We start from the raw sequence: 144179 nt of genomic DNA, 5'->3' as shown, positions 1-144179 counted from the left end.
GGCATCATGCTTGTACAGCCTGCATAACTGTGAGCCAATTAAACCTCTTTTCTTTATAAATTACTCAGCCTCAGGTACTTTATAGCAACGCAAGAATGGCCTAACATACAGTTTTAACAGAGTGAGATATGTCTAGTATTTTCTCAGCTAAAGAGAATTAACTCAACCTGGGCTAGAGCAGTCCTGTCCAATGACTAGTTAGTTAGATGATGATAATGATGGTGAAGGTAATTGTGGTGTGGTGGAGGTCATGGTGATGGAGGTGGTGATGGTGATGGAAGTGGTGGCCGGTGATGGTGGTAATAGAGGTAATGGTGGAATGAGAAGTGGTGTGGGTAATGATGGTGTTGGCAGCAGTGGTGAATATGGGAGTGGTGGTAGCGGAGGTGATAGTGGTAGTGATGGTAGTGATTGTGATGACAGTAATGGTTACGATGTTGTGGGGTGGTAGTGATGGTTATGGTGGTGGTGAAGAAGGTGTCAGTGGTAGTCTTGGAGGTAGTGGTAATGGTGACATGGCATGGGGGGAGGAGGTGATGGTCGTGATGGTAGTAATGATGATGGTGGAGAAGGTGATGCTGGTGATGATGGCCAAGCTTTAAAAAGAGATTGCCCCTACCAGGTAGAAGAAAGACTCCCATAAAAGGGGATTCTGTCATGGATCAAGCACCAGGAAAAGTGCTTTTTGTACAGGATTTAACTTAATTTTAACAATATCCCCATGAGAAACATATTGCAACTAGGAAAACAGACTTGTGAGGATAAATGAATTGCCTAAGGTTATACCTTGTCTCAGCCTGAGTTCCCTGAGAAAGCAGAGCCTGAGACAAGGGCTACATGCAGGTGGTTTACTTTGGCACGTGATCTCAGAAAATGCAAATGGAGAGAGAAAAAACACACGGTGGTGGGAGGACTGTCTTGAATTGGCCATTGCTGTGGGCAAGAAGAGCTTCCTCTGCGTTCTCCTGGAAACGTCTGAGAAGCTGGGTAGAATGTTCCTCAGAATTGTCTACCTGGGAGAGGAGGGTGAAGAGGAGGGGCTGGGCCCCCATGGCTAACCTTACCACGGGGGTGTGTGCTTGGGTATGAATGACTGATAGGCTCCCACTGTTGTCCCAAGCCTCCCCGCCTTAGAGAAACCTTGTGGTGGAAACAGTGCAGCTGAGATGAGCCCTGCCTGAAGCCGGTGAGCCAACAAGATGTGAGGTCAGGCACAAAATGAGCCTAATACATGTAGCTTTTAGGTGATAGAGCAGGGCTTTAGACCAAGTTGGCCAAATCCCAAAGTCCACGATCCGTCTGTTTTCGCAAGCAGTCAGGGAAGGGACCACAGGAAGTTCTGATAGTTAGTCATGACTAAAAAAATGAAATTCAAACCACTGTCTGTTCCCAGTTTAGTTTCTTGTCACTGTCTCGCTCTTGTCACGTTCTGGCATCCACGGGTGTGGACTTGGGACGCCCGGCTCTGTACCCAGCCTGTGCTCCTGAGGCCTCTAGGTGGCGCTAGCACATTTTTGGCGGCTTTGAGGCGGCACAGGTGTGTGAGCTGACGGAGTGAAGGATGCGATTTGGCTACCATCAAGATTTTTATTAACAGAGCAACATTTATGAACCCTTAATAAACAGAATTCGAAAATAACCTTTAGAACATCATGATGAAATAAATAGCTGATTTTAATTTCCTACTGCTGTCTTCCTATAAAGATGTTCTCTGACGTTCCCTGAACTGAATTAAATAGCCTAGAGTTGCCAGCTTTTGCAGACAGGGTTGATTTGGAAATATATGCAGGCCTCTAGAGAAGTCTTTCTTGAAGTGTGAACCCAAGGCCCACCTGCATGAGAATGTCTTTGGGTATTAGTTGAAATGTAAAATTTTGGGATTTTCCCCAGACCCTCCATGCTAGGATTGCTGGGGAATCTACATGTTTTCACACACACCAGCGGGTGTTTAAGCAGTCTTATTCCCAACTCTAAATTTCGACTCTAGGTTGTATTCCTCAATTTGCTCTGAAGCACTAGTCATCAGGAGTCTATTTGTAGCCATCTCACTTTTCTAATTGGCACTAAAACCCTCTGAATTGAGTTATAGGTGCCAAAATATATAAGGTTGCCATTTGAACTCTGCTCCTCTTCTCCTCAGCAGAGAAAAATGAACTGAGAGTCAGGCTTGATTGCCAGCTTGTCCACCTGATTCTCAAGCATAGAACCTCTCTGAGCTAGAGCAAGGCAGCTCACCTGGTGCAGGAGAATCTGACTTCTGGCCATACGGCTAAAGGTGTTTTAGCTCCCTGGTGTTGTGGTGGATTCATATCGTGTCAACTCACCTAAGTCGGAACATATTTTCCAGAATTCCCTTCCCTGCATGCTCTTGCTCCAGCGTGGGCCTCATGAGACATTTTGCGTGAGAATTGGCAGGCAGGAGTGAGCCTGTGGCTGAGGTCGTTAACACTTGGAAGGTTGTTGTGGGACACTGGCAGCTCATGTTTGCTGTTGATCATTCACTGGGCAGAAACAGGGCCCACAGCTCCTTCATTCTACTGAATCTCTTTCTTTGGCTTCTTCAACTCCTGGGTCAGGTGCGTGTTTGCCTCTGTGGTGGAGGGCATCAGCTTCACCTGCAGGTCACTTGCATCATTGAAGACTGGGAGATGGTGACAGACTGACATGGCTCCATCCATCCTCCTGGTTTCTGGCCCAGCCTCACATGTTCCAGCTGGTCCTGCTCTCTCCCACCTCACATCCATCTTTCCTTCACCACATCCAGCCCTGCTGTCCTGGTCTGCAGTACCAGATGCAGATACAACAGCCTTACATAAATGTGTAACCAGCTCTCATGATTGTGTAAATTCAAATCCCTTTAATAAAGCATTTATTATTATTAGAGCCTTTATTATATTTTTCCTAGTGGTTCTGCTTCTCTCATCATCACACCTAACTGATACAGGTGTGAAGAAAAGCAACACAAGCAGGCAAATTTGATGCCTATATACACACTGGATTTTAAAAAATCATTTTCACTCTTTGTATTTTTGTTTTGTATATATTCGGGTAAAAAGTATGCATTTTAAAATTTCACATTTTTGCCTTTTTGATTCAGATACAATTTGAAGAATGAAATATTCTGTTCTTTCCTTGAGATTAGCCCCTTTCATTCCCAGATTCTTAGACAAATGCATTCATGGACTATAAATTAACATTATACAATTAAAATCAAATATCTCAGATATATTTTGAAATTATAATATGCATTACACAACAAAGAAGCAATCATTGAATACACAACTGTATTAGAATGTTCATTCTGCAGTGTTGACACACTGATTTCTTACGACTAAAAGTGTCACCTGAATTTACCATGACCATCATATCAGATAGAAAGAGCTTTCAACAATTACTTGTTTAATGCCTTGATTAACCACATCAGCACTTCTTGAGCACTTATCATGCCCCAGGTGCCATGTATGAGATACTAAGTCTACAAAGAAGTGTGAGACTCAGATCTGGATTGGCACAGGAAGCAGTGAAGAGAGGGCTTTGGAGGACATAATAGACTTTCTGGTTTTGCTCCTGTTGGCTCCTGGGTTCCCAGGGGTCCCAGGAAAAGTTCAGGCTCAGGATGGCAGCTGCCAAAGCTAGGGTATTGACCGAGCACTGGCTCTATGGAACCAGAGGACACTCTTCAATTCTGTGCATGCTGCAGGCAAGTAAGGCAGAGTCTGACCAAGCTGGATGCCAACTCTTCTGCCCTCCTTGCTCCCTTTCCTCTGGTTGGATAAGGTGCACAGAAGCTGCATCCCCTCATAGGTCAGAATTTTATAAATGCTGGCATTCTTTTCACATATTCTCGCCAACAAAGGTAGTCTGAACTGGTTTTGCAATTATAAATTATTCTTTAAGGTTTTATTAAGATTCTCTTTTTGTTTTTGCTTTTTTTTTCTTATGAAGAGCCGAAAACTATAGGGAAAAACTATAGGATATTTTGTCTTTTGTAATAGTTACTAGAATTTACAGTAAAGTAAAAATAGTATTTCTACAGAATAACCAGCTGGAAGATTTAGCTATTCTGAGCTGAAAGTTGAATCAATCACAGCTGTTTAGGGTTGAGAGGGGCCTTATAAGCATGGGAAATGTTATTCTCATTCACCCCTCCCAGATTAAGACTCAAATATGTGAATAAAGATTTGTGTGCCTTTCCCCCTGGCCCTCCTTGGTAAAATGTGGCAGTCCTGCCGATAAACCCAGCCCAGAGCTTTGTGAGGCCATAGTGTGGGTGTTACTTTTGTTATATATGTAACCCCCAGGAAGTTTTGTTTTTCCTCTGCTTGAAAAAAATAGCTGCCATATACTGGTTTTCTACTATGCACTCAGAACTGTACTAAGCTTTGAAATACATTATTTCAGTTTCTTACAACAGTCTTTTGAAGCGATATTATTGCAGATGAAGAAGCCGAGGCACAGAGAAGTTAAGGAACTTGCCCAGGTTCAAAGAGCTAGCAAGCAGTGTGCTTGTTCCTCTGCACCCGTCCTTCTCACACTCTAGACCCCAGACCGCAGCATCAGCAGCACCTGGGAACTTATAAGAAATGCAAATTATTGGGCCCCATCTTCAGATCTACTGAATCAGAAACACTGGCATGGATCTAAACCATCTGTTTAAAAGCCTCCAAGTGATTGTGATGCATACTAACATTTTAGAACTGCTGGTCCTAGGCAATCAAATATGAAGTTGGATCATAAAGCTCCTAAGTGCCACAGGCCACTGGGGAAGGGAGAGGTGTAATAGACTAGAGTGCTACAGGCAGGCTCTTGGAAGAGCTGCATTTAGATTTAGACCCAGAAGGATAGGTAGACCTAGGAAAGGTGGAGGAGAATAAAGAGAACAGAATCTGGGGGGAATAGCACACAAAAAGCACAGTAGGAGGAGTGGATCTGGTTTATGAAAAAGTATCAGAGACTGGACTGAGGCAGAGGGAAAGAAAGTTGGGGAGAGTGAGTGATGCTTCCTAATAAGAACTTCCAAATAAGGGAGTTATTTATTTCTTTTATTCATGGAATGAGTTTGAATTTGTTTCAATGAGTACTGTGGAGTAATTATAAAGGTCTGAGCAGGTGAGCAATCCATTTAGCTTTAGAAAAAAGGAAAGAGTTTGCTAAGATGGAGTATTTTGTGAGCACTTATATTTCAGTGAAAAAAGCAGAGATAAATTTCAGATGCAAAGAGTATGTGTATGCATATGTGTGCATGTGTGTGTGTATACGTGTGTGTAAAGTACTGGGATGGAGCAGCCTCTTCCATGGACAACTCCCTCCAACGGCATATGTGAAGAATCAGGGAGTGGCTAGGATGTTGGCTAACTTCATAAGACAAAATATTTTTGCTCATCATCTGTGTCCACTCCCTCGTCCCCTTTTTAGGAAAGGAAAGGGCAATTCCTGATAAGTATTAACCTCTATTCTTCTCAAATCTTCCAAGTGTCCTTCAACAATGTTGTCAAGAGTAGTGACGAGGAAAAACTGTGCTGAGATTCAACTTCTGGGAATTTATTAACAAGATACGTAAACTGATGCTTGTTCTATTTACACACCGCAAGGATAATTTCCATTTCTAAGGAAATGATCAGTACAAATATAAATCTCATAGTCTTTCTCCTTCAAAGGATTCTGTAGAATCATCTTTACATCTTTACCTGTTACTTCTGACAGGAAACAACTTGCAGTGAAGTAGTCTCTTCCATCGTGTAGTGGTTTGGAAATGCCGAGAGATTAGAGATTCTCAAGTAAAAGCAGATAATGTGAAAGACAGATGATGCTGCTATGAGCTAGAGCAGGACAAAGAATCAAGAAGAACTGAATTTGAATTTTGGGCCTCCTACGTATCAGCTGTATGGCCTAGGGCAAGTCGCCAAACCTCCAGAGAAACAGAAACAATTACTCCTAGAGAATTGTAGAAGGATTAGGTATAATCAATGTAAAGCAGATAGCATGCTGGGTGTATTATAATAATTCTGGATGAGTAATAATAATTAGCATTACGTAATATACTTAATAATTTTCTGGTCTCCCTAAATTGTGAAAATGGCCCTGTCTTTTTTTAGTGAAAATGTTAGCCGTACATCTGAACCCTTCTATAGTGTTGAAGATAACCTGTAGTGATCTGGGTTGACTATATCTGTAGGATAAATTACCAGAGTGGACTTGCTCAGTCTAAGAATATATGCATTTGTAAGTTTGATAAATATTTCCAATTGGCGCCTATGGGCATTGTACCAATTTACCCTCTTGCTAGCAAGGGGAATGAGTTAGGCAGATGCTTGATGAATAAGGCCAGATGACAGCTTCTTGGTGGAAGTTTTATGATGTATCTGCACATTCTTTGACACACCCTCCAGTAGAAGATGGGGTCTATGTCCCCTGTGACTCTAAGAATGTTGACTCATGTTTGACAGATAATTGGGGCAGAAGCGATGCTCTGTGATTTCTGAGGCTACATCATAAAAGGCCATTAGAAGTTTCTCTCAGGATGCTCACTCTATGGAAAGCTGCTACTATGAAAGTTCCACCGTCCTGAGATCACCAAGCTGGAGAGACCATGTACAGGCACTCCAGTAAACACTGAGCTGAGCTCCCAGCAACAAGGAAGAGTCACTGCTAGCCATGGGAGGAGTGAGGCATTTTGGATGCCCAGCCTGGCAGAGCCCTTCATTGACCACCCCCAATGTCTGACTGTAACTGCATCAGAGATTCTGAGAGAGAAAACTGACAGCCAAGCCCTTCCTGAATTTTGGATCCACACAATCATGAGCAAAATAAAATGATTATTTTAAGCATTTACATTTTGGAGTGGTTTATTATTCAGCAGTAGTAACTTGGACACTTCTCTACAGTGCTTCTTAAACTTCATTTTCAGTCTCCCCAGAAAACCTCTCAAATGAAGGTTCCCTTGGTTTACCAGGGGTAGATTAAATTTCTAACTTATTGGCTCAACTCCAGTCCTGTATAGCCCCTCAAAACATAGGAGAAAGTGAGTAAGAATGGCATTATTTTAGGGACAACCTTGAATTGGATCCAATTTATATTAAAAAAAATTATTCATTAGTTAATTGCAATACTTCAGCTATTACCTAAGAGGCAGTACAAGGACTTGTAAGCCCATATTTAGGGACCAAGAGACCTTGATGTGAGAATTTGAGAAATGTACTTCATCTCTCTGGGCCTCAGTTTCTTCCTCTGTATTGATGATACTTAGCTCATCGGGTTCTTGAGACTTTAAATAATATAATGGAAAAATGCAATGTATAGTGGTTGACTCAGTGCATAGTAGTTAGCTGAGGGAGGAGAAAGAAGAATTTCTTACAACTGCTGCCCTACTAAGCTGGGCACTGCTAGGCTTATTATGGGAAGCCACTCCTTGGAGTAATACTTCTACCACACTAGTATTTACAGCCTCCTCAGTGGTTGGTCTGCTCCCACCTTTGCCTTCCAATAGTCTGTTTTCCACCTAGCAGGCCAAATGACTTGAAGTTGGGTCATGTCCCTTCTCTGCTCACAGCCCTCTTATGGGTCCCATTTCATCCACCCTAACAGACCCTACAGATTCACCTCATGTCCTATTACTCTTCACCTGACTCAGCTCCAGCCACTTAGACCTCGTTGCTGTTCCCTGTACCCTCCTAGAGGAACTACACTCTGTTGTGTAGATTGTGCCCTGCAGGAAGTGCTCAGACAAGGAGCAGGGAGAGCTGAAATTCTTCCGGGGCTATACTTACCATGCTGTGCTGCTAGCATGGTTGACATCAAGGTGTCTTCTTGGCTGGCAGTGGCCCTGACTTTCCAATGTAGGCTCCTGTCCCAGGGCCTTTGCACTTGCTTTTCCTTTGCCTTGGATTCCCTCCCTTCGGAATGCCTGACTTGTTCATTAACTTCCTTCTGGCCTCCCCTCAAATGCTACCTTGTCAGAGAAATCTTCCCATACCCCTATAGAAGCAGTAACCCACATCCTCCTTTTTCTGCAGTGTTTTCCTCCACATCACTAATTGCTATCTGGAAAGTGCTGTATTTGCTTATTTTTGCTTTCCCCACTCTGGAAACTAAATCTATACAATGATTCTTGAGGTATGGTAGCTGGGCCAGCAGCATCAGCATTGCCTGCAAACTTGCAAGAAATGCAAATTCTCAGTCTCACATACCTATGGAATCAGAAGCTCAGCCCTGGACGCAAGACTTATTAACCTGTGTTTTAATAAACCCTTGAGGTAATTCTGATGAACACTCAGGTTGGAGAAACACTGGTCTAAGAAAGGAATGAGAAAGGGCTTTGTCTGTTCATTTGCTGCTGCATCTCCAGAACTTAGAATAATGCCTGTTATAAAGTAGGTGCTCAATAAATATGTGTTGAATGGGCACTGAATGAATTTGTTGAGTGCTTTATAAATACAGGACATCCTTTTAAGTGCTTAACAAGCATTGACTCATTTAATCCTCAATCAGTGCTATGAATTAGGTACTATGATTACCTCATTTTATAGTTGAGGAACCTGAGACAGAAAGACTAGCCCAAGGTTCCACGTCTAGGCAGTGAAGGAGCCAGGAACGAGCGCTCAGATGATTAACCCAGACTGCACACACTGCCTCTCAGCAGCACCAGGGATCCACAGTGGAAGTGTCGGGCTGCTCCAGGCTGTCAAGAAAGTAGAGCTTTTTATAAGAAAAAGAGGGGACGATCTCGGTGTACTCCTGTCATGAGTGGGGCTTGGGGCTAAAGGTACGCTGTACTGTGCTAGGCAGCAGAAGATACAGGTTTAGTCTTTTATTTCACTTCCTGGTGGTACAAAATTGGCAAGCCTTTCAAACTCCCTGGACCTGATTGCCTTATCTGTGAAATGGGCCTGGAGCTGGGGTCAGAAAATTTGGAACAGGACAGGGCTGCAGTCAGTTCATACCAAGCTGAAGCAGGCATGGTTGGTCCCCACATCACATCCCCTCAGCCTCTCCCCACCTTCAGCCACAGCTGCCATGGAGAGCCCTGAGAGAGCCCAGAACCCTCCACCCTGACACTTTGTCACTTTAAGAGTGTAAACCAAAAATTATCTGAGACAAGTCTCAATCAATTTAGAAGTTTATTTTGCCAAAGTTAAGGACAAGCCTATGACAGCCTCAGGAGGTCCTGGGAACATATGCCCAAGACGGTCAGGCTACAGCTTGATTTTATACATTATAGGGAGACATAAGACATCAATCAGTATGTGTAAGATATACATTGGTTCAGTCCAGAAAGGAGGGACAATGTGAAGCAGGGGCAGGTTGGGTGGGGGACCTTCCAGGTCATAGATAGATTCAAAGATTTTCTGATTGGTAATTGGTCGAAAGAGTTTATCTCAAGACCTGGAATCCATAAAATGGAGTGTCTGGGTTAAGAGAAGGGGCTGTGGAGACCAAGGCTCTTATTATGCAGTTGAAGCCTCCATGTAGCAGGCTTCAGAGAGAATAGATTTTAAATGTTTCTTATCAGAATTAAGGAGTGTGTTCTATCAGTCTTAAGGTCTCTGTTTTAATGTTAATTCTAGTCAGCTGTGCCTGAATTCCAAAGGAGGAGGGTATAATAAGGCATATCTGGCCCCTATTTCCCATCACAGCCTGAACTAGTGTTTCAGGTTAACTTTGAAATGCCCTTGGCCAAGAGGAGGGGTCCATTCAGGTGTTGGGGGGCTTACGTTTCTTTTTTTTTTTTGAATCTCACTCTATCACCGAGGCTGGAGTGCAGTGGCGTGATCTGGGCTCACTGCAACCTCTGCCTCCTAGTTTCAAGCAATTCTCTTTCCTCAGCCTCTAGAATAGCTGGAACTACAGGCGTGAGCCACCACACCTGGCTACTTTTTGTATTTTTAGTAGAGACAGGGTTTTTCCATGTTTGCCAGGCTGGTCTCAAACTCATGACCTCAACTGATCTGCCTGCCTTGGCCTCCCAAAGTGCTGGGATTACAGACATGAGCTATTGTGCCCGGCTGGAGGCTTACAATTTTACTTTTGGTTTACAAATGTGTCTCCTGTGTCTTCCCTCTTTATAATTCAGGGCTTTCTCTAATGCTAAGGGAGTCCATTGGGCTTTCTTGTAAGCTTGGCCTGAAGTTGACAGCCTTAGGAACCACCCTCAATTAACAGGAACAGGAAGCTGCCATAAAGATCCTGGCCTCCAGTCTTTTAGATGGACAGTCCTAGGAGGCATTTGTATACTTCTCTGGAGGTCATCATAGGATCAAGCCCTGCTTGCTTACAGCAGCAACAATCTCCATAACATAGCCTCAAGTTGATCTTTTTTCACTCTTGTCTCACACTCCACACTCCCTCACTCCTGCTTCTTGGGATCATCTTCCAAATAAATCACCTGCCTCCAAGTCCCTGTGTCTAAGATATTGCTTTAGTTAAGACACTTGTCTTTTTCCCAATTAGAAAAAAATTTACTTCTCAGAAAGGATGCAGCCCCAGGGGTGCACATCTGGGCCAATGGAAGGTGGGCTGGATCCATGTTCTTGGGCTGTAACTGTGCCCAGAAGTCTGAATTCTGATCCAAACCCTAATTGGATAGGGAAACTCAAGAGTGTTTTTCCCTTTCTTCTGGTGATCAGCTCATCCATTCCAGGTTTTGAATGAGCTTTGCAGAGGGACTGATATCTCTATCTCCAGTTTTTATGTTCAGAAGCCTGGGCCAGAGGCTAAAATTTATTGGAAATTCAATCTTTATCCTTCAGATTCAGCATAGACATGTCAAGAAAATGCTGTCTGTGGCCCACACCATGTAGATCAGAGAGATTAGCTCAGCTACTGACAGGTCACGTGGGCAACTCATCTCTTCATCTCTGCCCACTGGGCAGGAGTACTTTCTCTTTCTCTCAGCAGCACCCAGCCTATCTCACACCACTCCTGAACACAATAAGAAGGAAAATAGCCTTCAAAGAGCAAAGGAAGGAATACTTTCCTTTTAAAAATGGACTTTGGGCCGGGCACAGTGGCTCACGCCTGTAATCCCAGCACTTTGGGAGGCCAAGGGTGGGCGGATCACCAGGTCAGGAGATCGAGACCATCCTGGCTAACACAGTGAAACCCCGTCTCTACTAAAAATACAAAAAAATGGCCGGGCGCGGTGGCTCACGCTTGTAATCCCAGCACTTTGGGAGGCCGAGGTGGGCAGATCATGAGGTCAGGAGATCGAGACCACGGTGAAACCCCGTCTCTACTAAAAATACAAAAAATTAGCCGGGCGTGGTGGCAGGCGCCTGTAGTCCCAGCTACTCGGAGAGGCTGAGGCAGGAGAATGGCGTGAACTGATGAACCGGAGCGGACTTGCATGAGTGAGATCATCCCCTGACTCAGCTTGTGATGGGTGAAGAGACTTTTCAAAAAAAACTTTGGAGGTTATTTCTAGGTGGTGGGGTTGTGGTTGGTATTTCTTCCTTCTTCAGGCTTCTGTCTCTCTTTTGTTTTTCTTTTGGGACAGAGTCTCACTTTGTCCCCCAGAGTACAGGCCTCATCTTGGCTCACTGCAGCCTCTGGCTCCCGAGTTCAAGCAATTCTCCTGCCTCAGCCTCCTGAGTAGCTGGGTTTACAGGCATGTGCCATCATGCCTGGCTATTTTTCTTTGTATTTTTGGTAGAGACGGGGTTTCACCATATTGGTCAGGCTGGTCTTGAACTCCTGACCTCAGGTGATCCACCTACCTTGACCTCCCAAAGTACTGGGATTACAGGCGTCAGCCACTGTGCCCCACCTCCTTCAGGCTTCTCTGAATTTTTTACATTTTCTATTAATAACCTGGAACTGTCTTTTTTTGTGCAATATAAAACGTTAAAAAATAAATTCAACTGCACAGGTACTTTGCAGGTACTTTAAAATAAATAAATGAATCATCAATACAATGATGACAGAGGCAGCGGAGCATATATTTATTATATATGATTGCATATCATCATATTCTTATTTCATTTCTCAGTCTTAAATTCCTAGAACACTGCATACTTGGTCTAAATCCCTCTGCCAACCCCAACCTCTACCACTGACCCCATGGCAACTTTACAGAAACAAGCTTTAATCTTAGGATCTCAACTTTCTTTCAAAGAACAAATTCAGAAACAGGAAGTAAAATGCGTTTGCTGATGGGTAAAATTGTTCTAGAGGAAGTCGTTCATCGGTGAACCCGGTAAACGTAGCAGCTGTGACTTTTACTACTGAGTATTTGTATTAGGCCATTCTTGCATGGCTGTAAAGAAATACCTGAGGCTGGGTAATTTATAAGGAAAAGAGGTTTAATTGGCTCACGGTTCTGCAGGCTTTCTAGGAAGCATGTGCTGATGTCCACTCGGCTTCTGGGGAGGCTTCAGCAAGTTTACAACCATGGTGGAAGGCCAAACGGGAACAAGCACATCACATGGCAAAAGCAGGAGCAAGGTGGAGGGAGGCGCCACACACTTTTAAACAACTGGATCTTGAGAGAACTCACTCACTGTCTGGAGGGCAGCATCAAGGGGATGGTGCTAAACCATTCAGGAGAAATCTGCTCCCATGATCCAATCTCCTCTCACCAGACCCTACGTCTAACACTGGGGATTACAATTTGACATGATATTTGGGCGGGACAAATATCCAAACTATGTCAGCATTAATTTTCTTTTCTTTTTTTTAATTTTAGAGACAGGGTCTTGCCATGTTGCCCAGGCTGGTCTCGAACTTCTGAGTTCAAGCAATCCTCCTGCCTTGGCCTCCCAAAGGGCTAGAATTACAGGATGTGAGTCATCACATCCAGCCTATATCAGCATTTGAGTTTTAGAATGATAATATTAGAAAAAACTATGTAGCAGTTGATATGTGCCAGGGCTGATTTTAATGCTTTGCTGAGGTTAACTCATTCAAACTTTACAGCAACCTTCTGAGATCAGGACTATTACTATTCTCATTTTAGAGATGAGAAAACTGAGGTATAGTTAGATCAAGTAACTGGCCCAAGGTCACACAGCTAATAATCCAGGATTTCATCCCAGAGCTATCTAGCCCCAGAGTCCCTGCTCTCAATGATACATATTTTAAATTTCCTCTCTGTAATTTTTTTCTCTCCATGTGATGACTTCTTTTAAGATTTCCTCTACCTGGAAGTAGAGTATTCAACCCCAGGCATTTTTGAGGTTCTTTCCTCATCTCCACAGGATCAAATAAGAATTTTCAGCTTGAGGCAGGGAGGTGGTTCTGAGTCCAAGATGCTCCCACCTGGGCTGTGGCTTCCTGGTTCCATAACGGTGGCCATGCTCAGAGCTGTTTCTCCCCACTGGCTCCCAGCACTCCAGAGAAGCATGCCCGCTGTGGAGCTGCATTGTGCGGCAGACTCACCCTCCTCAGGCCCCCCAATCCACTGGGGCTCAGTGGGCATGTAGGGCCTTGGCTGTGTGCCGTGTAGAGACCCCAAACCCCACTGCAGGGGTATAGTCTCAGGACATTTCTGTCTCCCTTCCCAACCCCAGGTATCAGGCTTTGTCACCTCTTCCTGTGAACCCCAAACTGCGTCCTCCTCTATTGTGCCAAAACGAAGGATTTGTACTTAGTTCCTGGGATTGACTGGAAGGGAGGTAAAGGCGTCATAGTGTTGATCCCTCCTGGCAGGGTGGGGTTGGGGAGGAACATACTCATGTCATGTATATGTTTATAAATCCATTATCCTATTGCCAATTCCCATGAACCAACATGTGAAATGAATCAGTAGTGAAGGGAAGCAGAAGTTGGGGAACTTATGGACTAGAAAGTAAGAAAGACAAGACCTAGAATCACTTGGGGGTGATTTTTTTTCTTTAAAAATGACATTTTTATTAAAAGTCTTAAAATGAAGAGACAATGATTAAATGCAGGAAATGAAAAATTACGATTAGTTAGAATCAGTACATCACAATAGTAAAATTTTGCTCTTTGCTTCTGGAGGAACACCCTAAAACAGGTAATAAAACATTTAAAAATAATATAAAAGGGGAAAATTTAAACAAAATGAAGCAAAAAGTAAAAGGGAAACAAATTCATTGCAAGAGATGGAAAAAAATATATATATGTATGTGCGTGTGTATATATATGCATATATATGTACATATATATGTATGTATATACGTATATATTTCTTTTTTTTTTTCTGAGATGGAGTCTCGCTCTGTCGCCCAGGCTGGAGTGCAGTGGCGTGATCTCTGCTCACTGCAAGCTCTGCCTCCCGGGTTCACGCCATTCTCCTGCCTCAGCCTCCTGAGTAGCTGGGACTACAGGCGCCCGCCACCACGCCTGGCTAATTTTTTGTATTTTGTTTAGTAGAGACGGGGTTTCACCTTGTTAGCCAGGATGGTCTGGATCTCCCGACCTCGTGATCCGCCCGCCTCGGCCTCCCAAAGTGCTGGGATTACAGGCCTGAGCCACAGCGCCGGGCGGGAAAATATATTTTAAAGGCTGAAAATAATAAAGAAATTAACTAAACAGCAGGCCCTATTGTCCTGGCTCCTTCAGAAAGATTACTGAAAGAAAACTGGGAAGTGGTTTGGGGAATAGCAGATTCCAGCATAAGGTGAAAAGTTCACAGGTTAGCACCAGCTGGAACAGCTGAGTTTTGAAGGCACTCTGCAGACAGAACCCCACTCCGAGTTTAAGGAGTCAGAATTCCCCAGAGGATTTTATGCATACTAAGGTTTGCGATCCTTTGGTCTGCAGAATCCAAACATTTCTGCTTCACCCATTAACTGGTATCCTACTCTTCATCAAAGAAAGCTAGGTCATCAAAGAGAGAGTTCATCAGGATGGCCAGAGAAAACCTCATGGATATGCCCCAGCTGCAGTGAGTGTTTGTGGGAGGATGTTTCTGGGGTTTTACCCGTGGTGGTGTTGTCAGAGGAAAAGCGGGCCATGTGACTGAAGTTAAAAAATAGAAACTGTTCAGTAAAATTATCTAAAAGTTGGGAATGAAGCAAAAAGGTCATTACCTGACATTTTAATACCACGCTAGAGCACCTTCTAATACGCCTGCCTCAGGTTATTCTGCCTCTTAGGGAATGTAATTTTCTTTGACTAAGTACTCAGAATTAATTAGTGCCCATTTGTTTTACAGCTCTGAAAAGTTAAAGATTAAGTTGCATTACATTGAAAAGGGACTTTTTTTTTTTGTCCAGTAGAGAAGATAATCCCAAAGATTATCGTTTTGTTGCCTTGTAGGAAATTAATTAGTATTGTATCTGACTTGTAACTCTTATTTCAGCATGCTTTTTCCACTGACCATATAAACCAGGTTTCTTTCATCCTCATGGAACCGGCTTTGTCTTTCTGCTAGTTCCTTCATTAATGAGTGGAGTAAAACTTTCACATGTGCTTATCTATTTGTATTAATAACCTGGACATTATGCTTTCAGAAAGCATACCAAGTGTTTTTAGGTCTGAGGAGTAAGCTTATGTATTTTTCCATTACTATAAAGAACTACCTGAAGCTGGATGATTTATAAAGAAAGGAGGTTTACTTTGGCTCACAGTTCTGCAGCTGTACATGGATGGCACCAACATCTGCTCAGCTTCTGGTAAGGGTTTCAGAAAGTCTGCACTCACTGTGGAAGGCAAAGGGAGAGCCTGCATGTTGCTTGGCAAGAGAGGAAGCAAGAGAGAGCTAGGGAGAGTTGCCACACTCTTCTTTTTCTGCTGCTGCTGCTTCTTTTTTTTTTTTTATTTGAGACTGTCATCCAGGCTGGAGTATAGTGGCCCGATCTTGGCTTACTGCAACCTCTGCCTCCCAGGATTCAGTAATCCTCCTGCCTCAGCCTCCCAAGTAGCTGGGACTACAGGCATTAGCCACCATGCCTGGCTAATTTTCGTGTTTTTTGTAGAGACAGGGTTTCACCATGTTAGTCAGGCTGGTCTCAAACTCTTGGGCTCAAGTGATCCACCTGCGTCAGCCTCCCCAAGTGCTAGGATTACAGGCATGAATTATTGTGCCTGGCTCCTGTGCTCACTCTTAAACAACCAGCTCTTGTATGAACTCAGAGTGAAAACTCACTCATTACTTTGAGGAGGGCACCAAGCCACTCCTGAAGAATCTGCCCCCATGACCAAAACACCTCTCACTAGGTCCCACTTCCAACATTGGGGATCACATTTCAACATGAGATTTGGAGGGGACACACATGCAAACCATATCACTGAGGTAATAAACAGGAAACCAGTCAGGGGGACAAGAGTTAAACTGACTAGGAACAGACTGAGAAGTGTTGCACTAGAAAGGCTGAGGTGAGTAGTTCAGGCTGTTCAGTCTCATTCTGTCTGGAAATGGCCATACCTGGGTGGACCAGGGTTGTTTTAGGCATCACTCTGGACCAACTACATAACTTGTTGTGTTTCTGTCTTGGTTATTTTCCCCCTTTCTTGCTTTTTTGTTACTTGGTCTCTCCCTTTTTGTTTTGAGTTCATTCTTTGAGGCATTATTGTACCTTCTTACTACAAGCAATTTAAATTCCTCTTATAACTAAGCAGGGAAAATCAAGAAAGTAAAGACAGATGACTTGATATTGCAATCTGACGTAAGTTGATGTAGTTGCTCACAATTATTAGACTTTATTTTCATTCAAAACTAAGTTCTATGCTCAATTGCTACTTCTTTCCTTAGCCAACAGTTTTTTATTTTTTCCTCCTTTCTTGCTTTTTTGTTGCTTGGTCTCTCTTTTGTTTTGGGTTTATTATTTTGGGGTATTATCGTACTGTCTTGTTATAAGCTGTTTAAATTCCTGCTATAACAGGATTTTATAAGCAGGGAGAAACACTCAATACAATAATGATAGATAATTCAGTATTGCAGCTTGACTTAAATTGATGTGGTTGTTCACAATTATTAGGCTCTTTATTTTTATTTTATTTTAGGTTTTGGTTAGTATCTGTAGTGTCCAATAGTTAGAAGAGGGAGCTACAGCTCTGTTAGCTTACAATTTTGCTATCATGTTACAATAAAGCAAGTCTCAGACCGAATTTAACCAGATACTTACATTGAAGCAGTCACAAACAGGCAGAGTAGGATTAGAACTTGAATTGGTTTATAGATCACCTGTTCAGCAAGATCAAGAAAGTGTTAGTTCTTTGTCTTATAGGAGATCTGATAGTACCCTGCCTGCATGAAATAAAGGCTTGATAGAAGGCAATGAGACAATGTTCTAGGGATAAGATTTGGATCACCATCTCGGTAGAGCGAAGGGAACAAGAATCCTTCCAAATCAGGGGTTGGACACAGAACCTTGGAGAATCAAGTCTTATGCAATATTTATAAAGTACACTGGGCTGGCAAAGTACTTATACCCTGTTTGTGCAATGATAGAGAGTGTCTCTAATATATCTAGCAAATCCACATATCTAAAACATCATAGATTTCGCTAAAGAAAATCAATTTCCAATGGCCATTAGGCTAATTAAAAAAACGTTGGAGATAAAGATAGCTGTAGCACTGGTTGTAGCCATATCTACTGTGTGGCCTTTTGATTAAATGCTGCTTGACTTTTCAGATTAAGGCAATTCACTTCTCCTAGGACACAGATGAAAGCTAAAGCCCACATACCAAATTGTTTCTGGAGAAGTATTTTAAAGAATTTACCCACCACATCATATCGATGAAATGGGAAAATTTCACTGATGCTCTATTACTCTGGTGTAGGAATTAAATAATGAGTCGCAAATCCTTTGAATTAACCTTGATTAAAATGAAAGTTGATTTCCATAGCAGTAAATTTGAAAAGGTGACACTTTGTTAATGCCAGTGCTTTTGGGAAGGCAATACACTGCTTTACATAGATGAGGAAGATTGGAAAGTATTTACACACTGGTGGGAGAAAAATGGGGTTAAAATTATTTTTAACCTGGATCTTGTCGAATAAAGTTGATTTTTGGGTTAAGTCAGTTTTATTAAAAGGCAACTTCTTGTGGTAGTCAAAAGTTTACTTAATATAAACCTCTGAAAGATCATTGACTAATAACCTTGAGATAGTATGTTACAAGGAATTACATTGGTTAGAGTATTTATTATAGAGATAAGTGTTATTTTAAAGTGTAAACTGTGTTTGTCATTGGAGGTTGACTTTATGGCTGACCTTGAGATCATTGATCTCCTGACAATGACCTCTTGATTTTGTTGTAATTAACTAATCATTGTTTAAAAATTTAGCATTTTTTGGAGAGAGGAGTATTCATCCTTGCACAAGTTCTGTCTAAGTAAACATTAACTACATAAATTTAGCAGATAAAGACACACAGCAAATTATCTTTTCCCCACAATGGGTTTGAAGACACACAGCAAATTATCTTTTCCCACACTGGGTTTGGACCTGTTTTCTGATGAAGTTGTGTAACAGAATTACTGAACGTTCTGGGTACAGTTTTGAAAATAATGATATCATATGAATGACCATTTAAAAGCCCAGGCTTTGATGGTATAAAGTTAGCTATCTTTTGTTGTTGTCATTTATGTTTTGTTTCTCAATTCTTTCTTGTTCTGCTGTTTGTCATGGGTGTGGAAATCTTGTCTCTCCAGTGAACATAGCTTTTGGGTCTTGAATTCCAAGAGGCCAGTGAAGTGCCGCTTATGCTGTGAATACTTAGCCAGTATTTGTTGGTGGTAATTGGGGCTCTTCATTTTTCCAGGGATCCGGTTTTGGAGTGTAGGGATGGAGAAGAATGGTTTAAACATCCTTGATGCCTTCCCCCCAATCTAAAATGAGGAAGGACTTTATGTCTCTGTGATTTCAGGGAATGAGGTTGGGGAATAAGACTGTATGGTCCTATGTATCTCTTTCAGCTTCCGGATCAAGAGGAATTTGAGAGGGTGCCTGGGCTTATGTTACCAACAGAAATTTATTCACTAATAAGCACATGCTCTCCTGGGCGGGGCCTCATATTGGCTCATGGAGTTGCTGGAATCCTATCTCTCAAAGAGGTACTCTGAATGAATCACAGACTACGTTTATTGCGTCATTTCTCCTTTTGCCATTTCTCACCCATGGAGTATTTGTGAGAGGTGGTTTACATCTTAAATTCTGCCACAGCCTGGTTTTTACACAGTTCTTGTTGAATACATGATGTTACAAATTGGTGACTAGCATTGCTGGATTCATTCTATTAGGCACAAATAAAACATAGATCTTTAAGTTTTAGAGCACTAGACCTGTAACCAAGTCTAAGGAATTCTCGAGTTTAGCACCAAGTCTTCTCTTTCTGGCCTTAAAACTCCCTGGGTCCTCAACAATCTCTTCCCTTTTGGAAGTCACTGTGAACTTTATTTCTTGTATAAACTTCCAGGCTTTGGTAGGGTCTGAATAGTGTTAGCTTCTTGGTTAAATCTCATTATCTCTGCCCCTCTTTCCTGTGGTCACTCCTTCATTCTCTACCCTCTGCCCTCCCATCATTGAAGATGAAAATGGAAACACTTTTATTTGAGGCAGTTTTCAGATAAAAGAGCTGAGAGAATATAAAAGGAGCAAAGTGAGTAGTGATTTTCTTGGTCAGTTACCCAAGAAAATGACTGTTAATTGCTTATGTTTTCCTTGGGCAACTCATATCACCATTTTGGACATCAGTTTTCTCTTAAATATAAGGGGTTTGACTAGATAATTTGTAAGATCCCTCCCAGGAATAAGTTCTGTGAATGTACAAACATTTGATGCAACTGGGTATTGCAGTTGGCTCTAGGATTCCTGGTAGCAAAAGAAAATAGAAAATGCAGCTGAAATATATGGTGCTCATTGTCTGACAAAAAGAAGTGCAAGCTTGTATCTGCAGAGATGGAATAAAACTCAAGTAAGAGTTCCACTCAATATGGAACCCTGGAGAAAGTTTTAAATTGTGTCTATGCAAAAGTCATAGTGATGATCCTGGATTACAAGTGACAAAACTCAAATTGAGCTAGTTTAAGTAATTAAGGTAATGTATTGATTCTCAAAAACAACGATTACAACACTCCAACAAAACCAAAAACAAAACAACACAAAACGAAATAAAAAAAGACTACCAACATGTGGAAAGGGCAGGATATAGTTACTTGAATGTTCTCAGGATTTCATCTCTGCCTTCCTCAGTGTTTTGGGGTCAGGCTGGCTGCCCCACAAAGCTGAACAGGAAACTTCAGCACACATCTGTAAAGCTTCATAACTAGAGATGTTAGGAAGAAAACCTAAGGAAGGACTCTGATTGGCCAGTATTGGGTCAACTGTGATTCCCGATTCCTGGGCCAACTGTGGTATGTGGACTGAGATCTGTGGTCAGCAACTCCCACTGGAACTGAGGATGGAATTTTCCCATAAGTTGAGTAGTTACCATTTAAGGCATGCAAAGAGTAAATGACTGTTTCACTGTTGTTTTTCCTATACTCTAGGTTCAGGTCCACCACGTATATTTGCCCTTTTCAAAAGTCTACCATACCCTTAAAGCCTCTAGGTCTTAAAAAATTCTGGCTTAGCTCCTGCTTGAAGTTTACCTGCCCAGCTTTCTCAGGGTCTATCTCTAAGTGCTTTTCATGGCAATGACTAGCAACCTCAATAGATTAATCTGTGTTATGAACAAATTGACTAGATGTGATAAAGTCCATCTGATGAAGACCACCAAGGGCATATTTGCCATTCAACAATGTTAGGTTAACTTGCGACCAAGGGAGACCACACGTCAAAGAAACCAGCAGGAATCTCACTTGACAAAGGAAGACACAGTTTTGTTATTGTATTTGTGGGAGGGGTGGGGTTTAGGTAAAATTTAAGCAAAGCAGTGTGTGCCAGCTCAAAGCAAAGCAGGGCAGCGTATGAAAGGCTTGACATCTAGCCTAGGCTGAGATGAAACTGTCCTGTTTCATCAGAAACTACAAAGTTAAGATAAATGTGGAGTGTTGTGTGCAAAACCTTTATCTGTAGCTCTGCATCTGGAAATTCAGGCTGTTTTTCTGTGTTAAAATGATTTAGCTCCTCCAGGCAAGAATGAGGTGTTTCATTCTCATTAAATGTAATTTCAAACAGTAAAGTTTCCGACGGTCTATGATTTTAGAAAACAAGTTTTCTCATGTCTTTTTGTTAATTAACAAAAGCAGTTTTTTTTTTTTTCACAGCTTCACAAAGGAAATTCTTTTCCCTCTACAACTGTCAGATGTGCTCTTGATCAGGGTCTCTCTTGAAATAACAGTGAGCTTTTGTAGTCTAACATCAAGAAGTAATTTAAGATGGAAATGTGATGTCAATGTCAGTTACAAGGGGAAGCTGGAGAAGGTTTTTTTTTTTGAGGTGGAGTCCTGCTCTGTAGCCCAGACTCTAGTGCAGTGGCATAATCATGGCTCACTGCAACCTCCACCTGCCGGGTTCAAGTGATTCTCCTTTCTCAGCCTCCTGAGAAGCTGGGATTACAGATACGTGCCACCACACCTGGCTAATTTTTGTATTTTTAGTAGAGACGGAGATTCACCATGTTGATCAAGCTGGCCTTGAACTCCTGGCCTCAAGTAATCCACCTGCCTTGGCCTCCCAAAGTGCTGGGATTATAGGCATGAGCCACCACTCCCGGGCAAGAAGGTCATTTTTAAGTTTAAACATATGATTGAGGTGATTATTTGCTCATGGATTCACCCTGTGAATACTTGTTGAGATCCTACTATGTGCCCATGATTATAAAGAAGGTATCATTTCTATCTTTGAGCAGCTCGTAATCTAGTGAGGGAAACCTCGAGGGGGGAAAAAACTCAGTAAACCCTGATGAGGGCAATAGTGGATTTTGATTTAAATTTTTGCAAGAACAAAGAGGATGGAGTTGTGGACTCCAGTCTGAGGGATTTGGTCCCACTCCTGGTGAAAATAGTCAGGGGGTGAGTGAGGTCTTGGGGTGCGGAGATATCGTTTTGAGGAAGGTGGCAAATGCAGCCAGTTCTGTTCGTCCAGGTCCCTAAGGTGTGTCTCTGAGCTCACCTCCTGAGGGCAGCTCCTGAGCATGCGCTCTGCCTCCCATGGCAAGTGTCCAGGCTTCAGCGTCTCAGCCTGAGGGGTTTTCTCACCGAGAAGGGAAACTACTTAGCCTCCTTCCTGGGCAGCTGGGATGTGCTGGGGTTTACCCCTTCCCTAGCCCCAAAGGCAACCCTCAACCACTGAGGGATATCAACTGTCTCTCATGGGGATGGTTCTGAGGGTCATTCTACAGAGTTTCTCAGAGGTCCCCAGTGGGATTGAATCCTAGCTGTTTACAGAGGTAACACACTCACGAAAGCACACTTTTTTTGGCTTTTCTTTCTTCAGGTCTTACTTTACCTATTCCTCCCTTGCTTCCTTGGATCACTTTCCAAATAAATCACCTACACCCAAGTTCTTGTCTCACGATTGGCTTTGGGGGAAACCTAAACTAGACCAGCTAGCTTCTCCCCTGTGAGAGAATAGCAAACCAGGAAGAGTAGGAAGATGTCTTGAGGGTCAAAGAGAGGAGACAGAGTAGACAAAAGTGGTGAAAGCCCTGAAGTAATAGAAGAAATAAGGACCTTACTAATTAACCAGGTTCAGTCTTAGAGTTCAGGACCTTGAGCCCAAGGTCATCTTGGTATCCAAGATACTCCAGATGGCCCTGGAAGAATAAAAGGGAGACTTGAGGAAGAGAATGTTATTGCGTGAGTGAGTCAGAGAAGTGAACACTGCTTCCCGAGAAGAAAGGGGCAGAAGAATGAGTACATGTCATTAAATATCTGAGCTTAACTGTTTTTGCTGAAAAATTTTATGTATATTTCTTTGAGGAAATCAGAACATTTGGAGAACACACTGCTTCTTGGCTATATGCTAAGTGACTCTATTTCCAAGCAAAACAAAATTTTGCCCCTGTTATCTTTACATTATGGGTAAATTAAGGGTACATTGATGAAGAATGAACTAGTCTATCATTTGGGAAGTTATCCTCTGAGTAGGAGGCTCTCTAGGTTTTCTGTATAAATTTAACAATCCTGGAAAAACCAAGAGAAGCATAAATTTAAACTCTGTTAATGACAGACTATCTTTCAGCGACAGTTTATTTCAGGAAACTTCATTTGACCCCATTTCCTCGAATACTTATGCCAGAAACTAAACACCACTGCATTCCAAGTATCGGTCCTCAGATTTTGAGATAGTGGTGATAATCATGTATACAAAATGTGATGGTGATGGTAGCTGAGCCCCTCACTCCTAATCCATCCTCTCTCCCCTTTTTCTGTGGTAACAGAGTTGAACAGCATGGGTTGCCTAGCTAGAAACCAAATCTCAAGCCCTCCTTGCAGCTGGGCGTGGCTGTGTGACCAAGCTCTGACTAATGGAATGGTAGTGGGAGTGATGTGAGCCACTTCTGCCTTCCTTGCTTAGGAGGAAGTCTCTGGGCTTAGCTCTTTCACCCTTCCCACTGGTGATACTTGCAGTAACCTCGGATGCCATGTGTTGAATATGGCATGTCTGCATTAGCCTGGACCTCTGAATGAATATGGAGAGAAAAGCCTTCTGCTGACCTGGAATACTTACTTTGGACTAAACCATGTGAGAAAGAAACAGTCTTCTTTGTCCTTTAAGCCATATTATTGTTAGGTTTCTTGTTATAGCAGCTTAACTCTTGCCTTAACTTATGCATATAAATATATACCCTCATCTCTAATCTGATTGACGTGAGCTAGGTTAGAGTACCCAAGGTTTATGCAGACATTTGAGCTTCCCTGCCTAGGTAAAGCTTACCAATGCAGGGAGCATTTGTCATTGTTTAATTCATTAAGTTATTTCTTCATTCGTTCATCCATCCATCAATCCATTCATCCATCAATCCATTCATCCATCAATCCATTCATGCATTATATATGGTGTGCTGAGACTCAATATGTGCAAGACTGTTTACTATGGGATATCTAGGGGATATGAATGACACAAAGATGAATGACACCCAGTTCCTGTTTTCAAGAAACTTATAGTCTAGAGACTTTAGATGAAGACTAAAACATTGAAATAGGAATACGTGTGATGAATTTTTATTCTTGGGAATTTTAATTAAAATTGAAAAAGGGTAGTTTCATTTATATTACTTTATTATTACTTTTTTGGAGAACGCTGTCTCTTATGTTTTTGCATTCATTTTCAAGACCAGTGTTTACAGAGTGAATGGCCATTTTTATTTAATGGCAATAAAGCATGTATGAGTGCAAGCAATGTGTCAGTTGCCATAAACACAGCCCTTGCTCCTCCCCTTGCTCTCTTCATGGTCCTGGGAGAGTATTAAACACTGGAAAAGCTGAAGTGTCATTGTGCCCTTCAGACTTCCTGTGCTCTAGGGAATTCCTGAGGCTCAAATAGCTTCTCAAGGAATGAAGACAAGAAAGAGAAATTGAAAGAACCAGGCTGACAGATTTTGACAGGTAAGAGGAATTTCCTTTTCCCAGGAATAGTTTTATGGGTGGGTGTTTTTTAGTTTATTTTTATTTATTTCTGCAAATGCATTTCTTATCTTTCATTCACATGCTGAAAGAGACAAAGCCATCCAGAAGTATAAACAGGCAGATGAGAAAGAGAGTCGGAAAGACACATCATTAACAGCAAAGAGATGGGGAGAAATTGAGATACGGATAAAGACATAGAGAAACCGCCGCCGCGCCCCCTGCCCCGCAAAAAAAAGAATAGTTGTTAGATAGAAGAGAAAGAGTAACACCTAAAATGAAAGCTACGATAAGGGGGTTTGCAACTCTTTGAACACATATTGATCAGGAAGATATGAAATATGTGCAAATGTATCCAGGATTTACCATCTGTGTGGAAAGGGGAGCTCATGTTATGGGGACTCATGCATGTTTTATGAGTTATTTCACTGATACAAAGCTTTGGGAGACTTTAAAATTGGAGGTTAGTTTACAACAGTAAGACCAAAGGAAGAAGAAAACATTAAAGATTTAATGACTAAACAGGCATAGTAGAGATATAAAACTCAGATAAAAAAATGACTCTCCCTCAGAGTAGTCACAGAGGCTATGGGGGCAATTTTAAGTTAGAAGTGGATTTCCTCTGTTTAGTTTACCAAGATTCATATAATTTGACTACCATTCTGTTTACATTTGATTGTCAAATATTCTTTTCTTTCTTTCTTTCTTTTTTTTTTGACGCAGAGTCTCGCTCTGTTGCCTAGGCTGGAGTGCAGTGGTGCAATCTCTGTTCATTGCAATCTCTGTCCCCCAGGTTCAAGCAATCCTCCTGCCTCAGCCTCCGGAGTAGCTGGGACTACAGGTGCCAACATGCTCAGCTAATCCCGGCTAGTTTTTTTTGTGTTTTTAGTAGAGATGGGGTTTTACCATGTTGCCCAGGCTGGTCTTGAACTCCTGACCTCACATGATCCACTCACCTCGGCCTCTCAAAGTGCTGGGATTACAGGTGTGAGCCACCACACCTGGCCTACCATATATATATATATTTATATATATATATATATATTTATATATATATATATATACTTTTAATAATAAGTCAAACCTATAGAAAAATTAAAAGAATTCACAGAGAATATGTATGTACTCAGGATCCAGATTTCATCACTAACATTTTAATATGCTTGTTTTGTCACATATCTATTCTTCTACCCATCCATTAATCTATCTTATTTTTCGACACATTTTAAGATTAATTGTAGATGCCAATACACTTCTCCCTGAACACTTCAGCATGCATGTAATTTACTAGGGTTCAAGAAAATGATTATTTTTATTAAGCACTTCAATAAAAGTTAATGTGAAATTGATTAAAATTAGATTTAATGTGCAATTTATAGATGCCTGGGGTTGATACTTCTTCACTGAATTCAATAAACAAACATAGGAATGGTGATGACTATTAGGGATGACTTCTAGGGGATAAAAGATAACATATTGGCTGATAATTATTCCACGGGAGAAAAATCTATCACTGTTTTGATATTTTTTGTATTGATCTTCAGATGCTAAGAAATAGGTTCAAGGCATGAAAAAATATAGAAGGGCCCTTTTAAATTTCAGGCCCTGAATGTAGCCCAGTGGCGTTTGAAGACAGAATTCTGTCTGGTAGTTTCCGACTCACAGGAATGAGCTTTGAAAGGTCTGTGGGGGGATTTATTTTGCCAATGGGTTAGAGTAGTAGAGCCCTGTCTACATTTTGCAAAAACAGCAAATATGGCACATTTAGAGAGTTACAAGAAAGTGAAAATGATGACTAATATTTACCTGATATTTTGGCCTTAAATATTGTGAGGCTAAAAACAAGATGACTCCTTTAAAAAAGATCATGCAGGAAATTGTCTTGCCCAAACATTCCAACCTAATCTTGTGTCTTATAATTGAGGCAATCACTATCTAAATGAAGTTTTGTGGTTGTGAGTTTTATTTTTGTTTTATTTGTTTGTTTATTTATTTATTTATTTGAGACAGAGTCTCCCTCTGTTGCCCAGGCTGGAGTGTAGTGGCATGATCTTGGCTCACTGCAAACTTCACCTCCTGGACTCAAGAGATTCTTGTACCTCAGCCTCCCGAGTATCTGGGAATACAGACATGCTCCGTCACACCTGGCTAATTTTTATATTTTTATTAGAGACAAGATTCCGCCATGTTGGCCAGGCTGGTCTCAAACTCCTGGCCTCAAGTGATCTGCCCGCTTCGGCCTCCCAAAGTGCCGGGATTACAGTCCTGAGCCACTGCACCCCACTGACTGTGAGTTTTAGATTCATCTTTCTGACCATATCTCCCCTACCTCCTTGGGCATTGGTTGCAATCACAACCTGGTTGCTCCTTTTAGATTTCTCTGAGCTCTTAAACAAAGACCCCTTCAAATAGTATGCCTATGGCTTGGTTTTACTAGTTCCATAAATCTGCCAAGTGTTTAGTTTTATGCTGTTCTGGTTAAATTTTTAATACAAACTAATTAAAAATATAATAATAATTAAAGTGTAAAAGAGAACCCAATAGGCTTTGAGTCCTCCATTTACCAAAATAATGGGAGTGCTCTAGGGATCTTTCCAAGAGTCCCTCCAATCTTTTTATAGAACATTCTTTCTTAAGTATAGGAAGTCTGTTTTTCAAACAAATGAATTTATGCAACAAATATTTGTTGAGCACCTACTATGTGCCAGGCACTGGAGTCATATCTTGGAAAACAAAAGGATACTTCTTGGTGCTTATGTTGTAGCTGGAAGTGGGAACATATCAGTAGATAATTAATAACCATGACAAATATTATATAGCATGTTAGAAGGTGATTCAGGGCAGGGTGAAAGGAAAAGCAGAGCAAGCTAAGGAGGATTGGGTGTGCTGGGAGCACAAAGGTGAGCAGCCATTTTAGATAGAGTGGTCAGGATGGACCTTATTGAGCAGCCCACATTTGAGCAAAGACTTAAAGGAGGTGAGGGAATTAGTCATGGAGATATGGAGAAGAGCTTTCCAGGCAGAGGAGATAGCAAGTGCAAAGACCCTGAATAGGGAGCGTATCTGGCTTATTTAAAGAATAGCAAGTAGGCCGAAATGATCAGAGTATAAATGAAGGTGAGAGATGAGTCAGAGAAAATGAGGGACCAGATCACATAGGACCACGCAGTCTATTTTGTCCTTTTCCTCTGAGTAAAACAGGGGGCCGTTAGAGGGCTTTGATCAGAATGACTTAGGTTTAAAAGGAGTTTCTCTGGCTGTATGTTGAGAAGAGACTTAAAGGAGAAACGTTAGAAGCAAGGAGACTCATGGTGGTTGTTGCAGTCATCATGCAAGAGAGATGATGGTGGCTTGCACTGGGCTGTTTGTAGCAGAAATGGTGAGAGATGGTCAGTTCTTGGATATATGGCTTTGAAGGTAGAGCCAACAGGATTTCCTGATGGGTTGAATGTAGAGGGTGTGTGTGTGTATGAAAGAGGAGCCATTAGTGACTCCATATTTGTTTGTTTTCCAATAACTTCATAGCTTTTTGTCTATGTAAATAGAAGGATGCAATTGCCATGAACTAGGAGAAGTGAAAGAGGGAGGGAGAAAAAGAAGGAAGGAAGGAAGGAATTGTTCTGGGTGCTGAGTATATATAAATAATAAAGATCCAGCCTTAATAAATTTAAGTCATTCACTGAAATAAGTATAGAACGTTCAGAGGAAGAACACAACAGTAGTGATTTGCCATCAGGCTTGAGTTAGGCAGGTGACATCTGAGCTGGGTTTTGAGGGGCCTGCACATGTCTGTGTATTTACATGTGCAAGTGCATTGGGGCTGAGGAGTGACGTGCAGCCTTCTAGGTAGAGGGAAGGAATAAGTGACATTTTCCAAATCTTCAGGGTCTGAACGAACTTGGCAAAACACTGTCTGGTACTTATGTGACCCTCACAAAGTTTTGTAGTCTAGTCAAGGAAACTTACAATCTATAAAGAAATATCTTTATAGACACAAACAGGTTTGTGCTGTTGTATTTAGTGAATTTTTCAATTTGGCTTTTAAAAAATTATCATGTACAGGCTGGGCGCAGTGGCTCATGTCTGTAATCCCAGCACTTTGGGAGGCCGAGTTGGGCGGATCACGAGGTCAGGAGATCGAGACCATCCTGACTACCACAGTGAAACCCCATCTGTACTAAGCAAAATACAAAAAATTAGCCAGGTGTGGTGGCGGGCGCCTGTAGTCCCAGCTACTCAGGAGGCTGAGGCAGGAGAATGGCGTGAGCCCAGGAGGCAGAGCTTGCCATGAGCTGAGATCGCACCACTGCACGCCAGCCTGGGCGACAGAGCGAGACTCCGTCTCAAAAAAAAAAAAAAAATTATCCTATACCATGTAAGATTTTTTAAAAACTGTAGAAAGAATAGTTCAATGTCACTTAGTTATTTTAAACTGAGATCTTAGAGATAGATTAATTTTAAATAACATACTTTATTATTATTTTTTTCGGGCGTAGTGGTTCATATCTGTAATCCCAGCACTTTGGGAGACTGAGGTGGATAGATCACTTGAGTTCAGGAGTTCAAGACAAGCCTGGGCAAAATGGAGAAAACACATCTCTACTGAAAATACAAAAATTAGCTGGGCGTGGTGACGTACACCTGTGGTCCCAGATACTCAGGAGGCTGAGGTACGAGAATGTCTTGAGCCCGGAAAGCGGAGGTTGCGGTGTGCCGAGATCACGCCACTGTACTCCAGCCTGGATGACAGAGCAAGACTCTGTCTCAAAAACAAACCAACAAACAAAAATCAATACACAATATTTTTACATACTTATGGGGGAACAGGTGACATTTTATTACATGCATGAAGGTGTAATGATCCAGTCAGGGTATTTAAGATATCCATCACCTTGAGCATTTACCATTTCTATGTGTTGGGAACATGTTAAGTCCCTCTGTTAGCTATTTTGAAATATACACTACATCATTGTTAACTATAGACACCTTACTCTGTCATTAAACATTAGAACTTATTCCTTCTATCTAACTGTGTGTTTGTAGCCATACAAACCAATCTCTCTTTATTCCCCTTCCCCCACACCCTTCCAGCCTCTCTTCAGTATCATTCTATTCTTTACCTCCATGAGATCAACTTTTTCTGTTACAGATGAGTGAGAACATGTAGTATTTGTATTTCTGTGCCTGGCTGATTTCACTTAACATAATGACCTTCAGTTCCATCCATGTTGCTGCAAATGACAGGATTTCATATGCTATATTTTCCTTATCCATTCATCTGTTGATGGACACTTGGTTGATTCCACATATTTCCTATTGTGAATAGTGCTGCAGTAAGCATGGGGGTGCAGATATCTTTTTGATATGCTGATTTCCTTTTCTTTGGATAAATACCCAGTAGTGGGATTTCTGGATTGTATGGTAGTTCTTTTAGATTTTTTAGAAATCTCCATGCTGTTTTCTGCAATGGCTGTATTAGTTTATGTTCCCACCAACAGTGTATAAGAGTTTCCTTTTCTTTAAATACTCACCAGCATCTGTTATTTTTTGTCTTTTTAGAAATAGCCATTCTAACGAGGCTAAGATGATATCTTCTTGTGGTTTTGATTTGCATTTCTCTGATGATTAGTGATGCTGAGCATTTTTTCCTATACCTGTTGGCCATCTGAATGTCTTCTTTTGAGAAACGTCTATTCAGGTCCTTTGCCCACTTTTTAATGGAATTATTGACAGCTGGTTTTAAAGAGCTTATTTCACCCAAGTGACCACACTGACACAGCTGGGTATCGCATCTGGTACCTGGATTCAACAATTTAGGGAGGCTGTCTCTCGTTGTAAAGTCTGTTACAATCAAAATGTCACTTTGGCCATTGCGTGGTTATTTCCTAGACATAATGAAGCAAAAATGTAGTCAGCTCTTTGATTCAAGCAAAGTATTTGTCTTAGAATAAAAATGTTAAGGTTTGGTTCTATCAGTGAGAAAGGACTAAGTTTTTGAGATTTTGTTCTGTACGTTGTTTGGCAAAAGTGATGGTAACACCTCCAATTTTATAGCTTTGTACAAAGTCCACCCTCCCCCATTAGCTCCTGCCATCCTCACAATAACTGCCATGTGGCAATGGCAAGGCATCGTTGCCTCTATTTTATGGCTGACAGAGCTGAGGCATAGAGAGTTCAGGAGACTTGCAAGAAGTCATGTCACAGGAATGTGTCAAGGCTGACACTTGAACTAGAAAATTCAAAGTCAAGTTCTGTGCAATTTTTTACTGAACCATGCTACAATTTCTCTCCGGTTTCTGGAGCAAACTTCTTCTTAAAGAATTAGACAGTTGCAGGTGGTCATCAGGCCTTGTCTTTATTCACTAGCATGACCTGCACTTTCTATGTTTTCTGGTGACAGGAAAGGTCGGAGGTGACAGGAGTGTCCTGATCTGCCCAAGGCCTTTGGAGAGGCCCAATCTGCCCAGCGGATTGTAGGCAGCTTTCCTGAATGAAGACTCCTCAGAAAGATAGCCAAACTCATGAAATGTTGTGGTGATGAAGTTTATAAGCCACACATAATGGAAAGAGTCTCAGTAAATATTCCTTTTTTCATCGGATTAAATCATTCAGCAATTTGTCCAATCACATATTTTTTATTTATTTTTATATTCTTTTTATCTTTCTTTAACTCTTTGGAAAACTACATGCTCAATTGTTTACATAGTCATCATAAGAGGAAAAGATTTATTAGTTGTCTTTCACGTATCCAGCACTACAAAGATTTTTAAGACCAAAGCTCCACCTTCTGTGTGTTCCCAGTCAATTGAGGGAGACAAATAAGTAAGCAGATAATGACAATGCAACATGGCAAATGGAGTATTTTTTCCCCTAAACAATACAATTTTATTAACTGTAGTTCCCATATTATACGTTAGATCTCTAGACTTGCTCATCCTATTTGTTTGCTACTTTGTATCCTTTGACCTACATCTCCCCAAGATTTTACTTTCTGTGTCTGGCTTATTTCATGCATTTCACGTATTTCATGGCAGGATCTCCTTTTTAAGGCTAATATTCCATTATATATCTATCTATCTCATATTTTCTTTATCCATTCATCCATCAATGAACACTCAGGTTGCTTTCACAGCTTGGCAATTGTGAATAGTGCTGCAAGAAACATGGGAGTTCATATCTTTGCAAGATGGTGATTTCATCTCATTTGAGAATATACCCAGAAGAGGAATTGCTAGGTCATATGGTCATTCTTAATTTCTACAGGAATCTCCATATCGTTTTCCATAATGGCTGTGCTATGTTTGAATATTTATCCCTTCCAAAATTCCTGTTGAAATTTAATCCCCAATGTGGCTGTACTGAGATGTAGGACCTTTAAGAGGTGATTGGGTCATGAGGGCACTGTCCTCATTAATGTTATAATCCATTCATGAATTAATGGATTAATGGGTTAACATGGGAGTGGGGCTGGTAGCTTTATAAGCAGCAGAAGAGAGACCTGAACTAGCACACTGAACCCCCTCACCATGTGATGCCTGTGCTGCCTTGGGACCTGCAGAGAGTTCCTACCAGCAAGAAGGACCTCACCAGACGTGGTCCCTTAACCTTGGACTTCTCAGCCTCCGTAACTGTAAGAAATCAATTTCTTTTCTTTATGAATTACTTGGGTTCAGGTATTCTGTTATAAGCAACAGGAAACAGACTAAGGCAGGCTGTCCCAGTCTACATTCCCACCAACAGTGCACCAGGATTCTCTTTTCTTCATACTTTCACCAACATTTGTTATTTCTTGCCTTTTTAATAATAGCCATACTAATGGCTGTGAGGTAATAATGTCTTATAGTGGTTTTAATTTGCATTTCCCTGATGATTAGTGATGTTGAGCACCTTTTCATATATCCATGGGCCATTTTTATGTCTTCTTTGGAGAAATGTCTGTTCAGTTCCTTTGCCTGCTTAAAAGCCACATTATTTGCCTTTCTGCTATTGAGTGGTAAGAGTTCTTTATAAATTTTGAATATTAGCCCCTTATCAGATAGGTGCTTTGCAAACACTTTTTTTCCAGTTCATAGACTGCCTTTTCATTTTATTGTGCATTCGTTTCATTTGCTGTGCAGAAGCTTTTGAGTTTGAAGTAGTTCCCTTTTATTCATTTTTGCTTTTGTAGCCTGAGGCTTTGGTGTGATAACCAAAAAATTATTGTCAAAGCCAATGTTAAAGAGCTGTCCTCCTATCTTCTCTTCTAAGAGTTTTATGGTTTCTGGTCTTACATTCAAGTTTTTCTTCCAGTTTGAGTTGATTTTCGTGTATAATGTAAGATAAATGTTCAATTTCACTGTTTTGTATGTAGAAATACAGTTTTCCTAGCACCATTTATTAAAGAGACTATTTTTTACCCATAGTGTCCTCTTGGCACCCTTGTTGAAAATTAGTTTACCATATATGTTTGGATTTATTTCTGGGTTCTCGCTATTCTGTTCCATTGGTCTTCATTTCTGTTTTTATGCCAGCACAATACTGTTTTGGTTATTATGACATTGTAATATATTTTAAATCATGAAGTGTGATGCTTCCAACTTTGTTTTTCTTTCTTACTATTGCTTTGGGTATTTTTTTTTTTTTTTTGGTATGTGTGTGATTCCATGTGAATTTCAGGATTATTTTTTCTATTTCTGTGAATTGGAATTTTGATAGGGATTGCATTAAATCTATATATATTGCTCTGAGTAGTATGGGCATTTTAACAATATTAGTCTTCCAATCCATGAATATGAGATATCTTTTTTTTAGTTTGTGCCTTCCTCAATTTCTTTCAGTAATATTTTATTGTTTTCAGTGTACAGATCTTTTACCTCCTTGGTTAAATTTATTATTAAGTATTTTATTTTTGAGGTGCAATTATAAATGGGATTGTTTTCTTGCTTTCTTTGTCAGCTAGGTCATAGTTGTATATACAGAAATGCTACTTTTTTTTTTTTTTTTGAGATGCAGTTTCACTCTTGTTGCCCAGACTGGAGTGCAATGGTGCGATCTCGGCTCACCACAACCTCTGCCTTCCGGGTTCAAGTGATTCTCCTGCCTCAGCCTCCTGGGTAGCTGGGATTGCAGGCATGCACCACCATGCCTGGCTAATTTTGTATTTTTAGTAGAGACCGGATTTCTCCATGTTGGTCAGGCTGGTCTCAAACTCCCGACCTCAGGTGATCTACCTGCCTTGGCCTCCCTAAGTGCTGGTATTACAGGTGTGAGCCACTGCGCCTGGCCGACTGATTTTCGTATGTCGATTTTGTATCAACTTTACTGAGTTTATATATTAGTTCTAACTTTTTTTTGTGTGGAATTTTTGGGGTTCTTTACTGATAGGAACATGCCATCTGCAAGTAGAAATAATTTTACTTCTTCCTTTCCAGTTTGGATGACTTTTATTTCTTTTTCTTGAGTAATCGCTCTTGCTAGTACTTTTAGGGCTGTGTTGAATAAAAGTGGTGAGAGTAGGCATCCCTGCTTTGTACCAGATCTTAGTGGAAAATCTTTCAGTTGTTCCCTGTTGATTATAATGTTAGCTGTGGGTTTTTCATAAATGATCTTTATTATATTGAGGAACTTTCCTTCTATACCTAAACTGTTAAGAGTTTTTCTTATCAAGAAAGGATGCTGAACTCTGTCAAATTTTTTTTAATGCCATTTGAGATAATCATGTGGTAATTATCTCTTGTTCTGTTAATGTGATGGATAATATTGACTGATTTGTGTGTGTTAAATCAGCCAGAGATAAATACCGATTGGTTATGATATATAATCTCTTTGACGTGTTGTCAAATTTGGTTTGATAGTATTTTATTAAGGATTTTTGCATCAATGTTTATCAGAGATATTGGCCTGTAGTTTTTTTTTTAATTGTGGTGTCTTTGAGTTAGATATCAAGGTGACAGTGGCCTCATAAAAATATGTTTGGAAGTATTCCCTCTAATTCTATTTTTGATAGAGTTTAAGAAGTACTGGTAATAATTCTTTAAATGCCTGATAGACCAACCATGAATCCATCTGGCCTCAGACTTTTCTTTTTAGGAAGGTGTTTAATTACTTCTTTAATCTCTTGATTTTTTTTAAAAAATCTGTTCAAGCTTTCCATTTCTGCTTGATTCAATCTTGGTAAGTTGTATTTTTCTAGGCGCTTATCCATTTTCTCTAGGTTATCCAGTTTGTTGTCATATAATTATTCATAATAGTTCCTTTTAATTTTTTTTATTGCTGAAGCATCTCTTGTAATGTCACCACTTTCATTTCTCGTTTTATTTATTTAGTCTTTTCTCTTATTTTCTTAGTGTAGTGTTCCAAAATTTTAAGTACCTCACAAATTAATTGTGTCCCAATCTACTGATTTCCACAGCTGATGGGAGTATCATAGCCATCAACAACCATTTATTGCTTTGCACAGAGCTCCTCTGAACTCTGGCATTGTAATCCTTAGCCTTCTCTGGAGGAAAGCTCCAAGATTCTGCATCTTGTTATTTTTTTCTGTGCCTACTGACACATTAATTGTCATTGAAATGTTTGACCTAGCCTCCCTCAAATATTTTACAACAAAGTTATAGATTTATCTGAGCCATCGTAAGATTTGTGAATGAGCACAGAAAGCAAATGTTAATGTTTATGCAATAAATTAAGGCTAAACTTTAGTGTTTTTTTTTTTTGTTGTTTTTTTTTTACTGTCAAACATGTTATGTAGAGTTTAACGTGAAGTGTACAGAAGAATCTGTTCACGTTTCTCAATTGTTTGCCTTCTGGAGCTTCCTGCCCAGATGTGGCACACTGTAAGACTATCTCATTAGAAAGCCAAAAATCCAGTTATTGTAATAACCCTGTTAAAGTGAACAGAAAGAAAAGAGAGAGCACAGCTCTGGATTTCAGAGAATAAATAGAAAGAAAATGGAAAAAATGTGTTAAATTAATTTTGCATATTTGCACTGAGTATTTCATCGAAATATTTTGAAGCTTCTACTTACTTCAGTAATTTAAAAAACATTTTAAAATCAAAAATCTCTTCTCTTTTCTCATTTACTTGTTAATAGACACTTAATTTTCTCCATAGGGAATTAGAGAGGCTATTGAAAGCAAGTGGGGCAGACATTTGCTTGAGCAAGAACCACTGCATGGTAAATGCATGGAAGACTAGTTTCTTTTCTTTTCCTTTTCTTTTCTTTTCCTTTCCTTTCTTTCTCTCTTTCTTTCTCTCTCTCTCTCTCTTTCTCCTTTCTCCCTTCCCCCTCTGTCACCCAGGCTGGAGTGCAGTGGGATGATCATGGCTTGTTGCAGCCTCGACTTCTGGACTCAGTCAATTCTCCCACCTTTGCCTCCTGAGAAGCTGGGACAACAGGCACACACCACCACACCAGGCTAATTTTTATTTTTATTTTTGTAGAGACAGGGTCTCTTTGTTTTTCCCAGGCTGATTTCCAGCTCCTGGGCTCGGGCACTCCTCCTGCCTTGGTCTCCCAAAGTGCTAGGATTATAGTCATGAGCCACCATGCCCGGCCTAAAGAATGGTTTTTGAAATATGGTTCCTCGGAGCAGCTCAGCAGGCAGATTCTAAGGGTTCACACTACACTTAGAGTCCAACAAACTGGGTTTTAACAGGTCCTCTGGGTAACTCTGATGCAATGCTGAAGTTTAAGAGTCACTGGCATAGGACGTTAGAGATGGAATCTTCGTATTTTATAGTTGAGCATTCCACAGAGGAAGAACAAAAACCTTGAAGGAGACTGGTATATAAAGCATTGCTAATTTAATTAAATGAAGGTAAGGAGGTTTGTTTTTGAAGACTGAGGAATTCTGCTCGGGTCCCCTCTTCTATCCCACCTTTTAAGTTCAATCATTTCAGAAAACCAAAGATCTCCATGAGACTTATCAAGCCTTAAGAGCTTGGGCAGCACAGGTGCATGAGCTCCAATGAAGGCCTCACCACATCCCCAGCACTCCTAAACCTGAGCTCCTGAATCTGTGGGCAGCTCCTGAATCTGTGTTTGGAGTGTCTAGTACCTCTCCAGTGTCCTTGCATGTACATGCTGTTCTTCTTCCTGGAACACCCTTTCTTCACATTCTTACTTGCAAATTTCTACTCATCCTTCAAGTCTTCACTCTGGAATCATCTGCTCTGTAAACTCTTCACCCAGGTGAAGACAGGTGCTCACCCACTATGTTCCTCAGAAGTTTGTATAGCTTTCTATATTATTTTGCTTATCCCACAGTATTACAATTTATCCATCTCTCTCTCCACTAGTTCTCTGAGGAAAAGAATGGTTTCTTTTAGTCTGTTATTTCTAGGGCCTGAAGTTTTGTCTGGCAAACAATAAACACTCAGTAAAAAGTTGTAAATGTATTGCAATGCTTTATTCCTCTCTCTATGAATCATTATAGTTTTGCTGAGCATTTGAGAGTAAGTTGCTGATAGTAAGGCCCTTTGCTCCACAATGCATCAGTGTGTATTTTTAAATAAGAAGGCCATTCTCTTACATGACTATAATACAATAATCAAAGTTATTAAATTTAACATTGATACAGTATTTTTTTTTTTTTTGAGACAGGGTCTTACTCTGTTGCTCAGGCTGGAGTGCAGTGGCACGATTACTGCAGCCTCAACCTCCTGAGCTCAAGCGATTCTCTCACCTCAGCCTCCCAAGTAGCTGGGACTACAGGCATGCACCATCATGCCCAGCTAATATTTTTTGTAGAAACCAGGTTTCACCATGACCTTGATACAGTATTATTATATACTATTCTGCCCATATTAACATTTTATCTACTGTCTCATTCAATGGCTTTTATAGCATTTTTCCCCCCAAACCAGGATCATGAATTGCCTTTATATGTCATGTCTCTTTGGACTCCTGTAATCTGAATCAATTCCTTTGCTTTGTCTTTCATGACATTAATATTTTTGAGACCCACAGGCCAGTTATTTTTTAGACTGTCCTCAAGTTTTGGTTTATGTGATTGTTTCTTTGTTATCAGATTTAGGTCATGGATTTTAAGGAGAAATACTATATAAGTGATGTTAAGTTTTCTCATGCATAATATCAGGAGGTGATGATGTTGGTTTATCCTGTTGTTATTGATGTAATTGATCACTTGGTTAAGTCATGTCCATCAGGCTTCTCCATTGTAATGGTACTTTTTTGCCCTTTGTAATTTCTAAGTAATTTTTCAGAAGATACTTTGAAAATATATTCATATTCTGTTGTGTAACAAACTTTTACCCAATGGTTTTAGCAATCTCTGATGATTCTTCCTGAGCCAATTGTTACTATGGTAGTTGCAAAGTAACTTTTAAACTGAATAAATGAATCTTAAAAAATAGACTGTTTTAGTTGGTTAACTATTTGAGCAATATATTTTTGAGAGAAATCTTTTCTATTGCAAAACTATTAAAGTTATTCCCAGAAACAATCAGTATTCTATGCCATCCCTATCTAATTCCATTTCATTTAATGGCTTTATTTCTTGCCTCCATGAAGAGCCCCATGTGTTCAAATGCAAAATCTCTTCAGCAGCTTAAGATATAAACATCTTAATGAAATAGCACATATCATGTAGATATTAAAACTCTAATACATAGACACTTAACTCTTCATTGATATAACACAGACATGCACAGCTGTAAAATGTTTACAACCGTTTATAAATGTTTATCATTTTGACTTTCCCACTAGAGTTTCATAAACAGCTCTAGTGCTTTATTTACAATTAGCTAAAAATACTAATTTTTTATGACTAATTGCATGAATAATAATAATAATTGGGACATAATGGAAAATGAAAATGTAGACATAATATCTATATTTAGGTTTTATACAATAAAACCTTTACTTAAAGATTTTGTTTTTCCAATAACTTTATTAACCCAAGTGTTTCAAAATTGGAAGTGTAATATTTTATTGCAATGATGATGGTGATGATCATGTTGATGATCCATTAATTTATTTTGGATCATTTTTCACACCTTCAGACTCTCAAGCTCTTTACCCTCATACAGTTGTTAATTCACTAGGGCAATCTATTCTTTAAGATTCAGGCATTTTTTTTTTACCCTTGGGTAAAAGTTTATTGAAGGATAGGATATCTACAGTCTTAAAGTATCTTTCCTTTAGTTACTTATACACCTCTGGGAGGAGGCACTAGTGGGAAGTTATGTAGAAACTGAGGAACAGAGAAATCTAATTATAGCACATCTATTTCCTGGAAAAACACTGGACCAATTCCCTGGTGCATGTTTGTAATATAGTGGTCAATATAGTAGTTGGCTCAAATCAGTGCTAAGCCCTCTAGACTCATCACATAAAACCTGAAAGGTGAAACAGCTTGCTCAAGTCTGCAGAGCAGATAGCCAAGCTCAAATCAGAATCAAGGCCTATGGGCTTGCTTTAAAGTCAAGACTTCTCCCAGTATTTTCTGTTGGTGTAAATAGTAAAGTAAATAAAATAAATATGGTTATCTCAAATTTTTGAATCCCTCTTAAGGAGTAAGTTGAGCATGAACAGTTGAGACGTGTTTTTAGGGAGTTGGGGTGGTTGCACTTAACACTTTCTGGAAAGAGAAACGCAGCTGTTGGGTGTCTGCTATTCCTGGGTGTTGTGATGATCACTTCCACACAATATTCTATTTAAAGAACCCAAGACTAGGAAGTGATTTAGACATGCTAGAGATTCTTGCTTAAACTCTTTGGTTTGTTTAAGAATGTGCTTTAACTATTCACAATGGTAAAGACATGGAAGAATTCTTTTGAACTTTTACATATTGGGGCTCCAAGAAGGTTTATTTTGTTTAACAAACACCTAAAGAGTGCTTTCTGTGTGCCAGGAATGGGTAAAGTGTTTTACAATAATGAACTCAATCCTGATAACACTATAAGGTGGGTGCTATTATTGCCCCTATTTTACAAATGGGGAAACCGAGGCAGAGAACAGTGAAGCAATTTGCCTAAGATCCACTATTAAATAGTGGATCAAAGACTCAAGACCAGACAGTCTATCTCCAAGAGTCCTTGCTTTTTAACCACATACATTCTGCTGAAGGCAGCTGTGAGATTGGCTAGCCAAGAATATAAAGATGAGGTATTCCCTGTTCCACTTGGAACCTCTCATTCAATGGGATTATTATGTTCTTATTTTTAAACAAATGGACTTTCTTAGAGTAAAAAAAACAGAAATGGAATTGAGAGTAGACAATTTCCATGGACCCCTTTGGAAATGGATCTAAGCTTTGGGGAGGGAGGTCTGATGTTCTGCTTTTTTTTTTTTTGAGAGTGTATGAGGTATTTTCAGACTAGGCTTATTTGACCAGGCAGATGTGCTCCTGAGATACTTGAATATTTTAGCATACCACAGCTGTTTATCAGGTCATTCCACTCTTGAATAAATATACAAACAAAATCATTCAGAAATGTTTATGACCCACCAAATGAATGCAGTGTGTGAAATGGAAGTTCTATGCCATGTCCTGTATGCTTTCTTCTTTTATAGCCACATCTGGACAACTTTAAATAGTGAAGTCTGAGGTGTACACTCTGAGTGTTTACAAAATTCTTCCCGAGTTGGGTCAGCAAGACCATTTTCCTTGCATAATTGAAACAATGTGGGAACATTTCCCTCTTTATTTTGATAAAGCCTATGTTGATGTGGGGAAAGACATCCTTATGCTTTAAAAAAAAATCAACTTCATGAGGTATAATTTATAGTCAATGTGTTGGACACATTTTAAGTGCATGAAGGCACATTTTTTAATTACAAGGTTTCTTCTTTTCTCTAGGTCCACATCTAGAATGGAGACTTGGAAGATATTTTGGGGGATCATCCTCCTTGAAGCTGGTTTTGGATTCATCAAGTCACAGAGGATTGGTAATACCTGGGTTTCTTTAAGCTGAAAACCATCTAGTGGTAGTGACCATCTTAAAAGGAAATATTACAGAAGCTTCATAATAAGAGGGAATCGATTCATTGAAGGAGAGTTTAGTCAGAATCTGGAAGCTTATAGTGAATGGTAGGCACTTGTTTTTTCAGTACTTAACCCCAAATGACAAAAAAAATAGATATAACCTTCCTTCCTTCCTTCCTTCCTTCCTTCCTTCCTTCCTTCCTTCCTTCTTTTTTGAGACGGTCTCCCTCTGTTGCCCAGGCTGGAGTGTAGTGGCGTCATCTCGGCTCACTGCAACCTCCCTGCCTCGGGCTCCCGTGATTCTCCTGCCTCAGCCTGCCGAGTGCCTGGGATTGCAGGCACGCGCCGCCACGCCTGGCTGGTTTTTGTATTTTTGGTGGAGATGGGGTTTCGCCATGTTGGCCAGGCTGGTCTCTAACTCCTGACCTCGAGTGATCTGCCCACCTCTGCCTCCCGAAGTGCTGGGTTTACAGACGGAGTCTCGCTCACTCAATGCTCGATGTTGCCCAGGCTGGAATGCAGTGGCGTGATCTTGGCTAGCTACAACCTCCACCTCCCAACCGCCTGCCTTGGCCTCCCAAAGTGCTAAGATTACAGCCTCTGCCCGGCCGCCACTCAGTCTAGGAAGTGAGGAGCGTCTCTGCCTGGCCGCTCATCGTCTGGGATGTGAGGAGCGCCTCTGCCCGGCCGCCCCTTCTGGAAAGTGGGGAGTGCCTCTGCCCGGCCGCCCCTTCTGGAAAGTGGGGAGTGTCTCTGCCCGGCCGCCCTGTCTGGGAAGTGAGGAGCGTCTCTGCCCGGCCGCCACCCCGTCTAGGAAGTGAGGAGCGCCTCTGCCGGGCCGCCACCCCGTCTAGGAAGTGAGGAGCGCCTCTGCCCGGCTGCCACCCCGTCTGTGATTTGAGGAGCGTCTCTGCCCGGCCGCCACCCCGTCTGTGATGTGAGGAGCGTCTCTGCCTGGCCGCCCCGTCTAGGAAGTGAGGAGCACCTCTGCCCGGCCGCCCCATCTGGGAAGTGAGGAGTGTCTCTGCCTGGCCGCCCCGTCTAGGAAGTAAGGAGCGCCTCTGCCTGGCCGCTGTGCAACCTTCCAAGTGTGAAGTGACAGCCTTTCTGCAGGTGTACCCAACAGCTCCGAAGAGACAGCCACCATCGAGAACCGGCCATGATGACGATGGCGGTTTTGTCAAAAAGAAAAGGGGGAAATGTGGGGAAAAGAAAGAGAGATCACATTGTTACTGTGTCTGTGTAGAAAGAAGTAGACATAGGAGACTCCATTTTGTTCTGTACTAAGAAAAATTCTTCTGCCTTGGGATGCTGTTAATCTATAACCTTACCCCCAACCCCGTGCTCTCTGAAACATGTGCTGTGTCAACTCAGGGTTAAATGGATTAAGGGCTGTGCAAGATGTGCTTTGTTAAACAGATGCTTGAAGGCAGCATGCTCGTTAAGAGTCATCACCACTCCCTAATCTCAAGTACCCAGGGACACAGACACTGCGGAAGGGGCAGGGACCTCTGCCTAGGAAAGCCAGAGACCTCTGTTCACCTGTTTATCTGCTGACCTTCTCTCCACTATTATCCTATGACCCTGCCACATCCCCCTCTCCGAGAAACACCCAAGAATGATCAATAAATACTAAGGAAAAAAAAAAAAGCAAAAAGTCAGACAGAAAAAAAAAATAGATATTAAAAAGTTCCATACTCTGAAATGTATTACCAGGTTCTCAAATGCTTTTGTAAACAGGAGTCTGTTCTGCATTCTGCCTTTTCTCTTTGGCAGAGCTGTTCCGAGGAGTAATTATCATCACAAGATGGATAGCTTCACTGAGTGCTAGTGACACATCTGCAATTTTTTGCAGTTATTTTAATAGATTGTTGGGACTTTCCGAGATGAAAGTCTCATCAGAAGAAGATTATTTGAGTAGCCTGAAGTGCCAGTGAGACAATATTGAGGTTTAAATATTCAAATATAATTACACAGGCTGTTATTTGTTGGGGGAAAAAAACCATGAAGCTCTCTCAGTTTTCCTTTTGGCTCTGGCTCCCTTCACTTGTGAACAGAAGCTGTGACAGTCTTTTCATGTTTCAAACACCTTCTAAAACATTCAAAGAACTAGTGGAGGGGTTAAGAAAGTGACAGTCTATGAAAATGTAATACATCTCTCAAGTTGTTTGTGATAGAACTGAAACTTACTTGCCTCGAAAATATTCTACAGCTGTGTGGTTTCCTCTGATTTGAAAGATCAGGGGAACACGTCGTGGTTTGCATTTGATCACCCCTGAAAGAGATGTTAAGGGGACAAGCCAGTCAGCCATCCCTGGAACAGTCATTGAATTCTCTCCTCCCAGTAAGACTGCACTTTGGAGGGTTGAAGGGAAATAAAGCTTAAAGGACCTGAAGTTCATTTATCGTCTGCCTTTTCCGTGATCTAAATAGATTCCACTTGGCTTTATGACCAACGTTATGCAAACTTCTGAGAGGTTGGACCCAGGACTTCAGAAGTGACAAGTGGATTAAGTGTCCCTGGATTATACCAACCTCCCCAAGCCCTCTCTGTCTAGACTCTCACTTGGCCTTTGCCTTTCTGTAATATGGATTTCTAATTTAATCTTCATGGCAGTTCAGGGTGTGGACTAGATATCAGGAGACCTGGGTCCTAATTCTGGCTCTTTGAATGGATTTACATGAGTTAGTTTGCCTTTCTAGGCCTTATTTTCATTCTCTTTGAGATAGCTGAATTGGACTCCTTATTTTATACTTGTGCTGTCCAATACAGTGGCCACTAGCTGCATGTGACTCTCTGAATTAAAATAAATCAAAATTCAGTAAAACATGAAGTTCAGTTTCTGTTATACTAGCTATATTTCACATGCTCAGTTGCCACATGTCTAGCAGCTACAGTCTCATATAATTATTTCTAGCACTAAAATTTTAATTCCATTATTTGTTTTCATTAATGTTCAAGATTTCCATCCTTATAAGTGCTGTCTCTTTCCTTTCTCTCTTTTCCTCTATTCTTTCCTTCCTCAATATTTTTGGGTATCTGCTTTATGCTAGATGCTCATGTGGTGAACAAACAAACAAAATACATGGTTATTTGTTCTCATGGAGCTCACAGTCTAGTTGGGGAAATTGCCATTAATTAAATAAGCACAATCATGAATGTTACATTACAAAGATAAAAGAACATGATCCTATGAGAATTTACCAAAATTTGCTCCAGTCCTGCAGCCACTTGGTGTCTGATCTCTCCCATGCTGGAGGCCAGGATGGGCCGAGGTGGGGTACAAATGGGCCTGGCCACTGTTGAGATGGTGGTTTCCAGGCTTGTAGCTGGGGTTGGGGAGAAGTAGCTGCATAGTGCAGCTTGAGTTCAGGGAGCCAAAAGACACATGTGAACCACACATCTAGGAATGCCAACGATCATACTAAAAGGGGCTGGTGGTGGCCAGGGAGTACAGAAGTCAAAGCTGGAAAGCTGATGTCTTAGGTCGGGTTCCCTGGAAGCAGAGTTTGGGACAGGGATTTGAGCACATTATTTTGAGAAAGTACTCTTTAGGAAAAAAAATCTGTAAGGAAGTAAGAGAAGTGGGTTAGAGTAAGGGATGAAGACTATAGGTAAAGTCAAGCCTTGGCCTGAGTCATGAGAGGTGGTGATGGAGTCTAAATAACACTGCAGGGTTGTTTCACTGAAGGCAAGTGGGCCAGGCATTGGTATCTCCATGTCGATTAGACATTGGCCACCCAGGGTGGTGGTAGTGGTGTAACTTCCCAGGTGTCTCCAATTGAGGCCACTCCCTTCAGCCAAGGTTAGGACTCTGGAGAAAGTCACAGGTAGCACTTGAAGCAGCTGGAGGATAGGTGTGCCAACCAGTAAAGGCAATCTAGGTGGGTGCCAACAGCATCCACTACTGGTAGAAAACTGGGTTCTTTTATTTAGGTCAAGGGATGAATGGAAAGCTGGGTGGGTGATCTAACTGAAGGGCCAAATGTCTATTAGAATGGAACAGAGAGTGGCAGGTGAGCAGGGGAAGATGGTAGCCATGGGAAGACAAGGAAGATGATGGTGTGTCTAGGCTGCATGCTGTGCAGGCAGATCTGTGAGGAGTAAAGGCACTGAGTCTGGAGAGATGAGATTCCAGCCAGTAGCTGTCATTTGTTATGTTTTATCTGAAAGTGACTCTCTTTCCCAGTCTGCAGGGAGGCCTCTCTGGGAGATGTTGTGTTTCTGGTGGACACAAACATCAACCCCCAACATGCACGCAGTGTGCGGAACTTCTTGTACATTCTGGTAAACAGCTTCAATATCAGCAGTGAGACCATCCGTGTGGGTCTGGCCCAGTATAGCGATGTGCCCCATTCAGAGTTCTTGCTTTCCTCCTACCACCGCAAAGGTGATGTGTTGAGACACATTCGGCAGTTTCAATTTAAGCCTGGGGGCAAGAAGATGGGCCTGGCCCTGAAGTTCATTCTAGACCACCACTTCCAGGAAGTATCAGGGAGCCGGGCAAGCCAAGGGGTACCTCAGATCGCCGTGGTGATTAGCAGTGGGCCAGCTGAGGACCATGTCCATGGACCTGCGGAGGCATTGAGGCGGGCAGGCATCCTGCTTTATGTTGTTGGCGTCAGAGATGCAGTTTGGGCAGAGCTCAGGGAAATTGCCAGTAGTCCTCAGGAGAATTTTACCTCCTTTCTTCCTAACTTCTCTGGTCTGAGCAATCTCGCCCAGAAGCTGCGGCAGGAGCTCTGTGATACGTTGGCAAAGGCAGCTCCACATGTTGACCACGTCTCTCCAGGTAAAAAGGCTTTTTCTTTTTAATTTCTGATCTGGAAGTCATGAAACTCAAAGCTTGATCTCTTATTCATCCCTCTGCCCATCCTTCTTATTTTTCATATGTGTGCATGTTTTAATTTTAAAATTAAAATTTCATGAAGCCAACCCTATGCTCCTCTTCAATCACTGACCAAAGCCTCATCAGCTCTTTTTATAAATCCTGTGGGCCTTGTGCTGGTTCTATATACTGATATAGTATAAGTCCATTTTTGAATGAAGATTTCTTTGTTTCTAGAATGACATTATTATTCCTAGGTTAACTTACCCATGTTGCCTGGAGGAAGGACAGGAAGGGAGAGGGGCAGTAGTTCCCCTAGGATGTTTGCTACTTTAACTGCAAGCCTGTTGGTTTAATATACTGGTTAAGATTGTTAATTTAGGGAAAATAAAGATCTGTGTTCAAATCTTACAAAGTAGAGAAAGGGTAATCTTAGACAAGTCACTTTACCTCTCTGAATCTAAATTTTCTTCCTAGGATGATAGTACCTGCCTCAGAGAGTTGTTAAAAACATTAAACAAAATTGTGCAAGTAAAGTGCTTGGCACTATACCTGGCCAACCAGAGGTACTCACAAGCATTACCTGTTATTACTTGTCATAACCTGTGATGATGATATGCCTGTCATCAACTTTGTGCTTCTATTGGTGATAGGGCATAAAATGGTGGAAATTCTTTATAAATTAATTACTAAACTCCATAATAAAGCACACAACTTTGAGTAGAGAAGGAGAAGAATGCTTGTGGGCTCCATCAAAACCCACAAGAGGACAGACTCTTCCTGATTTATTCATTATTATGGTATTTCTGTATAGGGTATGTTAATTGGAAGAACTGCTAAAACTTTTGACCCATTGATGCAGCAGGTGTGTGGTGGTAGTATTGCATTTGTATGGGCAAATAAATATTATGTATCTTCCTTTTGTACAGTACTTCGAGGCTTACCAAGAGGTTTTATATGCATAGTAATAATAGCTACTATTTGCCTGGCGTTGTATAGTTTTCAAAGCTTATTTACATTGCTCATCTGACCGATCACCTCAACTTTGTTAGATACATAGGGTAATTAGTATTATTGTTTGCATTTTTCAGATAAGAAAACTGAAGCCAAAGTTACCACAAGTGGATTGCAGAACTAGGGACTGGATCCCAGATCTTTTAGAGCAGACCCATTCCACTAGAGCAGGGCTGTTAGGTTGTATTCCTGGGGAGCAGAGCCTGAAACAAGAATTTGGATACACATGATTTGCTAAGGAAGCGCTCCCGGGGCAATGGTCAGTAAGGATGTGGGGTATTCAGGACAGAGAAGGAGAGAAAAGTAAGGAAGGGTGTGATTTCAGGCAAAAATTCTGTGAAGGGTTTTAGCCTGATCCTGCAGGGGAACTTGGTGTACATTATGCCTCAAAGTTGTCTTGACCCTGAATCTGGGTCAAGCAAGGATCTGGGCTTTTAAATATTGTGAGAAAAGTAGCTTCACTAGCTGGAGGGTAGTTTTCCAAAGAGCAGTGCATAGAATGGTAAAAAAGAAATCCAAAAGGACGGAGCAGAGCATGGCATTGTCTGCTACAGCAGATTATCTTATTTTATCCTCAAAACAACCTTGCGAGAGTATAAGGGTTGGTGTAAAGATTTCAGTGCTGCAGAGAGGAAAATTAAGTCTCAAAGAGATGAGTGATAAATAGGTCACAGAGCTATTAAATGATAGAGCTGCAATAAGATGTGTCAAGGAACATGGGATATATTCCGGCTTTCTGACCAGCTGGTGCCAGCACACTCCTAGATATGAAGTTTCTTTGTCAAAAGATAGGAGGCTGATGGCTTTTTCTGACTGGAAAGAATACATTCCCTTTCTTAGCATGTTGCTTAATTTACAGAGTACTTTTCTTCTTAATAAAATTTAAGGGATTATCTAAGTGGATTTCAAGGTTGGAAGTATCAGTAGAGCAGGTCTGAAATCTCAGAAGGTGATGGAGCAGAGAGAAGGAAAGGTACGGGGGGATGTTAATGTTATTGCTCTGAGCACACTGTCATTTGGGGTGAGGGTAGTGTCTGAGGACCACTAAGTATAGGCTGCCTGCCATTATTCTTCTTTTCTGCATTGGTTCCAAGCAGCTTGAACCATTGGTTCAAAGGTTCAAAGCATTTTTAGTGAGGATCTAGTAATCCAATCCCTTTTGCCGTCTCTCTTATAGCTTGCAGAGAAGCAGCCCTGGCAGACATTGTGTTTCTAGTAGACAGTTCAACTAGCATCGGACCGCAAAACTTCCAGAAAGTCAAGAACTTCCTTTACTCCGTCGTCTTGGGGCTTGACATCAGCAGTGACCGTGTCCGAGTGGGACTTGCCCAGTATAATGACAACATCTACCCAGCCTTCCAGTTGAACCAGCACCCTCTGAAGAGCACGGTCTTGGAGCAGATCCAGAATCTGCCATACCGCACAGGAGGCACAAACACAGGGAGCGCCCTGGAGTTTATCAGGACCAACTATTTGACTGAGGAGTCTGGCAGTCGGGCCAAGGACAGAGTTCCTCAGATAGTTATCCTGGTGACTGACGGGGAGTCAAATGATGAGGTCCAGGAGGTGGCTGACCGGTTGAAAGAAGATGGAGTTGTTGTGTATGTGGTAGGGGTCAATGTCCAGGATGTCCAAGAATTGCAAAAAATAGCCAGTGAGCCATTTGAGAAGTTTCTCTTCAACACCGAAAACTTCAATATCCTGCAGGAGTTTTCAGGAAGTATTCTTCAGACTCTGTGCTCAGCAGTGGAGGGTAAGATAAAAGGTAAGAAGCTGTGTTAGAACCCAAGATTCCAACCATGCCAGCTCACTACAATATAACCCAGAATACCCTGGGTTTATGGGAGGGCAAGGAGTACTGGCATCACTGGAGAACCTGGGGAGACTTCCTAGGGGAAGGGATTGAAGGCTGCATGGAGTTCTTGTGGGTAGAAAGGAACATCTTGCCATGTTGTTCAAAGGAAATAGCATGGGTTTTGAAAGCCAGAAGACCTGTTTTTTAATCTTATCTTTGCCACTTTCTAGTTATGTGAGCAAGGACAAGTGGCTTCACTTTTTCACTTCCATTTTCTCATCTGCACAAAGAAAATAATACTTGTCTAGAAGAAAGGTTTATGAGGATTAAATCAGATAAAGTGTATAAAAAGCTCTAGCATAAAATGTGTCCTCAGTTAACTTCCCTTGCCTCCACTATTGTTTGAACAAGAGTAATTGAAAGGTAGGTTAGTATAATAAAACAGACAACAAGGCAGCAGGCGATAAGAGAGGAAAAGCCTTGTGATAGAGTCCCACATACAGGAAGGGAAGTACAATATACAGAGAGTTGTATAAAGATAGTACTTCTCACATTGGGCACACAAAACCATCCTTATATTCAATTTTCATGAGAGTTTGATTTGATTTACTTTCTCCTTTTGTCTTTTTCTGGCCCCCTGGTCTCCCTTTCCCTTTACTTCCAGAATTCATCAAAGCCTATGCAGACGTGGTCTTTCTGGCTGACACATCACAGGACACATCACGGGCCAGTTTCCAGAGGATGCAGAATTTCCTCTCCAGAGTGGTTGGCATGCTGGAGGTTGGCAGGGACAAGTACCAAATTGGGCTGGCTCAGTATGGTGATGAAGGTCACACTGAGTTTTTGCTCAATACCTACAAGACCCAGAATGAGATGATAGCTCACATTCATGAGCGTTTTGTGCCCCTGGGTCGCTCCAGGAGGACAGGCAAGGCACTGCGATACCTTCTTCAGACATTCTTCCAGGAGGAAGCAGGAAGCCGATTTCTCCAGGGCATTCCCCAGTATGCAGTGGTCATTAATTCAGGCAAATCAGAGGATGAAGTCCAGGATGCTGCACAGAGACTAAGAGAGAAAGGTGTGAAAGTTATGTCTGTGGGTGTGCAGGACTTTGACAGGAAAGAACTGGAAGGGATGGGATCCCCAGACCTTGTCTATGATATGCAGAGAGAAGATGAAGTCAGACACATAGTAGAAGATATGAATGTGGTGATCCAAGGGACTGGACAGCAGGAACACAGGATTACAGCCAACAAGGAGGCTGTAGGAGGTAAAGTTTGGTCCTAGGGTATGTGAGCCACTGGGAGATCTCAGTGTAAGAGGAAAGTCTGGGGAAAGAGCAGAGAAGGTGGGTATTCTGGATTCCTCAGTACTGGGGCACTAGCACTAGCAGACAGGAAAGAGTAGGAAGCATGGGATGCCTCAGGCACAACCTTGTTTTAATTAACTATAGTCACAATGATGCTGCATAACAAACTGGGTGAAAAGTCAGTGGCTGAAAAGAATCACTTATTCTCACAGATCGGTTGAGGAACAGCTGATCTTGGCTGGGCCCAAACAAATGGCCTTGATGATATTGTCTGGGCCTCTTCACAGATTTGGGATTTGTCTGGGTGTTGGTTGATCTAGGTTTGGCTCTGCTCCACATATCTCTCTTCTTATTCCTGGGATCATCAGACTAGTCTGGGCACATTCTTCTCCTGGTAATTGCAGAGGTACCAGGGAGAAAACCAATTGCATAAGCATTTCTCAAACCTCTGCTGCATCATCTGCTAACATTTCATTGGCTCGAGCAAGTCATATGGCTATGTTGAGATCAGTAGAGTAGAAAAGTATATCTTACCATGGAAATAAGGAGTAAGGAGATAATATTTCTGAGTAAGAATCTAAATTACCATATACCTTTTCCAGGAGAAGGAGCACTCAGGCTTCTCCCCACAGATTAGATAAAGTACTTCCTTATGTTGGTATCCAAGACACTCAAGGGAGATACTAGTGGCATTTTGGTTAGGACAATTCATAGTGTAGAATTGTCCTGTGCATTGTCAGAGGTTTAATATCCCTAGTTTCTGCCAGTATCATCCCTGAATCATTATGGTAATCCAAAACATCCCCATACGTTTCCAAAATGTCCCTTGTAGATATGTACCATTCTTGGCTGAGAACCACTGAGCCTTATCTCCTGATAAGTCTTTGTACACATTCTATTCACCGACCAAGCTGAACTACTCACAATTAGCTGTATGTATATCATGCATTCCAACCTCTGTCTCTGCTCGTGAATGCACTATAATATCAGCTTGTGATGCCCACAGTCAAAATTTACCCTTCAGTTCTTAAGTTACCCTCTTGATGAAGCATCCTTTGAGCCCCACAGCTAGAAGTGGCCAATTTTTCCTTTCTTGGAATTGTCACACCTCTGCCCAGACCTATCAACAATTAGAGCTTGGGGTCCTTGGAAATTTATGGGCAGAAAAAAACAAACACATATGTGACAAGAAGAGGAAAATCCAAACAGAGGTAATAAGGAACTAAGAAGCACCTTATGGAGATACTATATTAAGCAGAGATAGATAGTACAAAAGGAGGGCATACTAGAGGATGTGGGCTGGAAGGAATTGTGCTGGTCCCTCTATAACAGGTATTATTTTAATATATAGGAGAAGGGAGGAGGGTACCCTGGGCAAGGGGAAGAAGCATGTAAGGGGTCTACGCTCCTGGTAAGGGTGTGGAAATGGGAATGGTCTGGATGAATGTGGAAGAAAGTTTAAAATGGAGCCAATTTGGATCAGTGGAAGAGTATAGAAGTAGTGAGAGATGAGATTGGATTAGGTATGATAGACCCTGACTACAGGATCCCAAAGACACTAGAAGTAATTGGTGGGCAACTTTTAAGCAAGAAGTATGACATGACCAAAGCAGTCTTTCAGGAAACCTTCAGCAGGCAGGTTGGGTTCCAAATGGCGCCTCAGACTCAGAAAGACTTTAAGGCTGAGCTGTCATCTGGCCACATGGAGAGGATGTCTGGGCCCAGCCCAAGGGTGGCTCTGATAATGAGGAAACGGAAGGAATCCTGAAGACAATTTGAAAGGAGGATAACAGCACTTGGTACAAAAAGGCGAAGGAAGGGAGATGTCAAAGATGTCTGGAGTTTCTAGCGTCGGTGTTTTAGACTTGCTAAAATTGTGGACAACACCCTCTTTTAAAATCTAGGATTGAATTTTGATTCTTTATGAAAAAGGACCACAGGGGAAATTTCAGGACACCAAGAGACAAAAGAGAAAGTTAAAAGGTTATTCTATTGCCCCTAAACCTTGTTTCACAATATTCAGTTGTTTACACAGTGGTTTCAAGCTTCCGCATGTATGGTTTTGGTTCTCTGCTAGGGAGATTTCCTATTTCACAGATCAAAGCAGATATGGACCTTGACACTATGTGGACACAGTGGGTTTCCCTGCAATAGCCACTGTCTCAAATAGAGAGAGTGGTGTTTGCATTCTTCTTGGCAGCGAGTTTATGTTTTATTCCTTCATCTGAGGTAAGTGGAAGGGAAAGTTCTTCTGTAGCAAAATAAAACAGCCAGCTAGCCTCATATTTGGATAAAGATTTTTCATAGAAACTTGCAACATTTCAGGCTGCCTCTGTTAAAATGACATGACATTGATCAAAGAAAGGTTTAGAAATTAACAGCCACAGTTAATTTTCATCTTTTGGAGGTTTCAGGCCTATAAATGAGAATTTGACCCAGGGTCTCTTGAAACTAGAAAAATGAAGAAAAATTAGTCAGGACTCAGATTCTTCTGATGGACTTAGATAAATTGAAAAGCAATCTTGAAGCACTTTACTGTCTATATTCATATATTTAAATAGATTGCAAGTGATGTGAATACTCTTCCACAAGAGAATTTCTGAAATAGGTATGAACCCTGTGATGTTCTTTGGCCATCATGCCAAATAAAGGCTTCTTTTAAATTGCAAGATGTAGAAATATAAGTTCATATGATATATATTATTATAATTGTAATAAGAAATATATTATGTAACATATAAAGTACATCATAATGCAGCTTTTATATATTAATGTTGTCTTTATGTTATATTAATGCTCTTACGCTAAAGCCGTTCTTTCTGGTTTTGTCTGTTTGCAGCATGCGCAACTGCTATCCCGGCTGACTTAGTATTCCTCATTGAGGAATTTAGCAGGATTAGGCAACCCAATTTCCAACAAGTTGTCAATTTCCTAAAGACCATTGTCAGTTCTCTAAGCATTCATCCTGATACTGTGAGATTTGGCTTGGTCTTCTACAGTGAGGAACCACGACTTGAATTTTCACTGGATGCATTTCAGAATCCAGCCAAAATCTTGGAGCATTTGGACAAATTAACCTACCGGGAAAGAAAAGGAAGGACGAAGACTGGTGCTGCGTTAGATTTCCTGAGGAACGAGGTTTTCATTCAGGAGAAGGGTAGCCGGTCCAACCACGGCGTGCAGCAGATAGCTGTAGTCATCACGGAAGGCTTCTCCCAAGACAGTGTATCTAGACCCGCTTCTCGCCTCCGAAGGGCAGGCGTCACCATCTATGCAGTGGGCACCCACAATGTCTCAGAGAGTAAGGACCTGGAGAAGATAGCATCATATCCTCCTTGGAAGTATTCAGTCCCCCTGGAATCCTTTTTGCAGCTCTCCATATTAGGAAGCAAGCTTACAAACCAGCTCTGCTCTGAGACGGTGGACAGTAAAGTTTCCATTAGTGGAACGAGCTATCCTCTACAAGAAGGTAGGAGGGTTTTTCCAACTTTGAAGTTTTTAAACAAAAAACTTTTCTTAAGTTTTTTTTAGTTGCTCCATGTACCCATCTCCTCTATCCTCCAACAAAGAAAAGATTTTGAAGTCCATTCATTAAAAAACCAGAAACTGAAACTTTGTTTATCTTGATGCCAAACAATGCAGGAGAATATGAAGTAAAAAGGCAACATTTCTAGCACCTCCTATCTTATCCTTCATCCCTTTTAAAAATTATGTAAATTTTGATCTCACACTATCACTCAGACTGGAGTGCAGTGGCACAATCATAGCTCACTGTAACCTTGAACTCCTGGGGTTAAGTGATCCTCCAGCCTCACCCTCCTAAGTAGCTGAGACTACAGGCATGCACTCCCACGCCCAGCTAATTTTATAATTGTTTTTTGCAGAGACAGGGTCTCATTATGTTGCCCAGGCAGGTCTCGAATTTCTGGCCTCAAGTGACTTCGTCTTGGCCTCCCAAAGCTCTGGGATTACAGGTGTGAGCCACCATGCCTGGCCCCCTTCTGTTTTAACAGTTTGTTGAAGAGTTGTGTATATTTACAGTAGAAGCCCTAAGGAACCGAGTGTGGACTGATCAAATCTTAAGTCACCGAAGCAGGCAACTACTTTAAAAGGTTACAAACACACTTGAATTTTTAAAATGTTATTTTCTTTTTTATTTATTTTCTTCTCAGAAACTATTGTTTCTCACATACTTGAAATTTAAAAAATTAACTTAATACATATAAATGAATGTTAATTTGCCAATCTTTTGGTATAGGGCCAAGGCTTCTTTGAGTATGAGCCCTGCTGATTGGATTTCATGTATTTTCTTTATAAACCATCCAATATTATGTTATCAATAATTTCCAGTTTCAGTTTCTTTAAAGGAGAAAGTCTTTTGAAACAATTCAAAACAGAAACAGAAAGAGCTATTGATTTTTATAATCTTAAAAATGCAATCTTTTGTAATGTTATCTAGTACACTGGCAATTTTTTAAAAAATAACTTTCTTTTACTGAGTCTTTTTAAAGCAGTTAAGCTGGTTTTCATAGATGCGATAAACCTCTTTTACTCACACTCAAATCCTGCTGATTTGCACAATATTTGATTAATTATGTAATTATAACAACTGCCATAAACAGGCTGGGGACAAACCCGCCTTCATCTTGGTAAGCTTGTTCTTTCACTGGGTGAAGCGGAACTTCAGGCACTCAGTGTTTTATGGGAGCATCACTCATGCTTTACAGAGGAAAGGGAGAACATTGATTTATCAGGTGAGTCACTAAAGTGGAGGTTGGTCAGGAGAGTTCCTACTACATACGCAGTTAAACAAAAAAACACACACACCAGAAAAAACAGAGTGGTTAAGCGTATGCACTTTGGCATACGAATGCCCAAATTTTAAATCCTAGATCTGGCACTTACTGGCTGTTATGAAAATCTTTGTGTCTGTCTGTCTTCTTATCTATTTTTGTCTACCCATGCTAGTATTTCTTAGATTCAAATTAGAATCATAGATTTAAATTAGAATCGTTGAAATGTACATAATTGAGGTAAAAATTCAAGGCTGTAATTATGTTTTCAAGGGAAAATCACTGAGCTTTTTTTCTTGTTAAACACTGAGTGATCTGGTAATTTCTTGATTACTTGTGCTGAGGTCTAGAAATCTGAAATATCTAAATAAATTTCTATCTTTCTCTTTGACCTATATTTTTAGTTCCTTTCTCTGTTCTAGGAATGAGAAACAAAATTGTTATGATGTGAATTTCATTTCCGTGTGCCTATCTGCCTATATTCTGTAGATGAGAAGGACAGAAGATGAGCACTACTAGTTCACAGCATGAAGAGCTGAGAGTTGTTGTTGTTGTTGTTTTTTGATACTGCAGAGAAGCTAAAAAGAAACTTGCAATCAGAAAAAGTAGCCCAAAGTCTAGATGGGTTGGGGAAGGGGGTAGCCTAGAGGTAAATAGAAGCTATGATGATTTTACCAGAATTTTGTCTTGGATGATCACAATGATCATAATATCTACCATTTACTGGCCATTTGCCATGTGTCAGATACTCTGCTAAGCACTTTATATGTATGATTGATGTGAATGCTCGGCAACCTCCAGACTGTAAGAAATATTCTCTTTCTCTTTTCCCCCAATCTGCTAAGACTGACGAGAATGTACAGTGCAGGCAATATTTAGGGTCCTCAGCTCCTCTTGACAATCCAAGGGCCCTGGACTATAGTGAAGCCTCCTTGAGCTGCTCCTATAGGGGCTAGCTGCAGAGATGCCCTTTCCTGCACAGTGGTCCTTTTCTCTGACGCTGGGCAGCCGTCTATGTGTCACCAGTGAATGCTGGACTCCAGCAAAATTTGGATTTTTGCCTTATGTTTCCATAATTTCCCCCTACTCTCCAGAATTCAGCAAACACTTACCACGGGGTAAATGACTCCTTTCTATACCCGCTTTAAGCTACATTCCTTTCCAATGCATGCCCATTTAGGATAGCATTGCCAGATGAAATATAGGACACCCAATTACATTTGAATTTCATTCATATAAACAACAAGGGTTTTTTAAGTATGCCGCACATATTGCATGGACCTAGGTCCTCCCACATGAAGACCTGAGCAGGGAGCCCAATTCCCACCTTAGACCACTTCCCTTTCAGCCAAGAAATGAAAAGGCTCTTTCTGGGGCCAAGGGAATCCAGAGATTAACAACTCAAGGCTGGGCTGCCCTTATTGAGAGGGAGTGGAGAAATTTTTTTTTTTTAGAGGAATCTGCTAGATGACAAAAATAATAAAACCTCAGCTACTCTTAACTCTACATCTTTAATGCTGAACTCTGCTCTGTTTACATGATATTACTGTCTTCTCACAATAAGCTTATTGAGTAGGTGTCAACATCCTCATTTGATAGATCAGGAAACTGAGATGCAAGGGGGCCAAGCTTGCTAGTAACCAAGGAGACAGGATTAAATTTAGAGCCACTTGCCCTGGAGGCTGGGTTTTAATGCAAGGTGACTGATTTAATTCAGACTCTTTTTTAAAACAATTTCTTCTAAAAAAAAAAAAAAGGGATACATGTGCAGAACGTGCAGGTTTGCTACATAGGTACACGTGTGCCATGGTGATTTGCTTCACCTATTGACCTATCCTCTAAGTTCCCTCCCCTCAACCCCCCACCCCCCAGCAGGCCCTGATGTGTGCTATTTCCCTCTCAGTGTCCATCTATTCTCAATGTTCAACTCCCACTTATGAATGAGAACATGCGGTGTTTGGTTTTCTGCTACTGTGTTAGTTTGCTGAGAATGATGGCTTCTAGCTTCATCTATGTCCCTGCAAAGGACATGAACTCATTCTTTTTTATGGCTGCATAGTATTCCATGGTATATATGTACCACATTTTCTTTATCCAGTCTATCATTGATGGGCATTTGGGTTGGTTCCATGTCATGGTTCTTGTAAATAATACTGCAATGAACAGATATGTGCATGTGTCTTTGTAGTAGAATAATTTATGTTCCTTTGGGTATATACTCAGTAATGGGATTGCTAGGTCAAATAGTATTTCTGGTTCTAGATACTTGAGGAATCGCCATGCCGTCTTCCACAATTACTGAACTTATTTACATTCCCACCAACAGTATAAAAGCGTTCCTATTTCTCCACAGCCTCATCAGACTCATTTAATGGAGAACGTTTTAAATTAACTTGTCAAATTATTAAATTAAATTAAATTTTAGGATGTACACACTTTTGCCTATGTACTTAAAAAGCACAACTTGGATGGGAGGCAGGGATAATGGAATCTGAAACAATTCACAGCTTCAAATGTGCTCTGATTTTACTTTCATTTCCTTGACTTCCCCATTTGAGAAATGTCAAGTTATATTTCCTTCGTGTCTTAAGTGGGGTTGATCAGAAACAGACTCTGAGACAACGATTTGGATGCAAATTATTCATCTGGGTGGTGATCCCAGGGGACGCTGATAGGAGAGTGGAGATTTAAGAACCAAATCAGGATGAGGAGTGACAACTCCTCCCCAGGCAACTGGGGACTCAGGGAAACCCTGCAGGACTTACCTTAGAGTGGTTCTATGCAATGAACAAGGGAGCTGGGGTCTTTATCTACCGACCTCTGCCAGTTGTTGGGTGGTGGCTGCTTCTAGACTCACTCCCAGGCATTCTGGTCTTCCTAGTGTGCCAGCTGATCATGCTCTTGGCCAAAGAGTACCTGTAGGCAGAGTCACAGGTGCTGTCAAGGGAACAAAGAGTACTGAGGGAATATGGATGGAGATTGGGATCAATCGCTCTGGTTCTTCACCATCTCAGACTCTGTTATGATGGATTCTTGCTTCTTTTTATTGCCTAGGTTGTGTGCACATCGAGAAGGCAGATATTTACTTCCTTATTGATGGGTCTGGCAGCATCTATCCAGAAGATTTTCTTGAGATGAAGGTGTTCATGAATGAAGTGATAAAGATGTTCCAGATCGGGCCCAACAGAGTACAGTTTGGAGTCATTCAGTACTCAGACAAAATTAAAAGTAAATTTATCCTCAGCCAGTATCCCAGTGTGGCAGAGCTCAAGGTAGCCATTGAGAACATCCAGCAGGGGGGAGGTGGCACCACAACCGGTGAGGCCTTGAACAACATGACTCAGGTTTTTGCAGACACCGGCCGAATCAATGTTGCTCGATATCTTATAGTCATCACTGATGGTAAATCTTCAGACCCGGTGGCTGAGGCTGCAGAGGGATTGAGGGCAAATGGAGTTAACATTTATGCCATTGGAATAAGAGAAGCTAACATTGATGAGCTTAAGGAAATAGCTAAAGACAAGATATTTTTTGTGTATGAGTTTGATTTACTGAAGGACATCCAAAAAGAAGTGGTACAGGACATCTGCTCCTCAGAGGGTAAGACTTTTTCTTCTTCAATCTCCTTTCCCAGCTCTCCAAGAATATGTACCTGATTTATTTAAGTAAGCTTCATTCTTTTATGCATTTTTTTCCCAAGACTGGATCTTGCTGTGTTGTCCAGGCTGGTCTTGAACTCCCGGGCTCAAGCAATCCTCCTGCCTCAGCCTCCCAAAGTGCTAGGATTACAGGTGTGAGCCACCACACCTAGCCAGCTTCATTCTTTAATCATGGATTCACTGGTTGGCAGCTTAGTATTGGACACTCAAAGTGACCACAACCTAGAATGAAGCAAGATGGTCAAGTTTTACATATTTATCATACAGCTGTATCTTATTTTGAGACTACTCTGTATTGCAGAGCAACTCTGCTGGGTTGCAGAGTATTTGTTTCATTGAATTCCTCTTCCACTCCCTTCTAAAATATTTTCATGTTGTATATATGCATTCCAGACTGTCCCTGGGGACTTGTAATTAATTGGCTTCAGATTCTTTTTTTTTTTTGGTTTCAGATTCCTAATGAATGTTCTGTTCTGTTTCCTTTTTCCCCAGCCTGTAAGAATAGTAAAGCTGACATTATCTTCCTGATAGATGGTTCAGAATCTATCTCCCCAAAAGACTTTGAAAAGATGAAAAGATTTGTGGAGAGCATGGTGAACCAATCTAATATTGGTACTGATGGAATTCAAATTGGCCTTTTGCAGTTCAGCTCAACCCCCCAGGAAGAATTCAGGCTCAACCGATACTCCTCAAAGGTGGACATTTACAGTGCCATCTTTGATGTTCAGCAGATGAGGGATGGCACCCGCACTGGGAAAGCTCTGAATTTCACTCTGCCTTTTTTTGACAGTTCAAAAGGAGGGAGACCCAGTGTTCAACAATATTTGATTGTGATCACCGATGGGGTCGCCCAAGATAATGTAATCATACCAGCCAAAGCCCTCAGGGACAAAAACATAATTATTTTTGCCATTGGGGTGGGAGAAGCCAAAAAATCGCAGCTTTTGGAGATCACTCATAATGAGGACAAAGTGTACCATGATGTAAATTTTGAGGCCCTGCAGAACCTGGAGAAGGAAATTCTTTCTAAGGTCTGTGATCCACAAGGTGAGTGACAGAGAATTGTTATCTGATCCACAAGCTCATCGTAGGTGTTAGACATCCTACTGGTTCTTTTAATAAAGTAAAACTCTGATCCTTCTAACTAGGCAAGGAGGGGAGCAGGAGATCACCCTGCAGGGCCTGAACTCCTGAAGCTGTTGTTCACCCTCCCCTGGGGATTCTTTTAATCATTCCCATGGTTGTCATCACTTTAGCTTCTGAAGGCCTGAAGCTTCTTAGAACTCTGTCTCTAGGAAGTCCTCACAACTCCTCCTTTAATTCCTTAAAGCATAGGCAAAACCAGATTGGAATGTGTAAACACTACGTGCTGAAGGTTTGGCCATGTCAAGAGGGAAACAGAAGCAGAGAATAATGTCAGTTAGACAGTCTCTCTTATGAAATAGAATACAGTGTCTTCTCTATGAGGCTCTGTACGGAGGTCTGCCTACTTGGTTGCCAATCTTCTTCCATATGGCCAAGGTCATCCTTAATCTCATTCCGTCTCCTCAAGTTTTCATCCAAAGCTGCAAGGTGCAAAGACAGGGGTTTTTCCTTTTGACAGTCGGGGTCCGCTTTTCTTCCCCAAGACTTGCCTTTCAGTGGGTGATTGAAGGGCTCCCAAACTTAAGCATACATTTGAATCACCTAGGGATCTTGTTAAAATGCAGATTCTGAATTCAGCAGATCAGCATTCTGCATTTCTAACAAGCTCCCAGGTGATGCAGATTTTGCAGGTCCTCATCATACATTGAGTAGTAGGCTAGGCTAGGCTAGGCTAGGCTAGGCTAGGCTAGGATAGGATGGGATAAGATAGTGTAGTGTAGTGTAGTGTAGTGTAGTGTAGTGTAGTGTAGTATAGTATAGTACAGTACAATGAAGCACAATAAAGCATAGTATAGTGAAATACAATATGTATGGTATGGTATAGTACAGGATAGCACAGAATGTGATAGAATGGTATAACTTTGTATAACATAGCATAGTATGGAATTATGTCAAAGGATATATAATGGAACCCATAAAACTCGAAGTTCCTTCAAGTGATCATATGTATACAGGAAATCATTTTGTTATTATGTCCCTATATAGATGTGCATTTAATTGGATCTAGAAGGTTTTTTTTTTTTTTTTTTTTTTTTTTTTGTAGTTTTAGGCTGAAAAGAAGAGGCTACTCACCTCTATGTTCTTACTTAACTGTGTGCCTCTTGATGAGGTCCTGCCACCTTCAGCCTTCTGCTGGAAGGCAGAATATGGGCTCTTGACATTTATAGAGCACTTTCTCATCCTTTATTTTACTTGATTTCTCACAACAAGTCTGAGATAACAAGCAGTATTTTAAGAAAAATCCTCTTATCAGGTAGGATGTTTTTGCCTACAAGTAATAGAAAACTCAAGTAAGAAGGACACATTTTATTCCATCTAACTGGCATTCTAAAGGCAGGGCAGGCTCCAAGTGGGGCACAATCAAGATTCTTACTTGTCTTTTTCCATTATGTATGTAGCACTATTTTTTTCCTTTTTTTTAAACTCAAGGTTGAATGCAAAGCACTATTTCTAATGTAGTAGATGGTATACATTCATCTAACATTCACATCAAACCCATGTGAAGCAGGCGCTATTATTATGATACTCAATTCCCAGATTAAAAAAAAAAACAAGAAGGGAGAGGTTAAGAAACATAGACAGGAAGTAATAGAGGCTGGGTTTGAATTCCCCAGCAGTTTGGTGTCAAAAGTCCAACCACTAAGCAGTATGTATGCCTATGAAGCCTCTCTATGAGAAACTAGGGCCTACTTGGGCCAAGATTTTTGTTTGTTTGTTTTGTTTTGTTTTTAAATTTTTAGACAGGATTTCACTCTGTCACCCAGGCTGGAGTGCAGTGGTATGATCGCAGCTCACTGCAGCCTCAACCTCCCAGGCTCAAGCGATCCTTTCACCTCTAGCTGGGACCACAGGCGAGTGGACATCGGCTCGTTTTTTTTTTTTTTTTTTAATTTTATGTAGACACAGAGTCTCCCAGTGTTATCCAGGCTGGTCTTGAACTCCTAGACTCAAACAATCCTTCCTCTTTGTCCTCCCAAAGTGTTGGGATAACAGGTTTGAGCCACTGTGACTGGCCTGGGCCAGGTCTTATTTTGGAAACAGAGACTTAATTTTGGAGGACTAGGATGAGAACCCTGCATTCCACCAAAACTTTGAAGTCCAATTTTCTAGGACATTAAATTAATATCTTTGCTTATATTGACAAAGAAATATAACTACTTTGCAGTAGTCTAGCCAAGTTTGAAAATCATCTGAAAAGAATGCACATGTACAATTATTTTAAAAAAAAGCATGAATTATGGTATGTCCTACATTAAGTATTTCAGAGATTTTTAGTCACCAAAGTCCTATTTTTTGTTTATATGCAGGTAGGTATTACACTGGGGAGAAGAGGAGATACAGGATTCGGCTTCTTTTTTCAGTTTATTTTGCCCCTTATAGTAAGTTAGGATTTATGTTTATCTTCAACTTTGTCTTTAAATTTTTTGATGAAATTAGCTAGACACTTTAATAAGGGCTAGACTCTAATTAATTATAGAATTCTAGAATCATAAACCTGAAAAAGACCTTAGAGATTACCTGGCAAGATTTAATCCTCTCCATTAAAAGGGAAAGAAATTGCTTCTTGCATTTGTCAATTATAAAACAGAGCCAGCTGGAAATGTTCCTGGTGAGAATGTGAATTAGAAGTGTTGGAATAATATGCCATACTACAAAAAGGAAATTCCTTTTTTTCTGAAATTAGGTCCCATATAGAAATGGGATTCACATCTGTGAAAGCTCATTTTTATAAATTTGAATTGTATATTTAAAAAACCAAACCAAACCAAGATATTTTATGTGAAAGGAGGAGAGGAAGACATTTTCTGTCTTGGCAATTCCAGAAATACATCTTACCAGCTAGCATGGAGTATGATATTTAGGGGACTGAATGCTCATGGCTCAGCTCTGATCTCAGGTTTTGGGGAAACTTTAAGCTACTGTCCATGGTGAATGGTCTACTACATATTTATTTTCCCTCAAATTGTTCCTCCCCATCTGCAGTTCTGTTCTTGCAGATTCCGATACAGGTATATAGATTCTGTTATAGACACAGATCCTTACATCATCATATACTCTAGTGTGTGATGATCTAAGGAGAAAATGTTTGCATGTCCTGGATTGCCTTGGACAGTCCTAAGTTATGCTTGTTGTGCAGAAGTAATTAATAGGTGCCCTTTTAAGGTTGTTACATTTTAATTCATCCAACCAGATTCTAACTCAGATGTGTCTCTGACCATCAACTTTTGATCCTTAGTGGAATTTTGTGCAAAATTTTATTATACACTGGTAAGTGTATAGGTATAGCCTGAAATATTAATTGGCCTTCAAATTCCAGAGAAAACTTTCCCAAGAGGGCTTAAATATTTTTAGACATAAAATTGGGGGTGATTTTTTTCCTGACATTTTCTAATATGCTCCCATGCTGCTGAAACAAGGTATAGGTATGGGTGGTGAATGAGGAAAAACACTTTCAGGGAAGAAGGAAATAATTCCAGTTATTGTTGAAAGAGACTCAAGGCTCATTTATATCCTTTTCTTCATTGATTTGTCAAACATTTAATGAACATCTGTATTAGGCAATTGGAAAATTAGATGGCATAGTCATTACCATCAAGGAATCCTTGTTTAGTAGGGAAGAAGGACAAATAAAGTAACAATGAGCATGCACGGGCATTTAATAACTTAACATGAAGAGGTGAGGACAAGAACCAGAGAGTGCTTGGGGAGTGGGGTGGGGTGGGGCAGGCACTTGAACTACTACTTCTAGGACCAGACTAGGGTGGGAAGATGGGAAAAGACACTTTAGGCAAAGGGAGTAAGATCTGCAGAGGCATAAAGCTATGAAACAGTATGTATTGTATCAATTAGCTTTTGCTGTGTAACAAACAATCCCAAAACCTAAACCACCACTATTTAGCTTATACTTCTGTGGGTTGGCTGGGGGTTTGTCTTTTAGGGCTGGATTGGCTGATATCTTCTGGGCTCAGTTATGCAGCTGCAGATGACTAATTTTATTTTCTTCACCTTCAAAGGATGCAACCTGGATGTGTCTGTAGGAATTGATATCTCAACTCCTTCAAAGAAAGTTCAGCAGAAGCTTCAAGGGTTGCTGCCAGAGCTGATGCAACAGTTGGCTTTACTTTCTAACATCAGCTGTGGCATTTCTGATCAGATCGACCCAAGATTCCGCTACTTGGTTCCTGGCTCAAATGGCCAGCTTATCTTTGACTCAGGCTTTGAAAAATACAGTTATGAGATCATCCAGAAGTTCTTGGTTCATCAGGCTGCCAGGAATAACAATATGGATGTGAACTTTTTGCAGTCCTTGGGAGATAGTGCTATTCATCTCTCTTCTGCTAAAGTAAAGGTAATAAATGCTGAGAACCCTTGCTATGGAGCCATCAGGTAGGGTAGAATGGATAAGGCTTTGTGACTGAGGCCAACTAAATTGTTCTTAACTGGTGATCTTACACAGAGGAAAACCATATTGTCACCCAATAAAACCAACAAGAGATGCGTTTTCATTCAACAACAAATATTTTTTAAGCCCTAGATGTTCTATGCTCAATAATGCTATTAGGAATATAAGAATAAAGTCCCTGCTCTCAAACTGCCCACAGTTTAGTGATTCATATTCTTCCATAACATAAATTCATTTCCAAGACAACTTGGAAGGTGTTTTAAGACTCCTTAGCTTTTTATGGTCACTCATTACCATTTAGAGTAGGCTTGCTATTTTTCCAGTCAGCATCTTGAACTATCTTTAGTGAGAGCTATTTAGTACAGCTCACCCCTCAAGCCTCTCCCTCCCTTCTGCTGTCTCTGAACTGTATACTCACAAAAGCCCACAGAGATGGAAAGCTTTTATGTGTTGTTTATCACATCACATAATAGGAAATGACATCCCCAAACTTCATAACTTACATTTATATTGTTATGCATCCAGTGGGTGTATTTTCTGACTAATATCATCCATGTTTTATTTTTTATTCCTGTTTTAAATTAAAAATTTCTTATAAGCAAATAAACACATTTCAATTGTAGAAAATACATTACAAAGTATAACAGAAAATAGCAATAACCACCCCCCACATCTCCTCCCCTCCATCCCCGCCCACACTGCATACACCACACATGCACACACACCTCTCTGTTAATATTTAGGTGTTTTGTGTTGATAAGGATAAATATTGTAAGCATTTTTGGAAGGTATTTTTAAATAAGTTCAGCTGATTCAAATCCTCCTTTTTTTGAAGTTGAAATAAAGATGAATGTGTAATAAAAGAATAAGTAAAAAGGAACAGGAAGAAAGGCTAGGCATAATCAGAAAAACTCACTCTTGCATTTTAAAGAAATGTACAATTTATAATATCCATTTTATGCATTCCTTCTCCCCTTCCCCTCTGCTCCCTCCCTTCTTCCTCCCTCCTTCCCTTTTTTCCTTCCCTTCTCTCCTCTTCCCTCCTTTCCCTTTTCCTCCCCGCTCTCACTGTCTTATTACCTTCTTTTCTCTTCCTTCCCCACCCTCCCTCCTTCCTACTTCTCTTTTCTCCCTCCCTCCCTGTCTGGCTCTGTCAACCCCCTTTCTCATAAACAACAGGTCCTTTTAGTGTTTACAGATGGACTGGATGATGATTTAAATAGACTGAAAAAAACATCGGAGTTTCTCCACAGCAGAGGTTAGTGCATAGGGTTGCCCAGTGTGGGCCTCCCTCCTCCCACTGGAACTGAGGCACTCAGCTCTCCAGATGGCACTGGACTCTATGAAGCTTCCTGTGTGTTCACCTAGTGCGTGGGGCTCAGCGCTCATGAGGCTGATGCCCAGTCTCATTCTTTGTATGAGCCAGAGGATGTTTTGGGGCCGAAACTCCCTGCCTTCTTCAACAATGTCCCTGACACTGAGCGGTGTCTTCTGACTCAGACAGGACTAGCTTTTGAGGGTGGGAGGTTGAAGGTACAACTCCTACTTAAATGGTGAGAGGGGCTGTTCGTTCTTTTAGGCCAATCTGGGGTCCATATGTCATTTTCTCCCAAACTCTGGAGTCAGTCTGAAGCTGAGCCCTGCTCTTTGCATTGTAATTCTCCCCTCTTTGCTCTTAATTCTTCCTCCTTCTCCATCTTCAAGAGCTCCTGCTGCTAGTCTATATGGCATCTTTGTGCAATTAGAGAAAGACATCCAATACACTGCATGGATGCAAGTGTATTGGGCTCCTGGGTGGTGAGGGGTATGCTGGCTGGATTTGGCCATGCATTAGCTGTCTCAGATGGGTGTTCTTGTGCAGCACAACTTGTTCAACTGTACACTATGACTCTCACCATTCCCACTTTGTGCCATGTAAAGTCTCGAAAGCAACCTGAGGATGGACAACCAGCAACTTGGCTTGCTCAAGTTCCTTTCACCTCTTTTCCTCTTCAGTCGAGTATATTCAACATATTTTGCTGGGGATGATGTTTTCCATTGGTTAATCATGTGTTAGAATTTTTTTTATGACACCTTACTCCCATCTTAATTCACTACATAGGTTGCCGCCAGAAGTTTAAATTGTTGCGTGTTTTCTGGAGGGGATTTGGGAGTATGTAACAAGAGACTAAACTTTGCTTACGTGCTGTGCTAGATCAGAAATTCCGTTTCAAAGAATTTAGTTTTAAGGAATAATTGAGAATATGCACACGACTTTTAACCACACAATTGTCAAGCAGCTTGTTTACCATAGCAAAAAGCTGATTTGTATGTACGTGCCAAGAATTTACTGTTCAAACTGTTAACAGTAATATTTGTTTTGAAATTCGACAAACAAGGTGATTTCTAGTTGAATTACCAAAATACCCTTCTTCATTTGTATTTTCGTTCTGTGGACAAATCCAGATGACCTCTTAGTGCCTGCATTGGTAGGATAGGCTAGATGATGCAGCAATAACAACCTCCAAACCTCAGTGACTTAAAGTAGCAAGAAGTCATTCATCTTTGCCTCCTGCTCACCATTCAAGAACCCAGGCTAAAGGAGGGTCTATCCCAACAGCTGTTTTTGTAATTGCTGTGGCAAGGGAAAGGAAATGGGGCAAATTGTGTACTACTCTTACAATTTCTCCTGGGGATTAACACATGTCACTTCTGCTCACATTTAATTAGCTAGAGCGAGCCATATAGTCACTTCTAACTTTCATGAGATAGATAATATTTTACAGGTAAGGAATTGAGGCTCAATGAGTGTTTATAACCTGACTGGAGATGAGCAATCCTATCATGTGCCTTAAGAAGGGGAGCCAGAACATTTGTGAACGGCCACAGTGACTGCCACAATTCCTAAGTGTAAACCAAAAGTCAACTTCAGGGATAGGCTTAGAAGGATCTGATTTAATACAGCGAGGGCTGAAAACCGTCTGTGAAATGACAAAATGCGGGCTATAAGAGAGCTATGAGAGTCCTTTGTGGTTCTGCTTAACTTTCAGCTGGTGGGACTGAAAGGTATCAGACCAGTTCTTCAAGAAGGCATGCCACAAACTAGTTTTAATTGTAACAAAATGCAGTTTGAGACAAGACAAGTGAAGGCTATGGGAATGGTGGAATGATGGATGAGTATGTGGGGCTGAGACAAAGATAGACCATTCAAAAGACATGAAAGTAATCTCCCACCTGTTGAAATTGTGAAGGATTCTCTGGACTCCTAATCATTGGCCTGGAAGGTGTCCATAAATTAGAAGAGCTCCAGGAGCTGGAATTTGGCAGAGGGTTTGCATATAAGCAACCTCTGAGCATCACACTGCGATCCCTCCCAAGCGTCTTACTGAAGCAACTTGTAAGTACTCTTTAAAAACGCCATCCTTTGCTGAGTTCTATTAATTATAATAATTTTAAAAACATTGAGAGAATTTTGTCATCTTAGTGTGTAATGTGATATATACTAACACAGATGAGAAAATCATATGTGATATGGATCTGTTTTTCAGGATACAATTGTGGAAAGAACATGCTGCAATATATATGCAAAGTGTTTTGGAGAAGATGGGTACAGAGGTGATTATGGGAGTTCTGGGAGGAAGGTAAGAATTTGTCAGATGTGAATAGGGGGAAGGAGAGAGACGATATTTCAGTACCCGCTACATACCAGACTGTGTTATGTATTTAACAGCATTTTCTAATTTTACCCCCCTAACAAACACTTTCAGGTAGATGTTATTTTACATGTGTGAAATTGAGGCTCAGAGAGGTGACATCACTTTCCCAAAATTGCATCATTATGAAAATGCATTTGGGAGTTAAGCCCCTATGTCTCCCTGACTCTAAGTCCCACACGATTTTCACCATATTATGCTACCTTCTTGTGCTCATTTGACAAATAATGTCACAAATTCTGCCACTGCACAGAAGTTTTCACTTATCTACCATATTTTCACTCGTCCAACATCTGCTTTCTTTATAGTAGTAAATGCCTCTTTCCATCTAACATTCTTTTCTACAGCATCAAACTCTGAGAAAAGAGTTGCATCTCTGTTAATTCTAGGTTAACCAATAGGAAAATTACTACTTAACACTTCTAAGGGAGAGTATCTCATTAGAAATGATCCTCAGATATTCAGGGCTGGCAAGGTTCCATTATCACAGGGATTGAAGCTTTATAATGAGGGTATAATCACAAACACACAGGTAAGGTTAAGTTACACCCGCTGGCTTCATGTCATCTTTTTACATGTTCTCTTTGGAAGATTTTCCATGAGGTTGTTGGAATGAGCTCTTCAGGGCTTTGCAGATCAATCTTTTAAATTTAGAATAGTATAAAGTTTATAATTACTCTTTGAAAAATGAATTGTAATCATGCCTTAGCATTATATTTTTCCCTGTCATGTTGTTACTCATTAACAGATTGGAGAATCAGAAAATCAGGTTTAGGGAGCTTCTTGATATGTTTCTTTGCAGCTTGTGCCTGTGCCTCTAAGGCCAAAGATGGGAGTATTTTAAATTTTTGACTTCTCTGCTGTTTCTGTTTGCAAGAATTCAGTAGATGGTCATAATAACTTTTATATCTTTGTTGATCACAAATAAAATATGCCTTCCAGGTCTTATTGACCAGCTTTTAGACTAAATAAACACATCTGACTATAATATGGCAAGCCAAACTTCCTTGAGAGGAAATGGTTTGTGTGTTTCGGTGTGTAAGAGGAAGTAAAAAACAAAACAGAACTGGACAGTTGAGTCATACAGAAATAAACAACCATTTCTCATGAATAAGATAGGCAGGAAGAACTTTGCTTACTGATGTTTTGTAAAACAAGGTCGAAACCTTCTTTAAGAGTAGCAGTTTTCCTTACGCTTTTAACTAGAAACTAGTCTTGATTTGGATTTTTACAATAGAATGACTTAAGAAGGTATTTTGGAAAATAAGAATAGTTTGATATACTGATTATTAAGATAGACAGGTATGCATGTTTTCACTGTAACACTGGACACGAGTATTTGTTTCTGTATATCTCTGTACGTTGTGCCTGATATTTAGTAGATTCTCTATAAAATGACAACTCCGTGAGACAAGGGTATCTATTAGTAACAATTCTTATTTCACATAGATTTGAGAAATAAATAATTTAGAGGCAAAGTTATTTATTTTGAGGCAAAGTTATTTATTTTGACTTCCTGTCTTCTCAGGGAGAGAAGGGTTTTGATGGGTTACCCGGTCATCCTGGTGAGGAAGGCAGATATGTAAGTACTGAATGTTATTTCTTCACTTTGAAAGAACATGGCAAAATGGATCAAATATTAGCAATATTTAATTACACCTAAGTCATGAAAGTTTTTCTCATCTATGCCATTTAAAGTGGGTCTAATATATATATATTAGACATTTGTTATAATAAATGCCAGGCAGATCTGCTTTTTAAAGATATAGTTTCTGGAATGCATTAATGATTCAGTATGGCTGTTTTATTTTTTAGTCAGTGAATTTGAACTAACTGAAAATGTGGTCTGTGTCTAGTGTGCATGGATGTCAAAGTAGTTGTTAATCATAAGCTAAATTGCAGATAATTTGTTACTATTACTAAGCTATCTATATTTGTAAATGGCTAACAAAATAATTGCAGAGAATCTAAGACCATTCTTACTACAGGTCATTCAGATGCTTCCCTATGTGGCTGAGAAGGTGGTGGAGTTATAGTTAGCCACCGATGGCTTGCATGTAACTCTGGACACACCCCTGGGGATATGCTGGGCAAACAGAAGTTATCTATTAGTCATGTGATTGTCTGTGGAGGAAATGTATATTATAGAGAGAATTGTGAGCTGGGGGACTGGGATGTGATAGGGACCATTTTTATTACATAATATAAATGCCAGAAGGATTTTTAAGTCCCATGGTTTTCGGCTAATTTTGAATTATGGAAAACCACTTTGCCACTGGTGCCTATTTTAAGGTTGATTCATGTATATACCACTGGTTCTCAAATATTTTGGCCTAAGGATAGCATTATATTCTTCCCCCCACCCCAACTGTATTGGGGTATAATTGACAAATAGAATTGTATAATTTGAGATGTACAGTATAATGAGTTGATATATATGTATACATTGTGAAATGATACTAGAATCAAGTCAGTTAACATGTCCATCATCTCATATAGTTACCATTTTTTTGTGTGTGTGTGGCAAGAACATTTAGCATCTACTCTTTTAGCAAATTTCTAGTATATTATATAGTGTTATTAACTATAATTACCATCTTGTCCATTAGAACCCCCGAACTTACTCACTTATAACTGAAAGATTGTACCTTTTAACCAAAATCTCTCAATTTCCTACACCCCTCAACCTTCACACTCTTAAAGATTATTGGGAACCTTGAAGGGCTTTTGTTTATGTGGTTTCCATGTATTATTATTTACCATATTAGAAATTAGAACTAAGAATATTAAAAATTGTTTATCTTATTTCAAAATAACAACAATAAACTCACTAAAGTTAACATTCATGACATATTTCTTTATGAAAAATAACTGTATTTTCCCAAACAAAAAATATTAGTGAGAAAGTGGCATTGTTTAACATATTTAGCTTACTAGAAGGCAGCTGGATTTCCAATCTGTCTCCGTATTCAGTCTGTGGTGATGTCACTTGCCATGTGGCTTCTTGATAACTTCACCACAACTTGGGAGAAAATAAGAATGAAAAAAAAAAAAGACATTTTGGTGTAATTGGAAAAATAACTTCAACTTTGTGACCCTCCCAAAACGATCTTGGAAACACAAGGGGCCCTTTGACCATGCTTTCTGAACCACTGGTACCTATGTTGTCATTGCTCCACTTAGAGTGGCACATTGTTTTATTATTCTGAACATTTAAGGTGTTGGAAAATAAGCAGAAATCAGAGGAAAATGTAGCTGCTGAGACCCATGTAAGCTCATTGATTTCTTGTTTTTTTGTTTTTTGTTTTTTGTTTTGAGACAGAGTCGCATTTCTTTATGTTTACAAGATAATTGCCCAACTTTTCTATTTATTTTTCCTCAGTAAGCACAGTCTTAGGTGTTAGAAATACATTCAGGAACGTGATTGATGGATTTTTGCTATTTTATTTAGAAATAATGAAAATATTCCTTCCTATTTTTATTATGTTTTAAAATGTCCTTTAAGTATTATTTTATTTTTTCTGCCTGGTCTGTGGTTCAATGAGCCCAGTCAATGTTAGGAGAATGACGTAAGGTCCATCCCACGCATTAGGACCATTGACTCCGATTTCAGACAAACAGGATAAACCAAATTCTTTTCTGTCTAGAGGGAAAGATGGTTTTGTCCCCCTTCTTTACTGTGCCAACATTATAAAACCAAGATATTTTGTAAAGACCCTTTAGTACAAGGCTAGAAATATAATGCAAGTGACATTTATAATTTTAAATTTTATAGCAGCTATTTTAAAGAAAGTAAAAAGAAACAGGTGAAGTTAATTTTAATAATATATTTTATTTATCTCAATATATCTAAAATAGTATCATTTCATTAGTAATTAACATGAAAATTAATGAGACATCTTACTTTTTCTATACACTATCTTCTAAATGTTACTTTACACTGAAGGCACATCTCAGTTTGGACCAGACACATTTCAAGTGCTCAATAGCCCCTGTATTTGACAAACCAACTCTAGTAGGTCTTAGTTTCTTTTTAATGCATTTCTCACAAGAGAAGGCGACTTCCACAATGTGTTGTCCTCTGAATGGCTTTGAATGTTGTTGGCTTGAAAAGCTGGTCAGATTGGTCTACTCAACAGCAGAGACATCTCTGTGCAGATGTAGACCAGTTTCAGAATGGGGCCCATAAATTTGTAGGTTCAAGTTGAAAGTGTACAAGGACAAATAACTAAATCATTGTTTCAGTTACCCATAACTTACAGTCCCACTGCCCCCCACAACCCTCACAACTTAATTGTGTAAAGTAATCATTTTATTATGTTCACAGACTCTGTGGGTGGGGACACTGAAAAAGAAGCAAAAGAGGGGCCTCTTTCTTCCATGCCTGGGCTCTCAGCTGGGTTGACTAGTCTCAGACTAGACTGTCTGGGCTCTAGAAGTAGGAGTTGGAGGACCCACTGCCCCTTTCCACATGTCTGCTGCTCTGGCGTCTTAGCTGGAACTGCACAAGGACAGGCGGAGCTGGAACTGACAGGAAGCACTCCAGCAGGGAGGGTCCGTCCTGAGAGTGAGTGCTCTAAGAAACCAAGGCTGAAGCTGCAAGGCCTATGACCCAGCCTCAGAAGTCAGGCCGTAACATGGCTTTCTCATGCTGTTGGTTGCAAGCCAGTCACTAAGTCCATACCAGATTCAAGAGGAGGAGACTTAGACTCCTCCCCAGCATGGAGGAGGGGCATGGTCACAGAGCATGTGGAATGGGAGATATTGTTGTCTGGCTTTGGAAAATGCAATCTGTCAGACTCCCAAATTCTCTGTATTTTAAAAAAATATATGTTATGAATGGGTGGTTAAATAATAACTTATGCATTGGTTACACAGCAAAACCTTACTTATAGAACAAAGTCAGATTTTCTAAGGTCACAAAAAATATTTATGTAACTCTGTAGTAACAAAAACATCTAACATTCTTTGACAGTTGGATATATGCCAGACACAGGGCTACACATTCTTAGTTTCCTCTCTCTCTCTCTCTCTCTATATATATATATGTAATAACATATAAATATAATAATAACATATATACATATTATTATGTATATTATTATGTATATGTATATATGTATATATGTTATTATTATTATTCCCATTTGCATAAAATAGCCAAGCATTTGAAAACCTTTTAGTGGTGTCTTTCCATTAAATCATAGCTATTATTTATAGCTTTAAGCAAATACTGTGAGTAGATGAGAGACCAATTTTTAAACATTATAGAGCTTAATATTTGAATTAGAGATACTGTTTTCCACAGCAGCTACACCGTTTTACATTCCCACCAACAGTGGACAAAGATTCCAATTTCTCCACATCCTTGCCACCAACACTTGTTATCACTTGTTATTTTCCTTTTTTTTTTTTAAATAGTAGTCATGCTGAGTGGGTTTATTTTTAGTTTTGTCAAAAAATAAATTTTTCCTTGATGTCTCTGCTTCTATCAAGAACATTTGTTTTGTATATATAAACTATTTTCTAATAAACACAACAATCAATTATTCACAACTGATAGCACTATACATTGCAATATAGTACAGTAGATATTTTAGGATCGCATTTTCCAGGTGAAGCTAAAATACCACACATTGAAGCTAAAAATACAAATAGACTAGGAAGAATGGAGGAAAACAGACATTTATTTAGCATCTATTGTGTGTGAAGCTCTGCATTAGGCATTTTGTATGTATTATCACACTTAATCGTCATCACAACACTGCTAGTACGTGTTAATACTTTCGTTCTACAGATGTGAAAGTAGAAACTCAGAGAGAGTAAGTGACTTGTTAAGGTTGGAGAGGGTTGGAGATGTGTCCAAAACTGTCTGTCTGATGCCAGAACCTGTGCTTTTCTTGTTATCTATTGCTATCTAAGTATAAAACACCTCATTTGTTCAATCCATGTGCTTTGTGAAGTATTTCCAATACAGCATCTCATACATTCAATATAAAAATCCTATGAGATGACTAGAGTCAGTATTATCTAGATTCACATTTATAAGTGGTGAAAATTGTGATTCATGGCATCCTGTGATCTTGTGCTTTTGTCTAAGCTCACACAACAGGCTGGAAGCAGAACTAGGACTCAGATACACGCCCTTTCATTCTAGATCCATAGTTTTTCTCATTTTCTCGTGTCTTTTTACTGTCCTGAATAGCATATGTAGTTATCAACCTAATTAAGTCAAAGTTAGATATTACAAATGTAGATTGTCTTTTGATTAAAGCTCATGTGATGTGCAGTGCTTTCCAATTAATATTTAATCAACTTGGCAAAAGGCATGATATCTACCATTCCCTTCCTAATCTAATGCCTAGATGAAAAGATTATATTTATTAATATAATTCAGTAAGTCATTCTTCAAATCCTGGTTGGATGTCTATTGTATGATATCAGATGCTGTGTTTGGGGCTAGAAATGCAGCGATAAAGAAATGAGACATTGTCTTTGTCTCCATGAACCTCACAATATAGCAGGAGATTCTGATGTGTAAAACCACATTTCACTATGATATATACTGATTTGTATCCTCCAAATACTTCAAGGAAACTGAAGGGACAGTTGGGTGGGGTCAACAGAAAAAGCTTCTCAGGAGAGGAGGTGACACAGGACTTATACCTAAGTAAGAATTCACCTGGAAGAGAAAGGGTCAAATGATGGTTTATTCCTTGAGGGACCACAACGAAACCTCCATCCAATTTCAGCTGACTGAAGAAAATGTTCAGACAGACCTTCTGTTTTATTTGAATTCTGAAGTTTTGCCCATACAGCTTAACTGAATTGATTAAAAAATGCAGATAGTTTGGGTTTGTGTGATTTGGAGTCATCTCTATCAGCAGTTGATGGATTAACAATCTGAGTGCCTTGCAGGTGACCTGAGCAGGTCTTTGAGGTTGTAAAAGCAACTGTAAGGACCAAGTCATATTTTGGTCATTTTGAAGGTCCTTATTGCTAGCTTTAATTGACTGGTGGTGACAGAGACAGTTGCTTGAGTGCATTCATGTCGTCTTCTTCCATAGGGAGAACGAGGCCCCCGGGGTCTTCCTGGACTCCGAGGTGAGGAAGGATGCCCTGGTATGAGGGGACCTAAGGTGAGTGTGACCTTGAGCTGTGGGATTCTTTCTCTTTTTGGCTTCATCTCTTGAATTTGAGGAAAATCATAACTCTTCAACATAGCTATGGAGTCTTAGCTCCTCCTCAGATTAAAGGTTTTCCAGAAGTAAAGCCTGAGAAAAAGAGTCAATTGCAAGTATTTATTATTATTATTATTATTTACTTTAAGTTTTAGGGTACATGTGCACAATGTGCAGATTTGTTACATATGTATACATGTGCCATGTTGGTGTGCTGCACCCATTAACTCGTCATTTAGCATTGGGTATATCTCCTAATGCTGTCCCTTCCCCCTCCCTGCACCGCACAACAGGCCTCAGTGTGTGATGTTCCCCTTCCTGTGTCCATGTGTTCTCATTATTCAATTCCCACCTATGAGTGAGAACATGCGGTGTTTGGTTTTTTGTCCTTGCAATAGTTTGCTGAGAATGATGGTTTCCAGCTTCATCCACATCCCTACAAAGGACATGAACTCATCCTTTTTTATGGCTGCATAGTATTCCATGGTGTATATGTGCCACATTTTCTTAATCCAGTCTATGATTGTTGGACCTTTGGGTTGGTTCCAAGTCTTTGCTATTGTGAATAGTGCCGCAATAAACATACATGTACATGTGTCTTTATAGCAGCATGATTTACAATCCTTTGGGTATATACCCAGTAATGGATGGCTGGGTCAAATGGTATTTCTAGTTCTAGATCCCTGAGGAATTGCCACACCGACTTCCACAATGGTTGAACTAGTTTACAGTCCCACCAACAGTGTAAAAGTGTTCCTATTTCTCCACATCCTCTCCAGCACCTGTTGTTTCCTGACTTTTTAATGATCACCATTCTAACTGGTGTGAGATGCTATCTTATTGTGGTTTTGATTTGCATTTCTCTGATGGCCAGTGATGATGAGCATTTTGTCATGTGTTTTTTGGCTGCATAAATGTCTTCTTTTGAGAAGGGTCTGTTCATATCCTTTGCCCACTTTTTGATGGGGTTGTTTGTTTTTTTCTTGTAAATTTGTTTGAGTTCATTGTAGATTCTGGATTTTACTGGGAGATAATTCTAGTAAGTATTAGGGAAGTAAGGAAGTGAGATAAGGAGGAAAGGAGGCTTGAAAAGGGTTCATTATCAATCAGATCACCACTGTAGGTAGATGGAGCTTAATCCTACTGAAGAACTCTGGCACCCAGAGTTGAACATGCATCTCAACATACCCCAGTTAAGGGGTGAGCGAGCTGGGGTATTTATACACCAAATCTCATCAAGGATTAGTTAACAGCGGCTTCCAGGAGGTGTTAGTTCCTAGCACTTTTGGTCTGTCTTGCTTGTGGGTAGAGCAGGCCCTGGTCCCTGAAAAAACCCTCAGAAAAGAGTGACAGGTGCTGGTGGTTGGAAGTAGGATTGAGAACACTAAAGTTTTCTTTTTTTTTATTTTAAGTTCTGGGGTACATGTGCAGGATGTGCAGGCTTGTTACATAGGTAAATGTGTGCCATGGTGATTTGCTGCACCTATCAACCCATCACCTAGATATTAAGCCCATCATGCATTAGCTATTTTTCCTGATGCTCTCCTTCCCCTAACCCCATCCCCTGACAGAGGCCCCACTGTGTGTTGTTCTCCTCCCTGTGTCCATGTGAGAACACTAAAGTTTTAAAGGCTAAAGGGATACAGGTACATTTTTGGCTGGTTGCATTAAATGTCCCTCAACTGTCCAGGATTGGAGAATCTTCCTTAATAAACTAAAAGAAAAAAATTCTACAATCTAAGAATCCTAAAGTGAGTTTTCCTAACCACAATGTCCATGTTCTATATACCTATCAAATTACTCTTTCAATTAATTTTTCCTGTTGTTCCTTGAAGCCCTCTCATGCTTGCTAGCCAATGTATTCTCACTTTTGTTTGAAAAATATCATCATTTTAATGAGAGGCAGGCCACTGTTGTTCCCTTTCATTCCTACTATGTGAGAAATTGCAAAGTGCAATTTTCTCCAGGTTCCATGCAAAGGAGGGTAGTAGTAACCAGGGTGCTGTAATGCCCACCACATTTGCCAGACAAGTCATCTTCATTTTGATGTAATATTGTAATTGTATTTTCTTCAAACCAGAGAACATATGGTTTCCTAAATGAAACAAGGGCTTAAAAATCTCATTCAAGCTCAATTCTTTTGATCTCTTTCTAACTTTAGGGAGCAAGAGGATTTTCAGGAGAGAAGGTAGGTAATCTCCTTTATCCTTCTTAAACTGGATAGCAGTTTCTTTGGGAAATGCAATACTTATTTCAATCGCATTTCTTTGCCTGAGTAAGGTGAGGCTTCAGACTTTTAGACAAGAGATTTTGTCAGATGATATTAATAGCCAAACTTCCATGCTAATGAGTGACTATTTGTAAGACATGTATTTCAGGTTTAAGGCAGTGACATATTGTTTGCAATCCTCGCTGACTCTATATAAGAATTGGGCCACCGTATTCATCACATGATGGTCTAGAAGTGTTGGTCCTGAATCCAGGGTGTGGTGGGCTGGGTCTGGTCTAGTTGGGTGTCAGATGGAAGAGGAGTGCTGGGATGAGGTTGTTAGGAAAGGAGTTGGCACAAGAAGGGAATGATTTACATTCAGATTCAAAACCATAGTATCCATTTGCTGATTCACCCACTCAAAAAGGATTTATTAGGTACCCACTCTGTTCCCCACATTATCCTAGGGAGTGGTTACAAAGTGATGAACAAGACAGACAAGGGCTCATGGAGCTTCCTTATTCATGTTTTCTGGTACCACCGATTAACCTCCTGTGGCCTGTGGCAAATATGCCATGTAATTCTAGTCCAAGAGTTTGGTATACTTATTTTGTGTATAACTCAGCTGTGCTTTGGTTAAAAAAATGTCTGAAACTTGATTTTCTTTTGTAGACAGTAGGAATAAATCAACTATTTCACACATGCAAATGCATTTTATTTTGCTTGTGAAACTCTGGCTTTTTCTTTAAAAGATTCTTTATAATGAAATATTATTGGTCATTTTGGGTTAGTTGGCAAAATGAAGGGCCCATAATTTGAAAGTGATGGAATATTTGATGAGGTGTCACCATGCCACTGCCCAGTTTTACTCTTATCTCCTAATTAGCCTCAGCTTTTTCACTTCCTTTCTTTTTTAAAATTTTATCTCCCAAAATGCACACACATGCACCCACACTCATTTAGTTCCTCATTAATCTGTGAACTACCAGGTTTCCATTAAATTAATTAATTCAGGCATATTTGCCATTTTTTAAAGAAGGTCAATGACAAAAAGACCATTTTTAGCATTCGACAACCAGTGTTTCATTTGGTCTTGTGAAAAAGCTACTTGTTCCAAGTGCAAAAGTTTAAAGGGAGTCTTTCTTATCCACTCAAATTTTGAGGTTAAAAAATACATATACATTTTTAGCACCTGAAGCTATGAGGTAAAACAGTATATAACCCTAATAACTATTTCAGGAAGAAAATAATCATTACTTTTTAGTAACTGGGTGCAGTATATAAGTGTTACAGAGTCTAGACTCTGTGTCAATTGAAAAAATATTAGCAAGGAAATTAACATCAAAGAAATATTCACATACACCTGCTTCTCTTGTCTCTAAGATTCTGATCTTCCTTTGCTTCACAGGGCAACCCTGGTGAGGAAGGAGTTGATGGCTTGGATGGAGAACAGGTGCAGAAGTTTCTCATTTAATGTCTTCCTCTCTATTAACCTGGCATTGATACTCTTGTAGAGAGTACAGCTTTTCATGAATAGCTAGAATTTTTAACATGCATACTCGACAATGTTTAATGTTAATCTATGTATTTTTCCTCATCCTCAAAATACAAGGACTCTAGAAACTTTAATCAACTGCCTCCCATATTACATATTATTGTCTGTATTTTATTTCCATCTTGTTTTTGTTAAATTCTGCCAATTACACATTCTGATTGTTGTTTTATATAGTCAATGCTTATCCAGCTTTACCCTCATGTTTTCTCATCTGACTGATGCCTTCCTTGTAGTCATTGATACCTTCAAAAGAACATGAAAAAATCATGTTTCTTTTGCTTAATGCACAGCTTTTAGAATTTCCTTTAATGAAGGTCAGTTCATTGTAAACCCTTCTTGTTTTTGTTTTCCTGAAAATCTCTTTGAAAGATAGTTCACTGGGTAAGCAATTCTGGTTGATGGTTACTTTCTCTCAGCACTGTGAAAATGTAATTTCAACCATGGCACGTGTATACCTATGTAACAAAACTGCACGTTCTGCACATGTACCCCAGAACTTAAAGTATAATAAAAAAAAAAAAGAAAAGACTTGGAAAAAATACGTAAGTGCTGCTGCTCAGAGTATTAAAAAAAAGGAAAATGTAATTTCATAGTCTTTCGGCTTCTATTTTCTTCTACCTTTCATTATTGCCATTAAGAAGTTATATGTCAAAGTAATTGTTCTTTTGTAAGCAACTTTTAAAAATGTATAAGGCTGCTTTAAAATGTTCCCTTTGATTTTAGTTTTTGACAGTTTGAATATGATGTGTCCAGGTGTGGATTACTTTTTATGTATTCTGCTTTGGACTTGTCAGTCTTTTGAATCTGAGTGTTTATGTTTCTTATAGATTTTGGAAATCTTCAGTGCCTAATTTTGAAATTATCATTTTGAAATTTTATTTTTCCATTTTCTGTATTATTTCTTTGCAGAAATCTAATTAGAAATTTGTGAAAACTTCTCATTTTGCCCCCAATGTCTCTTAACTGCTCTTTTATATTTCTATTTCTTTGTCATTCTGTGCTGCATTCTGTATAATTTCTTCAGTTTCTAGTTCGCTAATTCTCACCTCACTCGCGTTTAATATAATATTTAATTTGTCAATTGAATTTTTAATTTTAATTATATTTTTCACTTCAAGTAGTTCTATTTGATCCTTTCTGAAATCTACTTGGTCGCCTTTCATAGTTGGTTATTTTATTCATTCTCTTCTAATTATTTAAACATACTAAATATACTCATTTTATATTCAGTATATTATAATCCCAATATTTGCAGTCATTGCAGTCTGATTTTGTTGTATGTTGTTTCTGCTGCCTTCTCCTTCATGGCATCTCCCTCACGTGTGTTGTGACTTTTGATTTAAACTCATTGTTTGATGGAACGTTATCTGTGAGACATCATTAGGGCCTGAGTTGAGGTTGTTTGCTTCTGTCATGTGTTCCTAGTGGCACTACGTTCTGGGACCACCCTAAAATAAATTGTCAGTTTGAGGCCCTTCACACCACACACACACACACGCACGCACACATCACACACACACACACGCACGCACACACCACACACACACACACACACACAATTACAAGAAGCCCTCCGGACAGCCATGAGCTATTACTTGTCTGCATTTTTGCTTTCTCTTTATTATGAACCATAAGGATTTTTTAAATGAGATTTTTTTTTTTTTTTTTTGAGATGGAGTTTTGCTCTTGTTGCTCAGGCTAGAGTGCAATGGCACGATCTTGGCTCACTGCAACCTCCACCTTCCGGGTTCAAGTGATTCTCCTGCCTCAGCCTCTTGAGTAGCTGGGACTATAGGCATGTGCCACTACGCCCGACTAATTTTGTATTTTTAATAGAGGCAGAGTTTCTTCATGTTGGTCAGGCTGGTCTCGAACTCCCAGCCTCAGGTGATCCACTTGCCTTGGCCTCCCAAAGTGCTGGGATTACAGGCATGAGCCACCGTGCCCGGCCTTAAATTAGATTTTTAATGTATATAAAATATATTTTAATTTATCTGGAATTTTAAATTTTCAGTGGGAGGGTTATTCAAACATCTAACCTGTCACATTGTCAGAAATAGAGTAGTAAAGGTACTTTCTACTCTTGGCTAGAATTGTGAAAATACATAAAGAAAAATTTTGGTGGGACTAATAAAAGGCAGGTTCTCTGTATGTTCATTTTTCTTTTTTTAGGGTAATCGCGGAATCCCAGGGTCATCTGGAGAAAAAGGAAATAGGGGAAATCAGGTAAAGTATGATGATATTCTTTCATTTTCCTATTGAGTAACCTGATATGGATAGTTTATTTTTAAGCTGTGAGAAACTGTGGGAAAAAAATCATCTAGTTTCTTAAACCCTATGGAGTTAAATGGAGAGTTAAAGGGCAATTAATATGAGATAGCTGTTTGGAAGCTTCACCTAAGGTTTGACTCTGCTGATGGTAGAATGGGTAAAGTAAGTCCTGTGATTTAACATTTTATGCTTGAGAACAGTGATCATGTTACTTCCCATCTCACAAGCTTCTCATGGCTCCCTGCCACTGATGATTTAGTGTTACATCCAAGGCCTTTCAACCACATTCTTTACAAATCTCTGTCAAGAAATGTCTTCCCAGGCTCACTGTCTCTGAAATGTTGCTTATGCATGCCCACCTCTGTGTCTTTGCTCATGCCAGCTGCCTCTCCTGGAATGCCTTTTTCTTGGTTCTGTATTCAGTGCTTAATCTGAATATCACCTTTTCTTCAATGCCCAGTTCCTCTCTTTCTTCCTCACAACAGCTTCCTTGGCATGTCAGTTTGTAGTGATCTTTGCCTTCTCTACATCCTTGAAATTATTTGTACTATCTGTTTGACAGTGATTACACACTTCCTGCTGATGGTAATTCTGTTTCCATTTAAGGGATGGCAGATACCTAGCATATGTCCCACAACCCTCCCTTCCTATGCCCATGGCAGACATACTAACCATTTATGGGATCCAACATGGCTGAAGGATCCATCTTAACACAGTACTATAATCAGCTTCTATTGATTGATAGGATTAGACATAAAGGGTGTAATTTATTTGCTTATGCTTCTTTGTACTTCTCATGAAATTAGAGTAATGCTTTTACTCCAAAGGTGCACAATTAGTGATGTAGATTGAATTCCTGATAGGTGAAACAGGGAGAGTCAGAAGACATGGCTCTTTACTGAGGTTTAATTTCTAACTTGAAGTTTATGGATCAGACTTTGGAGAAGGTGGGAGATACCATACTTTCTTAACACCAGAGAGCCTTCAGTTTCAGCTAAATTTAGTTAAATTCAATAAACACCTGTCAAGTATTTATTGTCCCTACATGTGGGACATTAGCTAGATACAAAAAAGGGTTCCAAGATACGTAAGCCATGGCTCTGACCAACAAAGAGCTTATTGAGTGTGCAGGAGATACAACTGGTACAGGAAAAGCTATAATATGAGATAGGATAAGCTACAGGATGTAACAATGGTGCAAATAAAGAATCAATGGGAGCACAGTGACTTGGAGAGGAAACGAAAATACATTCCCTTTTCTTCATTTGATCAATCACCAAAATTTGTTGAGCATCTATTGTAATCAAGGCATGATTCTAGAATGGGGAACCAAACAGACATGGGCTCTATACCTTAGGATTGGTCTCTATGGGAAAAGATAGACATGAATGAAATAATCATGGAAATAGATATAATATTACTGCAGAGATAAGTGTATGGAGAGGAATATGACAGGGGATTTGACCCAGCCTGTGTAGTCAGAAAGGCTTCATTGAGGAGGAGATGGGATGAAATTTAAAAGACAGGTAACAATTAAGGAAGAGAGAGGGGGGCAAGAGAACAACTTCTATATGAGCAGGTGCTGAAGGGTGGAGAGGACTCCAGCTTTCCAGAAAATGCAGGAAATCAAGACATTTTTCACTCAGACCTCTGTGAGAGGGACTGGGAGAGAGACACAGGGTATTCTAGCTTAAGAAAAAGGCTCAAGGAAAGGGTTAGAGTTAGAAGAAATCAGGATAGGTCTGGAAAAATAAGGATCCTAATTTCATAGGAGTGGAGGATAAAATAAAATGTATAAAGAGTGGGGAGAAAGCCTGAAAGGGCAATTTGTAGTCAATTTAATGCTACGTTTGGGAGTTTTGTTTCTACTGAGTAATCAAGGGCTACTGAAGGTTTATAGGCAGGGAAGACACATGTTGGAAGCTGTAGGTTTGGAAGATTACTCTGAAAGTCCAGTGACTGGGTCAGATAAAGGAGGGTCTACAAATAGGGTGAATCATAATAGGAACCGTATGCCTAAACACTTGAATTTATTCTTCTATTTAATCCCTACACTGTTTCCATAAGTTAGGCACATCTGTTTCACAAGCGAGAAAATGGAGTCTTAGAAAAGTCAAAGAAATTTACCAATGTAGGAAATTAAATAGCAGGATTGGAACCTAGAGTTATCTAGCTCCCTTTTACTATTATATTAGGCCAGGAAAGAGATAAGGAGGCATCTCAAGTAAGATTATGAGGTGGCTTCTTTTGGAGTCTAGAGAACATTTTATTTCCTTTGTGTCTGAAAGCTAGAACAGTGATCCCATCTGTCAATCACGCACACCCTCCGGCTCCAGGCATGTGATGTCATCTGAGGAAGGCACCTGTGGTGGAGCCTCTCCCCAGTTCATGGCTCTGTGGGCGCTACTACGCAGGAATGGCACAGATCATGGCAGGGTTTAAGAGAAGCATCATTTACTTATCATGTCATAGTCCTATGGCAAGTTTCTTCACCTCTCTTGTTTCCTATCTGCAGTAGTCAGGAGCTCTGGAAACATTGTTCTCTCCTTTCTCTTTTTCATGAGATCTTGCTCTACCGCTGCTGCCCATGCTCATGATGGAGAAAGCCCTCCTCACCACCACCCCCTTTTTAAGCAACAACAACAACAACATGTGTTTCTGTGTGGAGCACCACCAAGGGGTGGAAAGATCAAGGAATTTGATGGTAGGGAGACCTGGGCCCAACTTCCTAGAATCTCAGGTCCTGCATAATGCAAATTGGTGAATTCCTGAGTTGTGAGGGCTAAATGAGGTAATACACATCTAGGTCCAAGCATATGGCAGATAACCAATAAAAGTATGTCCTTCTTTACCTTTCAATCTCACCTCCTTGGCAGTGAATGCTTTAAAATTCAAGTACTAAGTTGCTCTTTTCATTTGATTCTTATTTTCCCTCTTAATGTTCTCTTCTCTCTAGGCAATATGTGATTTTTTAAAGTGACACATTTTTTCTTTGTGATTTAAGGGCTTGACAGGACCGCCAGGACAACCTGGAGAGCGTGGAGAGCCTGGGTTAAGGGGAGATCCTGTGAGTGATGTTGGGGGATTTCTGCTGCTTTAATTCCAGGGACTGGAGAACTGTTTGCTCATGACACAAAGGCAATGAGCAATTAATTATTCATTAATAAAGCATCTGCTCACCCTATCTTAGTATTGCAACAAATAAGAGATTTGAGGGAAAACTTATAGAAAAGTTGAGTTCTTAAAAAGATTGGAATTTTAATTGGATTAAATGTCTAACATTTTTGAGCAGGCCCAGACAATAAAAAGGGTCCACTTTAGTTCTACCTTATTTTTTTGTTTTGTTTTGTTTTAAATAATTCTTCCTATAATTTCTTTTCCTTTCTGTCCATTTGAGGTAATGAACCCTTTATTTTCTCAGGGGGATCCTGGAACTAATAGCTATATCCAAGGCCCTAAGGGAGAAAAAGGAAGGCGTGGGCGTCAGGTAAGATGTTCTGTTTCCTTGGGGGGCTACGTGGGAACAGATGCTAGCTGGGGCAGAAGACTTGGGCATTCTGGTAGGATCAGCATAAAAAACCAGAGAGCAAGCCTGTGGGAATCCACTGTCTATGGAGATAGAAGCTCCGAATGCCAATCTCCACTGACATCCTTGTCCTTGCATACTTAATTCATGGTTGATTTTTCTATACGAATCCTAACTCCTACAACATTACATCTGTCCTTGGTTTCCTCATCTCCAAAATGAAAGCACCAGACTCAATAATGCCTAAGATATTTCTAGTTTCTAAATTCTCTATCTTTATAATGATGTATTGATTTAAAAGGTACTCAGGGTCATTACAGTGCTGGCTTGCTTTCTGTCACAGCCAGTGCTGATCGATGTGAACTGGGTATTAGCCATTTTTTAAGGTGAAATCCTTGCCTAGTTCTGAAAACTAGAAGCATTGTGATAGAAGGCATCACAGAAGCAAAAAGATTTAACTTTGATCGATGTTAACTTCTTGGTAGCCATTTTTAGATTTTCATGTCCCAGACATTAAAATGTATGATTCTGAAAAATGACTAAAATAACCCAAGTGCTTCAGTCCTCATATCTTTCCTAATTTCCAGGCATGAGGTCTGCATAGAGAAATGTTTGCAGCTGGAGAGGAACCTCTATTACTTTGAACTCCAGTTTTTCATCCTTTGACAAAACTATAGGACACTGGCTCTCTTCTCTAGCTAGTTTGCATTCCTTTTATATATGTCTAGATCCTGAGTTAAATACAGTTTGTAACAAGATAATTACTATGTTGCTGTGTGAGAAAACCAGCATGACTTGCTGCAAGAATCTCATCCTGTTGTTAATTGCGGTTGTTTTGGACAAACCCCATTGAGAGGGTGTCCTGTGGTGAGTTGACATCAGAGAGCCCTGTGAATAGCCACTCAGTCGCCTATGGAATTGAGCTAAGGGAGCAGCAGGACAGCAACCCTTAACTCATGTGGGCCCCAGTTTCCTCATCTGGAAGGAGGGAAGGAAGATAGAGAAACCATTTCAAAGCTTCCATGAGTTGTGGTTGTTGTGAGAAGAAAGATCATGATCTGTCTATTCAGACTGGTTCTCTTATTTGCTCAAGGTTTTACTGCTGGGAAGGAACCCAGGCCTCTAGACAAACTGTCCAGCGCTGTGTACATCACAGCACCGCAGCCACAGCAGAAGCCGCATGGTCACAGCTTTCTGAGGTCTCCATCGCTGAGTTTAGCCAAGGGTTAACCTTGAGCACCAGATCCCTAACTTGTACATGCAAACAAAAATTGTAACCCTCTGGGGCAGTGCCGTGACATATTCTATTTGTGTTCCCCATGGTTTCTGCTCCCATGCTGGACCAAAAAACGGTGGTAACTAAATATTCTTTGAATAGACTTAGATAACAGAAATCACTCCCACCAGCTATATTAGCCTGCAGCTGGTAAATGCTGACATTCTAGCCTGAGCTTGTCCAACTCACTGCCCAGGGGCAGTATGTGGCCCAGGATGGCTTTGAATGCAGCCCAACACAATTCGTAAACTTTCCTAAAACATTATGAGATTTTTTTTCTCTTCTGTTCTTTTTCTTTTCTTTCTTTCTTTCTTTCTTTCTTTCTTTCTTTCTTTCTTTCTTTCTTTTTTTTAAGCTCATCAGCTATTGTTAGTGTTAGTGTATTTTATGTGTGGCCCAAGACAATTCTTCTTCCTCCAATGTGGCCCTGAGAAGCCAAAAGATTGGACACCCCTGTTCTAGCCTGTTACGTGCTGTTGGGAGACAGCTCTCTAGGGGGGCAACGGCTCCTTTCTGACATGAACCAAAGAGTGGATTAAATGTTGCAATCTGGATGGAGAGGGTTTCCTGATGAAGCATTCTTTCTGAGCAAGCAGAATAATTTTATTAAATACCTAATATTGGAGAAAGCATGGAGAACCAATCATACCAGTCAGAAGTGAGAAAGTAACGCTTCTGGGGAGAATGAAAGTCGATATAACCTTTCTGGGAGGCAATAGGCAATGCACATCAGTCATCGGTTAGGATTACTGTTTTTTTTTTTAATGTTTTTAAATATACCAATGACAGAAAGCCTGACTAGCAGTGTTTAGCTAATAAATGTGTTTTATAATCCAGGGATAGGTGATGACAACTTTGGCACATCAGTTTATGGTCCCATCGAGCCTCCGTGATGTCGTCAGGGACCCAGCGCCTTTCCTCCCACACTGCCGTCCTCAACGTGTCAGCTTTCGGTCCCTAGGTTTAGCAGCTCCAAGTGTTTTTTTGTCTTCACCTTTATATAAAATGTCAGGAGAAAAGGGGCTTTCCTTTCATCAAATTACTGCCAGCAATATTCTCTTTATAGCTCATTAGCTAAAATAGGCCCTGTGCTCCCTAACAGCCCTTGCCCCATTTCAAGAGATCCAGAGAAAGCAAGTCTCTAACAAAAGGAAATGGGATCATCACAGTTGGCTTAGGCCTGTCGTAATTCATCCCTTGGAGCCAGGTATGTCGTTGCTCCAAACAAAACTAAAAAGACCAGATTTTCTTAGCACAGAGGAAGGGAGGACCTGTTTTATAGGCCACCAACTGAGTCTGCCACAGCTTTAAGATGTGTATGTCGGCTGGGCGTGGTGGCTCACACCTGTAATCCCAGCACTTTGGGAGGCCGAGGCAGGCGGATCACAAGGTCAGGAGATTGAGACCATCCTGGCTAACACGGTGAAACCCTATCTCTACTAAAAACACAAAAAAATTAGCCAGGGGTGGTGGCGGGCACCCATAGTCCCCACCTGGCGACAGACGAGACTCCTGTCTAAAAAAAAAAAAAATTAAAAAAAAAAAAAAAAAAGGGATGTATTCATTGACTACACTTCTAAGCTAATCATGGTGCAACACAAAGATTTAGCTCCAAAGATGGTCATTGCAGTGATTTTTAAGATAGTAAAACATTGAAAATATTTAAATATCTAATAATAAAGGATTGTTCATGTAAACAATGCTCTTCCACACAGTGGAATAGTATTAGGCCATGAAACATAATGTAGAAGATGATTTCATGATATGGAAAACATCCGTGATGTAATATCAAGTGAAAAAAGCAGGTTACAACCCTGTATTTAACGTGAGTCCAAATTTGTAGAATATTTCTATATTGCCAAAATTATGTATTTCTTTTTTATTAATTTTGATTTTTATTTTAGATTCAGGGGATAATGTACAGGTTTGTTACAAGGGTATATTGCACGGTACTGAGGTTTCGGCTTCTGTCACCCAAGTAGTAAACATAGTACCCAATAGGAAGTTTTTCACTCCTTGCCCATTCCTCCCTCCCCTTTCAGAGTCCCCTGTGTCTGTTGTTCCCAACTTTACGTCTGTGTGAACCCAAGATTTAACTCCCACTTATAAGTGAGAACATGTGGTATTTGGTTTTCTATTTTTGCATTAGTTCATTTAGGATAATGGCCTCCAGCTGCATCTATGTTGCTGCAAAGGACATAATTTAGTTCTCTTTTATGGCTGAGAGTGTGTGCACTTTACATGGGACACAGTGTCCATTGTCAGCACCCTCAGTTCCTTCAGAAGGATTGGGTTACATTTTTTTTCAGTATTTAGTAGAACTGGGTTTGGCCTTCAGCTCACTTATGGTGGAGGCTGTGGAGTTGTCAGCCTGTATCTATTCCCTTGTATGGAATAAAGAAAGAGAGATAAGAAGGAAGGAATAGAAGTAAGAAAGAAGGAATGTAGAAAGGAAGAAAGGAAGGACGAGGAGGGAGGGAGGGAAGAAAGAAAGGAAGTGAAAGGAGAGAGAAAAACCAACTTGTCGGTAGCAGCAACATGCCAGCCCCTAGTGTTTCTTTACCTTAATTTTATTCTCTGTGTTGTTGAAATAGTCCATGATGAATCTATTACTTTTTATCCTCTTCATTCTGAAAAATTTCAAATCTACAGAAAAATGTAGTTTTAAGTCTAAACACCAATTTTTATCCTTTAGCTATATTTGCTTTATATCTCTTTATACAAATACTTAGGGGTCTGTGTGTGTGTAGCTGAGCTAATTGAGGATTAATTAAAGGCTTCATGACATTTTGCCTCTAAATATTCAACAAGTATATGTTAAGAAAAAGGATATTCTTCTATATAAACATAATATAATCATCACCCTCATGAAATTCAATAGTTATATAATATTCTTTTCTTTCTTTCTTTTTTCTTTTTTTTTTTTTTTTTGAGATGGAGTCTCACCGTGACGCCCAGGCTGGAGTGCAATGGCTCACTGTAACTTCCGCCTCCTGGGTTCAACGATTTTCCTGCTGAGAGCAGCTGGGATTACAGGCACCCGCCACCACACTGGCTAATTTTTGTATTTTTAGTACAGATGGGGTTTCACCATATTAGCCAGGCTGGTCTCGAACTCCTGACCTCAAGTGATCCACCCGCCTCAGCCTCCCAAAGTGCTGGGATTACAGGCGTGAGCCACCATGCCCGGCCAATATTATTTTCTAATACACAGTCCATATTCAAATTTTCCCACTTGCCCCATGTCTTAGGCAGTTTGGGCTACTGTAACAGAATTAATAGAGTGGGTGGCTTAAATAACAAATATTTATTTCTCATAGTCCTGGAAGCTGGGAAGTCCGAAATCAAGGTCCTGGAAGATTCAGTGTTTGGTGAGGGACTGCTTCCTGGTTCATAGCCATCTTCTTGGCTGCAACCTCACATGGCGGAAGGAGAGCTATAGTGTTCCTTCAAGCCTCTTTTATAAGGGCACTAATCCCACCATGAGGGTTCCCCCCTCATGGCCTAATAACCTTCCAAAGGCCCCACCTCCTCATACCATCACATTGGGGGTTAGGATTTCAAAATATGAATTTTGGGGGGAACACAAACCTCGAGTCCGTAACACCCCAATAATGTCCTCTGTGGCTGCTGCTGTTGTTCCAGGATCCAGCCGAGGACTATGCGGCGCCTTTAGTTGTCCTGTGTCGTCAGTGCCCTTTCATCACATTTGCTCAGTTATTTGTTTACATGACACTGACACTGTACACCAGTTATTTTGCTAAACACCCCTCAGTTAGGATTTGTATGATTGTTTTCCCATAACTAGATTCAGGCTAAATACTTTTGGTATGATAGCACAAACTTTTATGTACTTTAAAAACTTTTGAAAAACATAGGTTTTAATTGTTGCATTCCATTTCAATAAGTGTTTCTACCATAATTTGATCAATACTTCCCTCATATTGTGGGATGTTTAAATTGTTTCAGAATTTAATCTATTATGAATAACAGTTGGGTGAACAGCTTTGCACAAAAACGTTTTTGTTTCTGTTATTTCACATTCTTTCCCTATTTATGTATTCCTATTGAGTTAGCATGTAACTTTATGAAATAATTATCTGAAGTACTCCTACTTGGGATCCCATATGGTTTCCATTTTTCTCAAAAGATAGACTCTTTTTTTTCTCTGGACAGTACACATTTTTCCACTTCTGACCCCAAAGAAGTGAGAACACTAGAATCTTTCCTCACTGTGACTATATAACCTCTTTCTCTCTCTGTCAGCATCTGTATATATTGATCACCCATGTCTTCAGAGAGACACTTTTCTACCTTCTGTTTCTATCTGCCACTCAGGACCCTAAATGATACAGGTAGAAAGAGAAGTGCCAATATTTTCAAATGTTAAGCGTGGCTTGTTGGAGACTATGTGTGACTGTGTTCCCAGCGTGGTGAACTGTAAGGAGTCATCAAAGGAACAATCTCTGGGGAAAGATGTCTACAACACTGATATTTTGAAACATCAGCATTTAATGCCATTTGCTTCTTGAGGAGCACTGACCAACAGAACATTCTGAGATCATGGAAATATCTTGTGTCTGTGCCGTCCAATGTGGTAGCCACTAGCCATATGGAATTATGGAACACTTGGAATGTGGTCAGCATAACAAAGAAACTACATCTTTAATTTAATTTGGTGCAAATTTAAGTGCTACATCTACCTAGTAGCTTCTGTATTGGACAAAAAGTTTTGCTAGCATTTGTTGTTGTTTGTTTCTGATCTTCCCTTTATTTCTTACTTTTCAGGGAAGTTCTAATTTTGATGGACCTCAGGGAGAAACTGGAAATGTCGGCCGTTGGGTAGGTGTTAACAGCTGGAGGGATGTATTTCCCCTGAGTTTGTGGAAGAGGATGGTAGGCTGGGGTGAAAATTGGTTTATATCCTTCTCTAAGGTCTCTGCTTTCCATTTTTCTTAGGGGACAATAGGAAGGCGAGGTCTGCCAGGATTAAAGGTCAGTGCTTCATGGAAAGAGTTGCTCTTTGTTCCACACATATGACTACTGTATTTATTATTGATACATAATATCTGCACATATTAATGGGGTACATGTGATATTTTGATACATACATAGAACATATAATGATCACACCAGGGTATTTAGGATATCTATCACCTCAAACATTTATTATTTCTTTATATTAGGAACATTTCAAATATTCTATTCTAGCTATTTTGAAGTGTACAATATATTGTTATTAACTATAGTCACCCTACTGTACTATCAAACACTAGAACTTATTCCTTCTATGTGACTGTATGTTTTACGCATTAATCAACCTCTTTTCATTCTCCCTACCCTCAACCCCCCTTCTCAGCCTCTGGTAACTATCATTCTACTCTCTACCTCATGAGATCAACTTTTTTAGCTCCCACGTGTGAGACAGAACTTGTGATATTTGTCTTTCTGTGCCTCACTTATTCCATTCAACATAATGACTTTTAGTTTCATCCATGTTGCTGCCAATAACAGGATTTCATTCTCCTTTATGGCTGACTTTTATTTCACTGTGTATATGTATCACATTTTCTTTATCTGCTCATCTGTTGGTGGAAACTTAGGTTGATTCCACATGTTTGCTATTGTGAACAGTGCTGCAATAAGCACGGGGTGCAGGTAACCCTTTGATATACTGACTTTCTTTTCTTTGGGTAAATGCCCATTAGTGGGATTTGTGTATCATATGGTAGTTCTATTTTTAACTTTTTGGGAAATCTCTGTATTGTTTTCCATAATGACTGTACGAACTTATATTCTTACCAAAAATATGTATTCCTTTTCTCTGCATCTTTGCTAGCATTTGTTGTTTTTTGCGCTTTTGATAAAAACTATTCTAATTGGGATAAGATAATATCTCATTGTGGTTTCCATCATCAGTGATGTTAAACATTTTTTCATACACCTATTGGCCATTTGTATATCTTTTGAGAAATGTCAGTTCAGATATTTTGCCCATTTTTTAATGGGATTGCTTTTTTTTTTTTTGCAATTGAGTTGTTTGTTCCTTGTATATGCTAGATATTAGTCCTTTGTCAGGTGAATAGTTTGCATGTATTTCCTCCTATTCAACAGGTTGTCTCTTCACTCTGCTTATTGGTTTTTTTTTTTTTTTTCAGTTCAGAAGCTTTTTGTTTAATATAGTCCCATTTGTCTATCTTTTATGGCTTCTTTAAATTGTTCTCTCTGAGGTCAAGGAGAGTGCTGGCTGGGCTGTCTGAGGTTGCATGAGGTTCCCTGAAAGTTTCCATGGCAATTTTTTTCATGAAAAAGGGAAAGTTTATATGATTCTCTGCCTCCTCCCCACCCTGCTATAATGTTTCATTTAGATTGAAAAGAAGCTAATATCCTAATATTTTAGAGTAGGGCTTTCATTTCTATTATTTATTTCATTTATTTCTGTTTCATTGCTCTATATGCCTATTTTTATACCAGTACCATGCTGTTTTGCTGACTATGGCCTTATAGTATAGTTGATTTTTAAAATAAGAGATATAATTACAAGTATTTGCAGGCTTCAGGATGAACTGGGTTTATCCACCATGTCAGTGGTTTGCTAGTTGACTCAACATTAGAGCACTGGTCATATAGGCCCATAACTCCAAATTACAGCATTCCTTGGACTTTGGGAAAATCTGGCTCAGTATTATCTACAAAATTAGATCTGCTGGCCTTTGCAAGATGTATAATAAAGTGGAATTGTAAGTATAATTTTATTTATGGAAAAGGTTATATTTATGCCAAACAAATTGATGCATACCTTTTTTGGCAATAAGGCAAGATTTTAAATTTGCTGTTTATGATAAAATTGAGAATATTATTAAATTTTTTAAAGGTACATAAACCCACCACCCCTCTGCAAGTATTTTCATGTTTTTCTGTTCTCTTGTATAAAAAATAAAGGATTATTATAATGTACATAACATTTTATATTCTGCTTTTTCCTGTTTCCAAATCTCCCTATTATCATTTTAGAACATTATATTTTACTCTATTGAAGTACCATGATTTACTAATCTTTCTTATGTTGAGCATCTAGGTAATTTCTGTTTCGTTGGGTATCGTGGTAATTGATGTGAAGAACGTCAGAGATGTGTATTATAGGTTTTTTGTTTTCTTTTCACTTTTGCTCCACTCATATTATTTTCTTAATATAAATGTATAAGCATAGAGTTATGATAGAGTCTGAACATTGCTATATATAGCCACATTGTTTTTATAAATGTTGCAATATGAATATCACTAATGTGATATGCAAATTAGACCACATTTCATAACCTGGTTCAAAATTTCTAGCTGTATTCCTTTTAAAATTTGGTTCATATTTATAAATCTAGAAATCAACTCTTAAACAGCAGAATAACATAACAGGAATGATTAATAGAACTACTGAATAGTTTCAAAAACTGACGAAGCACAGGTAATTGATCCACATATTGATTAAATTCTGACTTCGAAGTTTTTGCTCTTTGCATATCTATGAATAATTAGTAATCTGGTCAACATGTGAGCAACATGAAAAAGAAGGCAGAACAATTCACAAAATGGATGTTGTCCTCAATCTTGGAAAACATATCTTTTCTGCGAAATGAAAATATTAATTTGTGGGATAAATTAAATCAGTTATAGAATGAATCATTTTAACAACTCATCCTTCGCCTAGAGAGCTAGCTTCTTGCCATAAAGGTCTGTAGGGTTTTAAAGCCACTTTCCCGTTATTTTCCCAAGCACTTTTTGTGCCTTTGTCTCAGAGTGTCATATTTATTGCTGTGATCAACATTCTGAGTTTCTTTGCATGAAATAAAAAACCTTAATGCCCTTGAATGTTGAGTCTATGTGCCTTAAAAGGAAGGACTGTTTAGGAACCAGTTATTACACAAAATAAGAGTTTGGGTTATTTAAACAAAGTATTTTTGCTCCCATCACTAGCTGAGACATTGGAAGGAGATGTGCAAAGACTGGGAAAGGCCCTAAGAATCTGGTCTTGCCTTTTCCCAAGATAAGTGTAAATACCCACGTTTCCTCTTCAACTTCATCTCCTAAGAGGCTTGATCACAACCAGTCAAATCTTGTTTGAGTTTTTCTCTTGTGGTTTCAAGTGATATATTGCAGGAAAAGTTGCTTTCAATAAGAACACTAAAGATGGCTGGTGAACTCACTATAAGTTTTATTCATTTTGACAGGGTGTGCCTGGAGAATCCGGTGAACAGGGTTACCAAGGAGAGCTTGGGTATCCAGGCTCACAGGTTGTATCTGGGAGCTTGGTTTTAGTGCTGAAGGGTGTTTGTTTGAAATTTTAACTTCATTGTTTGATAATAATTTAACATAAATCAGAATGGCTTTGGATGCCTCCTTTCCAGGGCCTCCCAAAGAAAATTGTATAACCCCTTTTCTGAAAAGATTAAACCACAATAGCTAATATTTATTGACCTCTATGTTCTAGACACTGCCTAAAGCACTTGTATTAACTAATTTAATTCTTCAGTGGGAGGCAGGTTATTATCCTCATTTTATAGGAGAAAAATAAAGAGGGAATGGAGAAGTTAGGTAAATTGGCAAAGGTCACACAGCTAGTGAGTGATAAAGCTGGGATTCAAACTCAGGCAGTATAGTTACAAAATCAGTGCTCTTGATTACTGCCTCTGAAGCTGTGTATTCAAATATTATTTAATTTACTAAAATTGAATTCATATCTTGGCATAGTGGTGTGCACCTTTCGTCCCAGCTACTTGGGAGGCTGAGGCAGAAGGGTCACTTTGAGCCCAGGAGTTCAAGGATGCAGTGAGCTATGATGGTGCCACGTCACTCCAGCCTGGGCAACAGAGTGATACCCCATCATTCAATTTGGTAGGAAAAAATCAGTAAAGTGTTTACAGAGTATCTGTTATGCACAGGGAACTGCTAATAGACCTGGGACATTCATACTATTAAGGCAAGGGTCCTGTCCTCAGGAAGTTCATCCAGTGGGGTTTTGTTAGGTTATCAAATGATAACTGGAAATTTAAACTTTCAACCTGTTCTTTCGGCATCGTCTAAGCATAACCCAAATCTGTCATTCTATAGCCCTTCTGGAGCACATTATATGTATTTATTTTAAAAAACAAATTGTTTTTAAGTATACTCAAATTGAAGAACTTCAGAACAACAAATTTTACTAATATATCAAATAATTCTCCATAATTAAAAATCCTATGAGTGTCAGATGATAATTTCAGAAGGTATCTGCTGCTCTTAGACTTGCTAAAGGAACTAAGGAAAAAAAATGGTAGTCAACGTGTAATTAGAGATTATACTTATTTTATGATGGAAAATAGTATCTGAACTGAAGGGAAAGCAACTAAAAGATGTATATTTTCCCCTTTTCTTTTTGATGACTGGCTCAGGACCCTCCACCACTATTATGTCCTTGCTTTCCTGTCTATACCCACTTCATTGCACAGCTGACTGGAAGTGAAGCAAGTCATGCTGGGAACCATGAGCAAGATAATCAATAAAACCTCTCCTTAATTCTCACCTTCCCGCTGGGATGCAAGCGTGATGGTCTATTTAAATAGATGATTGTCAATACCTCACCTAGGAGAGTAGAAGCCATGGTCAATCAATACTTCTAATAGGAAAGTGTTTCTCAGAAAAGCTGGAAAAATATTAAAGTGTCAAAAATCAGCAAAGTGAAATAGATTGGAGAGAAAATGAGCAAATCCCCAGCAGTGTAGTGAGTGAGATTAAGCTACTTAAATGCACCCTTGGCTTTTGATCAAATCGAAAACACAATCCCTTGTCCTTAACCCTTGTGTGTATAAGGAAAAGGTTCATTCTTCAGTGGAGATCAATAGCCTCGCTGCCCTTTCATCACCCTTTTAGGATTTAAAATTAGTTTAGTGAATTCAAATATAAAAGCAATGTTCTCAAACTTTAGTACTCATCAGATTCACCCAGAAAGATTGCTAAAAATAGAGACACTGAGGACTCACACCCTCTGCTTCAGATGGCGTGGGTTTGAAGTGAGTGAAGTGCAGATGCTCCCTGATTAAAGTTTGATAAACGAGAGAGTGATGGGTCAGGGCACCTTAATTTGTGCTTCCATTGGCATCCAAGGTGATTTTGTGGTTACATGGAATATAAATGACTCTTTAAAAATTGGTTGCATTTTAATTTCATCCTTGGATCAGGGACCAAGAGGAAGACAAGGACCACCAGGAACTTCTGGACAAAAAGGCTTAGTGGGTGCTCAGGTAGGTTTGTAAAACAGCTACAATGCAGCTACTCACTAACACTGGCTGGTTCATACCCCTGAGTGTTCCTGGATAAGTAACATAAAGCCACACTGTTTGTTCTGGGATATGGGGATTTCAGAAATTTCTGGAAAAGCTAATTTGATGCAGTAGATATTGATCATCTGCTATGTATCTTCTTCTACTCTAAGTAAGTTGTGGTAATATAGTGACCAATGAGATATGGGTTTAAACCTCGAGGGTATGTAATACAAGTTCATATTTAGCTATAGTAGAAGATGAAATAATAGTACCATATAAAATTATAAATAACTAATCTGCTCCTCACAAATATGTAAGGAAGCATTACTATACCAATTTTATAGATAAGGAAACTGAGGCTAAGGGGAATTAAATGACTTGTCATCTAGATAGTAAGTGTCTGAACTGACTTCCAACTTGGTTCTTTCTACTGCCTGCTTTACTCCCCACCTAATATCTTGATGGTTCATAGGATGCTCAGATAGATTGAGACGGATGATTAGAGTGGCTTCCTGAGGAAATGAGCATTTGAGATGGCTTAGAAACATGAGCAGCATGCTTAGAGTCAGGAATGAGTCTCCATCAGGAAACTGAAAATAGCAGCTCAAAGATGGCCAAAGCAATAGTTCTGCTATTTTTCTGCCTTGATCAGGAAAAAAAATCTAGCCTTATAACTGATTATATTATTGTCAATCTCAGTTGAAAATATCTTCAGTTTGGAGCAGGTGAAAGCCTAGGCTTTTGTTTTCCTCATGTCTTAATCAAATAATGTTTCACCCTGTAGCATAGAAATGATTCCTTCAATTCTCAGTATGTGGTAGATGTGGCCTCCCGCTCCCCTATCCTAAACCCCCAGCCCATAGTGTGTGTATATTATGCATTTTGTATGTTGGAGGATAGAATTAATTAATTGTATTAAATATTAAAGGTTAAACTCCCATCTCTAAGGTGATTCATGAGCGTATTACCAGTTACAGACTATTTCAATAATAACAAGAGAGACAGATAGTTAACTTGGTGGCCCTGGTGGTGATTTTGGCCATGGTCTTGTTGCAGGGGAATCCTGGGCCTCCAGGGCCAAATGGTTCAAAAGGAAAAGCTGGACCAAGAGGAGTGAAGGTAAATGTCAGAGAACACGCACTTTCTTGATTGTAGCTTGAGAGAACCCCTTGGGTTTTCTTAAACAAATCTTTACTTATATCATCACTTCCAGCATACATTTCTGATATGGTTGATGATGCTGTTGACTGAAGGCAAGGCATATAGATGAACATATAGGAAAATGAGTCACATGTACAAGTAGACAAAGATGTATCAACAGATAGATATACATATGGATTCACCACAAATATAAATGTGCACATCCAAATTTAGAAAAAGGCATAGCAATATAAAATTCTGTAATTGATGTTACATACCCGGTGCTGCTAATTTTCGGTACCAAAATTGTTACAGTGTTTGTTAGTCATCCATATTTAACAAAGCCTAGAGAAAAGTATTTACCTTAGGCTGTATGGCATGCTACCAAAACTCGAAAGCAGTGACTGTAAAATCTCTAAGGAAAATGACACAAAATTGCATAAACTCATAGAAGAAAATTAATTAGATATTTTCTCTTTATAATAAAAGGGAGAGATTGGTGACGCAGGAGAAAGAGGCCCACACGGTCGACAAGGACCAAGAGGGCAACCTGTAAGTCCAGTTTCTCTGTTTTGGATTCTTGATTGAATTTGTTTGCCATTTGTTGTTGTTTTACATAAAATTCTAATGTTTTAAATGTATGAAACCACTTTTATTCAGTTCAGAATATAGGTACCAGAGACAAGAAATCAGGCAAATCAGGGAGATATAGTCTAAAAAATCTCACTGTGCACCAAGCCGAGTTTTGATGGAGTCATCTACCACAGCATTGAAGTGTCTTATCCATATTTTAGATTCTGGTAAGAAATTATGAAAAAAGAGGTTTGATAAACAAAAATGGCATCAACTTGATGTAATAAATTGAAATGGCTTTAACATCATTGCTGTGAAACAAAATTTTAATATTCTTGATGAGTTAAACTCATGGTTTCAAATATGACATGACCACCAGAGCTCTTAAGAATCAAAATAGTCAAAGTTTCTGAGACTTCTTGTATAAATTAAGAATCCAAAGATGACTTGGAATTTATTCTGCCTTCTCACATATTGAAGAGCAAAGTGCTAATGTCTCTCATCTGTTTGACAATGACATTTTATAAGCATTTGAGTCTTTTAGGAATACAGAGATGTTCAGTGAAACATTTTTTTTCCAGGGCAACAAATGATACAGCCAGATCAGCAAACTTTTAAGAGTATGGGTTTGATTATCCAGAGCATAGAAATAATCTTTGGAGACCAAAGATCCTAAAAGATTTCCTTTTACAAGACAACACTTTCAAACACAGGGCTATGCATTTTTACCTTAGTTATCACCCTGAACAGGACAGCAAGTTAGCTATTTTATGACTATTTTCAAAAGATGTCTGCAAAAATACAGAATTTGGGTCTCGGGGGTTGCAGATGCTGGAGGTTCTGTGCATCCTTCAGCAAGGAGAAAATGGAGTAACAGCAAATGAACTTCATTATCACCGCCCCTGGCCCCTGCCAAGAACTCATTTTTGGCAATCTTCTGTCTTATTTTTCTTTCTTTTCTAGTCTTTCAGACTTTCCTATTTAGACCATAGAAATCTTTTTGTGTCTTCAGATTTTTAATTTTTCTTCTTAACTGATCTAACTGGTTTAGGGGAACTCTTTGTCCATTAAGAAAAAACACCTATAGGGTTTTGAATTTACTCTTTATTACAGTAAGCTCATTGTCTGTCTATACAGATGCTAAGCTCCTTGGTAGTATCATCATTTTCATGATTATTATCATCACCACCACTGCAACCTCCATCATTGTCTTCAGCAATAACATCACAACTACCAGCATCATCACCACCATCACAATCACCACCATCACCATCAATACCACCATTACCATCATCACTATCACCATCACCACCACCACCACCACCATCATTACTACCACTATCACTATCACAGTTATCATCATCACCACCACTACCACCATCACTATCACCATCATCTTCATTATTACCACCACCATCACCATCACCACTACCACCAACACCATCATCACCATTGCCACCACCATCGTCATTACCATCACCATCACTATCATCAATCACCATTGCTACCACTATCACTACCATCATCACCACCACCTTCACTATCACCATCAGCACCACTATCATTACTGCCCTCCTCCGACACTGTCACTACCACTGCTACCACCAGCAGCAGACTAATTACCATTTATCAAGTACTGCCGCTGTGCCTGACGTTGTGCTAAGCACTTTTCATACACAATCTCACTGAATCTTCCCAACAAGTATACAATGTAGATGATACTGTTATCCCTATTTTACAGATTAGAAAACTGAAGTTTATAGAGGTTGTGCAACTTCCCTAGGGTCACTCAAACAACTAATGTTGGAACTGGATTAAAAATTCAGATCTGTCTGGGTTTATAGTCTGTACATTTAATCACTAAACTATATTGCCCATATTCCAATCTTTTTCTCCAAAGTCTGTGCTTTTGTCTGATGATTTACCAATTCTAGAGCTTCTATTTTTACTTTATTTCACAAGGAAAGCAAGTTTAGCCCAAGGGAAAGTTTGTACAGTTGTGTATGGCTTCCTACAGCCAAGATACCATCTTGCTGATGTACAGATGGGGGTTTAAAAAAACCTAAAAACTTCCTTCTATTGTGGTCTTTCAAAGTTTTAAACCCTTATCTTCTCCAAATCTGAGTGTTTGTCCTATGAAGGTTGTCTCCCAATCTCCATCAAGCCCCATTGTTATCCTTACTTCCTTGCATTGTTGATTTATCCAAGGGTTCAGATATTATCATCAACCAAGTGTTGGTCTGCATGACTCTACAATTCATCTTATATGTCATTTTCTTAGGGTCTTCCTGGTTCTGATGGATACGGACATCCAGGAAGAAAAGGATCAAAGGTGAGGGTAACCTTACAGGGTATTCTGAACTAAGGACTGTAGTTTTTATTTTATTTTATTAAAATAAGTGTTATTTTTCAAATTGTATGCCAGGAACGGTTTGTACATATTTACAAAATGTTTTGGCCACCAGAACTCCCTCCCTAAAAAGTAAAAATTGATTTTGTCGCTCTCTTGTTTAAAAGTCAAACTTCTTCCCTCATCTTCCACATATATGTCAGATATTCCCACCTCAGCTCTGGGAGTGCCAGACCCTTTCTCAACTTCCTTGACTTTGCAAACGCTCGTGTTTCCATTTGGAATGTGCTTCCTGATCTCCATCTCTTGGACAACTTTTACTCATTTTCTAAGACCCAGTCAAGTACCAACTTCTTGTGGAAGCAGCCTTGGTCTTCCCCGGACAGAATTTGCTCTCCTATACTCTGTGTTCCTAAAGCACATTCATATTTCTGCAGTAGTTCCTTTCTGTCAAGGTTGTATTATAATTTATTCTTGTATCCCGCAGGCTGTAAACCTGACAGCAGCATTGCACTTCTGTTTTTCTGGAATTGAGCCTGGCAGAGAGTAGGTGCTCAGTAAGTGTATTTGAATGAATGACTGCCACTCTCAGAAGAAGCTTGTATTTTAATATGTAGTTAATTGGTCACTGACAGGTCTTAAAGCATGGAGGTCACATGGAACTTGTTGAGCAAATCAAATCTCAATACCCACTGTTATTCTGGATGCTTCAGTCTTCAAGTTACATGTATTGCCTCACAAAATAAGAAATTACTGGGGTGTTTAGTGATGCTTAGTTGCTTAATGATGGCAGGACTCTGGGCTGGCTTCTCTGCAATTCTCTTGTTTCCCTGTGGCTGCAAGATGGCACCACTGCCATTTTATTGAGCAGAAAAATGCCTCAAACATAGTAAGTTCTCACTAAATACCTGTGGAATGATGGGCTATGGGGAACCTCAGTGATCATCTAGTTTAGCTTTGTCAATTTACATTTCAGAGAATTGAGGCTTAGAGAAGTGAAGTAACTTGCCTGTGGTCACACAGCTAGTTAGAGGCAGAGCTGAATGTGGAAGCTAGTCCCTTGAAATTCCATCCAGGTAAACTAAATTTTTCTTTGCTATGGACAAGTTTGCATAGCAGGGAAATTCTGGGTAGAATTCAAATGTGTGTGGTTTGAGCTACATGTCAGTTTGGAGCTAAGCACAACTGCAGTCTTTGTTTATTGTGATACAGCTAACATTATGGAACACAGATTCAGTCCATATTTGCATGAATTTTTCTTTGCAAGATGTAATGGCCTCACTTTAAATGTCTCATATTGCTGACTGGCCAACTGACTACATTTTCTTAATCGGTTCACTCCCCTTCTCTCTGAGTTGACTATTTTACACCCTCTCCTCTCTCCTCAAACTTCCAAGATCTGCTTTGTCTTCCATACTTAAAGCAGATGATCATGCTTCCTATTTCATGAATAAAATTGAAGCAGTGAGAAAAGAACCTCCATAAATGTCCACCACCAAGTAGGCCAACCTACTTGCCTCTGTACCCATACACCCTGCCTTCTCTCCTACTGCTATGGACGAGGGTCCATGGTCTTACCTAAGACCAATCCTTGCCTCCTAGACTGGATTCCACTCCCTTTTGCTTTCTGAGGCTCTCGGTCCATTTTTCTCCTCTGGGCAAAACTCACTGAAGGAGTAGTCTATACCAGTGCTTCTCAACAGAATTGATTTTGCCCTCCAGGGGACATTTGACAATGTCTGGAGATGTTTTGGTTGTCAGAACTCAAGGAGAGGGTGCTGCATCTACTGGGTGGAGATGCTGTTTAACATCTTACAATACACAGGACAGCCCCTCCCAACAAAGAACCATCAGGTCCAAAATATCAGTGATGCTGAGGTTGAAAAACTGCCACTCAAGCCTTCACTCCTCAACCCTCCCCACTCAACTGTACATCTGCTTTAGTTGAGGTAAACCCCATGTTGCTAAATTCAATGGTCACTTCTCTGCTCTCATTGTGCTCCATCTCTCAGCAGCATTTGACGGATTGATCATGGGTTTATTATTGATTTTTTCCCTCACTCAACTTCCAATACATTCTATTTTCCTGGTTTTCGTGGTCTTCCCTTTCTCATCCTGCTTCGCTAGATCTTCTGGATATTCTTGACCTTTAAGCATCGGAAGACTCAAAGCTCTACTCACATACCTTCCTCCCTCTTTACTCATCTCTCAGGTGACATTTCTTGGGGAAATCCAGTTCCATAGCATCAATAATGATCAATCCTGTTATCTCCACTTTATCTCTCCAGCTTGGACCAATATCCTAAACTCTAAAAATATTTCCACTTGGTCATTTAGCAGGCATCTTAAAATTGGCATGTCCCCAAACAAATTTCTTCTTGTTTTTTTATTTGTTAACATTTTGTTACAGAAAAATTCAAAAATAAAAGTGGAGACTAGTATAATGACACTCTCCTGCCTCACCCCACGTTCCCATCACCTAATCCAAACAATGAACAACCCCTGGCCAATTTTGTTTTCTTTTGTTTTATTTATACACCCATTCACTTATCCTCCCACCATGCTGATTTCATACCCCCTCCTTCCTCCTCAAACCTCCAAGATCTGCTTTGTCGTCCATGTTTAAAGCAGATGATCATGCTTCGTATTTCATTAAGAAAATAGGAGTGAGGAGAGAACCTCTACTTAGGTTCACCTACTGTAGGTCATGTGATATGTGGGATTTACTTCAAGATAATCATCTATTCCATGCATAGACATTTCAGGTTGCATCTTTAAAAGATTATTTAAAAATGTAACCGCAATACCATTCTTACACCAAAGAATTAATAATAATCCTTTAATATGATCAAATATCCAGTCAGCCAAAACTGGTTCCCTTAACAACCTGCCCCTCCTCCAGCCTCTCCCATCTCAGGGACTGGAAACTTCATCCATCCAGTTGCTCAAGACAGACACTTGCAGCTGTCATTGATAAATCTTTTTCTCTCACTCCCACATTTAATCCATCAACAAATAGTGGTAAGTCTATTTTCAAAGTACATCCAGCATTTTATCATTTCTCGCAACTGCACTGCCACCCTCTGGACCAAGCCAACATAATTTTCCATCTGTGTCACTGCAATAGCCACTGAACTGGTCTCTCTGCTTCCACCCTTGCCTCATATAGTCAGTTCTCCATGCATCAGCTAGAGACATCTTTAAAAACATAGTCAGATCAAGTCATTCCTTTATTCAAAGCCCTTCTGTCATTCTCCACATCGCTCAGAATAAAACCCATGGTATCTAAGAATTTACACAGTGTGGTCTCTGTGAACTCTTTGACTTCATCTCCTCCTGCCTGCCCTCCTCGCTCCACTCTGCTTCAGTGTTCCTCAAACATGTCAGCACATACTCTTCCTCTTACTTCAGGGTTTTTTTTTTTTTTTTCCCACATACTCCTCTCTCTGCCTGGAACGCTCTTCCCCCCTAAGTCTGCTTGTTTTCTCAATTCATGCTGGTCTTTGCCCAAATGCCACCTTTATAAAAAGGCTTTGCCTGACTACCTCATATAAAATAGTGTCTCCTCATCCTTTGATACACATAGTTCTTTATTCCTGCATACCCTTTCTGGAATAACATTGATCTCTTTCTCACGTATTATATATTTCTTTGTTCATTTTCTTCCTCACTAGCATGTAAGTTCCATGAGAGCAAGGTCTTCATTCTGTTCACTGCTGAATTTCCTGTGCCTAGAGAAGTGCTTGGAAGACAGGAGATGCAAATAGATATTTGTTGAGTGAATGATTGCTTTGTAGTATGCCTTTGGTTCTGACAATGAGCACCTGCTTTCCAACACTCAATGTGGTGCCCTTTCCCTTGGTTTCTGTTGGATTAAACCTCAGGTTATTTAAACTGAGAGATAAAAATGCCCTACGGAAGAAGTTTCATTACACAATATACTAGGGAGGAGGGAAATTTGTAAAAATTATTTACAAGTTGTTTCATGTTGAATTAGAGATATGAAATACGGCCACTTGAGAGCAGCTCAAGATAACAACAGTTGCTATAGTTGTTTTTCCTGGCACCTGTTTTGAGTCTATTTCCTCAAAATTATAGTGTCTTCTTTTTCCCCAAGGCATGTCAAGGAAATTTCTTAATCACATGACATTAAACAAGACCTTATCTCATTTCTGACACTAAGGTGAACCTGGATTATAGTGTCTTCTTTTTCCCCAAGGCATATCAAGGAAATTTCTTAATCACATGACATTAAATAAGACCTTATCTCATTTCTGGCATTAGGGTGAACCTGGATTCCCTGGCTATCCTGGTGCACAAGTAAGAAGATATATTTCTGGGCCTGGCAACTGGTAGGCAGCATGTGTCATTTGTCTGTGCTTATTTTTCTTTACACTCAAAAAGTTCTGCTTTTGATTCTATTAAGGGAGAAGATGGTGACCCGGGCCATCAAGGAGAAAAGGGGGCAAAGGGAATAAGAGGGAAGAGGGTAAGAATCAAAGAAACTTCCTGATATCTATAGAAGCCCACATCATTACGGAAGTACATTTCCACTGGGTTAGGACTTCTTAGCAGGAAGCCCATTCCTGCTCAGTCAATGTCATTCCACACCTTCCTTTGGCTATCCCACTCCCCACTTAATCCCACTCTCATTTATCTCCTGAATACAAATACAGTTTACCAAGCCATAACAACAGAAAATCCAAGTTGGGAGTTTTGGTTTTACAATACCAACCTATTAAAACCAAGTTTGGGAGCACCTCTGTCTTTGGTAAGTCTAGACATCATTTGGAAGGATATTGTTTTAGCTGTTGAGCAAACATTGCTGTGTCTTTAGGATTGTTCCAAGCCTTAACTTTCCCTTGCTATTTTTAGAAAAGATTCTTGAGAATGTAGTTGCCATCTTGGTGGACTTTGAGTCCACTGTGCTTTATACAGTCTCCGATTAAAAGTCAATTCCTTTATGTTCTGAACAGTCAGGCTTGAACAGCCACAATCACTGGCAGCTCTTTGAGTAAGCCTGTAGATATCTAACATCTTGGTAATGTTTAGCTGACCAACGTTAGAGACCAAGGTCTTCTAGGAAATGGACTAGTGTTTACTGCAGAAAAGAGGAAAGGAAAGATAATGTGTGTTTCCTAGGTACTCAAGAATTAGCATTTTCATACATTGGCAAGGACATAAAGAAATATTTGATCTGTGCCTAACTTGGCTTGCTGCTGGCTATGGTTCCTCTGATCAACTAACTTTTATTTCTAGTTTCAAATAAAAAAAGATAAAGGATTCACTGTATTTAGATAACACTGTGTAATTTCAAATACTTGGAAGATGAGCAGTGAACCTATGGCCACCATGTGCCTTTTCTGAAACACTGAGAACCAGAAGGTGATAGGGAAATTTTTCCTTTTTCCTGATGTCAGGCCCTTAATGCAGACGTCCTGCATTATTTTTATTATATAACCTCAAGACTCAACAGAGTGTATTGAGTCATATTTTAAGGATCTGTCTAGACGTGTGTGTTTGTGTGTGTATGTACACATGTGCATGACTGAGGTTGGGTATATGGGGGGATTTTTGGATGGTTCCCATAAAATGACCTTCCTCTCTTTCTATTCTCCCTGTCTTATCCCACAGATATACAGTTTATAAACTAACTGGTCAATAGCAGACTCATTGGCATTAGGAATAATAACATATCAAAGTGGAACTGATGGTTGTAATCAAGGAGGAAGCTTATTCTTCTGGCTTGGTCTTTTTTTAGGGTAATGCCGGCTTTCCTGGATTTGTTGGAACTTCGGGTGACCAAGGCCCACCAGGACAAATGGTAACATGTACCCTTCCTTTTTCTTTTGTTTTCAACTGTTGTATAAAAATAAATGAAGATTTGATAAGAAGCATCTCTAAAGAAGAAATGAACATTTGGGACAAACAGCGGGATTGACATAGAGAATGGGGCAAATTTGTCCTACAGCATTAGCTTCAAGTCTTTATACAGTACATTTATTCGATATATATTTTTACTTGAACATGGAGAAGATATTGGAGTGGCTGGAGATTTATGAACCTAAATAAATAAATTGATGCATAAAACCCACTAGAGAGTGAGTTTATCATTGTTTATCATTGCAAACAAGATGAGCAACAATATTTATGCAAAACTAGGGGGAAAGCCTAACAAAATATAATATTTATATAATCTTAACTAACAATGTTGCAAGTCCACGAATATTTTTAAAATTCCCCGGAACATCATTTGATATGAAAGGAAAGACTTTGAGGCTACCATCCTTCTGCTCTGTGCCTTGTCCTAGGAGGCCAGACTGTCAATCCATGAGGGATGGCACAGTAGGTCAGCCATGGATTAAACCTGGTGGTCTCACTTGCAGTCTAGGGTTTACTGGAGAGGGGCAACAAAGTCAGAAAATAAAAAATTTTAGTGCTAGAAGCACCATTCATGGCATTTTTACAGAAGAGGAAACAAAGGCTGAGATGCTGAGATAATTATAGTGACCTGCCTGAGGTCATTAGTTACCACCTTGTAGATTCTAAATAAGAAAAATGATCTCTAGACTCCCAGAGGTTGGAGCCATGAAGCTCTAATCTGAAGGTTTCCAGAGAAGACTTCTTGTTCAGTATTAGGACAGAAAAAGGGTGGTGCTGGGTGGCCTGAAGAGAAGGGATAAGGGAGGAACTGGGGTCTACTTTAGAACTATCGATGAATGGTCCTGGGATCTTCGATAGCCCTTTTTCTGAATGTGATCCTAAACTGTGGTTTCAAAATGACCTGGTCCTCTAAGAGTGTTTCTGTCTAGCCTTTCTGGACTCACAGGTCTTGGATACACCTCTTAGGCAACTGTGGCTTTCTTCCTAAAGGAGTCAGACAGAACTCTAGGGCTAGGAGTGAAGGACAGAAGATGGTCTATGTAGTGTGGTAGAGTTTTGAAGACTCTTTTGCCAACTCTGTAGAAGAATGTGTTGGATCTCAAAATTTTGCATTTTAAACTCAAGTTTCTGTTCTTTCCAGGGTATCAAGGGCCCCAAAGGTTTGGTAGATATGACGGTAGGTGAAGATTTTAATTCCAAACTTTATTATTATTATTATTATTATTATTATTGACATGGAATCTCGCTCTGTCGCCCAGGTTGGAGTGCAGTGATGTGATCTCGGCTTACTGCAACCTTTACCTCCTGGGTTCAAGAGATTCTCCTGCCTCAGCCTCCCAAATAGCTGGGACTACAGGCGTGTGCCACCATGCCTGGCTAATTTTTGTATTTTTAGTAGAGACACGGTTTCACCATGTTGGCCAGGCTGGTCTTGAACTCCTGACCTGTAGTAGTCCATTTACCTCAGCCTCCCAAAATGCTGGGATTACAGGCATGAGCCACTGCACCCAGCCGAAACTTTATTCTTCTTAGAACACAAAACTTTCCACTTTCACAAAATAGAAATCTGTTAATCTTAAAGATTCTTTAGTTTTTTTCCTCTTACAAATTCTGTTAGTACTTTAAGTTTATAGACTTTACTCTGAAATGTTATCACCAAGTCAAATAAAAATAGTAGAATGATATTTTAAATCTAGCAGGGAATTGGGGTGTTTTTGAGCAACACTAGTTGACATTAAAAAAAGAAAAGACTTTGAGGTTACTACCTCTCTGTAATGTGACTTTTTGTAAAGCTCAAAAACTGCTTATAAAGTATTTATAAACCCACACACAGGCTTTTGAATAGCACAGGTTTCTGTGTTTCATGGAACACTTGAAAACAATCTCAAAAGTTATGATAGCATTTCATCTCCCAAGTACAAAAATACTATTAGGCGGGGGGTGGGGAGTGTGGAGGCAACTGAGGAGCAGGAAGTAAAGAGGCCTGGGATGGAGAGAAGAACAGAACAGAGAGGAAGGGGTAGAAGGAAAGAAGCAGAATGACTAGGTGAGGTGTTAGGGGTGCCTGTCTTGGCAGTCATTCTAAAGAAGTGATACAGGAATTGCTATTATAATATAGAGTGCCAAGAATTGAAAGCCTTTCCTTGCATTCTCTGCTGAGATTCTTTGATTTCAACTTCTTCAAAATCAGGTTTGATTCCATTACTTTGTAAGGCAGATTTAAAAAATGGGTACCCCTTATCTACCTATCTCCAAAAATATGGGCACTATATTGCACACACATCTTTTAAATGTTTTAAAATATCGACAGGATTTGGAAATGTAATTGTAGAATAGTCTCATCTGCTCTGACAATTTTTGGGTTTTCTGTTGTAGATTAAAAAGCTTCAGATAGGACTGATAACATCCATATGACATTCCTAAGGTGACAAGTGTGAATAAAAATATGCTTCAAGTTAAATACTTTTTCCTTTTTCCTGTTCTCCCCCCATCTTTTTATCAGCCTTGCAAAATTGTTGATTTCACACGCGACAACTGCCGTAAGTTGTTTCGGAAAGGCTCAAAAGGAGCCAGTGGTATGAGCTGGGGATGGATTACGGATTAGGGGCATAAGTCACCTGAGGCTTTGGCTGAGGTTTGGAAGGTGCCATATTCATTGTGAAAGGCTCTTATAAATTCATCCATTGGGCTTAGTTGCCCTTTAGGTAAGTAATCTTTCCCAATGTGGTCTCAGAAATAAAGTGGATTGACAGCATGCCATCTCAACGATGAAGAGAAGCTCCACTGAGCAATACTGTGCCCCAGGAGGTGTCATAGCTGCACACCTGTGTGCCTACATCTTGCTGCTTCTTATCACAAAACAGAGGAGCTTTGTTCTTTTTATGTAACCCTATTAAATGGGAGGGATCAATAGTCACCCTTTGAGAAGAAATCTGTCCTATTTTATTTACAGTTGTGTTTTAAAAATGGAATTATGAACAATCCAATCTTAAGTAATGTTTAGTCACATCTGCAAGTTGGAATTTATTTATTATGTTCAATGCATTCCAGGATATTTGTGTCCTATGATATGTACATTTATCTACTTAACGGCCATGGGGTGAGAATGTTGATTTTGGCAAATTGCTTAGTTTGGAAGTTTGGGTTTTCTCTGCAATCATCCTGCCCTTCTTACCATAACCCTTCCATGTTCTCTCTGTTCCCATCCAGTGGCTGTTCAGAGAGATTCTGGGCTTCTTTTTCCTAGAAATCATAAAGAATAATACCATCAGTGTGATTATGAAGTAAAAGAGTCTCAGAGTCGACCATATAAAAAGTTAAAACCCTTTTACATTGAGGGATGCCATGAAGTCAAAAGTAAACAGAAAAGCGGGAAAAAATAGTTTGCAATATAAGCAAAGGACACAGGGAAAGGAACTAACTTCCTTACTATATCCTGTTGAAATCTAAAAAATTGCTACTGCTCAGTCATTTTTATCTACAAACACAGACATTGCATAATGGCTAAACCTAAATGTAAAAACAAAAAAACAAACACCACTTTTAGAAAATGGGCAAAAGACATGAATGGGAGATTCAGAAAAGAAAATATAGAAATGTACAATAAATCTGTAAAAATGTTCAAATTCACCAGAAGTCATAGAATATAAATTAAAACAATGAGTTACCCATTTTGTTTCTCAGATTGGAAGTGTTTTAAAAATGCCAGAAGAATTCCTATTCAGATTGGGAAATGTGTAAGAGTACATATTGCTGGTGGGAGTGTAAATTGATACAACTTTTCTGAAGAGCAATTGGCTGGACCATGCATATAAAATCAATACTTACAGAGATTTATATAGGGCTACGATTGGACAAATGTGCGCAGACACATGTACAAGTATGCTCCTCATAAAGGATCATCTATAGAGTAGAATAGATGATATTGCACTAAATTTATTGATGAAAAAAATCGTTACATACTAAGTGAATAAAGATTCAGAATAAATATATCTTAAGCTCCAAGTTTTATAAAATGAAATGAAATAATTATATATTTATTACTTATATACATAAATACATATACATGATGAATTAAGGGTAATTCTAATTTTTTGGGTTTTTTTAGTATTTTTTGAAAATGTATTACTTGTATACATACACTTATATATAATACATGTAGTTTATAATTAGTATCTGTAATTTTATATGTGTATATATTATATGCATGTATATAATATAGTTTCAGAATAGCTCAATGTATTCATTAGGTTTAAGTTCAGTTGAATGTGACCTAAATCCCCAGTAACAGTCGTACAAATGTTATTTCTGAAACCATAGGCTGTAACTAGTCAGTTGAGGTTGATATGGAGCCTGTGGTGGTCGGGGATTAGTCTCTTTATATTTTCCTGCTTTGCCATTGTGTGTATATGGGATGTTCTATTCCCCAAATTCCTTCATGGTCTGAAAATACATCAGACTTCAGTTGTCACATCTATATTTCAGCCACCAGGGAAAGGAAGGGAAAGGAGAAGAATATTTTTTCAAAGTTTTACCTATCATCTTTCCTATTCTATTACCTAGAATTTGTAAGATGGCTAAGTTGGGAAATATTGTCTTTGTTCCAGGCATCCATATGCTCAATCCGAAATTGGGGGTTCCATGACTATAGAAAAAAGGGAGAATGGATTTTGGGGGACAGGTACAGGTCTCTGCCACACTCAGCAGGAGCCTGAGAAGGCCATGCTTGAATTTTCCAGAGAAGATGGTTTTTCATATTGAAGCACACTCATGGGAAAGGTGTCACTGCCTACATAAGCTAACAATGTCTTCTTTTCTCTCCAAAATAATTTCCCTTCCAGTTTGTTCAAGAGGTAAATAATATTCCTTCTTACTCACTTCAATCCTTACCTCTTTCAAGGCATTACACAATATCTTAAATCTGTGTATCTGTTGTCTCAAGGTATTTCCAAATGCCCAGCATTCCCAACCGAAGTGGCCTTTGCCTTGGACATGTCAAATGATGTCTCCCCATTGGATTTTGAGAGGATGAGAGACATTTTATTGTCTCTGTTGATGAAGATGGAAATAAGTGACAGTAACTGCCCAACAGATGCCCGTGTGGCCATTGTTTCCTACAATGCCAAAACCAATTACTTGGTTCGTTTCTCAGACTACAAGGGGAAGGTTGCACTCCTGGAGGCTGTCAGGAACATCCCCCTGGAGCAGTCATCTGGCCGCAGGAACCTCGGGGCCACCATGAGGTTTATGGCGAGACATGTGTTCAAACGTGTACGCTCGGGTCTTCTCATGAGGAAGGTGGCTGTGTTCTTCCAGGCAGGCTGGGCCTATGATGCAGCTTCCATCAATACAGCCACACTGGAGCTTGCTGCAGTGGGCATCATCCCCGTGGTCATCACCTTCACAGAGGGGCACAACCTCCCGGACACCCTGCTGGTATGTAGGGGGAACCACAAGTGGGCAGGGAGCCGGGGGTGCTAACACCTGGTTTCTACCTCTCCATCAAGGACCACATGAGGAATGAGAGGTGTTTAGGAAAAGGATTTCCCTGGAATTGATGTGTATGCAAGGAGTGAGGGCTCTCAGTATGGCCCGTATACTGGTGCTACTCCTAGTACCCACTGGCTAATCTTGAGCAACCTGTTCTGTGCTGTGTGCCTCATATACATTATCTTACTTAATGAGTCCCACAACTCTGTAATGTAGGTGTTATTGTTTATTTCCATTTCTGGGATAAGAAAACCAAGGATTATGGAGGTTAAATATATCATCAAAGCCCAAATAGTTAGTTAGTGGCAGATATTGTCTGCCTCCAGAGCCTGTGCTTAACCACTATGCTAAACTATATCATTGGAGGTCAGAGAATATAATTTTCTTCCTTTTTAAAAACCAGAATATAACATACATACTCATATAACAAAGTGGACAAAGTGCAGTGATTTTAAATGTACAGATGGATGAATTTTTATATATGTTTAAATCCCTGTGACCGATATGTGGTTCAAGATATAGAACACATTCAGTGCCCTGTAAGTTTTCTTCATGTTCTTTATGCAACCATAAAGTAGTTACTCCCCATGGTAATTGCTTCTCTGAGTTCTATCACTATCAAGTACTTTTTGCCTGTTCCGGACCATCATATATATTGGGTCATACAGCATGTACTCATTTGTATCTGGCTTCTTCCAGCCAACATGGCATCTCTTCTTCTTCCTCCATGTCGTGTGTGTGGGTAGTTTGTTCTTTATTATTCCTGTGCAGTATTCCATTGTATGCATACATAACCATTTATTTATTTATCTATTCTCCAGACTTTACTTTCCTAATTGAAACCCATGCAGCACACTCTCATGGAATATCTGGGATGATTTATCAGAGAGAAGGGTGATTTTCTTCTTAAGAGATTCCAGGTTGCTTATGAATGTTAGGTTGGATCATGGGACATTGGCAATATTTCACCAGTTTTGAGCTGCAGAAATGGAAATGTTATATGGTTCAACGTAATAGCTAATCAATTCAGCCCATTTAATTTTCTCTGAAGGTTCAGTGTGCAGTAGAAGTGGTAGGTGAGAGATTTTGTTGACAAAGCTTGGAATATGCATCTAAGAATCAATAAAGTTGTGACAGCTTGCAAACTGTGGGGAAGGATGGACAAAATATCTTGAGTTGAGAAAGTTAAAATGCAAAGGATGAGTTCCTTGTTCATCCTTACATCCCTCTTGCCTAGTATGATGTCTGTACAGGGTGGGTTGGTAGGGTACATCCTCAATAACTGCTAGAATGGATTTATAAAGGCAGGGTATAAACAAATAGCTAATTAAATTAGAGATGCAGCTTTTGTCTTTGGCTCTCTCATCAATAGTGAGGTGCCTTTGGACAAGTCTCTTCACCTTTCTTGGTCTTATTTTACTCAGCTCAAAAATGGAGAGGGGTTGCAACCAGATATTATCCAGGCTGACTTCCAGGTGTAATTATCAAAGAGTTTATTTCTCAGGAAGGGATTTCCTTAACATTTGGAGAGTGATTCCTTGGGTGTGATCACATCCCTCCAATGCTCATCAGTGCTGCTCTCTGAGAGGGAATCCTGGGCAGACAGTGTTGGGATCTTGCACACAGATGATCCTTTGTTGTGATGTTCTTGCCCTCTTAGTTGCCTTAGGCTCTGAGTAAAGGGATACAACGGTATGTGAGAAGAACATGCCAGCTTGTGTACTTGAACCTCAGTTCTGTCATTTCTATCTGCTCTCCTCTTCATTTATTGGACATATTCTTACCCCAGGATGCTGGGAGACAACTTCACGTTCTTTAAATTTAACAGTTTACAAAGCATGTTAAATGATACTTGCCAGCTCAGCTATAATGAGTAACCTCATTTCTGGTGACATTGGTAAGGAGAGAAACTGTAAAAATGACAACTGCATTCTCAGGACCTTTCAGAAAATCCACATTTCTTCACAACTGGCCAGAAAATTCAGCCCTTAACCTCCCCTACTCTGTTCCTCAGCCTTAGGGGAATCCAGTTAGAAGAGTGGAAATATCTTGTGATTTTTCTTCTGAATTATCTGCCTGAAGGCTTTCTTTGATTATGTGTGGGGCTTTGTCTTTCACCTCTATGTTATTTTGACTTTCAGAACAACACCCACATGCTGCTTCTGGAAAAATGGTGGTTGTTCGATTTGAAGCAATTGTGTAAACAGATGTCCTAACTTCCCAGTCCATTTAAATATGCTTAGAAGCTGTGGTGCATATTGAAAAGGTTTATAAAGCCATCCATTGAGTTGTCTCAGACCTAAATAAAACTGCATTATAACATTTGGACTTTCTGTGCCTAATCCCTTTGTTAAGAAATGTCTAATTGCCTTATGTCTGAAAAGAAGACTTCATTAGACCCATTTTTTTTAAGTTAAAAAGCAGAGGATTACAAGGAAAATGCAATTTGTGGGCCAGGTTTCAAATTTTGTTTTTCTTTATAAAAAGTCTAGCCCATGTTCCCTTGAAACAATGCCTAATAGCTCACATTTATTGATCTAGGCACTGTTCTAAGATCTTATTGATACATTTAATCCTCACAACAGTCCAATGAGGTAAGTATTATTATGAGCCCATTTTTCAGATGATGAAAGTGAGACACAGAGAAGTTAAATAACTTGCTCAAGGTCTGGAATTCTCATTAGCAATGGGATTTTCAAAATTCAAAAATCAAAAACAGGAAAAGAAGAGAGACTTTAGAAGATTTAAGTTCTTTCCCTGTATTTATGCATTTTATCTTTACAATAACACAATGATATAGGTCTATGAATTGGCCCTATTTTGAGTTCTGTGTATTGCTCTTAAAAAAGAAGGCCAAGCAATGGAATGATAGCTATAATGGGAGGCAAACAAAAAAATACCTTTAGAAGCTGAAAACATTAAGAAAAAGGCTATATAAATTTTGGGGGTATATTTTTGTGTAATTTCAAAATTCAGATAATTTCAGTAGGACATTCTTTTCTATTTTGGGGAGACAATAAAATATATGTATTTATTTTTATTTTATTTTTAATTGACAAATAATAATTGCATATATTTATGGGGTATAAAGTGATGTTTTGATACATATATACATCATGTAACAATCAAATCAGAGGAATCAACATATCTAAAGTTGGGAACATTTCTTTTGAAGAAAGGTGGTTTTGGGTTATGCAGTCAGGCCCTTTCAGAGGAGGCCTATGGCTGCTCTGTTCTCCGCCAGACTGTTAATGTCCTAAGGCCAGGACCAGCACCAAAGGAAGAATTAGGCAATGAGGCTTCAAACCCTGGTTTTGTCCCTTATGTAATCTGGGCATGTTATTTGGCAATGGGGCCCCCTTAATTTATGCTCTGTAAAATGGGGATAAACTCACAGGATTGTTGTGAGAATTATAAGAGATGGTACCCTCAGGGATATCTGACACTTTCTATGTGTTTACTCAATTGGGTCACTATATTACCATCTTCTTGAGGTCCATAAGAATGCCCTTTGCCCACTCTTTATTAAATCTGATAGTGAGTGCCCATGGAGTTCCAGCCACCATGCCACATGCTTTCCATGCCTTATCATCCCAACCCCTCCCTATTCAAAATGTGGTTCAGGGACCACCAGCAGCAGCAGCATCACCCAGCATGTGATGCCTTTCCCCTGATGTAAGCAATCAGGATCTGTATTTATAACAAGATCCCCACATGGTTTGCATAAATGTTAGTTTTAGGAGTATTGGTCTGAGCCTCATAGCTATGCTACAAGTTAATAATGATAATTGTACATTTCCCAGATATGTGAAGGCCAGAGGTGAAGTTACTTGTTCTCAGCTGCACAGTCCTGAAATTTGCATTCAGATATGGCTGGTTCCTAAGTCTCACTATACAACCTAAACCCTTAACCCAATGCCGACACCTAATGTTTTCCAAGGAATCTAGGAAGAGTTGGCTGTTTCACGGCAGTCTTTGGTGGGACCATGCCAACTGGAAGGAGCCGAAACTGGACTCAAGCTCCTGGGGTCAGTCACGGGTTACCTAGCTCCTCTCTCCCTCTGTCTCCTTCTCCCTACTTTTTCCAGTTTGCTGTCCTTGTTTCTCAAGCCCTTACTTCAACTTGATGACAGATGGTTTCTAATTCTCTCTCCTTAGGGTCCAGTTAGCTCTTCCTCTGTCCAAGGCAAATCTTCCTTTCTAGCACTTGCTTCTTTCCACTCTATTCCCATCTTTCCAAGCCAAGAGACTCCCCCAACTCAGTCCCAGAGATGAACATTATCCCATGGCTTCTGGCAGCTTAGTACGACAGCTGATGCATTGACTTTAACCCACAGGGTTAAGTTTGAGTCAGGGATCATGGGGAGTTTTTTTTTTAATATTGAGAGTTGAAGTTTGAGAGTTGTCCTTGTACTCCTTGAGGAATGTCTTTCTGCCTATCAAACAAAAAAGGATGTTAATTTAACCCCTTTGCCATATCCTTTCCCCTCAATATACTCCTGTCTTTAGCACACAACTAGTCCCAACAAACCACGACTGGACATTTAGGGATGAAGTTGGTTGAGAGAATTGCTAAAGGTGCTGATTCAAACTATAGTAAAATTTTGAACCTCAAGCAGACCTCTTGGTTTATGTTAAAGATACTCTACTGATATTTCCTTCTCTGGTGTTGATGGGACTTTGCAGTAGGAATCATACACAGTTTTCTCCTCTCCTCCCATGCTATCTCTCTGCTTGAACTTTCCCAGGAAGTATCTTGTCTATTTTATCAGTGACAAGGACCATGCTGGCAAGTCCAAAGTCAAAGTAATTAAATGTTTATTAATAACAACTAGGTACAGATGAATCTATACCGAATCATAGCTTCCCTGTGGACTTTTATCATGTTTTTGTTCCTACAATTTTGTTTTTGCAGGAACAGTACAAATTTTAAACATGATCATAAAATTATTGTTTGTTAGAAAAGTTTTTAAAAGGTAAGTGTTCAAATTCAGTTGAATTTGATAGTTTTCCAGCAAATATTAATAGATTAAAGATAGAAGAGTTATGTGCTCTGAGCTGCTCAAAGTGGAAAAGTTGGTGCATTGTCCTGGTCAAGAAGCAAATAGAGAAGGTAGTTACCTAGGACCAGGCTGTGTTGGAAAAGGAAGAGAACTCAGGGGCATTGACTCTTTCCCTAAAACTCTGTCGCTGAGGAAACTGAAGCCAGAGGTTTATCCAAGGCCACATAGCCAATTATGGCCGATGAAGGACTAGGACCCAGGTTCCTGACCTCTAATCTGTTAGTGCTGCACAGAACTTTCCCTATGAACCATCTCTAAGACAAAGGAGGATGAATTTATACAGACTTCGGGGAATGTTTAAATTTGTTTGAAGTCTTTCATACTACTTTAAAAAGTCACTGAAATTTTGCATTTTGTAATATACTTCACCCATGTTTCCTGTGCTTAAAAAATAATGTACACTAACTTAGCATTTCCCTACAACTGTTGGAGTAAAATTGGTGCACCCATAGTTATCGCAGCCTCTTCATATCTCCTGACACATTGCCATGAATTCTGGGTTCAGAAGCCTTCCAGATTGCCTCACGTGATTTCCAGTACAGCTAGCTATGTGTCATATTCCTGCCTACGCTGTTTTCTCCATCCTTGGTGATTAATTAGGTCCATTTGGCTTGGTCAGTACTCAGATCTGATGATCATGTGCAGTAGATCTGAGTGTTGGATGTTGGCAGCGCTGCACTCAGTTTTCATGCCAGCTTTCTCCACGTGGCAAGGAGTTCCACAGATGTGCGCCATGCAGCTGCAGGTTGGAGGTGGGTGTACGCTAATCTGTGGGAGCGAGAGCATACAGCAGAATTCCAGAGATAAGCACAGTCCGCCTCTGGGCCTTTGTACGTGCTGTCCCTTCACACTAGAATGCATTTCCCTGCCTCTTTGCCAGTTAAGTATCTGACTTATTCTCTCAAAAGTGCCAGATGCCATAATTTTTATTAGGTTCCCTCTGTTCCTTTCCCTTGAAATGAAAATCTCCTCTTCCTGTGCTCCTAAAATATATTATTGGAGCTCTTTCTTGTTTGAAAATCATTTATCTATCTTTCTACTTGGATTTTAATCTCTTTGAAGATGTGGCCATGTCATCTTTGTATCTCCAAATGGCTTGCTAATGCTTTCGTGTAGTATCTGTTTAATCAGTCTTGATTGATTTGGATTTCTAAGTTAGGAAAAAGCCTAATTTAAGGTTGCTTTTGCCGTATGAGGAGCAAGAGAGGATGCTTTTGCTTTTATTCTTAGGAGACTTAGGCCTGTTCCCATGGTTTTCTGTGTTACGTTAGCATAAACATTGAACTCTTCATATTTCTTTTCCCACTAGGATTTGTTTTCAAGTAAGCTGACTCTGAAAGACAATATTTGGGATACACTATAGTCCCGAACAGAAAGAGTGAAGAGCTCTGTAATGTCAAGAAAATTTGTTTGCAAATTAACACTTGACTATCTTCCTGAGGTCTAGCCTGACGTCTTCATATCCTCAGCATCTAACATCTTCATACCCTCAGCATGTTGCTACCTGGAGGAGGCTCCAGAGCCTGCTTGTTCCTGCCCACACAGATGAAGGAGGAGAAGCTGACTCTCAGTGGGGCCCTTTTCTGCAGGCTTTGGCAGAGAGTAGATACAAAGATGGACATGGCTAAGCTTAGACATCCACCTCTTTGTAAACCACACCTCAAATCTTGAGGGAAGCATTTCTAGTTTCATCATGAGTTTGACATTCTGCAAATTGTCTGTATAAGTCAGGGCAGGTTAACTGTGACACCGTTCTTTTCCAAGTCTCAGTGTCTTAACAAACATAATAAGTGGTTATTTCTGCTGCCTGTCGTAAGTGGATATGGGCCCTTGCATATGTTTGTGTGGGAGAAGGCATGTTTTGCTGCATGCCACTGTTTCAGGATGTGGGCTGCTTCTGTCAGTGGCCCCATTATACCCTAGGGCCTCAAAGCCTTTTTCTGGATCCTCCTCACCTGACTGGCAGATGAGGGGAGAGGGAGTAATGGAGTACAGTGCATGCACTGGAAATGACATACGTCACTTCCACCTGCATCCCATTGGCTAGACCCCAGTCAGTAGGCACCACCTAACTGCAAGAGGGGCTGGGAAATGTAGTCCAGCTGCGCCCTAGGAAGAAGAAGGAAGGGGTTTGCTGATCATCTAACTAGTTGACCCATGGACCTTGTTGGATTTATTGTTAATATTTTGCTTTTAAGCATTGTTATTAGTTGTTAAATTAATCATAATTGAAAAGGCTAAGTAAAGGAGATAAATTAAATAAAGGAGATAAATTTATATCTCCATAAAGCCTTCCCTGATCCCTCTTCACTCTTATATTCTGGTTGTGATATGTCTAGCTCTGACCACCAGGAATACTCTAGAGGGGATTCCCACATGGTGTCTACTGTTTCCATTCTAATGGTATTTGACATTTACGACTGCCCTTTTGAAGAGTCTGCCATTCAGGTCAATAGCTCCCACCACACTGCATCTGTGAACAATTAATAAAGATTTATGAAGTTTACAAATGATTTAACGTTGTCTCCTTACTCCCATTCCGATGCATGATGTTGGCTGAGTTTTACACATATTGGGAGTCTGAAGACCCACGATACACATACCCACACCAATGACAGTCCAACCTCCAGGTTAGAACTAGGGAACTAAATAGCAATAAATAACTGGAATGTATAATGCTGAGTTATTTGTACACATATTTATATACTTATATATCCTTTAAAAATCATATTCATGTTTTTCTCATCTGAATGAGAAAACACATGAAAAAGATGGCCTGAAATTACTCCAGCTAATCATAAACTTGAGTGTGTGTGTGTGTGTTTGGATTAGATGGATGGAACCAACAGATTTTACTTGTTCATCTGGGAGACAGAGCGCCAGCAGGATGTGGAGCACGTGGCCCGCTGCATTCTCTGCTACGGTAAGCCAGGACAGCCTTTAGAACAGGATGAATTCACTGGTGGCCACAGGCTTGCTCTGCTTGGCAGATGTGTATTTACTTGGCGTGTGCAGGGTTTTAAAATCTACAGAATTTCCTATGAAGTCTGGATTTCTGGTTTTTCTTAGGAAGTCAGACTTGTCATGAGAGTCACAGACACTGCATTCCCATGAGAAACAGTCAGCACAGCTGAGTTGGGCCTGACCCCTCTTAACGGGGTGAGAAGTCTCATAGTCCTCACCGCTCCCTATCTTACCCCTGGCATGCTCTGCTCATTTATCTGTCCTGCTAGCTGGGCTTGTGGTTCCTGCCTTAGTGCACCTTAGTGTGATGGGCAGGCCACTGAACTAAGAATTAAGGGTGATGAGTTCTAGGCCTGGAACCACCATTGACCAGCAGTGGGATACTGGCCAGTCATCCAGTTTGTCTTGGTGCCCAACCCTCATTGCTGTATCCCACACCAACCTGTGCTGGAGAGAAGTTTCTGCTGAAACGCATGCATGCCCACATGTGAAGAGCTCCTGTCCACACCCATTTTACCCAGCACCAGAGTGGGTAAACTTGAAGGGATGTCATGGTTTTCTCTGCTTGATCCACACTAAGCCTAGTACTACCACAAGATACTCAGCTATGACAACTTGGTCAAGTCAAGTGTAATAACTGCCATTTGTGAGTATGTCACAGGTGATGAACTGCTTTCACATCCATCATCTAATCTGACATATTGCTTTTTCGGGCCTCAGTTCCCTCTCCTCTAGAAACCTAAACCTAGCTAGTGTTCATCGAGGTTTTACTATGCGTCAGGCATTGTTTTGAACACTTACATATAAATTAACTCAGTTTTTCTTTTAAACTTCATAGACAACCTCAAAAGGAAGTACTATTATTATCATAATCATTACCTCCATGTGTCAAATGAGGAAACTGAGGTTCTGGGGAGACTAATTTGCCCAAGGTCACATGCTGAGTAAGGAATAGGCCTGGACTGAACCAGGCAGCTGGGTTGCTGAACTCTTGACTATTACCCCTGTGCTTTGCTAATGACTGAATTAGGAGTTTTTAACCTTTCTTGGTATCATAGATCCCTTCTGCATCTGGTTAAACCTATGCTCTCCTTAGAATAATGTTTTTCAGTGCATAAAATAAAAAAACAGGATTACAAAGGAAAATGATTACATTGAAATTATCAAAATACTTAAAAATTTTCATACTGTAATGTATATATTTTTTAAAGTTTTATTTTTAATTGACAAATAATAATTTTATAAATTTATGGGGCACAGTGATGTTTCAATGCATGTATACATTGTTGAATGATGAAATAAGGCCAATTAACACAACAATTGCTTCAAATACTTATCACTTGTGTATGGTGAATATGTTTAAAATCCACTTTTTAAAGCTATTTTGAAATATACAATACATTATTACTGACTATAACACCATGCTGTGCAACAGACCACCAGAACCTATCCTTCTGTCTAACTTAAACTTTGTACCGTTTGACTAATGTACCTCCTTTCCCCATTCGCCTCCCTGCCACCCTCCCTACCCTCTATTTCTATGAGTTTGAACTTTTTATATTCCACATATTATCATGCAACATTTGTCTTCCTGTACCCGGCTTATTTCACTTAGCATAATGTCCTCTAGGTTCATCCACATCACAAATGATAGAATTTCCTGCTTTTTTAAAAAGGCTGAATAGTATTCTGTTATATATATATATATACCACATTCTTAACCCATTTGTCATGTGCTTTTTTATTTGCATTTTAAACGATAAGATCTAGAAGGTTCAATAACTATTATTTCAAAGTACTAGTGAGTGTAAATAATATTGAGCCATTTGCAACCACTGATAAGGAAATCAGTGATTTCTGTTGGTGTCGGAATCACTAGTATTATAGTTGTTTGTTGTCTTTATGCACAGTGAAAAGAAATGTTAAATTTTATTTCAATAGAGGTAGTGAAAATAAAGATGTAATTTTTTCCCATCCTCATTCACAGACACCTTGGGAGACTGTGGTTCCCAGGTTAAGAACACCTGCCCCCGCCAGTTCTAAATGAAAGATTTTGCCCCAGCAATGGGTCCCTAACACCGCTGTTCATCAGAATACCTGTGTACATTTCAATGATAGATTCTGAGCTCCCTCCCAACACTACCAAACCAGAATCTTGGTGTGGCTAGAGCCTGGGAATCTACAGTAAAAAAAGAAAAAAAAAATTCTACATGCCATTTTGATGCTGAACCAGCTTAAGAGCTCTAAGACTACACTATTAGCTTTTCATTTAAAATTGGCAATATTTGATCTTTTTTTCTTAACCTTAAAAAAAAGGCACTTTCATATGGTCGTTAAGGTCACTTCCAGCTCTAGCAATCAATGTTTTTTTTTACGTGGTTTCCCACTAGTGTTGATTTATCTATTGTTAGATTATAATCTAGTATTAGATTATAATTATTTTTTGGAGGAGGAAATAGAGGTGATGTCTGTGAACACAGAGACTGGGAAGCCATATGGCCTAGCGGTTGAACACATTAAGTGTGCAATCGATCTCAATTCTTCTTATGAGAAATGAGCTCATTTACAGTGCCCATTGACTTGCCACCTCACCACAATGCCTGGAAGATAGTGCTCAGAGACGGCTGTCCTTATTGAGGGTCTGGAACTGTGTTTTGCATGGAAAAGAAGGGGATGCGTGGTTTAACTCCGGCCTCTCCCTGCACTTCTTTCCTAGACAAATGCAGACCAGACCCAGAATGCCCGGCTGGCGCGCTGGCGCCCCAGGAGGTGGACGTGGACTTGGTGTTTGTGGTGGACAGCTCCTATGGAGTGGATGCCGATGTGTACCGCGGGTCTTTGAGTCTAGTGGATGCCGCGCTAGAAGACCTGGAGGTGGCTGAGCAGCCGGGTGCATCCCACCGTGGGGCGCGTGTGGCCCTGGTGACGCACACGACACCCAACTTCTGGCCGGGTGTGGGTCGTCTCCCTGTGCTCGAGGGCTTCCACTTGACCACCTATGGCAACCGGACGCAGATGCAGAGACATGTGCGCGAGGCTTCAGCCCACCCCTTACAGGGAACCCCGGCCCTGGGCCACGCCCTGGAGTGGACGCTGGAGAATGTGCTCCTGGCAGCCCCTCGGCCGCGGAGGGCACAAGTCCTCTTCGCCATCGTGGCCAGCGAGACAAGTAGCTGGGACAGGGAGAAGCTATGGACTCTGTCCCTGGAGGCCAAATGCAAGGGCATCACCCTCTTTGTGCTGGCCTTGGGTCCGGGTGTGGGGACCCATGAGCTAGCCGAGCTAGCCGAGCTGGTCAGTGCTCCCTCTGAGCAGCATCTACTGCGCCTACAAGGGGTCTCGGAGCCAGAGGTTAACTACGCTCGGGGATTCACTCGGGCCTTCCTGAACCTCCTAAAAAGTGAGCAGTCCCCGGGAACTAGGGCACCTTGGGTGGAGTGGGGAGAGGAATTTACGGAGCCTGGCATTTGGGCATGCAAGTGCCTGTTACAGATTCACTATTGCCTAATGCTTGTAGCCCAGCATCCCTGGGAAACGCCAGGGAGCACCCCATTTCCTGAAAACCCTGCACTATTACTGCCCTGACATTGTGTCAAGCCTAGCGATGGTTTTTTGTCCTGAACTTCTCATTTGGTGGCTGGGAGCCTCAGACTTCCACGTAACTTTTCAATTTTCTCATTTGTCAAAATGAGAATTGCAGTCTTTTCTCTAACTGTGAAGCCATATGTTCAGGGAGGGGCTTTGAAAGCACCAATATTGTACACATATGAAGCATAGTTACTGCTATTACTATTTAGTACTACCGTTTCCAATAGCATTTGACAGTGCTTCTCAAATTTTTACATGCACGTGAATCTCCTGGGGATCTTGTTAAAATGTAGATTGTGATTCGGTAGGTCTGCATTGGAGACAAGAGTCTGCATTTCTTACAAGCTTGAGAATGATACCAATGATCCTAGTTTATTTGATGTTTATTTTAAAGTAGAAGTTGACATGGCAGTGTGGAGTCAGGGGTTTTCAGGGACTCACTAGGAAGTAAGGGAGACAGGACAAAAGTCTAGGGTCTTCCATTTCAGGTTGGATTGATGAAACCAACAGTGAAGATTAAGGGGCAAGGGCTGTGCCAGTGGGTCCTAGCCAGAATTCTTCCCCATCCCCCTGCTCCAGCATCCTTAACTCCAGTTAGAACTAGTGGATTGTTATTGTTTTTTCTCTTAAAACTAGATGAATTAAATTCGTGGGCAGCCAAATCTGTATCCCTAGCATGATAATGGAGATTTAGAATTGGGATGGCGAGGGTATTATCCTGGTCACATTGTTAGCAGTTTGTCTTGGGTTTCATCCACCAGTGCATTCAACTTATGTGCAGGGTGCTTTGCTGTAACATGTGAAGCCTCCTTGCCCTCCTTGCTTGGAGACATTAGTTTCTCAGTTTATAGGTGGTTGTGGTAGCCCATTGGGAGTCTTGAGGGACATCTGTGCCTTCATCACTATAAGAATAAAAGGAGTTTGATGGACATCTTAGAAGTACTAACACAGCATTTGTACCTCCCCAATTTTAGAGGTAGAAGGATCAGTGAATTGGTTCTAGTCCTAGCTCTGCCATTAGTGAGCTATGTGATCCTAGAAAAGTTCATGAATGTCTCTGAACCTTAGATTTCTTATATATGTAGGGAGTGTTAAAAGAAGGCTGATGGCTTAGAGATTCTTTGAAGGAGAAGCAGCCTGAAGGAATCACTTTTCTAATCTGTTTTAATTTAATTTTACTTTATTTTTTATATTGTATTATGTTAGATTGTATTTTGTATTTTGTTTTTCTTTTGGGTTGGATTTTACTTTGCATTATTTACATAATAGGATACATGTTATGTTTTTATTTTATTTGCTTTTATATTATATTTATTTTATGCTTTATGTGAATATATTTTATGTCTTTTTGATTTTATGTCTTCCAGGATTAAAAACATTAATGTTTTATTTGCTTTTATTTTTATATTGTTATGTTTTATTTCATTTTGTTTCATTTGTTTTATTTTATATTTTAGGCTTTGTTTTACTTGATTTTGTGTTTTGAATTTGATGTCTTCGTGAATAATATTTTGTTTTATTTTATTTTAGAATTTTATATTATTTTATATTTGACTTGATTTTTTATTTTACTTTTAGGTGGGACAAACCAGTATCCATCCCCAGAGCTCACTGAAGAATGTGGGGGCCTACACCGTGGGGACACTGTCCTGCAATTAGTCATGCCTGTCAACAGGTGGGTTGAGGACAGGGTTGAGATTGGTCCATACCTCTGCCCCAAGGCAGAAGAGACTTTCTCCCTAAAGAAAGGTCATATGCAATGCTAGTCCTCAACTTGACCTAAACCACTGGTCCTGGGATGCTCCTGGGTTTGACAGTTCTGATATGGATTGTCTTTCTTCTATTTTCTTCAGACAGGGTTTTGCTCTATTGCCTGTGCTGGAGTGCAGTGGCATAACCTCGGATCACTGCAGCCTTCACTTCCCAGGCTCAAGCAATCCTCCTGCCTTAGCCTCTCACGTTGCTGGGACTACAGGCCCATGCCAACACACCCTGCTGGTTTTGTACTTTTTGTAGGGATAGTTTCACCATGTTGCCAAGGCTGGTCTTGGCATTCTACCAATTTCTACCAATTTCCATCCTACTATATCGCCCCAAGCTTGAATTCCATATCCCAGAGGTAAAATTGATAATGCCAAACATATCATTCTGATTTTTCAAGCATGTCTGCAAAGCTAAGAAAATAGTTAATGCAATAACACAGTCATTAGGAAATGCCCAAACATAAGGCTTACAAATCACAGCAATAAAAATAACAACAGTTGAGCCTCTCAGTTCTTGAGATTTTTTTCATGCAGTTTGACATGGATTGTTTCTATACAGGTTGCCCAGGCACCAGTTTGGTATGTCTGGCTTGGCTGATGATTTGGAAGCATTTGAAGCAACAGGCATTTTTCTAGAAGAGAAGAGAAAAGACATCACAACACCTATAACTCAGCAAGAAGCACTTAAAAATTATGAAAATAACAAATATGACATTGAAGAAAATGAACAAGAAATACCAGCAAAACAAAAAGAAACTAGAAAAGAAATAAATGCAGACACTACCTATGGTAAAAACCAAACTACTTCTTGGTCCTTAAGTTGGATTCACTTTTTTCATTTTTAACTTTTTCTTAAAAAAAATCCTGTGCACTGTGTTAGCATGCAATTTTTTTTAATTCAGTTTGCTTACAAATCCACAGGTTCATGTATGCAGCTAAAGAAAATAGTTTAAAAAGAAAGACAAAAGCTACCTTTCACCTGGCCGTCAAACTGGAGCTGGATGAAAGTTATTTCAGGGTATACTATGAAGGCACACTCTATGAAGTGTCTGCACCACCTTTGCAGAGAAGCAATGAGTTATTGCAGAAGTGGTGAAGATACTCCTGACCTTGAAATGCACCTACTTGGAGACGGGTTCTACATTTCAGATACATCTTAAACAACTGTAGCATCAGTTTTGGATTATAGCATGCAGTAATGCAAATGCAAAGTTCTTTTTTTTTTTTTTTTTTGAGACAGATTCTCACCGTCACCCAGGCCGGAGTGCAGTGGCATGATCTCGGCTCATTGCAACCTCCGCCTCCTGGGTTCAAGCGATTCTCCTGCCTCAGCCTCCTGAGTAGCTGGGATTACAAGAGCCCGCCACCAAGCCTGGCTAAGTTTTATATTTTTAGTAGAGACAGGGTTTCACCATGTTGGCCAGGCTGGTCTCGAACTCCTCACCTCAGGTGATTCTCCTGCCTCGGCCTCCCAAAGTGCTGGGATTACTGGCATGAGCTACTGCACTTGCCGCCAAGTTACTTTTTATATGTGATCAACAAATTAAGCAGAACACTAAACACATGAGAAAGAGATACAGGAAAACTTCTCTGTGAAGTTCTGGAAAGTGATTCAAGATAGCTGAAAGAATTTCTAGTGAGTGGTGTGGTTAGTCCTGGTTACATTAAAGGAGAGATCATTTATCTGAGGTTTTGAATGTGCCTAGACGATTCTCCATCTGGGGCTACTGGCTAGGTGGCCATGGGAGTTATTCACTCTCTTGGTGACTCAGTTTTCTGCTCTGTAAAGTGGGGATTATATGAGTCCTACCTCATAGGTTTGACAATACAACTTGATAATTCATGTGTTTGCCACATAGTATACATCCACACAAGTTAGTTGTTAAGATGCTGATGATACGTGATACCTTTCAGATTTCAAAGCAAACACATGTCCAAAATAAATAACAGAATCAGACAGACATAGGAATACCACCTCCTTAGGCTAGAATATTAAACATAGAAGAACTTACCTTGTTGGTTCTTATGTTTTCAGTATAGAATATCCTCAGGTAATCTTACTAAGGTAGTGATTTTCAGTCTTGATTGTACATTAGAGTCACCTGGGGATCTTTAATGATTGACCTCAGCCCAAATCAGTCAGAATCTCTGGGTGTGGGACTTACCCAGTGATTCCACTGAACAATCAAGAGTGAGAACTACTGCTTTAAGGCATTCTTTCTCATAAAATCAAGGTGGAAAGGTTGGGAGAGAGTTTCCTAGTTAACTAATCCAATCCCATTCACAGACGAAAACAAGTTTGAAGGTCCCCGATACTTCTCAGCTGCTCTGTTGTTACATGGCTCTGGCTGGCCACTTTACTTTCTGTTTTCATTCCAAGGCCATTCAAAACCCTCACCACCTCCTCAAGGTCCTTCCTCTATGCCTCTTCCTCTAGCAGATATGCCTCCCTCTTTTTTTTATTCTTTTCAAAAGAAATAAAGGTGACCGAGCGCAACCTCCTGTAACTTTCTGTATTTCTGCAAGCCTCTCTTCCTGCCCTCCAGTTGGAGAAAAGAAATGGCCCTTCTCTTATTCTGAATTGTCAAGAAAGACCAAAGGGCTCTTCCAGACCTTGTTGACTTGTGCTTCTTGGGATCTGGCCACTGTTGGCCACTACCTTCCTCTTTAAACCCTCTCCTCTCACAGCTTTGGAGACAATATTCTCCTCATGTTCTTCTATTCTGGCTAGTCTGTCTTTGTGGGCTCCTCTTCCCAGATCCACCTTCACAGAGGGATTCAGGTTTTATGGAATTTATATAATTTGGGGGCCCTCTTTAAGAAAAAGATTAACAAAATTATTAAAATTAAGTGAAAAGTGAATATTCATTTAGAAGAGCCTTATGCAAATGATTTGCTCTGAAGCCTAGGCTTTATTAATGTCATGATGAATCTGCTACACCCTTCCCCACGATTCTTTCTTCAGTCCTCCAAACACTCTGCACACACCACACTACTTAGCTATGCTTCCCACCCCCCAACATCAACTATCCCCTCTGTGCTGGTGACTCTCAAATCCATATCTTCCACTATAACTCTCTCCTATGCTATAGCCTAGTGTATTCAATTACCCTCCAGATCGTTCCACTGGACTTGCCTGCAGTCACATCAAACCAACTTAGTTCAACAAACCCAACTCATTGTCTTTCCCATTCAAATCTCCTTCTCTTCCTTTACCAACTATCTTTATTGGTATGAACCACCACTGGCCAGGAATGGAAAGCCAAAACTCAGTATTATTTTTTAAAAATTAATTAATTAGATTTAGGAGTGCAAGTACATGTGGATATATTGCACATTGGTAAAGTCTGGCCTATTAGAGTACTCATTACCCAAATAGTGTACATTGTACCCAAAAGATAGTATCTCATCCTATATGCCCCTGCCCCTGCCCTGGCCCTCCCACCATTTGGAGTCTCCAATGTCTTATTCCACTCTGTATGCCCACATATACCAAATGTTTAGCTCCTACATACACGTGAGAACATGCAGTTTTTGACTTTCTATTTCTGTATCATTTCACTTAGGATAATATCCTACAGTTCTATCCATGTTGCTGCAAAAGATGTGATTTCATTCTTTTTTATGGATGAGTAGTATTCCACGTAGTATACCACGTTTTTAATCCAATAATTCATTGATAAACATTTAGCTTGATTCCATGACTTTGCTATTGTGAATAGTGCTCCTATGAGCATATGGGTGTAGGTGTCTTTTTGCTATAATAATTTCTTCTCCTTTGGGCAGATACTCAGAAGTGGAGATGCTGGATTGAAGAGTAGTTCTGTTTTTAGTTCTCTGAGAACTCTTCATACTGTTTTCCATAGTGATTGTACTAATTTACATTCCCACCAGTAGCGTTCCCTTTCTCCACGTTCTCACCAACATCTGTTGCTTTCTGACTTTTTAATAATAGTCATTCTGACTACTCTAAATGCTATCTCCTTGTGGTTTTAATTAGCATTTCTCTGATGATTATTGATGTTGAGTATTTTTTCACATTTGTTGGCTGCTTGGATGTCTTCTTTCAAAAAAATGCCTGATTGCCCAATATTATTCTAGTGGACCTCTTCTCCCTTGCCTCCTGCTGTCTAACTGGTCTCCTTGATTCCAATTTGTCCTCCTTCCAATTCCATTCTAAACAGCTGATTGACATTTCTAAAACACAAATATGGTTGTGTCCCTTCTCCTCTTTTATGGTTCCTCATTGTTTATAAGATAACGTTCAGGTGCCTGTGGAAGGCACATGGGCCTTTACAATTAGACCCCTGCTTTGGTCCTCTGGGGCTTTACTGGCTGCCACTTCCCTGCATATGCCTTTCGTGGCCTTTATGCCCTGCGATTTATTCTAGATCTCTGTACCATTGCTTACCCTCACCTGACCGTCTACATTTCCTCCACAGTGTCCATGTGGGCTATATCTACTCATCTTTCACTACTCAGCTCAAGTTTCACCTTTCCTTAGAGCTTTTTCTATGTCCCCAGGTAGTTTTAAATTTTCACAGCCTCCTTGGTGCTCCCGAATCTTAAGACAAATTCTGCTATAGTGCCTGCTACCTTTCATTGCACCTACCTGTGAATAATTAAATGAGTTATCTCTCTTCACAGGTGCCAGGCTGATCTTGGTACATTTTCAATTTCTGTGTTATATCCAAAGCACACAGACCAATGTTTTGGTTTTCCCCTCCAAGTAGGGCTATAAGACATATATGCCAGGGAATAGAATAAGCTGGAGCAAAATTATAATTTCATTGTAGCTGCTCTTCATACCTGCCAACTCTTTTCTTATCTTCACCTTTACCTTTCTTTACTCCTGGATTCCATGAACTACTGTGAGGAAAATTGCTACTGCCACCGCATAGTTCTTCCAAGAAGGCAAAGGTTAATATTCACGGTAAAAAATAAAGCCAAATATAAGACTGGGGGCTAGAAATAATTGCTTGGGTAAAAATTTGTTGGCCCTCAATGCCTTAACATACTGGTAAAAGAAAAGTTAAGACTAGTGGTATTCTGAATGTTAAGCTACAAAGATAATTTAGAGATAATTAGCATGAAGCATGAAGGACTCTTTCGCCTATAGCTGTACTGACCAATATAATAACTGCTAGCCACATTGGCTATTTACATTTAAGTGTAAATACTTCAAAATTAAATAATATTAAAATTTCAGTTCCTTGATTGCACTAGCCACATTTCAAATGCTCAACAGCCACATGGGAGTGGTGGCTACTATATTGGACAGCACAGATTTTCCATTATTTCAAACATTTCATCGTTATAGAAAGTGCTACTCTAGAAGTCTAATTTAGGAAGAGCAGTCCCTGTTTGATTGTCTCTCAGACCCAAAGCAAGGGTGGAGGTTCTAAAGATGACAGAGTGTCCCTAGGAAAAGTGATGGATATATTTGAATGAATTCTTGGTTTGTCAGTTCAGAATCAGTTGTAATGGCAGAGGTCGGTGCCGGCTGATAACTAACCCGAGTCTGTTTGTTGGCTCTAGAGAGTATAGCAAACAGCTCACCATTGGAGTGTTTTTCTGTTGACAACAACAGGTTTTTGAATAAGTACTTCTCTTACTTCTTCTGGACCTGTACTGCTTGTTATCTTATATCCTCCAGAGTAGGGGTCATGCAGTGAGCAAATTCAAATATGACTATTCAAAGCATAGGACTATTTCCATGATCAATTTCTTACCAAACTAAGAGCGTATCTCATCCCTGTGGATACAGTACATCTGGTCACCTCTCCTAGAAAACTAGTCTGTGTTGATTATACTATTGGGAGGTTAGCAGATAGTTTCACAGAAACAAAGCATGAATTTTAAGGCTTGCGTTTTTGAAGATATTATCCTCTTTATTTAAGGGTACGTGGAAGGCCTAGGAGGAACTATGGGGAGGATGGCAGCATTCTGTGCTTCAGGGCCAACCTGGGTCAGAAATACTTCTATGTGATACGAAGGATACCCAAGGAAATCTGTGCTCCCTAGAAGTTGAGGTGGGGAGGGTTATATACCTGGGAAAATCATTGCCTCATGTAAAATTCAGGGAGTCTCAGATCTTGCTTTGCTGTAATGTGTTGATTTCCAATGCTGTTTTTAATTGTTCAGGAACATCATGTTTTTCCTTTAATAGATGTCTTAATTTCTCAGGCAAGAGTCAGGGCACTATAAATAATAAATACGCTAGATTTGCTTAGGTCATTAGAAGACTGGAGACAAGGGATTGGGATGGTTTGCAAAAGGAGGGAAAGCAGTATAATACACAAGGGAGGAGTGCTCAGTATCAGAAAGATTTATTAATATTCATTCATTTATTCACTCATTTATACATTATCTGTGGCATGTCTTCCAGGTACTGTGCAAAGTCATAGCTATAACTATGTTGCACCTTTCATATGTTATACGACCCTTTATAACATACTTGTGATATAGAAGTTTTTAAAAATATTGCTTCTATAGCTGAGGAAATTGAGGCTCTGAGGGGTTAAATTACTTGCTTAAGGTCACAGAACTAGTTGGTGGTGAGGCTGAGATTCATTCCCAGGTCTGTGACTCCAAACCATTGCTCTTTTTCTGTCATGCTCGTGCAGGAAATTCAGCTCTGTATTTATTTTGTTGCAGGTCCTTGTTCCATGGATCCAATGGAAGGTGAGTGTCAGGATTACACCCTGAAGTGGTATTACAACAAGGAGGAACGGGTTTGCCAGCAGTTCTGGTATGGCAGCTGTGGGGGCAATGCCAACCGGTTTGAAACCAAGGAAGAATGTGAGGCTCAGTGTGTCCCAATACAGTAACAGTACAGGCAGAGCCCTGTTACTGTTAAAGGCAGAGCTTTTAATGCTGATGAAATGGAGATTACCATGGCTGAGGCAGGACCTCACAGCTCAGAAGTGACATAGCCCATTCCAACACCTTGGACATCAGATTCCTAAACGCCTGAATGTTTTCCCGCCAACAAGGACTTGGGCCAGATGATTTGTGACTTGAGGACTGAATTCTAATAGTTAAAAAAGTAACTGAAAGATATTTAAATGAATTAGGACCGAATGGAAAAGAAACTTGAACTTGACCTATAATATTATTTTAAAATTTGGTGGTGCTATGTAGCAAAATAAAAATCAGTGTAAGCAGTGAGAAAAGCCTAATCCAGAAATGAATCGAAACTTGGTTTGTTTGGTTTTTTTTACCACCAGAGAATAGGGAAATATTAGTCAAAGAGAGGGCCTGGAAAAAGGGACATCTAATGTGAACGACCTTCATCCTCACTACTTAATGTAGATAAAGAAAGGCATTCTTTATTAAATCATTCGGCATAAGACTGTGTGTGATTCTTGCTCACTACAATCTGTGCTATACTTTGTGACATTGTGGTTGATGAAGAGACAGCAGTGATTTTTCCATGAGACCAAACCTTTGGCACCCATTATAGTGATTTCTGTCCTTCAAAACATGGTGACTCAACAATTAAGGCTGACATTATTAATGAAAAGTGAAATGAAAGGTTTACATTCACCATGGATGAAACATTTTGCAGCAAAGATATTAAGGAAAATTGTGTTTTTTGTGAGATTTTCCTCTGCCTCATGGCTTGATTCTCTGGGTCTCTAACCATGGGCCCAGCTTCCAGACAGAATTGGGAACTGTGTGGAGGAGATCTGTGGGCCATTGAGGATGCATGGCTTGGGGCCTCTGTAGGATCATGCATTAGTCAGCTGGGGCCGACATAGCAAAATACCACGGGCTTAAACCACAGAAATTTATTTCTCACAGTTCTGGAGGCTAGAAGTTCAAGATCACAGCACTGAGGGCGCTCTTCCTGGCTTGCAAATGACTATCTTCCCGTTGGGTCCTCACATGGCCTTTCCTCAGTGCATGCTCATAAAGACAGCAAGAAAGAAAAGACCCAAGCTCTCTGGTGTCTTTTTTTTTTTTTTTTCATTTGAGACAGGGCCTCACTATACCAATATTGCCTTGGCTAGCCTCAATGTCTTGGGCTTAAATGATCTTCCTGCCTCAGTCTCCTGAGTAGCTAGGACTATAGGCATGAGCCACTGCACCTGGCTCTGGTGTCTCTTCTTATAAGCACACCACTCTTATTGGACTAGGGACCATTCTTATGACCTCATTTAACTTTAATTACCTCCTAAGGCCCTAAATACAACTATAGCCACATTAGGGGACAATATGAATTCTGGAGAAACACAAACGTTCAGTCCATAGCTGATCACAAGCAGCTGGTTGTCCCCCAGGGACACAGGATGGAGTTGCTCTCTGGTAAGTTCCTGGTTGTGTAAGTGTGACTGCTATAATCTGTGTGTTCCTCCACACAGTCTGGCGACATAGCAGGCGGAATGGAATCAGCTTTATACAAAATGTTCAAAGAAGCACATTTTAAATTCTATTTTTATAACAATCATTTTAATATATCACAAATGGATGACTGTGTTCATGGTAGCAAATCTATAAGACACAGAAATGCACATGGAAAAAATAAAGATCACCTATAATCTTTTCTCCCAAAGGTAACAGTTTTGATATAATCCAGACTTTTTCTAATGAATGAATATACTACCTTCTTTTTCTTCCTTAACACAATACAGGCAACTGATTTTTGATGGGAATTAAGTGGCAGATGCTCCATCCTGCCACAGAGCTGCTCATCATATGAATGGGTATATGCATTTCTCTGTTTTAGGCATAACTTCAGCTGCCTGAGCGTAAAATGGCCAAAGTGATCTATCCTGAGGATGGTATTTGATTTGAACGGTGATTTATTTTCTATTTCTTATTCCCATTCTTCCCTTCCTATGTCCAGGAGCTGGGAACACCAAGGCAAAGCTTCAATAATAAGATCATTGGGAAGAAACATTCAAGTGTGTTGATTGTCCCCATTTGTTAACTTACGAAAAAACATAATTTATAAATCTACAAGAGAGAGGCTTTAATTCTTATAAAAGGTTACAGCCTGCAAGGTGGTTGTCCCACAGGCTGGGAATCCTGCCTCTAGCCAAGACTAGAGACAGGAGTTTGGAAGGAGGAGGGGTTGGGGTAGGAGTTTTATGCTGAACAGGTTGGCTAAACATACATGTTCAACAAGTTACAGGAGGAGCTGAGTATTCAAGAAAGTGGCCCTGACACAGGCATATTAGATAAACATACATATAACTTATGACTGATGTTCATTTTGAAATGAATAGATGAAATGCATTATATCTAGCCCCTATATGTCAAAAGATCTTTTCAGGACATGAAGGCACACAGGCATGCAGTCTCTGTAAACCAGCAAGAACCAGTCCATGGCTGGTGGTCTTCTCATCAGGAGAAAGTTACTGAAATCAGCCTCTTGTCCAGTCAAAGCTGTTTCTGGTTGGTGGAACAGGGGTTCAGTGAATCAGCATCTGTGAGCTGGATGAGCTGTAATTGTTTTAATACTGTTTATCTGGAGGCCAGTACTTGTTTAGCTGCTAGAGAAAAAGAGAAACCTTGTGGCAGTTAGAACATAGTTGATTCTTTAAGTGCAGGAGTGTGTGACTTAACCCTTGCCTGGCATGGTCTTAGGTCCTGTTTATAATTTGGTATCTTACTGCCATGAAAATCTCCTCTGTCATTCTTATGATCCCTATTTTAACATTAATGCTGGTCAGTTGCGTCTAAACTCTAAAAGGGAGGAGGTATAACCAGGCATGTCTGACTTTCCATCCCGTCATGGCTGGGAATTCAGTTTTAAGGTATTTCTGGGGTTCCCTTTGCCAAGAGAGAGTTCATTCAGCCGATAGGGGTTTAGGATTTTAAAGTTTACACATCCTTGGAACATTCATGAGATCCACCTGCAGTTCTCCCTGTGTTTACTAGGTGGCGGTATAACCCTTTCACGGAGCTCCTCTGACTCTCAGCATAAACCTTATACTCCGTAAATTCAGAGGTAGCAACAATATAGCCAAGGGCAGAAACAATTGTCTATTGTTTCAATATTCATCCCCACTCTTGTATACACAGTTTATAAAGCACTTTCCCATGTTATGTCATGTATTTGCCCAGCCCCACCACTAAATCTGGGATGTTGGCATTGTTCTTCCAATTTTGGGATAAAGAAACTATCTTACAGAATTGATGTGGCTTGGCTCAGACCCGTAACAGAAACTGGCCTTGAACTCCTTTTTATCCTGAGACTAGGGCTCCTTGAGCTATACTGCATTTGTTCCAAACCATTAGCTGCCACCAAAGAATTCTGAAAGTCAGAACCACAGGGGTGGGAGGATGGGCTTGATTTCTGCCTCAGATTCCCTGCTCTGCCATTTGCTGGCCCCGCCCCCACCCCATCCCACCCCACCCCACCCCACCCCACCCCACCCCTCTGGTTCCGGCCTGGGTGGAAGTAGGAATGGACTGAAAGAGAAGTTGAACTGCAGTGCAGGTCAGTTGTGATGGCAGCTTCAGCCAACCCCACAGGGATCTCTGGACCTAAGTGGGCTTGTGTGAGTTACCCCAGTGTGGGCTGACTTGGCTAGCAGGTGGGGCAACAAGTTCTTCCTTGAAGCAGGAACTGTAGAGCACAAACCACACTCATCATAGTCCCTTTACCTGGAATGTCCTTTTGCATTGTTTTCAAATTTCCCTAGCTTCCAAAATCCAGCAGGACACAGTGAAAATCATCTGTGCAAGTTCTCAGAGATCTAGCCTTTGCATTCATCTCTAGCCTCACCTATGGTGGCGGTTGTTCTGACCATCTAACTTTTCATTTGAGCAATACCATTTCCTTGAAATGCCATATTCCATTCACCTATGCTGTTGCCCTTGGTGATACTGTTGTGGGAAATGCCTTTATTTAATTTATTTACAAATATTTAATAGGCATCTATTATGTGCCATATCCATTACCTGTGTCAAAACCCAGCTCAGCTCTCATTGCCTCTCAGGAAAACACCTCCCATTGCTCCCTTTCAAGAAAGAAGTAATTAGTAGCTCCTATAGGCTGCCTTGTATACCCTTATCTTTTTGCCCTTTTGCCTCCATTTCACACCATTTGCCAATTAGTCTCCTTATTAGGCCATGAGCCTCTTCGTCTTGGAATCCCCTGCCCAGGAGAGGGCCTGACACATCTCCCTTTAGTTCTGATATTTAAACTCCCTGCCAGTTTTCAGACTGTTAGAAATGCTCCACAGCCATCCCAACAGTTGGTTTCCTTCTATATCTCTTGCTCTAGAACAACTTTTTGCTTTGTAATTCTGCTTTTATTTTTATTCTGCATTTGTTTCAGACACCAGGGCATCTGCCTCCATCAGTCAATTGTAAAAAGGTTCATGTGTTTTTAAATTCCTCCTTGGGTCTGTTATTTCATTAATTATAACCTTGCACTGCTTTGGGGATATTAATTTATCTGATGAAAGAATTGAGACCCAGAAAGGTCAAGTGGCATCAAATCTTACACCATGATTCAATTGGTAGCCTAAAATTAGAATTAAAATGTGTTTTGAACTGATTTGGCATCTGCTTGGTTCACTCTGCAAAGTTTAAGGGTTTTAATCATTATGTGAATTGACTGCTTTGCACTTTTAAACATGTAGTAGATTTCACTGATCCTAGAAAAGTGGGGGGTTTGCGATTGCTAGGCTCAGAACTTGGTTGCCAGCCACGTATCAAAATGTGTAAATGCATACAGGGATTTTTCCTGAGCTCTCCTGAGTGGAGATCATGCTGACTGTGTAGTATTTACGGTTCTTCCTTTAATTTCTAACCTCTTGTGATCTCATGGTGGATTCTTCCTTTAACTTTTAAATAACCTCAAGGTATATTTCTAATACAGCTGGAGGGTCCATGTTGGGATTATGGTGTTATGGGAAATACCAAGACTGGGGCATGTGAATTCAGCATCTGGTTCCCTCCCCAGCTTTCCTGGTGACTTCATAGAAGATACTCTATTTTTCTGGGCTTTGTTCTTTTCTGTCTGAGGAGACTGGAGAGGAGAGAAACATTACTTGCCCCTTTATAGTCTCTCTAAATTCTGCAAACAAAAGCATTCCTTCTTTAGCTAATCTCTTAGGAAGCTAAAAGATGCAAGCCCAGCCAAGGACAAGAGAGCCACCCAGCTGAACCCAACCCAAATTAATGACCCACAGAATACTGAGCTAAATAAATGGCTATTGTTTTAAAACACTAAGTTTTGTTGTAATTATTAATTGAAAAAAGTTGTGGCTGGGCTTGCTCCTGTGTCTAGTCAGCTACCAGTCTGTTGGTCAGCTGGCTAGCCTAGGGTCAATTCCTAATGATAAAAAAAAAATTGTATATTGGTATTCGTGTAATAATATAGCCTCAAAATACTTAAAACACCAATGCAATTAGATTAGAGAAAGCATTTAGAAGCAGAATAATTGGAAAGGAAGTTGTAATATAGTTTCTATTCATACACAATATGAATAGATATCTAGAAAAGTAAAACATTCTAAGAGAACAGCAATGTTACAGGAAGAGTCTTCTCCATCAGCCTGGAGCCTGCAGTGATCATTCAACAGCTGATCATGATGGACACAAAATATGCTTGAGAAAGAAACCTTTGTTTTTGTAATCCACTAAAACTAGGGGGTTGTTACTAAAGCATTTCCAGGCCTGTCCCCAGAGATACAGATATAGAGAAATGGGAACTCTCAAACATGGCTTTTGGAAGCAAATATTAGAAAATGTTTTGGCATTTTCTAGTAAAATTAAAAATTTAGATACTATGAACCAGCAATTTTACTTGGAAGCATATTCCCTGAAAACTCATTTGCTTGATGACCCAGATACAACCACATTCATGAATGATTTTCACAGCAGCATTTTTAAAAAAAAAGCCTAAGTTGTAAACAGCCCACATGTTCATTAAGAGTGAAATATGTAGGCTGGGCGTGGTGGCTCATGTCTGTAATCCCAGCACTTTGGGAGGCCAAGGTGGGCAGATCACTTGTGGTCAGGAGTTTGGACCAGCCTGGCCAATATGGTGAAACCCCATCTCTACTAAAAATAGAAAAATTAGCCAGGCATGTTGGCGGGTGCCTGTAATCCCTGCTACTTGGGAGGCTGAGGCAGGAGAATCACTTGAACCTGGGAGGTGGAGGTTGCAGTGAGCCGAGATTGTGCACTGCATTCCAGCCTGTGTGACAGAGTGAGACCTTGTCTCAAAAAATGGAAAAAAAAAAAAAAAAAGAGTGAAATGTGTGAATATGCTGTAGTACATTAAAATAAGGTGTACAACAATGAAAATGAATGAATGAAATTGAATTAAGATTAAGCCACATTGACTAAATCTTTTTTTAATTTTTTATTATTTTATTTTATTATTATTATACTTTTAGTTTTAGGGTACATGTGCACAATGTGCAGATTTGTTACATATGTATCCATGTGCCGTGTTGTTTTGCTGCACCCATTAACTCGTCCTGTAGCATTAGGTATATCTCCTAGTGCTATCCCTCCCCTCTCCCCACCGCCCAACAGTCCCTGTAGTGTGGTGTTCCCATTCCTGTGTCCATGTGTTCTCATTGTTCAATTCCCACCTATGAGTGAGAACATGCAGTCTTTGGTTTTTTGTCCTTGCAATAGTTTACTGAGAATGATGATTTCCAGTTTCATCCATGTCCCCACAAAGGACATGAACTCATCCTTTTTTATGGCTGCATAGTATTCCATGGTGTATATGTGCCACATTTTCTTAATCCGGTCTATCGTTGTTGGACACTTGTGTTGGTTCCAAGTCTTTGCTATTGTGAATAGTGCCACAGTAAACATACGTGTGCATGTGTCTTTATAGCAGCATGATTTATAGTCCTTTGGGTATATACCCAGTAATGGGATGGCTGGGTCAAATGGTATTTCTAGTTCTAGATCCCTGAGGAATTGCCACACTGACTTCCACAATGGTTGAACTAGTTTACAGTCCCACCAACAGTGTAAAAGTGTTCCTATTTCTCCACATCCTCTCCAGCACCTGTTGTTTCCTGACTTTTTAATGATGGCCATTCTAACTGGTGTGAGATGGTATCTCATTGTGGTTTTGATTTGCATTTCTCTGATGTCCAGTGATGATGAGCATTTTTTCGTGTGTTTTTTGGCTGCATAAATGTCTTCTTTTGAAAAGTGTTCATGTCCTTCGCCCACTTTTTGATGGGGTTGTTTGTTTTTTTCTTGTAAATTTGTTTGAGTTCATTGTAGATTCTGGATATTAGCCCTTTGTCAGATGAGTAGGTTGCGAAAACGTTCTCCCATTTTGTAGGTTGCCTGTTCACTCTGATGGTAGTTTCTTTTGCTGTGCAGAAGCTCTTTAGTTTAATTAGATCCCATTTGTCAATTTTGGCTTTTGTTGCCATTGCTTTTGGTGTTTTAGACATGAAGTCCTTGCCCATGCCTATGTCCTGAATGGTATTGCCTAGGTTTTCTTCTAGGGTTTTTATGGTTTTAGGTCTCACATGTAAGTCTTTAATCCATCTTGAATTAATTTTTGTATAAGGTGTAAGGAAGGGATCCAGTTTCAGCTTTCTACATATGGCTAGCCAGTTTTCCCAGCACCATTTATTAAATAGGGAATCCTTATCCCAATGCTTGTTTTTGTCAGGTTTGTCAAAGATCAGATAGTTGTAGATATGCGGCATTATTTCTTTTTTTTTTTTAGGGTGCATAGTAGATGTTCTTTTTTTTATTATTATACTTTAGGTTTTAGGGTACATGTGCACAATGTGCAGGTTTGTTACATATGTATCCATGTGCCATGTTGTTTTGCTGCACCCATTAACTCGTCCTTTAGCATTAGGTATATCTCCTAATGCTGTCCCTCCCCTCTCCCCCCACCCCACAACAGTCCCCAGAGTGTGATGTTCCCCTTCCTGTGTCCATGAGTTCTCATTGTTCAATTCCCACCTATGAGTGAGCACATGCGGTGTTTGGTTTTTTGTCCTTGCGATAGTTTACTGAGAATGATGTTTTCCAGTTTCATCCATGTCCCTACAAAGGATATGAACTCATCCTTTTTTATGGCTGCATAGTATTCCATGGTGTATATGTGCCACATTTTCTTAATCCGGTCTATCGTTGTTGGACATTTGGGTTGGTTCCAAGTCTTTGCTATTGTGAATAGTGCTGCAATAAACATACGTGTGCATGTGTCTTTATAGTAGCATGATTTATAGTCCTTTGGGTATATACCCAGTAATGGGATGGCTGGGTCAAATGGTATTTCTAGTTCTAGATCCCTGAGGAATCGCCACACGGACTTCCACAATGGTTGAACTAGTTTACAGTCCCACCAACAGTGTAAAAGTGTTCCTATTTCTCCACATCCTCTCCAGCACCTGTTGTTTCCTGACTTTTGAATGATGGCCATTCTAACTGGTGTGAGATGGTATCTCATTGTGGTTTTGATTTGCATTTCTCTGATGGCCAGTGATGATGAGCATTTTTGCATGTGTTTTTTGGCTGCATAAATGTCTTCTTTTGAAAAGTGTCTGTTCATGTCCTTCACCCACTTTTTGATGGGGTTGTTTGTTTTTTTCTTGTAAATTTGTTTGAGTTCATTGTAGATTCTGGATATTAGCCCTTTGTCAGATGAGTAGGTTGCAAAAATTTTCTCCCGTTCTGTAGATTGCCTGTTCACTCTGATGGTAGTTTCTTTTGCTGTGCAGAAGCTCTTTAGTTTAATTAGATTCCATTCGTCAATTTTGGCTTTTGTTGCCATTGCTTTTGGTGTTTTAGACATGAAGTCCTTGCCCATGCCTATGTCCTGAATGGTAATGCCTAGGTTTTCTTCTAGGATTTTTATGGTTTTAGGTCTAACCTGTAAGTCTTTAATCCATCTTGAATTAATTTTTGTGTAAGGTATAAGGAAGGGATCCAGTTTCAGGTTTCTACATATGGCTAGCCAGTTTTCCCAGCACCATTTATTAAATAGGGAATCCTTTCCCCATTGCTTGTTTTTGTCAGGTTTGTCAAAGATCAGATAGTTGTAGATATGGGACATTATTTCTGAGGGCTCTGTTCTGTTCCATTGATCTATATCTCTGTTTTGGTACCAGTACCATGCTGTTTTGGTTACTGTAGCCTTGTAGTATAGTTTGAAGTCAGGTAGCGTGATGCCTCCAGCTTTGTTCTTTTGGCTTAGGATTGTCTTGGCAATGTGGGCTCTTTTTGGTTCCATATGAACTTTAAAGTAGTTATTTCCAATTCTGTGAAGAAAGTCATTGGTAGCTTGATGGGGATGGCATTGAATCTATAAATTACCTTGGGCAGTATGGCCATTTTCATGATATTGATTCTTCCAACCCATGAGCATGGAATGTTCTTCCATTTGTTTGTATCCTCTTTTATTTCATTGAGCAGTGGTTTATAGTTCTCCTTGAAGAGGTCCTTCACATCCCTTGTAAGTTGGATTCCTAGGTATTTTATTCTCTTTGAAGCAATTGTGAATGGGAGTTCACTCATGATTTGGCTCTCTGTTTGTCTGTTATTGGTGTATAAGAATGCTTGTGATTTTTGTATATTGATTTTGTATCCTGAGACTTTGCTGAAGTTGCTTATCAGCTTAAGGAGATTTTGGGCTGAGACAATGGGGTTTTCTAGATATACAATCATGTCATCTGCAAACAGGGACAATTTGATCTTAAAAGCATATACTTGAGAAAGAGACAGAAGTATGCATACAGTAGGATTTCATTTATCTAAGCTCTAAAATGAGGCAAAATTAAAATTAGATTGTTATCCTTTATGTGGTAAAACTAGAAAAAAATCCAAATATATGGTCACCGTTGAAGTCAGGACAGAAACATGGTAGATACCATGATGTGTTGCCTGCATCCCACTTCGGGAATGAAGAGTTTGTTCTTCAGCTGCTGTGAGTGCTGCTGGAAGGCGACTCTCAGAGGTCAGTCCTCATTGAGGATTTCCGCAGAGGAAGAGAAATTTACCTTCCATGGGCAGACGCATCCAGTGACTGGTCAACACTGAGTTATAAAATCCCAGCCCAACAACTTGGGTAACTCCGCAGGCCATCCCGGAGCTGCTTATGGGGTTGACTGAGGCCTTCCACTGGACTGCACCACGGCCCAACTTCTCTCGCTGCCTAATTTCGCTCTTCATTCCACAGGTGTTGATTTTAAAGACACTCCCATGTAAATGTCCTACATGCTCGTCTCTGTTTCAGAGACTGTTTTCTGGGGACTCCAGTCTGTAATCCTCTTGTGGAGGGAGGTGGCTAGGACCGGGAAGGAAAACACAAATGCTAAGAATGTTCTATTCTTCTGTCAAAGTTGTATTTTCACAGGAGTTCACTTTGTATGTATTCATTAACGTGTATATTTATATTTTATGCTGTTGATTTATGTTTCATGCATCATAGTAATCCAGAAATTCCTCAGAAACACAAATCCAGGACAAGTGAGCTGATGTCACCCTCATATGACCCCTGATTCAGGAAAATAAAACATATTCTTTTAAGATATGTGTCAGCCTGAGTGAATCTCCTTTTTTTGGAAGGGGCAGGGGCTCTTCATTATGCATCTATGAGTGGACACATTTTAAAAGCATATTTTTTTCATTATTCAGAATGTAGCAATTTTGTCAGAATTCCTTCTATCAGGAAAAGAAAATTCCAGACTGGTTCCTGGTCTTGCCTTCTTAATCACTTTCCTCAGGGAAAACTGAAAAGTGATCTCAGAATGTTGGTCTCATTTTAATCCCGTGGTCCTTTGGACGTAATTTTGTTTTGACTCAGAACTGTACAGGGGCTTAAAGAGAAACTTATAAGTGTAGATGTAAGAGGTGATATATAGCTATTCTGTCAATACATATTTACTAAGCACCTACTATGTGCTAAGAACTCTTCTAGCAGCTCAGGAAATGACAGTGAAGAGTAACAGTAAAAAAAAAAAAAAAAACCCTGCCCTCATGGAGTTTACATATTAAGAGCACAGCTGAGGATCTTAGAGCTAGTACCACAGTAAATAAGTAAATTATCCAGTGTGTTATAAGGTGAAAGCGCTATGAAATAAAAATGAAAGTATAGCAAGGTAAGGGTACCAGGAGTGCCAGCGGGGAGGTTTGGGCAAGTATTAAAAAGATGGTCAGGGCTTGCCAATGAGGGGCTGACACTTCAACAAAGATTTGAAAGAGGCAAAGGAAAAGCTTGTCCTTGAAAGGCTATGTAGATATCAGGGACAAGGTCATTCCAGGCAGAGGCAACAGCTAACACAAAGAAAGGCTGTGGCCGGGCATGGTGGCTCACGCCTGTAAACCCAGCACTTTAGGAGGTCGAGGTGGGCAGATCACAAGGTCAGGAGTTCGAGACCAGCCTGGCCAACATGGTGAAACCCTGTCTCTACTAAAAGTACAAAAGTTAGCCAGGCATATTGGTGGGCGCCTGTAATCCCAGCTACTCAGAAGGCTGAGGCAGGAGAATTGCTTGAACCTGGGAGGCAGACGTTGCAGTGAGCTGAGATTGTGTCATTGCACTCCAGCCTGGGCAACAAGAGTGAGAGTCCATCTCAAAAAAAAAAAAAAAAAAAAAAAGAGAAAGGCTGCAAGGTGGAAATGTACCTGGTTTGTTTGAGGAACAGAAATGATGATGCCAGTATGCACGAAGTGGTATGAAAAAGTGAGTCAAAGAAATGAAGTTAAAGAGGAATCAAGGAGGAGAATCATATTGCATATGGCCTTATAAAGGATTATGTTTAAGTTATCTATTGCTAGGTGACAAATTTTTCCAAACTTTATGGCTTAACTCAATGAAAACACTTACTTTGTTCACTAATCTGTGATTTGGGCACAGCTCTGTGGGGAAGTACATCTCTACTTTCCTCGGCATTCGTGAGTATGGCTTGAAGGCTGGGGCTGGTATCTTCCCTAAGGCTTCCTCACATGTCTGGTTGTTGATGTTGGTTGGGACTTCAGCTGGGGCTGTGGCCAGACCACCTATATGTAAACTTTCCATGTGGTCTGGGTTTCCTCACAATATGGTAGTTGAGTTCCATGAGCCTCTAGAGAGAGACAGAGCCAGCTTTTGAAGTCATGCCCTGTCCCATTCTAGTCATTAGAAATGAGTCACTGGTCACTGAGGCTGGTCCCTAAGCAAGGTGAGGGAGATTCAGCTCCACCTTGAAGTGTGAGGAGCATCCTAAAGTTTGCAGATATGTTTGAAAACTACCTTTTAAAAAGTTCTCCAGATTTTATTTTGAGTAAAGTCCATTGCAGGGTTTTGATAGAGGAGTGAGATGATTTGATTTATGTTTTAAAAGTGTGAATCTGCTGTAGTGTTGTCAATAGAATATAGGCCTGCAAAGGTGGCAGTGGGGAGATGAATTAAGATGCAAGGGATAATGATGCCTTGGATATGATGGGTAAGAAATGGTGATATTTTAGATATATTTTGAACTTAGAGCCAATATTGACAGATTGAATGTGGGATATGAAAGAAAAACAAGAGTCAAAGATGCCAGAAAGACTTCTAGCACAATCAGCTTAAAGGAGGAAGATGTTGTCAACTGAAATGCGGGACAGTCGTGAGTGGAGCAGGTTTGACGAGTTGTTAAAGACCAACAGTTCAGCTTTGGAAATGTTGAGCTTGAGACGGCAATTAGACATGCGGCTGGGGATGTTGAGTAAGCAGCTAGATATGTGCGTCTGGAATTTAGAAAAAGGCCGGGGCTAGAAATATGTATTTTAAAGTCATTAGACTATAGATACTATTTAAAGTTCTGAGATTGGATAAGATTTCCAAGTGAACGAATGCAGAGAGAAAAGAGAAGAGGACAGAGGACTGATTCCTGGAGCACTCCAGCATTTAGAGGAGAAGCCAGGGAAAAGAGGAGAAACCAGGGAAAGAGACCAAGACAAAGGGACCAGAGCACTAGGAGGAAAATCAAGATATTGTGATGTCCTTCCCGGAAGCGCCGAGAGAAGAAAGTGCACTGAGGAGGAAGAACTCTTGGCAAGTCTGTTTTTATTACAGTTCGTTGGTTATGAGTATTGTAATCATCTTTTTAGCTTTGGGGAGTGTCATTTTGGCTTCTTTTTCTATAAA

At 40.0% G+C, this 144179-nt stretch overlaps 1 protein-coding gene across 1 annotated transcript; it reads left to right on the top strand.

Moving 5' to 3' along the window:
- Positions 1 to 40232: 40232 nt before the first annotated feature.
- On the top strand, positions 40233 to 131087 carry LOC116462088 (collagen alpha-4(VI) chain-like). The gene is made up of 38 exons (XM_058433735.1): positions 40233 to 40308; positions 44536 to 45138; positions 47366 to 47953; positions 48648 to 49253; positions 52132 to 52761; positions 53915 to 54046; positions 57140 to 57685; positions 58237 to 58791; positions 62904 to 63238; positions 64472 to 64550; positions 66523 to 66668; positions 66820 to 66912; positions 68513 to 68566; positions 74052 to 74123; positions 76327 to 76353; positions 77783 to 77827; positions 80102 to 80155; positions 83205 to 83267; positions 83622 to 83687; positions 89791 to 89844; positions 89962 to 89997; positions 93225 to 93287; positions 95211 to 95273; positions 96351 to 96413; positions 96924 to 96986; positions 99289 to 99339; positions 103642 to 103677; positions 103784 to 103846; positions 105119 to 105181; positions 106382 to 106417; positions 107744 to 107780; positions 110082 to 110093; positions 110183 to 110676; positions 118626 to 118716; positions 121474 to 122157; positions 123924 to 124020; positions 124668 to 124897; positions 130766 to 131087. Exons 1-38 carry the CDS (start codon positions 40233 to 40235, stop codon positions 130936 to 130938), a joined length of 7179 nt encoding a protein of 2392 aa, XP_058289718.1. The 3' UTR covers positions 130939 to 131087.
- Positions 131088 to 144179: the final 13092 nt, after the last annotated feature.

This window comes from Hylobates moloch, unplaced genomic scaffold (assembly GCF_009828535.3).
Source record: "Hylobates moloch isolate HMO894 unplaced genomic scaffold, HMol_V3 SCAFFOLD_22, whole genome shotgun sequence".
NCBI classification, from domain to species: Eukaryota; Metazoa; Chordata; class Mammalia; order Primates; family Hylobatidae; genus Hylobates; species Hylobates moloch.
The sequence above is the reverse complement of the archived record's forward strand: the minus strand, read 5'-3'. Positions and strand labels throughout refer to the sequence as shown.

Excerpts from the sequence above, each read along its gene's own strand:
- LOC116462088 (XM_058433735.1), top strand. The coding sequence starts at position 40,233 with ATGGAGACTTGGAAGATATTTTGGGGGATCATCCTCCTTGAAGCTGGT. Across the intron at positions 118,717-121,473 it reads CCGCTGCATTCTCTGCTACG|ACAAATGCAGACCAGACCCA; the intron begins GTAAGCCAGGAC and ends CTTCTTTCCTAG. Across the intron at positions 122,158-123,923 it reads CTTCCTGAACCTCCTAAAAA|GTGGGACAAACCAGTATCCA; the intron begins GTGAGCAGTCCC and ends TTTTACTTTTAG.